Source organism: Pipra filicauda, unplaced genomic scaffold (assembly GCF_003945595.2).
Source record: "Pipra filicauda isolate LSUMZ 115617 unplaced genomic scaffold, ASM394559v2 scaffold650_size186552_pilon, whole genome shotgun sequence".
Classification (NCBI taxonomy): domain Eukaryota; kingdom Metazoa; phylum Chordata; class Aves; order Passeriformes; family Pipridae; genus Pipra; species Pipra filicauda.
This window is the reverse complement of record NW_024104810.1, coordinates 25,799-169,977: the sequence shown is the minus strand read 5'-3', so window position 1 is coordinate 169,977 and position 144,179 is coordinate 25,799. Positions and strand designations below refer to the sequence as shown.

The 144,179-nt window shown below is 39.3% G+C and overlaps 1 protein-coding gene across 1 annotated transcript; it reads left to right on the top strand.

The window, feature by feature from the left end:
• Positions 1-56,414: 56,414 nt before the first annotated feature.
• On the top strand, positions 56,415-138,074 carry CPA6 (carboxypeptidase A6). The gene is made up of 11 exons (XM_027748218.2): positions 56,415-56,578; positions 92,124-92,199; positions 105,964-106,088; positions 109,548-109,662; positions 110,595-110,696; positions 111,520-111,624; positions 125,060-125,170; positions 125,420-125,510; positions 130,050-130,252; positions 135,316-135,400; positions 136,659-138,074. The coding sequence occupies exons 1-11, from the start codon at positions 56,493-56,495 to the stop codon at positions 136,844-136,846; spliced, it is 1,287 nt and encodes a 428-aa protein (XP_027604019.1). The 5' UTR covers positions 56,415-56,492; the 3' UTR covers positions 136,847-138,074.
• Positions 138,075-144,179: the final 6,105 nt, after the last annotated feature.

The following is a 144,179-nucleotide window of genomic DNA, read 5'->3' as shown; positions in this document are numbered from 1 at the left end:
CCATTCACTTAAATTCCTTTTAGAAAATATAAATGCAATTATGCACTATGAAGTCACTAATCATTACTGTAATCAAGACATATATATAACATATTTAGCAACTAGATGATCCTTAAGGGTCCCTTCCAACTTAAGGTATTCTATGATATATACACATGCACACAAAACCAACATATGCATACATTGTTTTTGTATCAAACTACAGCTATTAATGATCATTTATCAATTCTTCTTTTTTGGGAAAAGCTCAACACCTAACTTCATTATCTAGCATAATCATTCAAGGAGTTTCCATTCAGGACACATTCCTCTGTTGCTGGGAATGTAGGGTTAGTAACAGTGAATTTGACTATAAAGTTTACCTGAAGTCTCAATTACTATAACCATTTGTTCAAACAATTAGTCTGCTCAATAATAAGAAAAAATATGTATTGAGCCATGAAACAGGGAGGGTTCAGTGTGGCAGGGGAATACAGATCCTGAGGAGTGACACAGCCACTGAGAAGGGTGGACAGTAAACCTTATAAACAAAACCTCTTTACGCCCATTGAAAAGCAAGGATTCAGCTTCCCTTAACGTGGCACACATGTAAGGAAAATATTTGCACTTTAGTGCAAGCAGAAGAGAAGGGAGAAGAAAGTACAGCAGAATCTAATGAAATTAAACTGAGATTTGAGAGTTAACTGGCAGAAATGTATATGTATATTCACTGATAGACTCTGGAAACCATACTACAGTCTACATAATAAACTAGCTTTGTTTTTTCTCCCAGCTGCTTCAGGATCTAACTAGTCACCCCAGCTGAGGCCATGGGGAAGGCTTATAGGAGCGCCAACATCTGCTTCTATTCCCATCAACGTCAAATTTGTCAGAATGCGAAACTGCACCAGGAAAACAATCCCTGTCACAGAAAAATAAACTCTACTTCCGTGGATATCCCCTGAAGTACCAAGTGTAGTAGATCTATTACATTTCCAATTTCTATTCCAAAATAAAGTTTCTTTCAAAAAATATATATGTACATTTAAATATATATATATATATATTTAGCCAGTGTTGTGTACATGTGTCTTAAAATTCTTCGTGGCCTGGTTTGCCTTCACTAGCCAGTCAGTCAGTGTAAATCACAACCATAAAAATTAAGCTTCAGACCAAGTAATAAGGTGACAAATTAAACTAGCCGCTTTTTGGCAACTCTTTACTATTAAATACTTTTTAATTTCTCAGCAACTTCTGCCTACAGTTTTACTGGTCTCTTTATTACTGCTATGTTGAGGCTTCATATGAATACCCTAATTTACAAAGTAAATTAAACCTCATATGAAAACATTACATAAATTTTAAAAAAAAAAAATCAAAAAGATAAACCTATTTTTTAAGACTTTCCTTAAAAATCACATAAATTTCCCAGCATAAAATCGTGGACCAATGAGACTCTTGGAAAAGTTTATGTAGTTTTGCTCTAGTTACCTAGTCATAGAATAGAATTATTAAGGTTGGAAAAGACCTCCAAGATCATCAAGCCCAGCACTGCTACGTTTACCAATAAACCATGTCCCCAGGTGTCACATCTACACGTTTTTTTAACACTTCAGTGATGGCAATTCCATCACATCCATGGACAGCCTGTTCCAATGGTTGATCACCCTTTCAGTGAATGAATTTTTCTTAATGTCCAATCTAAACCTCCCCTAGTGCAACTTGAGGCTATTTCCTTTTGTCTTGTCAACTGTTACCCAGGAAAAGAGATTAATTCCCAGGTGAGATTAATTCCCAGAGCGATGAAGTTTCCCCTCAATCTCCTTTTCTCCAGGCTAATTATGTTTATAGAACAAAATAAGAAATTTTCATCATGTTTACACAGATTACAGTAAATATACACAATTTGTCATTTTCTGCAAAGAATGAAATAGATAAGGTACATAAAGTCAGAATTTTTTTTAAAAGTATCTTTACCATGAGCACTCAAGGTAATATTAATTATTGAGTTACACAGTTGGATAACATAGAAACATTTTAGATAAATATTCACCTGTTACCATTTTCAGTCCCCTCCAGAAAGTGGATTTTGCAAAAAAAAAAAAGGATTCTCCTCTACCCTTGCAAGTACAGCTTCTCTTTCATTGGAAAACAGAGATTTTGCCACAGGAAGATGGTATGATCACCAGCAAGATCACCCAGAAGCAGAAAAAAGCCCAATTGGTAATTTAGCCAGTAAAGTATTAATTGTTCATAACAGAAACCTCATATCATAACTTATAAAAAAAAACCATCTATCTACACATACAGTTCTTAAAGATGTTTTAGTGTCTTATAAAAATTCTTCCATCACCAGATTTGTTTCTTTTAAGAAATGCTAAATGTTAACAAGAACAAAATCTCTGGTGTTGCAACAACACTCCAAATGTTATAATGAAATGTCTGAAGGAAAAGCAAAAGCCTTTTCTTCATAATTTCCTGTGCATGCCTCCTCCTTCCAACCTCGCTGGCAACTACTTGGCAACTTAAGTTTATCCACTTCACGTATGTTTACATACCTCACTCAAATGGGCCCAAAATTGTTATTGCTCAGTATCACTGATGTCTCAACAGACTATGCTACTAAAGTTTATTACTGGAAGATTCAGGAGATACGGAAGAATAATATTAATACAACCAGACCTTTCCACTCAGATTTGTTTTGTGATGACTGCAGATGTAAAACAATATATTGTATTTACACAGCATAAAGCCAAAAAGAAGAGGTGAATGAACTCACATGGAAATGACTACTTTGCTACTTCTATCTAATAAAATAATGAATACATCAAATCTTCTGCTTTGTACCTAGTGTTGTAGACTTTTGGCAGAACATACAAAACAAGCTGCTCCTCACCACACTGATGATAAGTGGAGGATGAAAAATCATAGAGAAGTATGGGAAAAAAATACTTGAAATAACCAACTAGGAATTTGTTCTCAGTGAGACTTTCTTTAATTCCAAAATAAACTGAAGAATCTAAATAAATCTAACATATAATAGATGTGTTTCCAGTCTATGGAAACCAGCAAAGCATTCCCATGTTGACACAGATGAGTAAAGTCACTTCCTCCTTATAACCTCTTCATTCTCCAGCCATCCACAGGTTTTTTTTTCATTTCTCTAAGTGAATACCCTATTTCCTATTAATTACAGTGAAAACTGCAGGTACTTCGTGCAAACTGTTAGGGAGACTGTAAATGGTTTCAGCTTCACAATCATAAAAGAAACATGGGTTCTACCACAATGAGCTCCACTGAGGAGACCTGGAAGTCTAACTCTTAACTTTGACTGGCATGTCAACCCCTCACACTGCTCTCTACTTTAACAAGACATCGTGGAAAATAAGATAATGTTTGGATAGAGAAGTACTCAGCGCTAGGACCTCACACTGGTGGTGAGAGTCACTTCAGACTAGCTCTAGTCCAACCCCAGGAACTGCACATTCATTAGCAGCCAGATATGCTCCTACAGAAAAGCTTCCAGTTCACTTCCAATAAGAAGGAACCCTGCATGTGTGTCCCAAGACCACCTCAGAATGTGAAACAGAGCAAGCTGGAATACTGTTTGTATCTCAAACTAGCTAGTCCTAGGACTGAAAGTGGCTTTAAGAAAAACAGAGAAAACCATAAGCCTAAGACACCTAAATGAGAGGATCTAGTCTTCAGATCAAGAAGTAATCACGAGAACAATGATGGTTTTGATGGCTTATGTGAAATCAATGTGATGGTCTCCACATTGGCCCTAGTCCAGTGGCTCTCATAAATCCACCACCACAGCTGCTCTCAACAGCAGTCCTAGCAGGTAGGCCAAAGAAAAGCTCACAAGTTGTTTCCTTAAACAAGGCTGAGATACAGTTAAAACACATGACATTTCCCTGTGAAGGATTTGCATCTCTGAACTGTCACTTGAACCCTGTCCACAACCATTAATAATTATAAAAAACATGACATAGAACCAGATATTTAACACCAGTCCTCCTCCCTTTCTCCATATGATTTATTTAGATCATCTTGATCCAAACTGGAAAAAGACTTATTACTGAATTCAATGTTTGGATACAATTTGAAATACGTCTGATCTTTGGAAGAATCTGAGCACTTACTGCTTGAATACTAATATCTTATGCCTAAAACCTTAGAATCCAAAATAAAAGATATTTCAAATTCTTCAAATTTACTGAAATGATCTAAGACTCCAAATACACCAAATTTGTGGCTTAAGGTAAAATACTGAAGAACATTATTTACAATAGATAAAATCCAATCATTAAATGAAAGCAAGGAAGACAATCACACCATCTCTTTCTCAAATATACATCCCAAACTTAAAAAAAGAAAAAGAAAAAAGAAAACATGTTGGACCACTTACCATTTTTCATGGTTCTGTTGCGGATAAACATATGGAGAAAATAAGCTACTCTGTAGATCTTATTTCACTCCAATCTCTGTGCTTTTACTCTCCCTGTCACAGCCAACTTAAGAATTTCCTCTTTCATGACAATACGCAGAAAGTTCACAGTTCTCAAGGCAGCAAAGCAGGAAGTTTGCAGTTGGAAGGATTTCCCCTCTTCAATGGGACAGGGGAGGACAGAAAAGTATGATGGGAGCTACTGTGAAATCTTTTGCCAGCTGAAGCACCTGATTTGGACATACTTATCACGACAGAGTCCTAAAGTGATGCTACCGAGACCAGGCACAAATTAAGCACTGCACGCATCTGTTTTGCAATAATTTGTCACTTCGGTTTTTTGAGAGAGTGAGAACTCCCGCCCTTCTGACTGGGGCACCAATAATCCTGTCAACAGTGATAGTCAAATGTAGAAGGAAGCTAAAACTGCCACACCGCAACTCACCAGAACGTGCTACCTTCGCAGCTGACCCTGTATCACAAGACAGGAGTGAATGCCACATGTGGCTTTAATGCCAAGCAGCTGCTGCACACCAGGCACTCCCTCTGTCCTCCTCCTTCCCCCCTGCACCGCTGGGTTTCTAGGACTACAGCAAGTAAAGGAATCGCGGCGCCCTAAAATGAACGCAAGCCTCCACACCCGTGGCAAAGCTAAACCCAAACACATCACGCCCCCTCCGCTTCCATGCCCGGAGATGCGAGATCATCGGTGCCAAAGTGTGGCCGGAGGAGTGGGGAGTGGGCAACGCACGACCTCTCCTCGGCCATTTCAAAACCTGTTACTCTCCTTCCCTTTTAAGCAAAAGCTCAGGGTAAGACCCTCTCCCGGCTGCGAGTGCCGCCGTCCCGCTGCCCGCCGCGCTGCGCACCGCCTTCCCGGCTTCCCGGGCAGCTGCGGGAGCGGGTGCGGGAGCGGGCGAGGCGAGGCCCCCCCATCCCCTCCGCTCACCGACACCAGGAACTCCAGGGTGCCCACGTAGTCCCGCTCGGTCTTGAGCAGCTCGTTGAGGACGCACACGCGTAAACGAAGCTGTTTCTCCAAGTCCTTCCCGCTTTCCCCCTTGCCTTCCCCTTTGCTTTCCTCTGTCATGGTGCAGCGAGGAGGATCGGTGTTCCCAGCCCGGCGCCGTTCCCGGAGCGCCCCGGCACTGCGCTGCGGACAAGGACAACAAAAGACCCGCCAAGTAACACAGCGGGGCCGGGCTCGGCCGGTCCCAGCCGCGCTGCAGCCGCAGCCCCAGCTCACCCCGCTCCCGCGGCCGCCCGAGGTCCGGAGGCGAGCAGCCACCCCAGTGCGCGCTCCTTTCCCGTCAGGAAGAGAACACAGCCTGAAGGAAACGAGCGGTCACTGGTTCCCAGCTCGCCCTGCTAGCTGAGAGGTTGGAAAGCCTCCGCGGCAGCAGACTTGGACATTAATCAAAAGCTTTGTATCCATGTGACTCCAACCCCTTCCCCCCCTTCACTAAATCTCAGGAAAAAGGAAAGGAAACAACTTCAGGGAGCATTGCGTGCCAGCAGCTGCCTGTTTCACACACAAGCTGCGAGCTCCAGTTTGAGGCTAATTGGAGTTCTCCAACAACAGTAAAAGAATTATAAAAATGTCCCAAGCAAGCTGGCTGGACAGGGAATCAGCAGTTGTTTTTGGGTTGTTTTGTTTTAATCATCAGCAAAGAGCCACTTCAACTTCCCCTTCCACACCTTCCCACGAGATTATATTACAATGTATATTGCAACTGATGCATATTATAAATACAAGCTTTTTTATTCTCCTGAAAAAATATGCAGAGCTAAGGATGTGCTGAGCAGGTACAGAAAAGTTATTTCAAGGTTGGGGGGAGGGAGCTATGGGGGGGTGGGGGTGTTAAGTTGTCTGGTTTGTGTGTTTATTAAAACAAAGTGCTGTAAAATCCCCAGGTTATACAGTTTTCCTGTCTGCTTTCAAAGTTCAGATTTGCATGATACATTAAAAGAATAAACAATAATTCAGTAGCTATTTCAAACAGTTAGCGAAAGGTATAGAGCTACTTTAGACAAGGGGAACTAATTTCCTGAAGACTGCGATATGTCAGGACACTACCATGTGAATTTTAAGCCCACTGACGAAAGCCGAAGTTTTCTTTGGCTACCTCTTCAGTCTACGACCGGAAAGAAAATCCAGGTCTTCAACTTCCAGATTCTGTATCAACTATCTTTCTAAACCTGCAACATCCTAGAAGGACAGAATAAAATTAAAACCTGAGTGTAAAACTTCTACAGCTGCATTACGAGATGAGTCCTTTAGTGGGAGAGGATAAGCAGTGACATTTGTGTTCTGATAACTAGACATCATCTAGCCGTCTGCCTCAGACATCTTTGGGGAAACAGAGGATACGCTTCCCGCAAGATGTTTCCCAAAGAGCAGAAAAAAAAATTAAAAAAAAAAAAAAGAAAAATAATTCTTTGAATGTGACCTACTTATCTGCATCCTCTCCTTCCCAAACACAGTCAACTCCCTTGCATAAAATTCTAGGCAAGAAGCAGCAGTTGCTGGAGCCAATTCTGCTATGTATCCTTCTCAGCAATTTATGCATGTGCAGATTGGCCTGCAAACTTGCCTACTGACCTCAGCATAGCTCCTTCGTCAATATGGTACTAGTACCTTTCAAAAACAGACACCGATTTTCATGAAAACCGATTTTCATCAGAACTTCATGTTTTTAAGGACCTCGTTGCCCTGCTAAATCTGGTTCAAATAAACTAATGGGTTGAAAAAGCCAACACAGCTCAATCACTGAAGCCTCTTTCTTTGGAAAACCTGTCTAAAATAGACAACGTCTGGTGATTAGCTCAAAACTTTTTTACCCTCTCGGTGGGCTTCATCAGTGAAGCTCTGTCCCAAAGTCCCAAGGCTCTGTGGCATCTGCTCTAATCCTATGGAGGAGATTAGGTGCTTCCCAATTGCTTGCTTTAGCACCTAGAAGGCTGATGCTATGTTGGAAAGAAAAAAAGAGTGACCCACTGAACCCACAATGAAGTTTTCTGAAGTGATAACCAGAAAAAGGATCCAAAACCACTGGAATAGAACACCACACTATTGCTTTCTGGCTCCTAAACACATGTGGGTGACCTTCTTCAGATAGTCACAGTCAGATCCCTCAAACTTGGTAAATTTCTGGTCGAGAAGAACCCTCTCTTTCTTTCAGGAAAGCAGAAATTTTTTCTACATTTTTTTTTGCTACATTTTTTGCTACATTTTTTCACTTCAGAGATTCCTCTGTGCTCTTGGCTTCTGATATGTGCAATTAGTTGTCACAACCCGCATGCACACTCATAGACTGAGGTGACAGCTAAAAGTGGCAGGAGCAGCAGCTTACTGTCTTTCTTTCCATCATCTATAGAAGTAAGTATCCCTTCCCTTGATACGTTTGTATCTCATTGCCAGGAGACCTTAAAGCCAAAGTGATCCTTGTCCCGCTTTACACTCCTGCTGCCCTCACACAACACTCCTTCCTTCAGGCAGGCAGCAAAATACAGGGTAGCAAAAGCATTAGTGACAACACAGAAGAGATTTTTATGACTCACCTAAGGCCTCTGAACCCAGCAAAGCCCACAGCAGATGTGCAATGATAGGAAAAGTCATTCTAAATACTAGACACCAATACGGAAAACATACATGCCTACAGGCTCAGCCAATTTTCCTGACAACCTGCTTGAAGTAATAAAGACATGGGCAAATTACTCTTTTCCCCTAGTTTCAGGAAAAAGCTGAATTGCTCCAATTGTAGTTTTCACTGCACCAAAATTGGGTAAAAAAGAATAAAGTGGAAGAAAGGTAGAATATGCAGATGGGATGAAAAAATTTAGCCTGAACAAAATATCTTAAGCAACTAAACAGCAGATTTTACACTGTGATTAAACACTGATCTTGAGTAGTAGATAGAACTACCTGTCTTAAATACAGAAACAACTTATATAAAACAGTATATTGATTATGCTAGCATGTGGGAAAGAGCAATTCTTCCTCCCTATGTGGAAAGACACATTTGGAGAAACTGGAGAAATCAGATTGTTCCCATGGGACGTTATAACTTTGGAACGCAACAAGAACTATTTTGGTCCAAGGGTACTTGAGGCCCAAGTTGAATTTCTATTTAGACTCCTGTTGAAAAAAATATGGCAGCACACAACTTTTGATCTATTCACAAAACCACATAGGACAGGTTGTCCAGCCAGGTTTTGAGTAACTCCACAGATGAAACTCTACAACCTCTCTAGGAAACCTGTGCCAGTGTCTGGCCAGTGTTCTGCAGTAAAAATAAATAAATCAATAAAGTCTTCTCTTGTGTTCAGTCAGAATTCCATGGTTTTTAATGTATGTCCATTGCCTCTAGCCCTGTCAGCTGGCACTACTGAGAAAAGTTGAGTTCTCTCTTAGTCGTTTCTTTCCATCAAGCCTTTAAAAACTTGGATAAGATTGCCCATGAACGCTCCCCCTTCCAGGCTGAACAGTTTTTAAGATGAGACTGGATGTGGCACTTAGTGCCATGGTCTGGCAGTGTTGGATCAAGGGTTGGACTTGATGGTCTCTGAGGTCTTTTCCAACCCAGTTGATTCTATGATTCTATGATCTCCCTCAGTACACATTTGTAAGATCATCCATTCCCTTAATCATCTTTGTGGTCCTATCTGATGACCTGGAACAAGTTTCTGGGTATTAAATACCTTATGCATGACAGATGATAGCAATTAAAGTTCAGTGATCTGTCATGACACTTATGTACTCTATGAGAAAACCACATGGATTTGTTTCTGCATTGCTACTGAATAATGACTATCAGTGCAAGACAGCTCCGGTATCACACAAGAATGAAATCAAGTGTTCCTCAGGGCACATTATCTTGTATCACAGCACTGTAAAGGATTGCTCAGTCCAGCTGGGAATTTAATATTGTCTTCTTTTCAGGCAGAGCTGAAATACATTTCTGATATTGAAAAAAAAAAGACAAAAACTCCATAAGAATTATTAAGAGACCCATCCAAGAAATGTGATTAACAAACACTAAAAAAGTTCATCAGAATAAAAACAGTTTCTTTACAGATGACTCTAATACCATATTGAGCAATGAGAAGGTTAATATGCATGGGACCAGCTGTAAATGAAGTAAGTGTTGGAGAACAGGTAAATTGCAAAGTTCACTTTTGACACATTACTATCTGTTCGTTCACCACAGAGTTTACACCAAACCAACGTTGCAGCTAGAGGTTTTAAATAGAAGTCAGTATTTGTACAGAATGAATAAAAGTAATCAGTTCTGTAATATTCCTTTTTGGCATTTTGGAAGAACAATAGAGGGACTTTAACCACAAAGACATTTAAATGGCCCCAAGCACAGTAAGTTATAATCACTACCGTAATATAATCATCAACATAATAAGTAAGTTCATATAATCAAAAGACTTCTACAGGTATTTTGAATACAAGCTGAACTCCCCCAACACCAGACTTTTTTTACCCAAAACTACTATAGCATTGTTCTCCAAGTATAAATGCACAGGGTTTCACCACAGAGTTCTTCCACAAGCCTCTTGTGATGGTGTATCTATTCACAAGGCTTTTAATAATGTTATTCCCACCAGCACAAGGGACACAGCAAACATCTATAGGAAAAAAAATCTTTACATTCAGTTTTACTTAGCATGAAAAGAAGTACTGCATGATTCAAATCTCATTTATCCAAAAATAAATCTAAAAGGATATAGAGAGATTAAAACTCATTAGAAAAGTGATTATTTACAATTCACTTAAAGAAATGTATTTGACTTTCCCTATTAGGGGTCCATTTTACCTTTAAGAAAATCCTGCAGCAAAAGACACTTGTCTTAGAATGACAAGTGCTCACTACAGATGGTTTTTCTTCAGAAGGCTATCTATCATGAGCCAGAATCTCAAGACAGGAGCGCAGTTAGTTCAAGTATCTATTGACTTTAAATTAGTATTAAAACAACGTGTACTAACATAAGTGCATAGCAAAATCTCCTCAGGAAACTCTAATTAGTTCGGGAAGAAACTGACCACACCATGAATCCAGCATTACAAAGTAAAAATGGTCTCCAGAAGGTTTCATATCAGCTTAGTGTACCCTGATGAAAACTATTTAAACTAAAATCTCATCTTATGTAGTATCTAAGCAGATGAACAGAAAGGACAGCTGCAGAAATTACTCCACCTCAATTTGAGGACATCTGATTACAGCTTCTTCACACTAGCTATTTAGCAACCTTTTTAAAAGCTGATAGGAAATTGAAATAAAATTAATTATAAACTCATTTAATTATAAATGCAAGCTGAAATAAAAGGAATGCAGTGTGCATAAGTAATCTCAAAAAACCTCCCACATCTTGGTAAAAATGCAAGGTCTTTTACATTGCTAGCCATATTTATATCACTATGGATTCTTCATGGGAAGGAAAGCATAACTGATCAATAAAAACACCTTTTTTGATCTGCTTATGGGAGCTCTGCAGAGCAAGCAGACAGAGACTGAGCAGTAGGCTTTATGTATATGTAAACAGTGACAGAAAAATAACTCACCACTTCTTTGGCTTTTGCGTAACAGAAGAAGAAACAAAACATGATACGAAAGGAAGTGTAATGAATTTCCATTCGGTTTACTGTAGGATAAAAATTAAAAAAAAAATTATAATAATAGGAATCTAATTAAGAGCTTTCAGGAAAAATGTTAGCTTATGTACAGTGAGTTCTCCAAAGACAATAGCACTTTTGCTTGTAGTTAATCAGAGGGCAGTAACTCATCAATAAGTTTTCAGCACTAGTGGTTGAACTATTATATAAACATGTGCAAATATGCTGCAGGACTTGGAAGGTGAAAAGAATGAGATTCGTCAGCTGGTACAAGCTATAAAACAGACAGATACATATCTGATTTTAACAGGTAGCCTTTATACCTTTGCAAGTACATTACATGTACACCACGTGAAGGCACTCCTTCACTCAGCTCAAAATACCCTTGATGCAAGAGGTATTTTTATCGTATCTAAGTAAGGATCTTTTGTCCCACAAAGTGGAAAGACTCACTACTTTTATTCAGAGGCTAATACATAAATATTTAATGTAACGAAAGTCTTGGTTTTACTGTCAAAAAAGCCTTTTTTTCTCAAGGATTTTAATATTCTTACTTTTGTGCAATGACTTAGAGCTTTTTTCATCTTTTTTTGAAGTGTAAAATTGATCAGCAATCTCTGTAGTCATTGCATGAGCAGTTTAAGGTACTGTCAATGTTTGCTAAAAATCTTAAATTAACCTTAAATTAGGCAAGGATACTAATTAGGTTAAAAAATTTTCTATCTTGCCTCAATTGCTGGATTAAGTGGTACGGGATCATCAAATATCAATTAACTGAAAACCCAAGACCAAAAAAAAAAGTCCACCTCAGTTCTTACTTCTTCAGGAATTATTTTTTGTGGTCCCAAATGTGTGTTTGAGAGAGAGGGACAGGAGCAGGCAACTACAGGTAGCATAAAGCAGATGTCCAGAAGCAAGCTAGACATGCATGTAAGCAGAACACAAGTCACACTGGCAACACCAGCACAAAACAAACAGCATTTGACTGGTCTCAAGATTTCCATTTTGTTTTCAGTAACTGATGCTTGTACTGTATCTCTTTGTCTCTGGCAAAGCAAAAGTAAATACAGACCAAGTTATGATGTGCTATAAGATACATGGAGCTAAGCTTCCCTTTTCTCCTAGTTTCTTTTGCCATGCAACAACTCACATAGATAATAAAAACCGGCTGAGATACTGAGTTCACTGGTTAATGTTGAAAGTACAGAACAAACTGCTATTACACTCCAGAGATTTAATGCTGATGATACCCAAGGCAGATATTTTGTATTTCCAACCCTTCAGAGAGTACAAGAGTGGAGAAAGCAATATTTTGAAACCATTCTATGTTAAGGGTTCTAGCAATACCTATCGATCAAGAAAAGATAAACTTTAAACTAAACTGAAAAATTAATTTGGATTTTATTATGGTTGACACATTTTCTTTATAATGAGCTGAAAGAATGATAACTACTACAGAGAAATCTAAATATGTTCTTCCCTAGATAGGATTGTTACTGTCGAAAGGTGAAGCTTCTGCCAAAATGAATTCTTTAAAAAGTCTTTTCTGTTAAAGGTTATTACCAGAAAAGCAGAATAAGAGTGGACATGCCCAGAAAGCAAGGCCAAGTAGAAGATTTTTATATGAAGAACAAAAAAAAATCTGTTTTTAAAGCAGGATTTAAAAAAAGAATCTGAATGGTAAGTTTACCACAGTGGCAACTTACTATTTTCATAGAATCATAGAATCAGATGGGTTGGAAAGGACCTCTGAGGTCATCAAGTCCAACCCTTGATCCACTACCACCACAGTTGCTAGACCATGGCACTAGTTGCCACGTCCAGCCTCATCTTAAAAACCTCCAGGGACGGAGAATCCACCACTTCCCTGGGCAGCCCATTCCAATGCCTGATTACCCTCTCCGTAAAGAATGTCTTTCTAATATCTAACCTAAACCTCCCCTGGCACAGATATTTGTAGCAAGATATTTCACAGACAAACTGTGATTTGTATGTTTGGATATTCTTTGTTCATTTGTCCAAACAGGGAACAAGACGAGGCTCTGCAGGCCAAGCCATGTGCTTTAACCACAAAACATGACATAAGGTTAGGTCATCAGCTGACATAAATCACCATAATTCCTCTGATTTCACTGACCATTAAAGACTCAGATGAAATATGGACTAGCAGGTTAACCCCACTTGAACTATCACCCATTTATTTTATATATATTTATATATGAGAAAAAGAACATTTTACGGCATGTTTGTAATGTACCTTTCTTCTCTAGGAAGGTAGACAAACGAAAGAAAACATTAAAAACAAAATAGAAAATCATTGCCAAAAAAATCTATCAACTAGACAACACAGAGATTTGTTCATAAATATACTTAGTGTGTCAACTGTAAAAGGATTAGACAGTAATATTAAATGTTTGTAGAATACTTTAAATAAAACATGGTCATTTGCTCTGAGTCACTTTCTTATTAGCCTTCCCTTTCACTTCTATCTATCATAACAACATATATGACTTTATTAATATATTCACATAATTTGTCCCCAGTGAACTATGAAATGTCAACTATAGAAGTATAAATTTTCTTCAGGAACAAGGATGTATAACTTTTTTTTTTTTTAAAAAGACCAACTTCTTCATTCAGCTCTTCTATCTTCCAGGATTTTGTTTCCATAAGGCAACAATTTTGATATATCACTTTAAAAACTGACAATTTAACTGAAGATTTAATCTGGAAATACAAAACCAGTGTTATGCAGCAGAAAGTGAAAAGATTCAGTATTGTGCTTACTTCTACCTTAGTTGAACCTAAAACACCTTGATCTTGCATGCAAATCGTACTGACTAAACTCCAGACTTCAGAATTTTTTTACCAGCTCGTTTATCTGTGACATTACAGAATTAGGTTACATTGCAGGTAGAAGGATCTTGGTCTATCAATAATCACAGCTTTCCTCCTTGGCTGATGTTTATCCAGAAGCCTCTGATTCACAAAAATAGTATCTTTTGACCCTAAGTTTTCCCCTTTTTTTACAGTTTTCTACACTGATTGCAAACTTCTGAGACTAATCTGTTTATTTTTTTGAAGTCTTTTTTATGTAGATTTTTACCTGATCTTTGTGATATGATCCGAGTGACTACCACTCAGACATTTAAACAGCATGACTGGGATCTGGATGTTTATTCTCTTACATTTCCTATAAGGGAAAAGGCCTATGATGTTAAGTGTTAAGGTTGGGATTAAAAAAATCACATACCAACACTCAAATATTGGTATTTATAGTGGAGGAAGGACAGTCAAAACAACAATTATTACACTTCAGACAAAAACTGGTTAAGACAACAGCAGTCCCCAATTTTTGGGCAAGTTAATTACAGCCCTTTGAGACTGTGAGAAAGTTTCTTTTTTCACATGTAGAACTACTAATACAAGTGTTTAAAAAAATCTTTGTCTAGGTAAATCTAGACTTGGAGTCTCTGTCTCTTTTTCTTCCACCATGAGACCAGATAATAACCAGTTCTGAATCCTGCCAAGTAAATGAGAAAAGATTTGTCTAATCCATGTGGTTTTTTCTGTAGCTCTAAAATCCTTTTTGCCTGATCTGTATACCAGGGGTCTGGAAGGAAATACAAGAACTGTTACAGTAACACATATCCAAAAGATTGTATAGTGGGAAGGGACCTCTGGAGCACTTCTAGATCAATCGTCCTGCTCAAAGCAAGTTATGCAGCTGAGTTTGTAGTATCTACTACTGTGGGTAACCACTCCCATGTTTTACCACTCCTATGGTTTTTTGCCCTTCTAGAGCCAATATTTTCCATATTCTTTGTGTGTGTTGCCCCTCACCCTTCTACAGCACAACTCTGAGAAGATTCTTACTTAATCTCTCTATACCTTGGTGTTTAGAGAGTTACACAGAGCATCACCACTCCTGTCTGCTCTTCTACGGGTTGTACAATCCCAGCTGTTTCCCCCTTAGCCTGCTCTTCTACAGGTTGAACAAACATGGCTGGTTGTCTGAGCCCCTTCTTGTACCCTATAAGCTTCCTGCTGGCTTCCTGCAGGACTCCTTCCAACATGTCAATGTCTGTCTGGTATTGGGGAGTCCAAAACTCGGTACAGCACTCCATCAGCATTCTCTGAAGTGCCAGACACAGGGGAAGAATTCCTTCCTCAATCTGCTGGCTACACCCTTGCTGTTATACTCAGCCTGTTATGATATCCATCACCGAGTAACTTCTCCTTGTGAATGGAACGCAGGACTTGCCGACTATGGTGCTTTTAAAACACTTTTGTTCTGCCAAGAAGCCATGCAACCTGAAACAGAGCCAAGTGGTGTCTCAATATTAATCTCTTCTTGGTTGTTAACATAAGTTTTAGCGTCATCCTATGCCTAACAGCATAGGTTAGCAGCAGTATAATGCTACTCTGAGACAAAAGCTTATTAGACGCAGGATATAAATGTGCCTGCCATTGACAGAACACTGATTTATAAGTGCTAAAAAATCAGTAATTTGAATGAAATTTAGGTTTGGAACAGCAACCATTTATGGCCATCTATAAAGGCTGTGTAGCAGTAAGTGCATTTAGGCAGCTATGGGAATGGATGATTAGGAATTTCCTGTGGAAGTAGCTTTTTTATTTTCCACAGTAAGAATTCCCACTCAGTCACTATGACATTGTTTGGAATCCAGAAAGTTTCCTTCACAGGTGCCCCATGACCACTGGAAGGAACCGCAGAAATGTTTGTGTGGCTAAAAAGCACACGAACACATTCTGTCAATAACATAAAATCACAATTAAAACAATGTTTCACTATACCGATGAAGACACATGGCTCACTGGCCATGAAACAGTAACCTAAGAACTGAATCTGGAGTTTACCACTAATTCGTTATGTAAGCACCATTAAGTCATTTCGGTACATGCACCTCTGGGTTCTTACCAGCTATTAGCTCCATTTACACACTTGACTACCACTAACCCACAAATCAATATAGGGTTTTGGAGGTTTTTTTGGCAGCTTTTGTGTTTTCATAGACCCTCATAACTTGCACTTCCTTTCTCACATAATGTCAAAAATACCTTGAAGTGTTTCCACAAAGTACCTCCCAGTAAAAAGAGACACAATATTTGCTGCTGTTGTAAACTGGAAGTATGAGTAAAGGGCAGCAATCATACACTGGCATGAATTTCACCACGGGGGACTAAATAGTAACACCTATGCAAATAAGTGTAAATTGTTATATCTGATAGGTTTTCCCTTCTCAGACAATAGAACTTATTTTGTTGCAGTAATAATATTGCCTCAACATTTGTCTTTTCCACTGTTTTTCAAATTACTGCAATAAATAAGATTTTATTTTTGCTTTACAAAGGAGGTCATATATAACACAGCTATAAGATCTGCCGTCCCAGCGAGTTATCAGAGATGTGCACACCACTTGTTAGTGTAGTTTGGCTTCCCTGTGTGACAGTGGTGTTATTGCCCTGGTACTTGATTCCATAAATGCTTAAGAATGCCAGATGCAGGATTTGGACTTCCAGCAAGGACTGGTGAACTGAGGTTTACCAAGCAAATGAAAGGAATTATTGCATTAAGATTCAGAGTATTAAGCCTAGGATGATCATGTTACTTGGATGAAGAGGTTGAGCCACTTCCAATGTACAACTCCAAACCCCAAGGCCTGCACTCCTTTTGGTAGAAAATATCCTTTTTATTGTGTCATTCTTTGATAAACCATGACATATTTCATAATACAGAAACTTGATCTGGTATCATTACCATATATATTTGGGTCTATTTAGCCTAGACTGGGACTGGGGAAGAGAAGACTCGGGTTAGGGAGAGGGTTGGGTCTCATCCATGTATTCATACACTAGAAGGGAGGCTATAAAGGTGTTGGAGTATGTCCAGAGAAGGGCAATAAGGCTCATGGAAGTACTAGAAAACATGTCCTAAGAGGAACATCTGAGGGAGCTGAGTTTGTTTAGTTTCAAGAAGAGGAGGCTTAGGGGGGACGTCATCACTCTCTACAGCTACCTGAGGAGCCAGTCTCTTCTACCGTGCCTGCAGTGAGAGGATCAGAGGAAATGGTCTTAAGTTGAGATGGGAGATTCAGATTAGATATTAGAAAAAACATTTTCACTGTTAGGGTGGTCAGGCATTGGAATAGGTTGTTCAGGGACATGGTGGAGAGATATCGTCCCTGGAGATATCTGGAGCTGGTGCTGGGTGATATTGTTTAGTGGTTTAGGGGTTACAGTGGTAGTGCTGGTTTGATGATTGGACTTGATGATCTCAAAGGTCTCTTCCAACCCTAATGATTCTATTCTAAAGCAAAGGGAACTGGGCTATTTTCAGTGGTACCTGGTACCAGAGGCAATGGGCACAAACTGAAACACAGGAGGCTCACTCTGAACATCAGGAAACACTTTTCCACTGTGAGTTTGACCTAGCACTGAGACACCTTGACCAGAGACACTGTGGAGTCTCCATCCTTGGAGATATTCGTGAGTCATCTGGACGCAGTCTTGGGCAACTGGCTCTGGGTGGCCCTGCTAGAGCAGGGGGCTTGGACCAGATGACCTCTAGAGGTCCCTTCTCACATCAGCTATTCTGCGATTCTTTGAACTGCCAGACTCAGAGGGTTTTGATCAGTACCACTAAGTCTGGATGGAGGTGAGTTACTAGGGTTATATCCAGGAGCTAATACTGGATCCAATACTGTTCAGCCACTTCATTAATAACCTGGATTATGGGACAGAGTGTATGCTCAGCAGGTATTCATATGATATAAAACCAGGGGGATTGGTGGATGCACAAGATCATTGTGCTGCCATTTAGAGGCACCTCAACAGGCCAGAGAAGCAAAGAAGAACCCATGAAGTTCAACAAGAGGGAATGTGAAGTCCTCCACCATGGAAGCATAACTCCATGCATCAGCAAGCACTGGCAGCCAATGAGCTAAAAAGCAGCTTTGTAGGGAAGGACCTGGGGGTTCTGAGGGACAACATTAATATGAGCCAACAAAGTGCTACAGCACCATTGATAAGACCAGCACAGAGCAGTGGAAAAATGTAAGAAGGAAGCCGCAAAATAAAAGAAAGAAGGAGTAGCAGAAGGAAACTGCTACACACTGTTCCAAAGTGTCTGTGACACCCATCACCTCACAAAAGGGACTGGAAGTAACCCTCAGCCATAACAAGGGGAGTGAAGACAAGGAAGATGGAAGAAAAGGTATCTGGAGTGAAATTGAGTCTCGGAAAAAGGAAAGAAGGTGTTTTCTCCAAGTCTTTCAATGTTTGTCTTCTTTCTAAATACCCAAATCAGTAACTAAATGTTTATGTCAATTGGCAATTAATTCTCCCACTGTGCAGGAGTCTGTCTTGTGCTTCAACCCCTGCACAGCCATCGCCTACCACCCTGCAAGCGTGCCCTTGACACTTCTCCCCACATGCGTACACACAGCACCTACCCCCGGAGACTTAGGAGTCTCATCACACTGTTTTTACAGACCCTCAAAACTTCCCTTGATTTGCACCCAAACTGCACCAGCATCCCAACAATAACAAATCCACCACAAGCCTAAGATACCAGCAGGACTCCTGATATCAAACACTATCCAAGTACACTGACCTCTCTATTAAAAAAATATTTTCTCCATGTTGAGTCATTATATGTAGAATTTAGTCTCAGGTTGTCATTCAAGTGTGTAAAAGTTACTTTGTTATCTTGGTCTTTTGTTTCATCCCAGTGCTACCATGGCAGCTTGTGTGGCCCATCCTGCATTTAGCTCTATAGAGCTGGAGCAAGGATATTGATACACATTATAGCTCCTTCACTGTCCTGATCCTCCCTATTTTCTAAATCACTTACAAAAGGAAGCAGAATCAATAAGATAACGCTTGCAAACAACCAAAGCCTAAATACACTTGCTCTGATTTTCACTTAGAATTTAAGCATGTTCACTGCACCACTTCTGCAACCCAAAGCCTACAGCTTCTGCTCAGGTTTTGTCACAGTATCTCAAAAACTAAATACAAGACAACTCTCTGCTGTGTGATTTAACAGTATGTCACCTCACTGGACAATTCTCCAATCAAAAGCAACCAGAGAAAAACAATTTTTCTGAAGCAACTTTACTATGAAAGCAATCGTCAGCCTTTAAGAATAAAGTCTGTCTTTTATTTTCCCCTAAAATTGCATGTGCATAATAGGAACAGCTGTGTTGAGGATTTAAAGAACAAAAATATGTGTAGGAAATAACCCATTCCATGCAAAAAATCCATTATGTATACTGCAGGAAATCAGTAATCTGATCTAAATCAATCAGAAACTACATAGGAGTGACTGAAATAAGGAAACGTCTGAAACGAAAAATGCTGTCTTCACTGCTTGAAGACAGGTCAGTTAGTTACTTCAGTGAGCTCAGGATACCTGAGGCAAGACAGAACTTTATCCAATTTACTTTCTTTTTGGAGGTAAAAAAAGACATCAAGAGTTTTCTGCCAGGGATCAGATGTCTGGACAGGGTCCTGAGCGGCTGGCTCTGGGTGTCCCTGTCCAGGCAGAGGGTCTGGACCTGAGGACCTCCAGAGGTCCCTTCCTACCTCAACCATTCTTTGATTCTGTGGGATCGCTTTTCTACAAACTCACAATGATGACCAACCCTACTTTGCCATTTAAATCTTCAAAAATTCATAGACAGCAACCTCCGGTTAAGAGTATTAAAACACGTATTTCCTGTCAAGTATGAATACAAAGACATATGTACTTTCTCAGGGTCCTGAGGGCATTTACTGGCCTTAACAGCCCTGCCCTGACTACCTGGGGCTCCCTCCACCCTGCCCACAGCCCCAGGCCCCATGTCAGCCCCCAGGGCCATCAGCCCCTGCCCCAGCGGTGCAACAGCAGGGCTGGACTCCAGCTCTCCATGTCTTGCCTGGCCATGGGCTCTGCAGAGCCAGGCCCAGCCATTCACTGACATCCAGTCTGGCCTCTGCCTGGCCCCATTGCCATGGCACTAACCAGCCATGTCTGACTCTTGGTCTCCTCCCCAGGCCTGATTCTGACTCCCAGCTGCAGACCAATATCCCAGTGTGGCCCTGTCACAATTTTCCTGCCTGTCGGACACTGGACCCAGCTTCAGACTCTCCCTCCATCATCTTTGTTCCTATATTATCAAAGCATTAGTGATGCTGCCACTGCAATGTGTTTTTCATGTGTAGGTCCACATTTTCCTGAAAATCAATTGCTTCTGCCTTTTTATGCTGCCCTAAGTAATCTGTGTGTGCTTAAGAGCAGTAGTCTAGATCACAGCAATCAACGGAGCTTAAATGAACAACAAGATGGAAAAGACTGTTTGAGCTGAAAGGTTCATTCTGTGACTGCTTGTCTTCCAAAGCTTTTTTGCTTTGAAGTGACAATTTCTTTATCACCTATCTTCCAGCACAAATTTATGTGAAGACTCTACTTTGCTGTTAACTGTATTTCATCTTCTCAAAAGTACTTTTTTTAATTTCATAATCGTTACTTCCCCTGCTACTCATATGTTTGCTAAAAATGGCAAGTTTCCCACTCTGAAGATGTAAATGGACCTTGTATTTATAAACAAAGGCAAGTGTGTTACTTGACAAATCAAGATTTTTCTATTATGCACCACACAGCCATCATGTGTACTACTGCTCTTCTCATGCACAGAAAATGGGAGAAAACAAGAATATCGCTTCATGCAGACACAGTTCATCCTCCAGATCCCAATTCTTAATTGAAATAGTTAATAAAAAAGATAAAAATTACTAAAATCATACTAAAGAAAGAACCATGCAACTCGTGAATAAATACTTGTGCAACCTTCCCCACCACAATTCTTTCAAGTCAGTAGGGACCCAGCCACACAACTCTTAGAATCATAGAATCATTTAGGTAGGAAAAGACCTTTAAGATCATCGAGTCCAACCACTGCCTTAGCACTGCCAAGTTCACCACTAAACTATGTCCCTAGGTGCCACATTTACACATCTTTTAAATGCCTCCAGGAATGGTGATTCCAGTGTCTGACAACCCTTTCAGTGAAGAATTTTTTCCTAATATCCAATCTAAACATCCCCTAGTGCAATTTGAGGCCATTTCCTCTTGTGCTGTTTCCTGTGAATTGGGAGAAGAGACCGACCCCTACCTTTCTACAGCCTCCTTTCAGGTAATTGTAGAGAACCATAAAGTCCACTCTGGTGAGCCTCTGAACACCCTCAGCTCCCTCAGCCACTCCTCTTAAGCCTCAGGCTCCAAACCCTTCACCAGCTCTGTTGCCCTTCTCTGGACATGTGTCAGCACCTCAATCTCTTTCCTGTAGTGAGGGGCCTAGAACTGAACACAGGATTTGAGGTACAGCCTCACCAGTGCTGAGTACAAGGGTCCTGCTGGCCACACTATTCTTGATAAAAGCCAGGATGCCATTGGCCCTTTGGCCCCCTGGGCACGCTGCTGGCTCATGTTCAGCCAGCTGTCGCCCAGAACACCCAGATCCTTTTCCATTAGGCATCTTTCCAGCCACTGTTCCCCAAGCCTGTAGCACTGCATGGGGTTGTTTTAACCCCAGGGTAGGACCTGGCAATTGGCCTTGTTGAATTGCATACCATTGGTTTTGGCCCATCAATACAGTCTGCCCAGATCCCTCTACAGAGTCTTCCTATCCTGCCAGTTTGGTGTCATCTGCAAACTGTCTAGGTAGTTGATAAAGATATTAAACAGTCTCCCCACCATTGAGCCCTGGGGAACACCAGTCATGACCAGCTGCCAGCTGGATGTAACTCCATTCCCCACCACTCTCTGGGCTCAACCATCCAGTCATTTTTTTACCCAGTAAACAGTGCACCCATCCAACCCCTGAGCAGCCAGTTTCTCCACGAGAAATGCTGTGGGAGATAGTGTCAAAGGCTTTACTGAAGTCCAGATAGATAACATCCACAGCCTTTCCCTCATCCACCTTTTCATAGAAGGAAATCAGGTTGGTCAAGTAGGACCTGCCTTTCCCAAACCCATGCTGGCTAAGCCTGCTTCCCTAGTTGTCCTGCACACACTGCATGATGACTGTGGAATGATGAATAAAGTTAAACATAGAGGGAATCCAGAATGTTAAGGTAAAAAGCAGCTGCAGCTCCCTGGATGGACTGAGGTCGACATGCTCCCCAGTACAACAATAAACATCTGTTCAGAGAAACAGAATGGAGTGTGGAACAAAGTGAAGACTATGTGACCCCCCTCCATTCTAATCTAAGCAGAATGGGAGAACATTGTGGTACTGAGACCGTACAGTACCTGTCCGATAACGGAGAATCAAGATGTTCTGCTGCTGAAGCCAATAACCATGTCGAACCTCCTCCTCAGGTGCCAAACCACAACCACCCCCCGTCATTAAATATGCCAATCAGAAATAAAAGGTATTTATGACTAGAGTCACTCAAACTCCACACAAACATAAAGAAAGTAGTATAAAAGTAAGTTGGGAATAGAGGGAAAGTGGGAGAAGACCTCCACCGAAACTGCCGTGATCAGTCAACAGACTGAGTCCATCTTCTTCCCCACAGAGGGATGTCTTGGGTGAGAAATATACTCTACGTGCATTAAATGATGCTTTTAGAGTTAGAGCTTTTGTTTGTGCTTACCCCATAGCATATTAGTAGATTGCTTTATATTAAAGCTTGCACTTGCTTAATATATGTATCAGTAGATTGCTTTAAAATATATTTTTGCAGTAGACACTATCACTGACAACCTTCAAACCTTATTAGTCTGTCACAAATTGTATTAATAAAAAGTGTTATTCTGTAAACTGTTAAAGTGAGTCTTTGCAGTCACTGGCAGTGGATAATGCCTTGGCAGGATCCGCTGAGGGGTCTTGGCTCTGTTGAGTTCCCCCTAACAAGGGAGGTTGAGGTACCCTCTGATCTTGTGAATCTGTTGACGAAAGGTCTCATTATGAGATACTGACAGACTGTCAGTCGAGACAGGGTCTCGACTCTCCCGGGGATACCAACAAGAAAAATCTAAACTCCCACCTTTCACAGTGACACAGTCATCAAGATTATCTGCTCCATGACCTTCCGCAGCATTGAGGTCAGTGCCCTGGATAATCCTTCCGGCTGTTCTCGTAGATAAGCATCACATTTGCTAACCTTAAGTCACAGAGGACCTACCCAGTTAGCCAGAATTTCTAATAAATGATGTAAAGTGGCTCTGTGAGCATCTCCTTTGGTACTCTTGTATGGATCCCATCCAGTCCCATAGACTTGTACATGCCTAAGTGGTGCAGCGGATCACTGACCATTTCCTCCTGGATTATGAGGGCTTCATTCTACTCCCCATCTCTGTCTTCCAGCTCAGGGAGTTGGATACCCCCAAAACAACTGGTATTACTACTAAGGACTGAGGCTAAGAAGGCGTAAAATACCTCAGTCTTTACCTCAATATTTTCCTCATCCTTTGTCAGTACGTTTCCCCCCATGTCCAATAAAGGATGGAGATTCTCCGTAGCCCTCCTTTTGTTGCTAATCTATATTAACAAGAATCATGAAGTAAACAAGAGTGCTTGTATGCATATCATTCATCCATCCATCACCATATGTGTAAGTACTTTCCTAAATACATGAAGTACCAAATTTATCCTTGAATTCATAGTTAGCATCACCAGAATTAAATTTTAAGCATTTCTCTAAGTGTTTAAAGTCACACAATATATACCTTGTGTGAGCATAACTGCAGAATATTTATTAAAATTAGTAATTGGGGGTTTTTTTAGGCATTAGCAAGATAAAATTTTGCAGCCATCTCAGGGGTCCAGAGATTCGCCACGAGTTTTACCTGTGTAACTCGCATTTACGTATCCTGAGGATATTTCTAGGAGAGAAGCAAAATTCAACTCCAGCATTAAACTGTGTTATGTAATTTAAAACTATATGAATTGGTCTATATGGTAATGTTATGAAGTGTGGTCTACATTATCACAGTTATGCTGAATATGCTCATTTTCAATTTGATGAATCTTTTTGTTTGGTTTGGATTTGGTTTGTGTGTGGAGGTGAATATATTTTCTTCCACAGAATCACAGAATGGTTGAGGTGGGAAGAGATCTATGGAGTTCATCTGGTCCAACATACCCACTCACACAGGGCCCCCTCAAACTGGTTGCCCAAGACCATGCTCAGGTGGCTTTTGAATATCTCCAAGAATGTTGATTCCACACAATCTCCTTGGACACCCTGTGCCAGTGCTTGGTCAGCCTCACAGTAAGAAAATCTTCATATGGTGAGTAACAGAAGAGTTACTATCTCTCTAACTTGGTACTGTTCTGCCACTATACAGTCTATTCTTTTATTTATTTGCCCTGGTCATTTATCAGCTAACTGGCAAACAGCACTTCTGATAATGCAATTATTTTTATGCTTGTTGAAAGATTTAAATATGACTCCCTTGTATGCAAAAAATCTCAGGAAAAAAGCAGAAGCTTAGAGTTTCTAAAGTGGCACTGGAGAGTGATAAAAGAGTGGCTCTGAAGCAGAAATCGTAAAGATCACAAGCATCATTCGCAAACCTAAAAATACATGAGAACTATGAAGAATGTTCATGAGGAACATTTGAGTAAATCACAGAACAAATTGAATCATCTTGTAGGACACAACTGAAGGAACAAGAGCTCATTGATATGCCACTGGAAAATATGTTTTAAATGTAGTCAATCCACTGCCAATGTTCTAATATTGTTGTAGCAACTGTAATTAGTTCAGAATATTATTTAAGAGCATCTTAAGTACTAAAAACAAGTGAAGTGGTGATGGTGCCCCTCTCTGGTCATTAGCTATGTATAAGATGCTGTTTGATCAAATGTTTCATAGCTTCTAGACTGATTTACATGTGTAGGAACTTAACGCACAACATTTTAGATATCAATCATCACAGCTCTTCAAGATGTGTTTTAACATCCTTTGATTTCCCAGTAGAGGAACAGACACATGCAGCCTATTTATAGATCTTCCTGTGCTGTCTAGTCTGGGAAATGAACCACTTATTTTAAAAATATATTTGTTTTGGTTATATTTGCAAATTGATGACTAAAACATTTTAAACACCTAAATAACAATAAGTATTTTTTTACATTTTTACAAAATTTTTTACATTTTTTACATTTTTTTTACATTTTTTACATTTTTACAAAAAACCAACCTCTCTGAATTGTGTGGATGGATGCAAATTGATAGCACCAACAGCTGAAGAGCAAGTAAGCACAGATATACAGATAAGAAATTAAAATTGCTCAAATGTCATTTGCATATTCACCAAACAGTATAGATTTTTATCTGTGATATTGAATTAAATTTTTAAGTCCGTATTTGTCTTTACAACAAAAATGCAAAATTAAAGCATGAGCTCATATCCTTTTCTCTAATTTATTTTCTTTTTTAAATAAGTGGGCCATAGAGCCCTTATTAAACATGGAAATGTATGGTAGCTGCAGTGTTGATGGCTCTGTCAGCTTTTACAGGGTGTACTGGATCTGGCTGGCATGGAGTTAATTTTCATCGTAGCAGCCCATACGGTGCTGTAGTTTATACTGGGGACCAAAACAGTGTTGATAACAAACCAGTGTTTTAGCTATTGCTTAGCAGTACTTGCACAGGGTCAAGGCCTTCTCTGTTCCTCTCTCTGCCCACGAGCAAGTGGGCTGGGCATGGGCAAGATGCATGGAGAGCACCCAGCATGGGGAGAGGGACATTCTGTACCATCTAATGTCATGTTCAGTAACAAAGCTGAAGGGCAGTCTCAAGGAAAAACAGTCAAGATAGTATTTTTCACCTGAAAAAAACTTGGGCATGGAGGGCTGGCAAGTATTCAATTCTCGATCAGTAATAAGAGAAAATGATATAAATTCTCCAGTAATTTTGATTATCCTATGTCTTATAAGCATTCGATTAGTTAGGTTTGGGTTTTCCTGATTAAAATTTCAAATAAGAGAAAATAGTAATGTAAGTCTTATAAATGTATGCTTTCTAAAAGTAATCTTTTTGGTAGAGTTGTGCATCAAGATAAAGAAAGAGAAAACTCCAAGAGAAACAAAACAGTGAAAACAGGGAAGGCCAAACAACCTATTAAAAAATTCAGTTTAATAAATATAGGAGTTCACTATATTTAATATGTTTTAAACATCCTTTCATTTGTTTTAAACACCCCTTTCAACATGTATCCTTTAACTGTTTCAGAGGCACCAAGGAAATAGAAAGAACACAGCAGAGTAGTGCCGTGCCAACTTTTAATTTAGTCTCCTCATTTTTAAGGTTGTTTACAAGAATAATATAATTAATATTTGTTGGTAAAGGATGACATTCTACTGGCTGTTTGATCCCAAGTTTTTATCATTTTTTTTCCTTTGAACTACTTTCCTTAGTATTCTGAAATTAACTCCTGGAAAATTAGGAAATAATACAGATTTATATCTGACCAAGTAGGTTATTTTTCCATGTGCTGGATTACTAGCCACTAACAGTAAAAGGAGAACACTGGAAACAAAATGTATTCACCAGGTTCTTTGCTAACCAAATTAAGAACTCTTTTACCTTCACATCTGTACCTAAAGGGAGCTTATAAGAAAGCTGGAGAAAGACTTTTCACAAGGGCATGTAGTGATAGGACAAGGGGGAATGGCTTTAGGCAGAACAAGGGCAAGTTTAGATTAGATATTAGAAAGAAATTCTTCACTGTGAAAGTGATGAGACACTGCAACAGGTTGCCCAGAGAAGCTGTGGGTACCTCTTCCTTGGAAGTGTTCAAGGCCAATGGGACTTTCATCAGCCTGGTCTGGTGGAAGGTGTCCCTGCCCATGGCAGGAGCGTTGGAACTAGGTGATCTTTAGGTCCCTTCCAATGCAAACCATGCAATGATTCAATGATTATGAGGCAAGGATTTGTTCATCCCATAGCTATCATTCACCCATTACATCAACAAAATAATCAGAGCTTATAAGTCATAAAACTCCAGACTGTGCACCTACCATCACAAACAGACTGAGCTTCTTTATAGGCATTACATGCATCTGTAAGCACATGATGCTGTGTCACCTGAGGTCCTCGTATAGATTAATGACTTCAGTATTTCTTTCAATGCAACATCTCTTAGCTCAAGGGAAAATGTTTCAAACGTACATCACAAACCACAAAAATAACAGGGAGATTTGATTTGTCATGTAGTTTTAAAACACTATTCACTTCCAAACATAGCAACAGAAAAACTCCCGATGCCCAGAAAGGCACACACAGGTATTTGAATAGCTAGAAAGACAGTTCCATTCAGGAAACAAAACCATCCTTTCACACATAACTGCTGTAGGATGATTTCTGTTATAAATCTGAGGGGAAGGGTCTTCCTTTTTGAGAGATGAAAACTAAACTTAATTTCTGTGTATTGTTTAGTACAAGGGTCCTTAAGTAAAATTCCTCACCTACATTATTCTGAACCTAGAAGTGAATGGACTTAATAGTTCATTGTTGTAATGAAGGTTTTATGATTTTAGGTACAAGTGCTGTTGCTTTCAGCACAGAACAAGAAAGCTGAAAAAATTTCAGTGTACCTAAATAAAGGAGATTTTTTACTTTTTTTTCAGTCATATCTGCTAGTCTAACCAAATATATTATCTTTCTCTTCAGTCATTGCTTCATGATAGCCTTGGTAATTATGAATGTAACAGTTGTTAAGGGAATGGTATCATGAGGCATTAGTGTCCCCTGTTTCCTGTCCTTTCTCCCAACTTAGGATCTGCCTTGGTTTCTCCTGGTTATTTTTCTTCTCTTTTGTCTTGCTCAATGTATCTATTCCACACAGAGAAACCATGAAAAAAAAAGTCACCTCAACACATTCACCCTCATATACTAATTTCTTTACTCTCTTCAAATAGGAATGACTTAGAAAAAAAAGTTTTTCTGGAACATATTCCATCTGTTCTACTTACACTGCCAATAGTGATTATGAGAATGATTTCTATCAACAGTCTGTGGCTTAAATGACGTCTCAAACAATATAACATCCTATCGCCTCCAATTTTATCTGATTTTCACAAGGACTTCTTATATTAACTTATTTCTCCTTAATGTCACTTATTTAATGTCACTTGCAGAGTTATTGAGAAAAAGGGAAAAGAAGTGAGTGTCATACATAATTTACAATTTCTTTTGATTAATCATCTTCTGTTGGCAGAACTGTTCATCTTTCACATAAAAAACTTGGGAACTTTGGATAGTTCTACTGGACTAACACCATATAAAAGCTACTGATCAATTATTCATACACAGATTAAAGTGAATTAAAACTATAGTCTTAGAACATCAGGAAAATATTAAATGACCAAGAATTACTAATATAGAAACTTGCAAAGTTATAAAAGTCAAATTCTCAGCTACAAGCCTGCTGTTATCTTTTTGATCCAAAAATCAAAGGAAAACTTTTTTTTATATAGTCATTCATTCTTTCACAATTTCAATTAATTCTGCCAAGGATTTCGGACAATCTTGTTCTTACCAAAGGAGATCATTTCAAGGGATCAATTACAGAAGTAGTTCACAGGATTGATACAGTTTTATGCTGACCTCAAGGCCTGTGCTATCCTCTCATGACTAAAAAGGTGATCTGCAGCTAAACACTTCCCAACTCATGATGTCTAGAAGCTGTAACATTTATGTCTTCAGTTCTATCACCAACAGGGATTAAAAAAAAGGAAATAATGAACCTAGGATTGTGGAGCAACATCGTCCTCCAATGAGAGTTCCAAAGAGTTGTCAAAGAGTCAAGTTATGTCTTCCTCAAGAAGTTTTGGCACTCATTTTGGTAAGGCCAAGGATATCGTATCATTTAGAAAATCAAGATAATGTACAGCCAGTCTCTCACCTGACACCCTGTTTTGCAAGAGTTGCTGGTCTGTTATGATCCCAGTAAGATAGCACTTGGACTCTCTAAGGTATCATTTAAAATTCTACTTATGAGGGATAACACTGTAATGAGAGAAAAACAAAGGTAATTTTATGTCCTGTTATCTGATGAGAACTCTGAATGGTGCAGCATTGAATGAGCCTCTGATGCACATGTAGCACATCATGCAGACAACACCCACAGCATTTTGGTAGTTTGAGCTATTATAGGGTTTTATACAAGAAAACAACTCTATTCATCATTTCTACTATCAAACAGAGAGTATATTCACATGAGAACTTCTTGGTGTGCTTTTAGATAAAGGCAAGGCCACACAGGTGGTATAATCACTGGTACTCAGTGGGAGTTGCCTGCAGACTCTCCTTGCACAGGGAGCAGGCCGAGGCTGTCTGGAGGCAGCAAGCACCAGCCTGAAGGCAAAGCTGCATGTGCACAGCTCAGCTCTGAGCCTACTCAGGTTGACTATTTTGTGGATCACTAAGTCCTCAATGTAATATGGTCTTCTGGACAGGATCACTACACACATCCTTCAGCCTATTTCCCCTAAAATATTTGTGGGGCTGATGCTGTATTTTTTACAGAGGGACACTGAAAGGCATTTACATTTCTCCACACAAGTTTAACAGAACCATCCTGAAAGCTCCCTGTCTCAAAGCTGCTGTCCTACTGCAGAGAGGGCACAGGTCTCCTTATGGAGCTCACATGCAACTACCAAAAATTCTGCTTCCACCATCCCTTCTTCTTTCCTGTAATTGTGTACCATTAAATACATCATGCAGAAAAGAGCATTAAGCTAATTTATTTGCACAAGCACAGAGCTAATTTTTTCCCTGAATACTTGTTCAGTTGCACTCAGTGCTTACACTTCCTGTGGCTTTTTACCTATTTTTAACCTTTCTCAAACAAATGTGCTCCTTATTTCTACCAGTCAGTTCTACTTGTATTTACCTTTGTTCATCCCAGCTATGCAGAAACAGGGTTTGCATGCATGCACACTTCACATGTTCACAGCCTCTCCTCTGAATACCCATCCTTCTTCCCTTCTCTATGCAAGACAAAATAGAGATAGGGAATATGAAATTGTGTTAATATGTGTATATATATGTGTCTGTCTGTGCTTTGGTGTGTATTTATCCACAAGCACACACACATACACACATGCACTTGACTGGGTCCTGGAGTAGAAGAGGATGCAAGCAAGCTCAGTGGGACACAAACCCACATCCCGGCAGGAAGTGAAAGAAACAGTTGTTTCTCCATCTGCAAGCTGCAACATGTAGGGTCTTTATTACTGCTGCTCTCAGGGTTGAACAGAGATCAAATCCAAGAATAAAATATACCTTCTAACAGCATAATTGAACTCTGAAAATAAGGAAGGCTAAAGTCCTGCACCCAGAACTCCCTGTACCTGACCCTCAGAGAGAATGAATTTGATATTCTGCCTGTACAAGTCACTGCTTTCTCTACTAATGTTCATATTGTGGTGCACCAGAAGTAGACATAGAGAATAAACACTGCTTACCTCTGTGCAGAGCACATATAAACAACTGGGGCCACACTGCAGCTTGTTCTACACTGGATAGGTAATACAGTCGTGCCTATTGTAGCATTTGCAGACAGGAGCCCAGCACACAGGTTAAACTGGCCACTGCACAAGGCAACCAGATCTTTGTCAGTGCACAGACAGGAGTTGTCAGAAAGGCTAAGGTTAGGAACCTCTGGTAAAAATCTGAAGAAATGTTTCCATACCTGTTCTCACTGAAGGCAGCCTAATGTGTGACAAATGAGGTGTAGCATCTCCTACCATGGGAAAGAAAAGTGACGGAGTCACACAAAAATACCTGCTATGTCTGTGAAATGCTTAAAGGACTTTGGCTTAAATCTTTAGTTCCATTAGTTCACTAGCTAAGTAATATTCATAACATCAACTTCTCTTAGGAAAGAAAAATTTCATTCCATTAATACTCAGAATTAAAATAATTCAATCACAAAGATATGCTGAATTTTTATCGTATATCAAGTACATCCTTTTCATCACCACCACATTGCACAGCCAATGTACTGTTGTCACAAGCACAGGTGATTTAATCACTAATTAGTAAATGCTGCAATCAGAAACAGCACAGCAAGTCTTTGGGTCTAAACGAGAAGTTTTAATCAGATTTACATAGTTCAGTTGTTCCAGTTATTGCAATGATCTTTGAATTCATGTTTTTTTTAATAAGATGAAACAATCTGACTGTGTCAGAAAAAGCTGTTGCCCAAGTACAAAACTGTACATATAGTAGATACTTATCAGTTGCCTAATTCTATCTCAAGCCTTCAAGTAGTTGTTGGGTTTGTTGTGATAATTTGCTACATTTCACAGTTTTTAATTCACTATATTTGTTTGGGGTTTATTTCATTATGGCCACAGCACCTTTAGTGTCAGGATTATTTTCTAAATCCAGTTTACTTCCACTTTTCAATGATTATACTGAACTTATAGTTGTGAAAACAGAAACCAAGTATAACAACAGATTCCAAAGTTGGAAGACAAAGTTCACCTAAAATATTGAAAGATAATAATTTTGCAGACTTGGCTCCAGATTTTTTTTAATACTGTAAGTGAACCATGCTGGGGACCAACCTCCGTATTCTGATTGTTTGGGCCTTGTTTGCAAAAAGCTGCAGCAAAATTTATCTGCATTACTCTTGCTGTGTACTGCCCTCTCGTGGATTCGTCGGAAAAGAAATTCCAAAAGGAATCAAACAGAATATACATACACCAGGAGAGTGTTTCCCCAAGCCATGTAAAGCCTCTCTATATGCTTGACTTTGGTCACAGAAGTGGGTCCACAGGAATTCACATACAGGTATATACATAAGCATTTACAGATCTGATCTGTAGTTAATCAGAGATAAATATATTAACAACACTTTACATTCAAATTACAGCTCTTCATGTCTTCAGGGAATACCTACTGATATTTTTTACATCTGAATATCTCATAGATCTGAACTTGATAATTTTAGCTACAAAATTTTCTCTTTGTATCCATTATAATTGAAAAACACTTTAATTAATGAAAGCCTTAAGCTACTTTAGAATCAAGCCAAGTATATCAAAATGGAACTATAGTCTACAGCATTTTTATTAGGCATTTATAAGCAATGTAAATAATTTAGAACTCATGTAAATTTATGATATATGTATTTTTAGGCCAAGACTGGTAAAACATCAAAATTTTGACTACCAGAAGGAACATTTTATGCAAGCTACAGACAAGAGAGACACTTCAATACAGCTGGCACATTGAGCAAGATAGGTCTCCAAGTATTCTCAAAAAAATCCTTTGAGCATCAACACTGTTGCTTGCTCCATGTGAAAATATGAGTTTCTCTGCAATTCATCTGCTCCTGAATTCACAAATTTCTGTTTTTTTTTTTTTTAAATTTTAAAGCTGGGTAAATAATTTATCTTTGAATATAGTATAGTTTGCTGCATTTTTAAAAGGCAAAATTGGACTTATTCAAAGGCCTGCTACAGGAAGGGTGCTTTGGTCCGTACAGTGTATGTCTAAAAATCTGCGTCAATAACCTCATTTGGACATCAGTCCAAAAAAACCACATTTCCTTCCACCTCCTTCCCTAGTTATTGATTTGAAAGTAATTTTAAGAGTCATAAGTAAAAATGATCAGAAATTCTCGATTAACGTGGTTCACTAAAGTGTGTTGAAACGGGCTCTGCCATCGAACAGGGGAACATAATGAATGGATTGTTTCCAACACATTTTAAATCGAGACTTCAGAACAGGGTAAATTATTCTTTATTTCTTTCCTATCAAAGAAGTGTGCATCTCACAATGCTTTCACAAAAAGCAGATGGACATTGGAAAGGATCCAGATAGTCTAGGATTTTAATCCATGTAGTCACTTCAGTTATCACTCAAATCAAGGGATCTCGGCCAATAACTCTGAAGGGAAATAAAAGTATTGGATACGAACAGTTATAGTGCATGACTGCCTCCAGACATAATGAGGAATAACACAGTTCTGAGCTCAGTGCTGTAGTGAAACTAAAGATTCAGCCCACAGTCTGAATTCATTGCCAACATCTAGGGGCAGACCAAGGATATAGATTTCCCCATGCCAGCAACATATCTTTCCTACAGTGCTGGAGAAGTCTCCACCAGAACCCTTCTGCTACTCAGCTGAGTCTGTGCTCATTTCTTCTGACTCCCAGGAACCAGAATATGCAGTGCTTTTCCATTGCTTCATTCAGGATTTAGCTTTTGTGGCATCGCCCATTTTTAAATACACATTGGGGAACAGATGGATAGGATGACAAATTTTGCATGTCTGTGCAATATAAATCTTTCCAGAGCAAGCTGTCAGATTTTAGTATTTCTAATTTACAAGAATGCTTTTATACGTTTTATCAGCATCAGATACTGGAGCTTACTTTCAGAAGTAGCTAGAAGTAAACAGCTATAGATTTTAAAATGGATAGAAGAGGACTGCACTTTAGGGAATTTCAAATTCAATAGAAGTCTATTTGAGCTTTCGGTTCTTTTATCTGGGCATCTTTTAGAGCCAACTAGGAAGGCTACAGAATGAGCACAGGCAAGTTTTCTCTCTCTGGTCATCCAATCAAATTGAGTAGGTCAGCTTTAGAAAGAAAAGTGTTCTTCTATTTCCCTTTGAGACTCTTACTCATGCATTGATGTGATGTTCTGGTTTGTGCCTGTTCTCTACTATTCTGTTAACACAAGAGGTCCCAGGCTTAAGAATACTGGTGGTTTTGTTTGATCTCTCTAGCAGTAGGGAAATCAGAGCAAAAGTAGGATTCAGCAGAAGAAAGGGTCCTTAAAGAGCCTTAGAGACTTGTGGATTCCAGTGATTTCCATGGCAGTAGCAGAAAACAAGATCGGTCTTATTCAATTTCCTTTTGTAGTGCATTGCTTAGTTCCTATGGTAGATGGCACTAACAGCACCTATTATCAAGTTTACCACGTTTCACCTAAAATGTTGAGTTTAATTGTTTATAGGTTTGCCAAGTACCAGTAGTTTGCCCTAGAATTTTTTTCCAGGCCAAGTATCATGTCAGCTTGAAATCTGAGGAGGGACAAGAGAAGGAAAGAGACAGATTTCAATGAAAATATTTCAGCTGTGTAGTCAGAATTGGCTGAGACATTCGCCTGTGTTAAAAAAAAAAAAAATAGATAAATAATCTAGCTTTGGTAAAAGTTCTAGCAATTTTTTCTTTGAAGTAGGGATTTGAATTTCAGGTGGGCAAGGATGGGAAAGGGGAAATGCCAGCCACTGTATTGAAAATGTGGCTTTTTCATCCTTTTGAAAAATCCACACAAATTTGTGTAGGCTCTAAGTTCATGAAGAAGTGCAGTATGATGATCCTTAGCAGAGGCTGAGATCCTAGCAGTATATTTTCCCATTCGGTCTTTACGTACACGAACGTATTTTAGCCACTTTTAGGCAAAAGCATTTTTGGAATGGCAGTGGCTGGCTGCTGAGTGCTGTGTTTGGTCTCAATTCAGGTGCATTCAGAGAGGCTGAGATGCCTATTGCCTGTGTGCTTTCAAGAGTACCCTTCCTGGAATCATTTTCTGCAGATGGGAAGACACACACAAACGCACAGCTGGAACAGCATCCATATATGCTCTCAGTGAAGGCTTGAAGGAGCTATCTGAGAATGGGAGGAAACCCAGAGGCAAAAGGAAGTGCAAAAAGAATGAGAGTCTATGGGGTGACATATCTATAGGCAAGAAAAGAAACTTGAGTTCTGAGATCCAGAGCGGTATGAAAGTGGGATTTAAACAAACACAGGTGCTAAGTAGAGTAGTACATACCCAAATCTCAGGGAATTCAGACAGCTGCCACTCAGCATTAGAGGGATAGAAAATACCGTTTAGTCATCAAATTGTTTGCTGTTTTAGTAGAACACTGAACAAATAATAGCCTTTTAACCCTGTCTTGATACATGGACAATGTAATCTTCATACTTTCTGCAGTAGTATCCTGTCACTAACTAGCTAACACCTTCTTCACAGTTAGGAAACTTCTCCTCAGAAGGAAAGCAAGGTGCACCCACCTCAAGCCTGTAGACAAACATCAGAAGACAGTACTATTAAAAAGTAAACCAGAATCTGCCATACTATTTGAGATGTGTGAGAGCTCAAAGGACAAGTTAGTAACTTCTGGTAAGTTTAACATGACATCAAGGTGAGGTGGTTGGAAGCAGTAACTCTTCATTTCAGTCCCACAGCTGAAAAACTTCAGACCCTCTTTCCAAGTACACACTACTTATCAGTGCTGCTCACACCAATATTAAGAAATTTCTCCTGTTTGGAAACTGCTTTTCAAAGACTATAGTCACTAGCACTAGTGAACTAATACTTAATTTTTGACAAGAAAATTAGAAACATCTTCAGGGGAGATTAAATTAGTCACAGTAATCATGTAAATCTAACACATTCTTTATTTCATTAAAAAATGTATATAATTTTAAGTCTTGCTGGCATATAAAAATTAACAGAGCTCCCCTTTTTAAAGAGCTCTTAATCCTTGGTTGTAAACATAAGCAAGCCCTATCTACTTGTCTGGCAACACTACTCAGAGCAATGAGATCTGCAGAGTTACAAGGAAACACTAAGTCCCACTGAGGTGAAAATATAGCAGAGTAAAAATAACTGCACAAGTGCTGGTAAATCAGCACCTATAAATCATAATCTGAAAAGTGAAGAGTATTTAAAGTGGATATTTCACAAAAGTGATGGAATAGTGATCAGAATAGAATATGACATTCCCAGGAGTTTTGAGAAAAGCAGCCTGTGACAAAAATTTTGAGAGTGCTTTGTACAGATGAGAGCTCCAAGCAATTTGGAAAGTGAAAACCAAAATGCGGAAAAGAGTGACTAAGCTATTTTCTACGAAGACAAACAAAAAAACGCCTAAGAGAAATGAGGTCTACAGATTTAGTGAGGTTCTCTGCATTGCTGATCCTCTGTTTCTTCTAACAGACAGTTTGTCTCTGCTCTGCAATGCTAACTGGAAAGTTATTTAGCAGCACTGTTAAATCAGCATATAATACTGATGGTTTTTGAAAGTCAGATAAATCATCTAAGTAAACTTCTGACAGGTTCACAGAATCACAGGATGGTCAAGGTTGGAAGGACCTCTGGAGGGGAGCACATCCAATGGCCCCTGCTCAAACAGAGTCACTTAGTGTCCAGGACCAGGCTGCTTTTGAATATGTCCAAGGATAGGGACCCACAACCTCCCTGGTGGGAGCCCTTGTGCCAGCCCTTGTACCCCTGAGAGTGAAAATGTGTTTCCTGGGATTCAGAGGGAACATTCTATGCTCCAATTTGTGCCCATTGCCTCTGGTCCTGGCACTGTGCCCAACTGAACTCTGGGTTCTGTCCTTATTACACCCTCCCTTCAAGTATTTTAATGCATTGATGAGTTTTCCCCTGAGCCTGCTCTTCTCCAGGTTGAACATTCTCAGCTCTCTCAGCCTCTCCTCAAAGGAGAGATGCTGCATTCCCTTCATCATCTTTGCGGTCTTTTGCTGTACTCTCTCCAGTACATCCATGTCTGCATTTCTCTGGTGCCCAGAACTGGAACCAGGCCCCACCAATCGCAGGCCAACTCCTCCATTATCTCTTGGCCCAAGAGAGCCCCATATCTCCCTGACTGCTGCTATAGTTTTGTTGGGCAGCAGCCTTCATCTGCATCTTTGCCCAGCTATGTTACGTGTTATTCATCCAAATCTAATTCAGTGATGCTGGTCTGCACCCCACAAGGGCTAATGCAAACGACAGCTACCACATATGAGTATCACAAAATCACAGAGACATGACTAAGAGACAGTTAATACTTTAGTTATCTTCCTAGTGTTGATAATTAATTTATAAATCTTGGCAAAATTAGGGGGGGAACAGCAAAGAAAAAGTGCAAAATTGTAAGTTTGTAGTTATGCTTCAGTTGAGAGAGAGAAAAAATGTAATAGCTACTTTTTATGTTCTTTTAGCATTTGGAGCAGGGTGCACAAGTAAAACCTAGTGAGATGGAGAAATTCAAATTAAAAAACAGCACAATGTACATTCTATACATATTCTATGGGGATTTAGATTCTATACAACTAGAGATATCAGTGATTCAGCACACAGAGTGAAGAAAAAGAGGACTTTGCCAAAAACAAATATTTCTTACAAGGGTTACTGCAGTTTAATACATACCCCAGCATTTATTCTATACTTCAGGCACTTAGTGATTTGGCTACACTGCCAGAAGCCTCCCTTGTGACAAGTCACCTTGTTCCCAGATGGTTATGAAATAACATCATTGACACTCTGTCAGAAATCTGTTAGATTTTTCTTCCTCTCTCTTCATCTTTAGTCAAGTTACAGCTACAGAAAAGTGTGTGAATGACAGGCCTAGTGACTGTATTCTTTTGTAAAATCACAAAAAGGTTAGCTTGAGCAGAAGTGGCACCAACCTCCCAGGAATGTCTGATCAAGTTCCATCAGCCCTGGCCCCCAGTGACCTCTTCCAGCAGTGAACTTTGTTTAAACCCATTTTAGGCAGAAGTTTCCATAGTGGCCAAGGCTTGCAATGCTGGCAGCTCTGTTGATGTGGCCAGCTGAACTAAGATCATGACCACATTTCACATAGTTCTCCAAACAGTAGATGGTAATTTTTGGTCACTATCTGACCAGCCTTGAATGTGTTCTTAACTGATTTTTATGCCCATAGCGACTGTTATTTGCATCTATATTAGTATCTTTTTACAGACAGCTCAGGGGACTATTCCTAGCAATATATCAGTAGGTAAATTATTCCATAAAGTAATTAAAACTCTGCAAACTGCAGGAGGAAGTCCAAAGGGATTGCCTAAAACCTAAAATTATCCTGCGAAGATTATTGTCTCCAAGCTTCCTCATTTTTCAGCAGTGAAAGAGAAGTTTTCTTGGGCACAGTTCAACCAACTTCAGTCATCCTGCATCTCCTTCTAGAGGAGTCCCAGTGGAAGCCTAGGGTTATTAGTTTTGTGAGGCTTAAGTTTACAGGGTGTAAAAGGCCCTTTTGTGAAACATGTTATATAGTAAGAAGAATAACAAGAGCTTTGTGGGATGTTTTTATTTGTTTTTTACGTTATTTTTGACTGCTCAAAAATAATTCTGCAGATCCATAAAATTTTAATTCTCAATGAATAACGTCAATTTTCTTATAGGAGAAATTTGTAAGGAAAGCTGATACTTTTTATTGGATGTACCTGAGGCTATGATGTCCTTGTGACTTCCTCTGTGATTTTTTTATTTCCCCAAGCCTACCTGACAACAGCTGCCTTATGAGCCTGACAGCCCAACACATCTGCAGAGAAACACAACAAGTTAGTGAAAAAGATAACACCTGATTACCATACTAAAAAGAAATTAAAGGTCAGATGTCTAGTTTTGAGCATATGAGGTATGTAACTAGATAAATCTAAGTCTTGGGTGGGGAAAAAAGGAAAAGAGGAAGGAAAAACATTGCCTGCACACACTCACTAATCTCACAGCCATACTGTGGGCACTGCTGGGATCCCTCTATTGCAAAGACCCACACCCAGCTACCTCTGCTTTGTAGGAAAGAAGCTTACTTGTTTATGCTATTCCACTCTGTCACTTAGTCACAATAAATCTCCTATTAAGTTGCACAGTTTATTACATTACAGTATTTTGACTCAAATAGTATAACAAAATGCTACCAATACAACTAACAGACTTACTCTTATTCATGATTATAGCATGGAAACTCCCATATATTTTGAGAAAGGAAATAATTTAGAAATTATCAGTTTGAGGTCATGCATGTAAAGAAACTTTATGGTCCATAAAAAACTTACTAATAAAAAGTTATACACTATTAAAATGAAATATTTTCATTAAACCTCCCAGTGGCCATTCCATAATTAGATGCATACATTATTCATAGAGTTGTGCTTGTGGTAAATACCTGAGATACATTCCTCAAACCTTACAATATTTTTTTAATATTATGAAACTTTATTCTTCTAGTGGAAGTCCTTATACGTAAAAAAATTAAGCAGCTTATAGAACACAAACAGGATATACTGATTTTGAAATACAAGCACTTCTGATGGATAAGTGACAAAGTTGGATGGAAATACTTATAATAATGTGGTTAATCACTGATTAAAAGATAGTAGACCAGATCCTGATCCCACATGTATTATCCACAGCAGTTAAATATACAAACCTGAATGACATGCTAGCACACCGTGATGCTCCAAACCACATACACACATCCTAAGGCACCTTAAATGCTTCCCTTGGAGAAACTTGATGTGATAGAGAATCAAAATAGCTCTTACTGCAAAGTAAGCAGTATAATACATGTATATATGCATCAGGTATTAGTCCTCCATGGAATGTAAGAATTTTTAGATGTGATCTAAGTGATTTTATGATAATGGCAGAGGTATTTTCAAGCATAGTTACATTCAGGGGATTGTCTCAAAATATTTCCAATTTTTCCCATATATATCAGAGTTAAGATATACTACAGTTGTTGAACAACTGGAATGACAGCCCGTTATACATTACAGAAAGAGAAACAAGTTTAGTTGGTTCCTTTAATTTAAGGTTTTATTTAAGAGGTGATCTTAGCCTTCATATAAAATTTGGGTTATAATTCATTGCAAGCAGCCTAAGAGATTTTTCTGTTATCTTAATCACCACAAGTTCATTCAAAGCCTTCTTTCAAGTCAAATTAATCATCCTATCTGGTAATATTCCATGCATTCCATCTAAACTTCCTAGACAACTGGCTAGCTACAGGGGAATGGAAATTTGTAATACCATTGCAGTGTTCTCTACAGCCATAAGAGAATGTAAAGCAAATGGCACACCTCTGACAACTTTTCCTCATTTGGGTTCCTGCTTCTCTTCTTCAGTGGATTCCTAAGGTCTCTTATACATTGATTGCTAATTTTTTTCTTTCTGAAAATCTTTCAGCATGTGATAAATTTGCCTGTTTGTTAGCTTGTTCTCTTTATCAGATCCTTTGAACTGATTAAGCAGCTTAGCAAACTGATTTTTTTATCATGTTCAAAGCTGAAACCTGCTCCATCACTTTCCATCAAAGAAAAGATTACGAAGGTGCCAACACATTAGTGACCCCAAAGAATCTCTACCATTTCCACTTTCTCTGCTATTACATTCTTATGCAAACCCCTTAACTTCAGTGGTAGTGGCATTTCTTCTGAAAAAAAAAAAAAAAAAACAAACAACAAAATGAAAAATCAATTACACAGACTAAAGTGGTGCTGAGAAACACTGTGGTGTTTAAAACAACTGGTAGGTCCTGTTCAAATATCACTTATTGCTTAAATTAGAATTTCAAGGTCCACAGTTCCTGTAGAAGTCCTACTCAAGTAACCCAAATAGCCTGTTTAGGTCACTGTGAGTTTTAGTTTAAGTAAACAAGTTGGGCAGAACATGCAAAAAGTATTGGCCTGCCTGCTGCTAGGCTGAGGGAATGTACCAAGGGAGAGCTTATCCTACTTCCATTTTCAATTGACTTTGTGATTTTGAAGTTGAGCATACGTTTTTATTCATTCGCAGCTCAGTTCAAAGAATAGCTATCTGACAAGCAGAGAATAAAGAACGGTTAAGAGAGTTACAGGTTAGAAATACCGCTCAGCAGTGATCTTGTTTTTCCTACAGTGCTGCTCCCAGTCAGCCTTCAAACAGTCTTCAGAAATGATATGAACATGAAATACGTTGTTCAACTGCAGTCTGGAAAAGACTCTGTTGCTTAGGTTAGACACAAACCTCTTCCAGTTTCTTCTTGCTAAAGGGAAATAAATAATTTGTGGGTAATCTTTGCCTATTTATACTTGCCTTCCACCACAAGTGTTGGGAAGATTTGTGGCTCTATTAATTCTTTAATTTCCTTCCCACAAAGCTCCCTTAACACAAAAGCACATTGACATCTGACTCATCAGAAGAGTCTTACTGACTGGCATAACTGTTAAAATGTAGTCTTAATATAGATATATGTCACTTCGTATGTATAAACCTGCAAAGTTCAAAGGAAGATAAATTTTTAAGGGAAGTAAATTGTATGGTATTTGCCAGATATCATGGGTTAGAGGAGCTCATCAGTGTGCTTATGGGAGTCTGTCAAAACTTTTTGGGAGTTTGTCTCACCACTAAGCCGTATCACCTTGTACCAAAATTAAAATACATTACTCAGGTCAGTGTTATATCATGTTTTGACCTTTTACTCTCTGACCTCAAATGAGAGTGAAACAGTGGCAGCAAACTTAAAAGGACTGTCAATCCAAAACCTAGCAAGTACACAAGAAAGGAGCATCCTAGACTGTTAATAGCCATGTAGCCAATAGATTGAGGGCAGTGATTATTCCCCTTGCTATATGATGGAACTTGCTATATAATATCTAGAGTACTGTGCCCAGTTTTAGGGCTCTGATGCAGAAAATATTATAGCTAAACCAGTGCACATCCAGTGAAGGGTCACCACGATGCTGAGGGGCTGGAACACTCCTGTGAGAAGAGGCTGAGAAATCTGGACTTTCAGCCTGGAGAGGGGCAGATTTGGAGGAGATTGTACCAGGTAACCTGCCAGTAGCTATGAGGAGATCATTGAAAAGTCTCAGAAAGCCATCTAACATGAGGAAAGTTCATCACAGAGACAGGCTAATACAGCAGTACATGGTGGGAACACAAGAAACAATGGACACATTGACACAAGAGAAGTTTAAACAACATATGAAGAAAAACTTTTTCACTATGGGGGCAGTGACAGTGAAAGAGGTTGTCCAGAGAGGAGGCACAGTCTCTGTTCTTAAAGGTTTTTAAGATGTGGCTGGATAAAGCCCTGGTCTGACCTCATATATATGCCTCTTTTGAGCAGAAGGTTGAGTTAGGAACCTCCTGAAATCCCTCTGAACCTAAACTTTCCAATGATCCTATGTAATACTCTTAAGAGAAGGGTAATTAATCTAGTTGATTATCCTCTGTGTACTCTTACTCAGGACATTAATTTTTTTGCTGCTAAACTCGATGTCATTTATCAGTTTCATTAGTGAGGGTTATGAACATGTTATCATGGGTACAACTGCAATGATCATACTATTGAGATTTTAGTCTTGCACAGACATAGTACCAGTAACTTAAATCAACTGCTTCAGGTAATAGTCAGATTCTGGTTCAAATCAGTTATTACCAGAGCTGGCAGTGGGAATAAAAAATTTTGAAAACATAAGGTTTGAAACAAGATGGTAACAAGACAGTAACTTTACACACAGTTATAGTGGGGACAGTTCAGATGTCTTCATGGATAACTTTTTTCCCAAAAGGTTTCTTAATCTAACCTGTAAGTCCTTATAAAATTTATCACTGTTCCATCTTACCTGCTTTACTGTACTTGCTGTATTATTTGCACAATACGTCCCAGACATGATCAATATCCATTACATTACCAACTATATCAACAAATGTTAAAATGAAGAGGTTTGGGTGAGGAAAAGAGTGGAAAACATTTTTATTCCTACATTGTTTTCTTCACATTGTTTCCTATTACAAAGTATTATGTTGAACACCCTTCCTTCTGGTTAATAACCTCCTTGCACAGACATTAATGGATTTGGATGGAGCCTTAAATAAAACAATAATCCCCTCCTCCTCCCCAAAAAGGAGTAAGGCAGTTAAATTGCCAATAATCACCGAGACATTGGACACTAAGATATGACATTTTGAAAGCACTAAGTGCTAACATTTATTTGCTAAGATCAAAGGGTAATTTGAGTAATCATACCAGTGTACATATCAATGTTCTTGGGTACACCAACAAATCTTTTTTCTTAATCTCAGATATTCTCACTGGTTTAATTTATAATGCTAAGTAAGGTATGTGTGCATACCTGAAAAAAAATCTGCATTTAACAATGTGTTTAAATTCTATTATATTAAATTGTATTAATATTAACTAATGGAAGTATATTACACTATTATATTAAATGCTATATAAAATGCAGCCAGCTAATTGTTTAAGAAAAGGTGACCTTCACCTCTGCTAATGACAAATCTTCCCTTAGCCTTCAGCAAGAATAAACAGAAAAACCCTCCTGCCCTACTTATTTTGTGTTTAAATTTTTCCTTAGGTTGACAGAGACTACTCTGAAAAAAATTCTTTGCTTATTTCTTGCACTAAATGAACCACCCTTCAGAGGAATTTTGGGCCATCATATAGAATGTGACAAAATGACATGAGGAAAATTCAGATTTTTTATCTATTTTTTTTTTCCAATGGATATTTGCTGAACAAAAAGATTTTTTGAGGCATAGGTAAGAACAGGAAGAGGATTGAGATGTAGTCTGTGGCCAAGAAGACTGATATCATCCTGGCTTGTATCAGCAATAGTGTGGCCAGCAGGACCAGGGCAGGGATCATCCCCCTGTACTTAACACTGATGAGGCCACACCTCAACTCTCAAGTTCAGTCCTGGGCCTCTTACTCCAAGGAAGACATTGAAGTGCTGGAGTGTTTCCAGAGAAGGGCGACAGAGCTGGTGAAGGGTCTGGAGCACGAGGGAGCTGAGGCTGTCTAGCCTGGAGGAAAGCTCAGGCAGGACTTTACCACTCTCTACAGCTACCTGAAATGAGGTTGTAGTGAGGTGGGGATCAGTCTCTTTTCCCAGCTAACAGGCAATAGAACACAAGGAAATGGCCTCAAGTTGCACCAGGGAATGGTTAGGATTGGATATTGGGAAAAACCTCTTCATAGTAAGGGTAGTCTGTGAACAAGCACTGGAACAGGCTGCTCAGGGAAGTGGTGGAGTGACCAACCCTGGACGTGTTTAAAAGATGTGTAGATGTGGCACTTAGGTACATGGTTTAGTGGTGGACTTGGCAGTATGAGGGCAACATTCGGACTCATTGATCTTAAGGGTCTTTTTCAACCTAAATGATTCTATGATTCTCTGAATATAAGGGAATTAAATGAGAGGGGAGAGGAAAGAAAAGGAGAAACTGCTATGTTGGATGAATGTAATCACCTGAGGGTGAGTTCAGGAGGCAATTGGGAATGCCAGCTAGGATAAAAGAGAGAGGAACTTAAAAGGAATCTGCAAAGGATCCACTTGCTGCAATGAGGAAATAAAAAAAGAGGAAGTAGTCATAGATTACTAAAAGACCTGAAAACTTATCAACAAGTAGAGCGAATTAATAGACTGAGGGATGTGAAATTCTGACAGTATTCACTTCACACTGAAAGGAGCATTGGCCGTACCAAAGTGCCTCAGGAAGTTCTTACCTGCCTCCCTTTCTTTTCAGCAGCCCAGCCTTTCAGTGAGGGAGCCTGTCTGCTAGGAGCTGACGTGTAAGCCTTCCAAAACCTTCACCCAGGCTGCTGAAACAACAGACTGTCTCAAGACTCCACAAAGTCAGTGAAGAAGTTAACAAAGTATGTTTTTCTGAGCACTGGTTAATATATTTCATATTACCCCCAAAAAATATACAAAAAATATGCATGCTTAATTGATTGATCCTATAGTTTTCTTAAACTATGCTTTGCTCAAACACAAACCTGCACCTTGTTTCAACACCAAACAAATCCCAAAGACTGAAAGCATGAGTTTAATGCATACATTGGAATCAATAAATGTAGAAAGGATCTTTTGTCATATATACAAATATATAAGTATACATGCATGTATTTTACCATTCTAATATGCTAAACATGACAAAAAATAACTCCAGGATATTTTATAGTTTTTGCAATCTACAGTTTAAACTTGCCAGAGCTCAGGTCAGCTGTAGGAAATGCAAATGTGTTATTTCTGACACTAGATGGCAGGAGATTGAAGTAAATGGTTTCAGTGGCTCAGAATATCCTTCTCAATAAATCAGTTTAAAAAACAAATGCCTGTCAATTTGTAAATCTGGTGATAAAATCAAATTGAGAGATATAGTGAGGATTCTGAAATAAAGCAGAACAGAAATTTATGTTTCTAAAGCCAAAATGTTTCTCAAAGAATTACTTCAAATACACGTGTAATCTCAGTAATTAGACAGAGTTCGCAATGGGTTAAAAAATTGGTAGAACTGATTCTACCAATTTCTAACTACAGTGAAGTTCTTCCAGATGTTATTAGAAGCTGGTTGTGTATTTAGAAATTAAATTACATGTAAGAAAATCATGAAGCCTCGAACCTCAGAGTCCATGTTTCTTAGAGATCAGACAAAACCTAATGAAAGAGACTGTTCCACACCAGGTAAAGGCTTCTTGTATCTTTTACTAAAGTGCTACTTGGCACAGCTAAAGGGAATAAACTGGACCAGAGGGACTGAGGTTCTGATTGTCACTTTAGATAGGTTCATACACACCCTTTGCTCCCCTCTAAAAGTTTATTTGTCGTCTTAAACTTCCATTATTTTTGGACAGGAATTTTTGGTATTATCAGTGCAAATAGGCTTCTTAATGCAATTTCTACAAGTATCTCTCGTGATTTATCCTATAGCATCATGTTGTCTGAGACAGAGGTGCTACATTAGCCTTCCTGCAGAGCCAATTGATTATCTGAGCTATGGGGAGCCACTCGTCTCTTACAGCAGCTCTTTTTTAGCACTGGACTTGCAAGGAACTTACAGGAACTGTACTGATAGGACAAGGAGTAATGTATAGAAATAGAAGGAGGGGAAATTTAGGTTGGATATTAGGAAGAAATTTTTTGCTGTGAGGGCGGTTAGACACTGGGACAGGTTGTCCAGGGAGGTTGTGGATGCCCCAACCCTGGTAGTGTTCAAAGCCGGGTTGGTTAAATCCTTGAGCAACCTGGTCTAGTGAGAGGTGTCCCTGCCCATGGCAGGGGGGTTGGGACTAGATGGTCTTTAAGGACCAGTCCAACACCTTAGCATTCTATGATTCGGAGTTCAACTAGCCCCTGGTAGTGGGAACTGGGCTAGTCCCAATCTCCTACCAAGCCACTTCAGCTGATCATCCCTTCCACATTTATTGTGGATCATAGCAAATAGAGGATACTTGTCTCAGATGTTATAAATTATCCATTTACAAATAGGAAAAGCAGATCATACTGAATTTAAACCACCCAAATGATTCTCTGTAACTCATTACTCCTGTGCTTTTTGCACTAGTTCAATTATGTTTGTGTAAATGCTTTCTAGTAGTGATTTTTACATTTACTTCCAAATCATAAATGAAAGTCCTAGATCAGACTTAATGGAGCCTTAATCTATGGAGCCTTGCTTGGATGCTTCCTGTTAATTATAATTTCCTAATAATGACCACTTCCTTTGTTTACCTATTAGCTATTTTTTTAAGCTGTGAATTTGTACTTTGTTGATATTGCACACAGATATTCTTGATACTATTCAGAACATTGGGCAATATGAAATCACCTATTCTACTTCTAAAAAGTTGGAATATATTGCACCTATATGGCAATCAACTCAGCTCCCAGAGGGGTAGCTTATACTTTGTGAACAAATGTCAAGTATACTTGATTTAAATCTGTTGATGTATCTTTTTTCACCATTCATACTGACTAGCATTACTTCTACTCCAATCCTCAGATTTTTTTTCTAATTGCACTCTGCATAAACCACTCTTCTGTCTTCCTTAGGACTTGTGTCAGACCATTAGCCTTACCTGCATCAGCCACTCTACCTTTGTATTACATTACATGACTTTTTTCCAGAAAGTTTTCAGAAATCCGTGATTTATCTAAAATCATGGAAGTTCACGATACTGCTTCTCTGGCCATGGTGATTATAATTTTCTTTATCCCTTGTTAGATATGGTTCCTCCTTGATTACTGTTGAAATGATTGTTGAAATGATTCCTGATTCTCCTGTGGTATAAGATTATAGTGTTGATTCTTGCTTCTTTCCAAATACAGAAAAGATTTTGCAATTGAATGCTTCTGATAATTCTGCATTATTGTTAACAATTTACCCATCAGGCAGTGGCTCTTTGTCACAGCTAGGATTTACACTGTATTTAAGCCCTTTTGTTCTTAGGCTTGTCAGTCATGAATTTCTTCCTGATGGTTTTAGATCCTCTTGTAACTAAGAATTTATGAAGTTTAGAATATGTGTATCTACTGATACATATTTCTCCTTTTTTTCTTGCTACATATTGCCTTTTTCCCTTTTAATTGCAGAACCTATTTCACTACTGCACCAGGATGAACTTTTAGGCAGTGCTGTCCTATTTCCTGGGAAATAGAAATTGCTGAACTGTGTCTTCAGGCCATAAAATAAATTCTTTTCAAAGGTCATTCAATTCAATACAGTTTTTATTTCCTTTTATTAGAGAGGTGTTTAGGAAATAACAAGTATTTTTCATTTAGCCTTTAGCAAATCCCAAACAGTGCCTTTCCTGGGCTTTTCTAATGTGTTGATCCACAAGTATTCAAGACCATGTGATTTTTTCTTAATCAGCTTTCAAACAGGTAATGATGTGTCTATTGTGATAGACCTTATTGTTACGTGGCTTTTACTCTCTCCATCCTGACTACGTGGGTTAAAAGTAGTTTCTCTACAGTATAGTAACTGGTCTTTTTGAGGTGTTACTGAGAAAGACTATTATGACATTGATCATCTGTATTTCTGGCAGATAACTTAGAATACAGCCAGAATGTGCAACTGCCTCTAAGCCACCTAACATCATTTTTGAACACCAAAAATGTGTGGAATGGAAGGAAACATCATAGAACTTCTCTTGCTCTGGAGAGTAAGAATATATTCCATCAGTGGGATGTTGCAACCTTCAGATAGCTGTGTGACAATTTCCTTGTAAGTATTGACCTTTCTAGCTGTTAGAGAAAGCTCTAGATTATCAGTCTGAATCCTTGGATTTAATCCAGGAGAACTGTCTCTGAGCTAAGAGATTTTTTGTCATGGAAACAGTTTCCATGGTGCATGGATACTCTAATTCTGACTATCAGATATATCAACCAATTTGACAAAATTTTACCAGAGCACATACAGACTTATTTTATATTTTTTTGGAAACAACAATATTCTCAGATTCTCAGACACTTGTTTATACCCAGTGATAGCTGTGTCACAAAAAGCAAAATGGTATTCCACCAAAAAACTTCCATATTAATGAAGAATTACTTAGATAAACTATCCTTGACAGTTCATATCTATCTTCACAACTAAGATTTATGCTAAGAGAGGGCAGCAAACTGTAATTTGTTTCCAGGAAAAAGGTCGCACAGCTCTTATTTAGTTTCTTAGAATAAGGAGAGTTTTTGCTCTGTGGAGCCTGGATTCAAAAACATTCATTGCTTTTCTGGTATGTCAGATGCATGTTGTGGACAGGAAGGCAGGACACTAGCTGGACTGGATAAACAAACAAACAAACAAACACTTGAAGTTTAGCAAGATCATTGAATTGATAATTGAGTAATTGGACTGATAATGACTATGAATTGAGTTTTTTTTACCTAGAGAACTTATCTACTGTATTTAAGCTTCTTATATACCTGGGTTAAATGTTATCAATGAAGTATTGTCTCACTTCTACAGTCACATCTGTATGATGAGATGTGAAACACTTTTAACACTGTTAAGAAAGCAGAGAAAGTCATTACCTACACAGTTAACAAGTTGTTATCCATTGGCTAACTACTCAGTGAAGTGAAAGACAGTTTAACAGACTCCTAAGGGGTAAAGGTATCTTCTACTCTGCTTGGCTGCTCCTGTTCTCTGTTTTCATGTGCTTACTTCTGTGGACAGTAACATAGCAGTTAAAAAAAAATGAAGTGAAAAAAAATTGCACTACTGTCATGGCTGAAATGACAATGTTTAAGAGAGCAATGGCTGATGAAGACTATTTTCTATGCTTTCTCTTAGTAAGGAGTTAAAAACAGTATTACAGGTTGTCTTTAAAATTTTTGAATTCAAAGACTAGGTTTAAAGGATCGCATTTGAAAGGAGGGGCCCTGCAAGAGAAGATTGCAATACATGACTTTTCAGTGCAAATATCTGGATCCCACAACTTCCAGCAGATGGTGAAATGATGACATTCTCATTATGAATTTCTTTTCTGAACCAAAATTTTGTAAAGTCAACTCTTGTTAAGTCAGTAGAATGTTAGTCAAAATAACTCAATGGCTGTAAATTCACGTAGAGTGTTAATCAGAAATATGGGGGGTTGAGTTCAGATTACTTTGTGGCATTGTATTTCCATATTTGTGGCTATGATGCAAATTCTGGTACCGGCAAGCTCCTGCTACCCTGCCTCTTCTGGTTTTGTATCCACTTGTTGGGCCTGACATGGGCCCTGGGCTGCAGGCAGGGCAGGGGCAGGCAGGGACAGCGGTGCCCTCAGGATCCTGGCAGTGCTCTATATCCCAACTGAAACAATTTCCTCTCATAGCCAAGCTCACATGTATCCATTTTTTTTGAGTTGCTGACAGACAGGTGGCATGATCTCACTGTAGTGCTGCCTGCTTGTAAGTCATAAGGAGATTTGCACTAAATATGCTCTTATAGTTCCTCTTGTTTTCCTCCTCTGACATATTTCATCAGATCTAGACTTTATTCCTTGGCTTTTTAATGTTACGGAATGACAGAATCTTGTAATACCAGTATTTTTCACCATTCATATTTTCCAGTCTTTTCAGCATTTTTCTGCATTCAAGTTGCATAAAGCTCTGAAGTACCTACTACCTAATTATATACAGTTTCAACCTATTGAGGCATCCAAATTTGAAGGAGGACAATCAAAATATCATTCCAGGCACAGATGGTAAAATGACCTGATAATTATCAGACAATGTTAAGGGTGAGAAAGAGAGGAGAAGGAAAGACACTTTTCATACCAGTGCAGCTGACAGATAAATTAACAACTCACTAGTTTCTGCTTCACCTGCCTCCAATACGATATTCTACATAATGTTCCCTTTCCTCCCAGAAGGTATAATGATAGTTCATTGCAGAATGTCTGCAGCCAGGAGTTGTCTGGGAGGTTGCATGGCACACTATTGTATTGAACTTAGTCCTTCAAGAGTACATTTTCCTTCTCAATACTTTCACATGTGCATATATGGTAAATGCCAGTTGTTATAAATAAAAACTGGGCACCTGCCATCTTTTGTGAGCAGTAGCTGTTACAGAGCAGTGCTGGTTTGGAAGATTTCTCACAGTGTTTCAAAATAAACATTGTTATGATTTTTCTTTCTTCTCACCATTGTAAAAAGTCATTACTGGGTATCCAATGATTGCAAATAATGTGTATATTAAAGCTAGATACTGAACGTACATTGGATTTGGCAGCGGTCATCGGTTAATGGCTGGACCCAATGATCTTAGAGGCCTTTTCCAACCTTAATGATTCTATGATTCTATGACTTAATTCTTTCATTGGGAGTATGTAACTCCTCTTGGAGCAAAAGAAGTGAAACTGTATCTAAGCCTGAGTACGCTCAAAAAAGTTTGAGACTCTGGAAACTAATATGTTTGCCTTTTAGATTAGAAATACAATCTAATACAAATTCACTAATGCCATATGTTTGAGTGGTCCGAATACTAGAATTACAGTTGCCAAAGACTTGCTCTTACTCTTGGGACAAATTATTCAGCCTCTGCATATCTTAGTATCCCCACCTTCAAAACAGCTCCAAAATACTGCTTAAATGAAGTTAGAGGAAGGTTGAGATCTTTAATAACTGTAAAGTACAGAAATTCAAAGAGGGGTGGAGGAATGTAAGAATGCACAATACAAGTTCAATGTATTATTACACAAATCATTTGTACAGAAAATAAATACACATGATTTGTGTAGGAGACAAAAGAAATTTTTAAATTGCCATTCTCATATTTCCCAGTCTGGAATTTTCAGGAGAACGGAAAAGCTGGAGGAATGTCTTGCCTAATGAAAGGCTGTATTTTCACTCAAAGAAAAGTCCTGTAAGTTCATACATAGGGAATCTTTTTTGATATTTTTTCTCTATTAGTGCTAGAATAGGTAGAGAGATCTGAGACAAAATCTACATACAGTCACACTGCAATTTGTTTATTATAAAGTTACAGAACATGCTGAGTTGGAAGGAACCCACAAGGATCATCAAGTCCAGCTCCTGCCTCTGCGCAGGACCATCCCCCAGAGTCACACCATGCGCCTGAGAGTATCATTCAAATGCCTCTTGAAATTTGTCGGGCTTGGTGCCGTGACCACTTCCCTGGGTAGTCTGTTCCAGCACCCAACCACCCTCTGGGTGAAGAACCTGTTTCTAATATCTACCTAAACCTTCCCTGACACATCTTCAGGCCATTCCCTCAGGTCCTGTCACTGGTCACCACAGAGAAGACATCAGTATTTGCCCCACTTCTTCCTCTCACCAGGAAGTTGTATACAGCTATATACACACCTCTCACTTGTCATGAGCAACGCTTTTTTTAAGAACGCTTGGTCAAAAGTTTAAAACCAAGTTGCCAGATTTATCTTAAGGCTGAATCTCAAGATAGAACAAGCTTTTCTTCACGATGTTACCTGATGCAGATCCTTCAAAGATATTTTTTCTCCCATGCACAGTTTTAAGAAGGAATTCCATACATATAAAGAAAGCTATGAACACATATAGTAGTCTTTCCAAGATTAAAACCATGCTAAGGAAGAATTCATCAGGTTTGTAATACTCTTGTCTGATGTGATTTATCAGTATGATTTCTAAAGGCTCCTATGGGGGCTTGATCTATTGATGATTTGTCAGTTACACATCTATTTTCCTTTAGCTGCTTCTAAAACATATCCATATTTAAATGTCTCTTGATTCTACGAAACATAAAAGAATATTTAAGCTGTATTCCTGTCCTGCAGAATAATAGAATAATAGCAGAAGATAGGAATTCTTTAGGTGCAACAGTTCCATTCTTTTCCTTAATTGAACCATTTTATAACAGTTCAGTGCCATTGACAAAATCCAAATAAAATGACTTGATAAGAGTAATGCAGGATCCCCAAGTAAGTTGAAGACAGAATGTCAAGATTCTTAATTGCAAAACTCATCCTTTCTAAAGACACTTATAATTCATTTTAGTAAGCTAACTACATCTGAATACCCTTCATGGTGATGTTCAGCACTGGTTCATTGTAACAAAACTAGATGACCATTTATTCTTTCCAGTTCTGCCACGTCTTAGGCCACAGTGAGGGCAGGGTGCTTGTGGCACCTTCCAAAGTACTGGTTGTTAGAAGACCAAGGAAGAAGGACCACAGACAGCAGGCAGAGCAGGAGGTTGAAGGAACTTATAGGAGATGGGAGCGGGGATGTGGAAGGACACATAGAAAAGATAGTAAACCTACACAGAGTATCACAGACACCCTAAGTGTCCTGCCTCTGCGGCAGCCTGGCACCTCAAGTTTAGACTAGCTCAGGTACCAACAGCAGCCTGTCACTGATAGTGTGAAGCACAGCAAAACCAACCCCTAGGAGTGGGAAGTCCTTAGTTTATCAGCTCTTTGTTGCTACAGTAACATTCCTGACTACATAGGGTGGTTAGTTACAGCTAACTGGCCATGGCACTCATGCGTGAATTATATCGCTTTCATGTTATTTTAGACCCCAAACCTAATCTAGCACAGAATCAGCAGGGCCATTTTCACTGTCCTTCATCTGTCAAGGTCTCTGTGTGAGTTAAAAGAAATGGAGACCAGATCTTGAAAAGGACATTGCACTCAATCAACTTCAATCTTTTTTAATGAGCTATAGCAGTGCAAATCCCAGCATGAACACACTTAGTCTAATTTATTATTAATGGGTATGATTTAAACTAGAACAGTGTTGTTTAAATTCCTGTTTCTGAACCATTATAAATCTAACAAATGTACAGCAAGGATTTTTATTTAAGCCAATGCAACCTTCTCATGAAGGTGAGATTTGGGACAGCTCAGAGTATAAAACATGTTTATAAGAAGCTATTGCCCTTTTTCTGCTTTTCTCAATAAATGGCATATTCTCAAGTCCAGGTACCAAATGTAGGCTGCCTACCCACTCACTTTACATGAAGCCTTTCTTGTTTCCGTGCCAGGTAGAATTGCCTTTGTCTCGGCAGCTACCTGTGTTCCTTGTAAAGTGGTAAATCCCCCATTTTGAAGAGGGAAACCATAGGCAGCATTTTGCTGTTTCATCCTGGAGCTTCCCTGGCTCAGCACATCCTGGACAGTTACTCTGCTCTTGCAGGAGCACTGCTGAAACCAGCACAAGCCAGCCAAAGGCAGCATCCCCACCCTGCACTTCCAAGATGAAAATTTAAGGCCAAATCTTGCTTATATTAACCATTTTGCTAGTGGTTGTGGCAGGGATTGGCAACAGCAAATTTACTGATGTTTAATTGCTTTGGTCCACAGCAGAGTTTTCCAGCTGACATCAGAACCAAATCACCACTTCCCAGAAGTGGGAACAGATTTGCTGCCCCACAGGCAGTGGTGGAGGTCCTACCAACACAGAAAGAAAAACTGAAGCCAAGAGCTGAGGAAGGGCGCAGGAGAGACAAGGTTGCCCTTCCTGCCAGAAGCAGAATTGCAGTGGAAGAGCAGAGAGTGAAAATCAAACTGCTACAGCTACAGAAGGGACAGGATCTGATCTCTGCTGTCTGGTGACCAGTGACCCGAGGGAACAACAAGAAGCTGTGTCAGGGGAGGTTTAGGTCGGATATTAGGAAAAGGTTCTTCTCTCAGAGGATGGTCAGGCACTGTAACAGGTCCTCCAGGGCAGTGGTCACAGCCCCAAGCCTGATAGAGCTCAAGGAGCGTTTGGACAAGGCTTTCAGGCACATGCTGGGATTGTTGAGGTATACTGTGCAGGGCCAGGAGTTGGACTTAATGATCCTTTTGGGTCCCTTCCAACTCAGGATATTCTATGATCCTATTCTATATCTCAATTTGCTCTCTCCTGTTCCATCATAGCCCCTCATCACCTCCAAGCTGCACATCAGAACTCTTGGTGCTGGCAACTCCTCCTTTCAGTTCCAAGAAATTAAGGAAAAGAAGCTCTGGTTTTCTTTGTCTCAAATCCTTTGCTTAGTTAGGTGCAAGTTTTATAGCCCCATATTGTCAGGAAAGTAGACTTACCACATCTGTAACTTGCAGGCTTGACTACAGTCTTTTAATCCTTTCCTAGCTGCCAGTATGACAGAGTTCCAGCCTTCCCTCCAGTCTGCCCTGTCACCTAGTACAGTTTAAACTGATGGATCAAAGAGAGACCGATGGATCTGTATAACCCTCATTATCCCCACCCCTGTTAAAGTCTTTTTTGGTACTTTTGAGCTTTTCCCTCTCCAGCTTCTCCACAGCTCTAAAAGTGTACTTTTAAATTATTATTAAAATGTATTTTAAACTGTCAGAAGTAATACATATTAAGAAAGGTATCAATACCTTTTTTTGTGTATTTATTCCCCATTGTGTTGCTTTCCTTGATTATTTGGTTTTGGTCTTGAATTCCCTTTCTTTCTTATATCTTCTTTCCTTTTACTTGCAGGGAATGTTGCAGAAAGGCAGGATTTAAGACTGAAAACTACAGCCACAGAAGCCCATAATTACATTCTCCCTAATTTAAATGGAGCCAAGTTTTCCTCTTGAAAGCAAAATTTTTCTAATAATGGCCAAACTATTTTGCAGACAGAAGCCAAAAATAAAACTCTTACTAACTCCAATAGAGCCAGGTTTTTATCTCAAAAGCAAATATCTTAAAATAATAAACTCACATTTTTCAAACATTTAAATAAATTGGTGTATTATCTGATACACTCCAGGTGTAGAAAGAATACATAGTAAGTAAAGTAAATGTGTGAAATAAAGCAGTGTGGTTTGCTTCAATATCATACTCATGCCCTTCACAAGTCAGTTACTTGACTTCCTGATAGCTAACTTTCCCTTTGAAGTGGCCTCTGAACATAGAGGAGAACTTCTATTAAATAGGTGTTTGTAAAGCTGAAGTTACATTTATTACAAGACTGAAGATTCATAGAGAAGGTTTTGGGGGTTGTCTGTAGTAAATGGAAAGTGTTTTCAACAAGAGATGTACAGCATATAAGCACACACAAATCCCCTCTGCATATCCTCACCAGAAATTAACTTGAGATTTTAAGCAGGCTATTTTATGGGGGACGGGAAGCTCAAGGGAGAGAATACCAGTAACCAAACAGAAGGGAATAATCCTGCCCTGGACAAAGTCTTTTCCACCTCCAGACTCTATGACACAACTAGTGTCAGATTTGGTGCCAGTATGAAAAAGAGACAAAGGAAAATGCTTGTTTGCCTTTCAGCCAGAGAATATGAAGTGTGTGTGGTTTAATACAGTCCTTTTTCAAAAGGCTCCCTGTGTCTCTGAAACATTAACAGGGATTTACAGTAGTTCTCACACATGTTCAAATGTCAGCTAGTTTTATTTGTCTACAGCCCACTCATTCATTTTTCTTTCAGAGAGGTTGAGAATCAGTTGAGCTTGAAACACTTTTTCATTCTTTTTAGTAAATTCAATATAAAAGTATCAAAGGGGTTATCAATTTTTGGCATAATATTTTTACCTACATTTTCTTTAACAAGTCCTCCACATATTTTCCATAAACTACAATTATTTGCAGCAAAATTCTTCCCATTCTTCTTGTTATTCCCAGTGCTCCATTGACTTATCTTTATGTGGATCTTTGACCCTCACCGGCGTGGAAAAGAAGCTGTAAACCCCCAGTTTTGAAAAGATGTTGTGGTTTTATTTTATCCTATTGTATCAGCCTCTCTTCCCTTCCCACTACTCATATCCAAGATTTTTGGCCACATTGGTAACATGAAATCCCACTTTCTCCTCGCTTCGTGACTCCTAATGGACTCTCCACCGCTTTTTGTTTTATGGAAGTGTATCTCTGCCTTCTCATCAGCCTCGGCTCTTCTGCCCAGCCAGGGAAATCTCGCCGATAATCCCCCGATGCCACTGACCGCGCGTTAAGCGACCCTTGGCCGGCTGCTTCGCCGCAGCACCTGCAGTCGAAGCCCTCCCCGCCGCGCCCCTCGTCCCTCCAGCCCCGAAGGAGCCGCCGTGCCCGCGGGGGGCTGCTCGCCGCCGCCCGGCCCCTGCCAGCCCCCGGGCTCCCCGCGGGGCAGGGCGGCGGCGGGGCCGCGCACCCCCCGCACCCCCAGCCCTCCCAGCCGGGCGCCTCCCCGCCCAGTCCCGTCCCCGTCCCGTCCCCGTGCCCAGGCGCGGCGGGGCTGCAGGCGACGCCCGTCCTCCCACGACTTTCCCCCCTCGCCGCCGGCGACCAGCAACACCTCTGAGCGCTCCGCTCCTCCCGGCCCCCGCCCGGGCTTTGTGTGCGCGGCAGCAGCCGCCACCTGGGGCGGGCGCGGCGGCGGTGGCCGTGCCGGCGGTGGCTGTGCCTGTGCCCGCGGTGGCGGTGCCGGCGCGGCCCCGCACGATGCCGCTCCGCGGGCTCCTGCCCCTTTGTCTGCTCTGCCTCCAGGCTGCGCTGCCGCTCCGCGGCCACCGCGGCCGCTACGCCGGGTAAGTCCGCCCGCCGCCCGCTCCTCCCGCGGGGCATCACCGCGACCGCGCGCCCTCCGCTCCGCCGGCGAGAAGCGGTCGGTGTGTCTGCGCGTTCGGGCGTCCCTTCCCGCTGCCGACCTGGTCGTGTGCTTTGCTGGCACTTGTAGCGTGTAGTTCTTGCTAGAGATCCTGAGAGTCTCTGCTGGCAGTACTAAGGATGCTACACCAGGGGGAAAAGAAAAAAGTTTTAGTGTCCTCGTGGAAAAAGAAATTGCGCTTATACGAGGGGAGGGGAAGTGGAAAAAGTTTTAGAGGCTTCACCGTGCTCTGAAGTGAATGAAGGTTTATATTTTCCTTTAGGGGACAATTTTACTGAAACTTAAAATTGTTTTTTGAAAAGTTGAACAATGTGCAGGCGTATTACTGAATGCATAAAAAGTTCAAGCAATAAGGGAACTCGATTAACTTTACTGTAAGCAAGTGAAGACTAAGACTTTAATTTAAACTAGGCTTTTTCCTTTTTTTGTTTTGATTTGAAGTTCAATTTTGTGTTAGAAAGAGAAAGTTTGAACTAAGTAGTAGTAAAAGGCGACTTGTGGTATCATTGGTAGGCTGCACCTCCAAAGTGTATGTTCTTTGCCCGGTTTAAAGACTCTGTTTTTAGAAAGTATTTAATGTAAAAAGTTTATGATGCAAATGAAAATGCAGTCAAATATAGGAGCATTAAAAGCCAGTGGCGTCTGTTCACATACAGCATAAAATTCTTTCCAACTGACCAGCAAATTCCTCAGAATAAGCATACTTCTTTTTGGTAGTAGGATGATGTATTATTCTTCTTAATTTATTAAAGTAGCCAAGCCAGGCATAGAAATTCCCCTACTAAAATGAAGTTTAAAAAAAAACCACCATGCCCTAAGCTTCAAGGATTTGGTAATGTGATATGAAGCCATTCACCCCTGGGTCACTATTAGTGATAGAAAGTAGTTAAACAATTGACAGCTGTTTCACCATCTCTGTTCAGTTCCTCAGGTTCTGGTATCTGCCTGCACTGCGAAATCTAACAGGCCACAGCAGTCAGGAGCCCTCCTGACAGTGCTGGAAAGGAGTAGGACAGAAAACTAAACTGTTCTTTAAAGTCAGGGTGCTGCTGTAAGTTTTTCTGTAGCAGCACTGCTCTGCCTGTGTGGAACCCATAGCACTCACTGGGCTGGTCTCGTACACATTTTTTTTAAATTCAAGGTTGCATTCAATTCATTTCCAGGTGGCATTAAGATCAATAACACATTCTCAGTGCTGGTACTTAACTTTTTCTGAATATTAATTACATGAGTTATCTACTAATTGATGTATGAGATGTCAAAATCCACATTTTAATATCTTTTAGGTTTAGGTGAGATGGCCAATGATAAGCAAGTTGGTTCAAATAGAAAAAGATGCATGAAGATTCAGATATTGTACCTGTACTCGTCTATGTGACTCACTAATTTTGTTTAAAGTTTTAAAAATTATTTTCTTGTTTAAACATTTCATGTTCCTGAGGTGACATGTGAAAGACCCACCCAAACTCTCCCTTGTTGATTCCTGTTTTAAAGCTTCCGCATAGACACTAGTTTAAAAAAAATGAGGTTTCTCATCAGCTTCCAGAATTTGGGCAAGCACAACAAAAATCACCACTCAAAAAAAAGGCTAGAGTTTATTATAAAATCTCTTGGTCAATAGGCAATTGTAGTAGGGGGCCAAAATACATTTACAAGCCTCGCTGAAAATGTGGGCAATATTTGAAACAGAAACCAGAATGTGTACTACATGTGTAACACAAACTGGAAAAACAGCCTAATATTTTCCTACTCTACTAATATTTTCCATTTCTACTATCCTGGCATTATTCATGTCAATAAAAGATGATGGAAAATTAGTTTGAAACGGGATGAAGGTTTCTTCAGAATTATGAATGTATCTTGTCCATCTGTCAGCAGCCCAGTGTCCTGAGCAGGGTCTTTTAATTTCTTCTGTGTGTGCCATTGATTAGAAACAGTTGAGCAAGTATTGCCATTACCACTGAACCTGGCCGTCACTTAAAGGAAAAAAATGTTAGTAGGGGTTTTTTTTTGAGAAAGCCAGTTGGGAGGTGAATAGTTTTGTGATGTTCACCATTAAAAAGGGCGTCCCAACAAACTGACTTCATTGTGTGCTAAGAAACAGCTGTGAATTCTAGTCATTTCTATCATGTCAGAAGCCGTACCATATAGGGGAAAGGCATAAATATAATTAAGGCAAAAGGATGAGAGAAAAAAAAAGAACAAAGAAAAGGCAATGGAAAACTTTTCTCATAAACTCAGGCCATCACTATGAGGCACAGTGCAATTGTAGCTCTTTAGCTGAGTACTCAGACCTTAATTAATTGATATTGCACATGTGTCTCCAGACGGTGTTCAGAGCAGGCCAGGTATGCCATATGGACATATCTTTAAGGAAATGTGTTCCAGATACCTTTGGGAAGTCAGCAAATAGTTGTGAAGCCTCAGCAAAGACGAAGCAGCTCTCATGCCCACCAAGGTCTTGCAAAGACTGGGGGCAGTTGTATTTGCCTTCTTCTGCCTCACACAGCATGCAGTTCAACCTACTTCTGTGCTCTTGTGCCTGAAGGAACTCGAGGAGCTGTCTAAAAGACACTGCTAATCAGCTACCCAACAGCAAACTGAAAACTATACTCACATACACACATTTTTCTTTCTCACATTTGCATGCTCTGTCCAAAGGTTCCAAGGGAGATAGGCAAGAGGGAGACACACACACATCAAGGTTTGGACAGAGTACATGTGGTATATTCAAGAGGATTTTTCAGGAGGCCATTACCAGAAGTTCAAGTAGAGGAAACAAGGATAACCAAATGTATGGGAACAGTTTAAGTGTCTGAAATAACCAAGTAAGCTAGGACTCTTTGGTCCCCAATAGAAACAATTTAGGGCCTAACAGATGCCTACAAACTTTGGGTAACATGGACCTATTGGATAGACATGAGTTGTTCACTGTTTCTTCGAGTTACAAGAAGCAGGAGACATAAAAGGAATCTAATAGGAACCAGACTGAGACCTGTGGAAATCCTTGCTGAAGGATGTGAAATGTTTACAAGGATTCAGTGGGGCTTGACAGATCCATGGAAGGACAAGTTGCTAGATAAGCTACTGAAATAACATTTATCCCAGATCACTGCATTGAAAGTAACTGTACGTTGGGAGGGTACTTTTGCCTCACCCTTTTGCCTTATTGTTACTCTTCCTTGGGTAGTTGACTATTGACAATTTGTTTACAGAGTAGGGTGCTGCTGGAGCAGATGGAGTTTGAGGATTTTTTTACCAAATGCAGCAATCTTCCTACTCTTAGGAGTCCTATGAAGAAGGAGATGGCATCCCATTAGCAGGTCAAGATTCTTTGAACGTCACTACTATGATGTTTTTACTTCAGCTCATCTACCTCTACCAGTAGATGGTGGCTTGGCATGTTCCTTCCAATTTCTCCCCCACTTTTTGTCCTTCCAAAACCTTTTCATCTCACCTTTTCTCTCTGTAAATAACCAAGAGCAGGCAAAGGTTGAAAAAATGTGTCCAGTCCTTCTCTAAGGGTTTTGATCCAGGATTTGGAGTCTTTTTAAATATTGGATCACAGTGATAACTCCCACTAAATGTTATTCTTTTGTGGGTTGCAGTACTGCAGATAAGTATCGTTTCTCTTGGTCAGATGAAGGCTATAGTACATGCTTACATTATTGAGTAACAACTACATAAAATAATCTGTGAGTGATGTGGAGGTGGATAGCAAGGAAACAGTAAAGAAACAGTAAAGATATAATGTGCTGTAGCTACTGGGACATTACATCCTGAAAATTGCATAAACCAACTGTTCATGTAGATAAGGACAGACATCAAATATGAGAGCATTCAGCAAATTTCAGGTATTTTAATGCCCATTAATACCCCTACATGCCATAACTGATCCCACAGTACCTTACACACAATGGCTGGCAATTGTTCTGTCTCATGGAAAAAACACATGGGAGTGTGACTAAAATGAGTTGTTGAGGGAACTGAGAAGTGGAAAGGAACTCCTTCTGTGCTATTCCCTCTGCAGATTTTTTCCAAATGTTTCAATCGGGGACTGAAAGCTCTGCTGTGTAAAAAACATTCTTTCTCCCTGCTGCTCAGCTCTCCTTCCCCACCCCCAAGTCAAAGTAAGATGTCATGCACAAACTAGCAAAAAAGCATTTGTAGAGCACACTACCTTAATGAGATGTAAGGTAATCATATTCATTCAGATGAAAACCACCCTTAGTGCTTCCCTGAATGGTGTCAAGGAGCTTCTCAAATGTGAAAAGCTGTGAGCTCTCTAGCACAAACAATATTAAGTATCCTTTTATTTAAATAACCAATAATTCTATAATCAAAGCACCCCTGCTTCCTAAAAAGAGCATAGATCAGTGAAATCCACAACAGCTCTGGGACCCCTATACCTATTCTTGAACCAACACCAAGCTCTACTTATGTGCTTTCTCATCACCTGATATTCCCCCTGCACAATAACATTTATGTTCTACAGCAAAAAAATACTGCCAGGTTTTGATTCTTTTTCTCCTCTATGTCCAAGCATGATAAGTTTACTTTTTAAAGCTTGTCTTCCTTCTCATTATAAATGAGAAATATGAAGTGTTTCAGTTGCTCTTTCTTTCCCTCTTTTATTGTTTGTTTTTTTAATAATTGGAACAACAGTGCACATCCACATTACCCAGGTGCATGCCAGGCAAAGAGGCTCCCAGTTTATTATTGCTCTGTCTAAACTGACCTGCAGGTTCATGTCACCATGTGAGCCTGATCCCTGTACTTGTTCAAATTGGGACCCCATTGGCTGGTGTTGCAGTTTCTGGCCTCTGGAGGTGGAAGAGATGGGCCAAAGTCACTGGGAGTAAAGGGCATGGGCAAAGCTTTCACCCATACTTAGGAGCTGTGAACTCCTAGGTTTCCTACATTATGTGCAACCTATGGTCTTCTAGTAAAAATTATTCTTTTGGAAGTGTAAAACTAATTCCAGTACACACTCACTCTTTCCTCATTTTTAAAACTATCTGTGTTACAAATGGGAATGTAGTGTTTTAGGAAAGAAAATTCATATTCTGGCTTGATTTTGATTCCAACAATTATGTTCTGCAAAAACAGGGTATGTCTAAGGTGTACTTAGAAAAAGATACTTCTAAAAAGAAAGAATTCACATATGAAATCTACCTAGACCCTCACTCTAAAGCATCTACTTTGAATACACCAGTTTCACTGTGTCATGAAAATAAGCAGGCAAAGAAATACAGTTTTTCCCAGAGCTTCTGGTACTAGTTGCAGGGAAGTCCAAAGCTCCCACTTCTACACTATACTCACTTCCAGATGCTGCTGCTGTAAATTCACTCTCCCAGAGTCACTCATAGGCTTCTTAAAGTGAAGTTCTCAACTCTGAATGTTTTGTACAGGATTTAACAAGCCCTTAACAGAGGACAGACACTATATAAATTATGTACGTACTGATTTTTTTTTTATTTAAACAAATGGAATCTGAAATATGTGAGCAATTCACGTAAAAGTGGAACCTACTTGGAGTCCAGAAGGAAAATCATGGTTCTGGAAGGAGCCAATTTGAAAAAGGGAGGCTAAAAATCTGATTTTCTTGAATACATTGCTAATAATTCGTAGGGAACCCTTAGTTTCATACACTGCATAGAACTGTATCATACAGTGCACAATAAACAGGATCCCAAGTCTCATCTCCTGAAACTCTAGTATCTACAAAATGTCATCCATATGTCTGAAACAGCCTTACATGGTCAAAATGCTACAAGAAGCATTTACTGCTCTATCCAGTTGAAGGTGAGTGGCCATCATTAATCATTTCTCACTGTCTCAGGAAGGTAAACTCTGTCATCTCTGTTTTGCAGAACTGCCCTTCACTTACATTTTCTCCTTAATTTTACTTCTGAATACATAACATAAAATGTACTTCCTCTTCTGCAGTAGAAAATAGTATTTAAGAGGGCACTGTGTACATAATATTAAGGCAAAAGTCAAGAAATAAACAGTTCTATTGATCATATATTGGGCATCTCTTCAGTTCTGTAAGCAAAACCTGCTCTGTGAGCATGCATATAGCAGTAAAAACTGAAAACACCAGTGTGGATCATCAGTCAGTATTTTTACTGCTCAGGCAATATGATTTGTTTTGCTCTCAGGCTGTAGATAAGGAGAATTTTTCTGTAGTTGGATCCTCTACACAAAAATAAAAGTAAAAAATCCCATTAAGATAAACAGCATCATTACTGTCCCCTGCCCATCTACCTTACCTGTTATCAGTATTATTTTTCGTGCAGAAAACAACTTTCAGTGAAACCTGTACTCTCTGTTATATTTGCAATAATAAGCAGGTTTAGTTGCAAAATGAGAACCAATAATTACATTTACACATTAGACCCTCTCTGAAAACTCTGCTGTGGGCAAAACTCCTTGCAGAACTTAACAGGACTTTTGCTGGTCTCAGATTTGTAGGAACAGATCCACAGTCAGCAAACTTCTGGAGACAATTAAACCCAATCCAAATTCTGATTTAAAGGCTTTGTTCACGGGACTGAATACAGAATACAAAGCTGTGGTTCTGATTTGATGTTGGTGTTACAGCAAAATATGCATGAATTTCAAGGGTGCTACTAGTTTGCACCTCAGTATATAAGATCAGAATCAGACCTTAAACAGACACTGATAGTAAGAAAAGCATCTGCGAAGAAAACTCTAAACCTGCATTTTGTGCAAGGCACCTGAGGGTAGGTGAGCCAAGGTACTCAGACCAACAAGTGAATGGGGACAACATATTCCATTTTTTCTAATATTCTGCACCTTGAACTTGCCAAAGGAGAAGGAAGGGATGGGGGCTGGAATCTAGCAGTGGACAGGCAGCACAAACCCTTTCTTTCTCCCTGTATCTGCTCTGTGCAGGCTGAATGCTCTGGAGAACAAGGTTCTGCTGACCCTCCTCTTCCTCTGGGGAACAATGGGACTTAAAGTTTATGTTTATGTAAAGAGAAACCACACCATAAATTTACCAGACAAAGCAATACACAGAACAGCATTTCCTAAGGAGATGTTCTAGATTGCCTAAATACAACCATGGAAAAAACAGATGTATCTTACGAAATCAAAACAGTTCTTTTCTTTATGTTCTGCAGCTCAGTTAAGGCTGCTCTCTGAGGAAGACTATCATAACTAGACTTTGAAAATCAGTTTGTAGGGGGTTTATTACAGTAAAGTTATTCTAAGAAAAACTTACTGGTTTTTACATCATACTGTATTTCAAATTTTCTGAAGAAAAATGATACTGCTAGCAGCACCTCATGGTTGACTTAGAAAGAAAAAAAGAAGCTTTTTTCAATTTAGATTAAAAATAAATTCTGGGTGTTCACAGACCAGAAAGCCAGTCATATCCTGGGCTGCATTAACAGAAGTATGGCCAGCAGGTCTAGGGAGGTGATTCTGCCTATCTACTCCACTCTTGTGAGACTTCACCTAGAGTGCTCCAGTGCATCCAGCTCAGGGTCCCCAGCACAGGAAAGACATGGATCTGCTGGAGCGAGTCCAGAGGAGGGCCACAAAAATGGCCAGAGGGCTGTGATGAAAGGCTGAGAAAGTTGGGATTGTTCAGCCTGGAGAAGACTCCAGTGAGACCTCATTGCTGCCTTTCAGTACTTTAAGGGGGGTTATAAGACAAATGAGGACAAACCTTTTAGCGGGGCCTGTAACAATAGGACAAGAGGTAATGGTTTTAAACTAAAAGAGGGGAGATTTAGACTAGATGTATGAAAGAAACATTTTACAATGAGGGTAGTGAAACACTGGTACAGCTCTTTTTGGCCAGGGCTCCATTCAACCTGACCTTGAAGGTTTTCAGGAATGGATCATCTACCACATCTCGGGGCAACCTGAAGTAGTGAAAGATGTCCCTGCAGAGGGGTTGGACTAGATGGCCTTTAAAAGTCCCTTCCGACACAAACTATTCTAAAATACTTTAGCAGGCTTGATGGAAAACTGGTGCACTCTTTGATTTACTTCACCTTACTCCTAACAAGATCACCTCCAGATGCTACTCTAAGGCTGCAGTGCAGTCACACAGCCAAACCCCACTAACCCCTCTAATGGTCACCTGCTGCCAGGGCAGTCGGTTGTGCTCCTGCTGTTCCAAACGTGCACCCTCTGCTCGGTGAGTGGCACTCCTATGCCTACAGCAAGCCAATTGCAGGAGCACAGAGAGCAAAAGAAACATTTCTTCCTCTTTTTTTTCCCCCCTGGACTAACTGACAGCTTGTCAGGCTGTGATCTGACTGCTGCAGAGCCTCTGGGGTGTTTGTGTTGGCACAGGGAAGGGGCAGGAATGGCTGGTTTTTTGGTACCTGCCTGTATACCTCAAGCCTGGCAGTCTCCCTGTGCACATATGCACTGGAGACAGTTGTCTGAAACCAGTTTCAGGTGTGTATTCCAAGGAGCACACCGTGCATTTATCTCGACAGATATTTGGCTTCTTGATCAGTCCCAGCTACCAGATTCCCCTCCAGACCTATGTCAAAGGAACAAGCACTAATGAGTGTTTCAGGCTCACAGAGGGAATAATAGCATGCAGACTACTTTCATTTTCAAATAATCACCTTCCTGAAAGTGCAAAACCAAAGCAAAATTTAAGTGTGGTACTAGCCATCATCACCTGTGGCTTTTTGAAGCAACGGAATTTCACCATTCTTAATGTCTGAAGAAGCTCTAAGTCCTTTATGTAACAAACAAGATCATCTAAAGAAAAATAATATATTTATTAAATTTATTAAATAGGTTGGTGTTAGGCAAATAATAGCTATACATGTCAAGGAAACAAGGAAAATATTTAATTAAGTATGTTTTATTAAGATCTCTGCCTTTTTCATCGTGGTGCAGTTTCAACTGGGAAATAAACCTTGGACTCACTTGAACTGTATAACACAGGCAGCCAAGAACATGCTCTGCCCAAAATTTATGCCAAATAACAAGAGTCACCATGTAAGCACAGTGCCAAGCCTGGGCTGGTAAGTCAAGTGTCTCCGCAGAATGAGCTCGTGTCCTTGCTCAGTGTAAACACACCAGGTGGCACAAAGACAGCACAGCATGTTCTTATTCTACTTCATTATCAACAGGCCAGATCCCTGATCCATCTGGCTCTGGTAGTGACAATGCTAAAAAATGTATATGGAGATCATTAATAGAACATAAAGTCTGAGTAATTTCCTTTCTTTGTGAAAAATTAAATAGTTTCACCTTCAGTTTGTTCACTTGAGGTTCTTTTGTTTTGCTTTTACCAAGAGCAGCTTACTTTTGAGTCAAACATAGTCATGTTTTGATGTAGCCAGAAAAAAGGCTTCAGAGGAAATCTAAGCATTTGAGTATAAAGGATAAAAGCTTTTATATTCACTATCCAGCAGCATTAAAATAATTACTCATTTATTTTTTGGGGCCTAGACTAGAATGTTAACTGCAGTGAAATATGTAATTATGCAGGTTTTGATCCCTACTGTAAGTATTCTGTTCAACACTGAGTTGTCCTGAGAGAGAGTGGTTCTCCCTCCAAAGTGGCTGCGAGGAGTGAGAAACTCAGGAACCAAAGGCTGCTCTGCTCAGACCACATTTTGCGAGGAACCCTGTCTGCTTGGCATAGGCTATGCAGTGTCTGAGCACATTTGGTGTATCATATCTCTCAGAGGCCCCAGGGAAAGGAACATTAACTCGTCATAGAATCACAGAACCATAGAATTGTTTAGGTTGGAAAAGACCCTTAAGATCATTGAGTCCAACTGTTAGCCTACACTGCAGAGTCCACCACTAAACCATGTTCCTAAGCACCACACCTACATGTCTTTTAAATACCTCCAGGGATGGTGACTCAACCAATTCCCTGAGAAGCCTATTCCAATGCTTGACAACCCGTTCAACGAAGAAATTTTCCCATCATCCTCTCTCAGACAGATACATGACAAAGACATTGATCTAGTCTTGCCAGACAGTTCTGGGCCAGCATGGAGACAGAAATGTGGATATTTTAAGCTCAAATGGGGTGAGTGAGCACTCAGGGGCTTCAGCCTTTCCTCCCGTCTACAGCATATGTTGTTTGTCGCATGAAGTAATTGTATCTTTCAAGGTCTTGCATCTAGCTTCACCTGCAAAAACATCTATATCAAATTAGGAAATAGATGTCCAATGAGTGACTGAGCAGGTCAGAAGCAAGTTAGCAGTTGTCACAGACCTGGAGATTACAGAACCATCAATGCACCCCCATTAGCGTGTATGCTTGGTCCTTAGCCAGTGGCTGGCATGCAACCCACCAGTGTGTTATTTTTCCTATGTCCATCCCTCTTTCCTTGGACCTATCATCTCTTCTCCATAAGACAAGTGGTGGATTTTTGACTATATGGTGAGTGATGGACAAAAAGGCACCCCAGAAGTCTGTTAGTCAGCACAGGCTGCTTCTGCTAACCAAGGTGAAGGACAATTTGTAACCATTAGCATGTAGCACCCACAAACAAATGGGAACACAGTTTAAAACGATAGAAAGGTTAATTAGTTTAAGCCTCTGGGAGACCATGGAAGAGTGAAGTCAAGTCGGTTTCCTACTTGATAAGCAGTCAGTATGAAATAGTGATCAAGATGAGTTAACCTTATATCTGTTTTGTGTGATGGGCAATCTTTTCGAATCCTGTAAAAGCCCCATGGAGGAATGGTGGGTGAAGGGCTCCATGGATCTTTTGCTTCTGCTGAATGAAATTGCAAGTGTGAGGGGAAAACCCACAGATTTTACCTTGTCAGATGAGATTAATCCTATTAATTTGCAGACGGCGAGACATTTCCATGAAACAGTTTAGGGTACAGAATTGTAGAGAACAAGGCATCCACACTGTGCTCTGTGATATCTAATCTTTCTGCATTGTTTGTCTTTAATCCAGTGACCATTATCTCTGTTGAAAAAGATACATGTAAGCTTTTATGTATAGCAGCTACACTGGGGGTGGTCTTTGAATTAGAAGGCATGTGGTTGCAGAGCCTGAAGCAAGTCACGCTACTGCAGGCTGTGCTGTTATACTGAGAAAAAAGAAGCAAACAAGACAAAAAACATTCTCCTGGATGGTTGAAGAGGACAGGTCTCTGAGAACTAGGAGGTCTGAGGAAAGAGGTTTCTGATATTCAGGTGTATTTACTGTGAGGTGACCTTGGCTGAGGGAAGAGACATACATTTTAAGTGTTTAAATGTGTAATTCTACAAGTACTGGATCTACGTGATTTCAGTTATCTTATTAGAGCTAATGAAATACAGTCTTAATGGAGTAGCTAATAGCTGGCCAACAAAAATGCATAATAATAATAATTCTGCTAAAACATAAAATAGAACAACAACAAAAAAAAGATTTTATACAGGGATCTAACTGGGAGGACCAGTTTCAGAGCAGGCAATGGAAAAGTAATTCTTAGGCTGTATTTAGCAACCAAAGTCCCTCTGCCCCTCTGGAAAACATTACTTTTTGCTGGAGGAAAAAATAAGACAAACTTCAAGCAAACAAATTAGGAATTTTTAAATTAGTTGTTGTATAAAGAACATTGCTTCTTACAAGAATGAATAAATAAATGGATGAATTTAAGGGGAGGGTTTTTTAAGTTATAAAATTGCATACAGAGTATTTATTTTTAAACTGCATGGCTATAAAACACCAGATGTTGTACAATGAAGTAATCTCAGAACAAAACTGGAATCTGTTGTCTATGAGGAACACGCAGATGCTCGCTTTTAGCAGTGACGTCTTGCTCATAAAACAAGGACAACCAAACACTCTTCACCACGTTCAAGACTTGTGTCCCCACTGTGTGTAGGGTCATGTTGTTTTAAGGTTAATTATTACTCATGTGAAACAAGGAAGGGAGGGTTTTAAATTACAGTTTATGAAGAAGGAAGTAAGAGCTGTCTTATCTTATGGTGGGGATTAACTGAAGGAAGTGTTGCCTCTTGGTATTGCAGCAAAAGCCAAAGAGGCCTTTGCTGTTTTGGCCACACATTGTGCTGATGTATGGCTTAGGTCACTCCTCTTTATTTTACAAAAGCAAAAATGGAAGTACAACAAAAAGATGTATTTTTCGTTTGAGATGGAAAAAATAAAATTCTGATATAAAAGCAAAGTATCACCTCATACACTGTGCTGCTTCTTGCATAATAAAAGTTTTTGGCAGCTTGTTCTTAGTCATGGAGCATGCCAACTCCATTTTCCATGAAACTTTATGTAATGATGGCTGATCACAAAAAGAGTATAACGAGAAAGAAGCTGCAGAAATATGGAGTCAACAATTTAATGGTTTTGTAAAGCTCTAAATTTGTGTGATATTAATTCATACAGCACATCAAGTGTAGCTCAGAGTGCACATATTTTGCCCATCACAGCTTTATAGACTGAAATAATTGCAAATGGAATTTAATTCATCTTATTAATTTATTCCAGTATACAATGTAATAAAGACAATTTAAATTGTAAGTGTGTAAAAGCAAATAATGTAATTTTATCTGAATTTTTAAAAATAATGTAACATCAAAAATAAACTCAACTTTGTATCTGGGTTCTGATTATAGCATTTAGTGGAATGTCCTGTTGCTGCTAATTTCCAGAAAAAAACTTCCTTTTATAATTCTGATAAATCTCATTCCTTCAGGCAAATCAAAGCAGCTGTCCTCTTCTAGAACAAAATGTAGTGCGAGGCTGAAGTTCAATATTGTTCACAGGTTTCAAAATTTGTGCACTCAAGATAGCATAAGATAATGCAAACATTATATATTTCTTCATCTGAAATTTCATCTCCCTCTTCTAGGTCATTTTGGTCAAATTGAGCTCCATCCTACTTATCTGCCAAAAACTCAGCAAAATTAAATAGACCAACCAAATCTTTACCTTCTCTAGCACAGCATTTTACCTTTAGATGGGGAGTAAGTACGTTAGAGACTCTGTCTCATAAAATCACTGGGTGCTACAGCAGCAGAAGCAGATTTCTAGCAAAAATGCTGCCTGGGGGACGTTTCTTGGCAAGCAACAGCTCCCTGGTGGAAATAGCATTTGGCATCAAAAGTTGTTTCACAGAAGGTCTGCATACACAGTTTCTCAGCTGTCTTTTTCAAAGGACCTTTCCTTTTGCTGGCTGTGCAGGTGCTGAGCTGAGATTACAGCCTGCTGTGTAAAATCCTGCCCCTTTTCCTCATACCTGCCTCTCAGTTCTCACATCCTTTCTACTTCATTGTCCTCATGTCTCATCATAAACAGCCTGCAGAACTGTTCTGGATAGGCACTGAGGCATTTTATTACCTGCTGGGTCAGCAGATAATTTCAGATTTTTGTTGTTGTGTGACTGCATTATAATCAGGCAAGAGCAGTTTCAGCTCTAAAACAGGTCTTTTGAACAGTGGGCCCAGCCAGTATGATAAATAACAGTCTTACACAGGTGAAAATAAGCTTAATTTTTTTTATTATTATTAATGTTTTCAATTTAGAGATTTGTTTTCAGTTGGGCAGAGGGCAAGAAATGCTGATGAGATGATTTGTTTAAGGAGCTAGCATCTCTCTTCAGCATTTCATTAATTTTTGCTAATTATTGTAGCAGGAAAAAAATCACACTTAGGAAATTTCCATGAAGTATCAACAGACAAAGCTCCATTTTGTAACATGTTGAGCTTATATGAGCAAGGCTGAGAAATAGCTTATACATGAGTACAAGGCTCTACTGACATACTCTGAACTTAGTATCTTGCTCTCCTGTTCTCCTGGATCCCTTTGGATTTTCTTGGTTTGTTTGGTTGGTTTTAGTAGTTCTCTGGGTGTGAGAGTTAGAAATAGGGACCAATAAAGAGGCGAGTAAGCAGGAGGTCATAAACAATAGCTCTAAGATATTATCTACCCTATTTGTTTCAGTTCAATGTAGCTCACATCCTGGATGAAGTTGGTAGCAATGTCCTTTTTCACTAAAAATTACAACTATGTTTTCATACATTCACACAAATATGTGCATCAGCACTTCTGAAATGAGAAAGTCGTCCATAACCCTCGAAACCCGGTAAGTCAAAACAACGCAGAAAGGTAACTGTCTTTCATACAGAAAGTATGAGCAGCATGATGTCATTCAGTTAGGTAGACTAAACATTCTGTCTTTTCTAGATAAAAACTATAAAACCTTTAGAAACATTTACTGTATCAGGTATCCAATGAAAATTACAGTAATAAATCTGAGATGTATAAGAAACCATATTCCCAGGACAATTACAGAACGCCCTAGGCATTTACTGTCTGTGTGCTCTTAGGCAGAACATGTTTATACCATGTTTCATAAATCCAACTTCTGCAGCATGGAGTGGTTTATTCTAAGAGCACAGCAGTGAATTTTCTAAACAAAATGAACAACATTAAACCTCAAACGGCGAGTTTGGTATTTCAGTGACAAAGGCACAATACTTTGAGGAGATCTCTGCATTTGTGGTTTGTCTTAGTTTAGCAAACTATATTCCAAATGAATGTTTAACAAATAATCAGTGTGGTAATGCTTTTTAACAATCAAGTAATAAACAAATGTAACATCATGTCTCAAGACATCAGTTGTAAGTTGTTTTAACAGTGCATATAACATCTGTTTATTACTGCAGATGCCACATGGCTCCAGCTGGCACTAATGGGATTTGCTGTGTGTTGTCAGTGCACTGAGTCTTTCCGAGTAGTCCCTTCACCATCTTCAGTGGCTTCTCCCAGTAGAAGAGCCAAAATCATTATGTCACATTCAGCATGACTAGTCCAAGCCATAACTCAGTTGTAACCACACCTTGAACTTTGAAAACACAGTTACTGCTTTTCCATTTAAGAGTTTTGGGAGGGCAGCCAAGGTACTGCAAGGAAGTTTTGATGGAATTGCAACAATAAAATCAGAATTCAGCCAAAAAATGAATGCCCCTTAATTTGAGGAAAAAGTGATTATGAGGCAAATAGGAGAGATTTCCCCAAGTTCCAGTTCAGAGCATTAAGCCTTTTTTTTTTTACGTGTGTGGAAGTAAAAAGTAATAACAGCTCTGGCTTTTTGGTTTAGCAGAGTTCCCAAAAAATAGATTACATCTCTTTTCTTGGTAACATAAGGGATTCCCAAACCCTAGAGCATTATTTCTGTGTTTGAAGAATATTTTCAAATCAGACTTTTACTTCAAGCTTATGGCTTTGGTGTTCCTTTAGATAAAATGAATAACACTGCCACCTGATTTTCTGTATTTTTATTTATCTGTTAAATTGCTGGGGGAAAACACAGACGTTGATTCAGGAACCTGAATAATAAAACAAACCGTTTTCTCCAAAAATTACTAAATTCTCCAAAGTGAATGAAACTGTAAAGCATTTTAATTCATGTTGTGATTTGAATTTCCCGCCCTCACCCCACATTAAATGCCTCACATCACAATACCTCACATTAAATTGGGAATGATTTATGGTGTCCTTTTGGCATATCAATCACAGGGCCCATAAGCAAAGAGTCAGTAAAGGAATCTTCCAGGCATGAGACATCTTGTTTTTTGGCAGCCTAAACAGGTTTTATATTGCCAGTTTTAAACTGGGCCTTTGAGTTTGCCACGTGCTTTAACTGACAGTGGGCTCTCTGGACTGCCATGTGTTCCTGGTTGTGATAGTTTTAACATTTAATATTTAGGTTTATTCCCCGCCCTTCTCTCTCTTCAGAGGATCTCCACACAGGCAAACCTTCACACTCAGCCCTAGTATTTAGGGCTTACAGCCTCTATGTATGCATTCTGAATTGGGACTGGGACAAATTTACAGTACTACAAGAATTATGATCCCTCATCACCCAAAGTTCTACACTTGTAGACATTCAAAAGAAACAATTAAAAGATTTCCCGTCTGTGCAAGACCATTAATGCACCCATCAGCTGGTCGGAAACTTCTCAATCGCTTTCTTTAGTAAACTGAGTCTGACACCTAGTTTGGTGTCTGGCTTTATTATCAGAAATCTTTTACTAGAGGAAGTCAGCTGTGAACTGTGTTTTTCTGCTATGAAAATGAGTCTAGAATTAACTGGTTATGTCATCTGAAACATCAACTGTAAATACTCCCATTTGTGTATATCTTCATTTAAGATGTTCTGCAAAGAAGCACCATACTGCTTTTAGAAGTAGATGGGAGCTGCTGTTAGGCAGAAAAAGAATCTTCATTATCTCCTGGATGTTAAACCCTAATAAAACATAAAATTGCTTAAAATCAGTAGTTTCCAAATTAAGTGAGATAGAAAATAGAGGAATTGAAATAGTTCATTCTTAGTCTATTCCATTTCTGTATAGATTACAACAATCTAGTACTCTTGTCCCTATATCTAACACTTGAGTCTATATATGACATACCTGCTCTGCTGGATGGTGTAGAGTTTTTGTATCATCAGGCCTTCTGGAGCTGTGAAACCAGTTATATTCATGCTGATGTTAATAATTCTTTTTTTTTCTTCTCAGATCATGTAATCAAAAATATCTGAAATATGGAAAATGAGTCTCCACTGTGAGCCTATACACTCAAAACCAGCAGATAAATAGCCTAATGCTTTTGTTCTCCTGTACTGAATATTTCTTAAACTTCTCTTAGAGTCTGCACAAACTATTTGAATACTCAAAGTCAACAATGAGCGGGAAAGCAGAGAAGCATCAGACCAGAGGGTCAGAGTTGTCACTCCACTCTGGTTCTGCATGCTATTTATCAGAGGTGCCACTGACTTCGCCTGCAACCCAGACAATTATTAAGCACCAGTATGTTATGCTGAATGACAGTCAAGTGTTTTCATGCAAATGTCTTCTAACCAACCTTTTCCCTCACTGCCTTCATCTTTTTCAGTGCCTTCCTTGTTCTTGTGATAATGGTGCTCCCAATTCTCTTTCAATTTAGTGCTCACGTAGAAATTGATACTGCCATCAAATGTCAGACCAGCAATGGGCCACAGAACAGATTATCAGGCTTTTGTAATCTGATATAAAAAAACATGGTAGCGTGGTATTACTAAGGACGCTAGTAAACTCATTTGAAAATCAATAAAATAGTGTCACTTAGGACACTGATATCAAAGGGAGCATAAATAAAAGGGCTTCTTCTTCTTCCTTTGTTTTCACTGGGAACAGTAATAGCACAAGGGAATTCAGCAGCTATGCTGCTCTTTAAAGGATTTCCAAAGGCAAGTTTTAGGTGTTGCTCATTAAACATGAGCGTTAAGGAGATTTACAGCATCAGGAATCTCTTCACTTTCACATCCCAAGTGACAGCAAATGGCAGGCTAGCAGCCACCCTGCTCTGCTCCCTAAACTAGTGTCTGGTGTATTTCTGTATTATACTGTATTTGTCTGGTCATGTGTGATAGCATGATCATTTATAAGAGCAAGAACACAGTACTGGGATGCCACTTACTGCTGCAGAAAACTATATCAAGCTCTAGCAAATTACCAGGCTTCCTGTAGGCAAATAACACCCAAAATACTCATCTACCCAGGGAATTAAGTACCTGTTCACTTTATCTACAGAACTGATAGCCTCTTTCTCTTGGCAATTGACCTTCAGAATAAATGTGAAATGCAAACCTTGGAGCGTATAAAGACCCCTTAAAATCTACCAAATCACTTAGTAAAATCCATCACTATTGGCTCAGACAAAATACTTCGTAATTTAAGGCTGAAATTTATATGTTACTCAAAAATAGTAATATGAATACTGAAAAAAAAAGAAGCTAGAAACATTAGAATTAGTATTTAATCTTTTACAGCACCTAATTTTATAATTTAGGCTAATGGCACGAGATTCTAAAATGTGTGAGAACACGGAATTTATGGGTTTGCAAAAGACCTTTAGAAAGCTATGTACATGCATAACCAGATCATTAAAGTATTTTATGCAGAAGTTTTGAAGAAGAGTGCTTTGGTTTCATTGGCACTTGCTTAAAACTGTAACATTTCACATAAGAATCTAATGTGGAGCTGAGAAAGCTAATTTTACACATTTAAGTATGCACTGACTTTGATAGCATTCAGGTATCGGTGGTCGTGTAACATAGTGCCCTTGTAGGCAGAAAACATCTGTCATGTAGAACTAGCAAAAACAAAAGTTACTGTGGATGTTTTTAGGTTAAATTGGCCCTTGACAGAATAGAAATTTCTGGGTTTTTTTCATGCTTTCACTGATGCTAAAAAAAAGAGGCAGCAGAAGTATTTAAAATACATTTATAAAAATTTTCTGGAAACTAAATAGATTAACTTCCTTATTATTTCTCTGGAAATAGATACATTTCCTGAGTAGTTATTGACAAATTAGGATTTACCTCAATTACTACAAAAGTCTCAGGCTGAAATCTCTCTCACCAGAAGGCAGGATGACTTGTAGCTTGTGTGTTAGTGACATGGATTTGAGTGGGGAAAAAAATGTTTTCTGCAAGCAGTGGTGTAGGATATACATCCACCCTCTCAAACACATGGTCTTCTGTGGGAAAAATTGCCCTCCTTTAGTTATCCTGCCTTTGGTAAATTTAAAGTATGAAGTTTGATTAAATTTAAATCTAAGCAAAGATCTACTTATAAGTCTTATCATATTGAGTCAAAATAACCATTCCTTCAGGTTATGTCTGTGTTAGCAGTTAGTGCTGTGTAGACAGATAGACAATCTGGTTGGGTTTTGCTTCAGACCGGTTGATCTCATCCCACAGACTGAAAGTTGATTTGAGGTTGGGACACATTACATGTACCCCAAGAGCATCTCTCAGTCTCTGTTCAATCCAGTTTATGCACCTTCAGACTGGTTCTGTGTCTGTCACGAAGCCAGAGGCTGTGTTGTAGTGCGAACCATGTTTGTAAGAAGGGACACTCAGGTTTGTGTCAGAAGTGCATTTCTGATCTGAATTAAAGTGTTTATGTAGCGTCTGTCCCTCTCCCAACACTAATACCTAAAGAATAAGGTCTCTGAAACATTGCAGCTGTTAAATGGTGTGCCTTCTGCAAAGATTTTTTTCCTAATCTCCATCATTTATCATTGATAAAGATACTGAGATCTCTCAGGTGTCTTGGAGGAGAATATGAAATTGTTGCATTTGTGATCACTTGGTTTTGTAATTTGTGGGTGTAATAGGGAGTAGCTTCCATCCAGAGTGGTCCACAATTCCTTTCTTTGTACATTTTTAAAAACTTTACTCAGCCATTGGCTTCTCTTTCAGAAGAATACTTTCACATTGTAATTCGATTTGTATTGCCTAAAAATGAAGTAATTACCTGCTCTATACCAGGAACGTATTTAAACTAGCAAAATTCTTCCTCTCCTTTGCTTTGTGGATCAGAAAACATAACTGTAGAAACAAATGTAGTTACAATAAAGCATTGCCATATACCGTCTATATGTTGGGACCTCTATGCTGAAGGCTGTCATGTCAGTAAATATACAGAGCACTTCAAATCACTGTCCTCAGAGATTAGAAATCAGTTGACTGACTAACTACTAAAGCAGTTCAGTATCATTGATACCATTTCTTTTGTTAGTGAGTCATATTTAGTGATCACTATTTGTCCTTCAGTAAATGTTACACTGGGGGAAGCAAAACGTTTACCTGTGTATACCTGAGACACCCATCTTAGTGGACTTAGGGGAATTGTCTCATCAGCCTTGGCTTCGGTGGCAGGTCCTGTGTGGCTGGGAAGCGCCATGTGGTCCACTTGAACCGACAGCTGTGACTGCACTGTGGTGCCCACCCTGGACCATCTTGCTGGGTGCTTTTACTTCTCAGCTCCTGCTGTGAGACAGCTGTGTATCACCAGGAACCAGCCCCACATATGTTAGCTATGCATACACCACACCCAACATAAAAATAGAAAAGCATAAACTCTCAGGATGCATTTCTTTCTTCAATTCACTTGTGAAGGTGTCTTTTCAATTTCCTTTGCAGAAACCAAGGCGATTCTCCAATAACAGAAGTGCTTTCACGTTTGAAGTTAGGAATCATATTACCATGAGTGGGCTCAAGAAGTGTAGGGCAAGTCCCAGCAGCCCTGGAGAGGTTTTTGAGGCTGAGCTAATGATTTAAAAGACACCAACTTGTGCCCTTGGCAGCTTCCATTGTAGTAAACTGAGCACAGCTGTCACAGCTTCTTGCTTGAGGGCATAGGGGAAAAACTCCCCTTACACACCACACTGTGTTAATCTCCACATTATTTCAGGTTTTTCATTTCCTGAAAAAGAGTGAACAGATTCTGCAAGGGCAATTCAATGTGCTTCAGCATCTCACTGCTGTTCCTTGTGCAGGTGACACTGTACAACCAAGAATATGGCTGGCTGTCACCTTCTGCAGGTACATCCAGCTGACTCTGGGCAAGAAGACTGGCCCAAAATAGAGATGCTTTGATAAAGATTAACCACCTTTTGACCCATACTGATCTTCAGATAATCTCAAAGCAAGTTTATGTTGCATATGCCTTCTGGAAGCACATCAAGAGGGTTTTAAGGAAATTTAAGTGCTTGAGGCACAAAGGAAAGGAAAACTGAAGCATCTTGCTCTAGGCATCATGGCAGAAACAGTTGCTGGAGACAGGAAACTGGCTCTTGTCAGTGGGATTACTGTGAATATCTGAGGTTCCTGCAGTATGGCCCTTCATCCGGCAACATTGGACTGTTCGCTGCATCTGTAATGTGGTAGTTTTTCAACTAATACTCATTTGTACTGTGGGATTCTTAATGTTCAAGACTGTACTCCTTGAACTAAAATGCTACCTCAGAGCTTTCTGTTTACAAAAACAAACAAAAAATTCACTGCTTTTCTCCTTTTTCTTTCACATTGTTCAGCAGCTCCTTGTTGCTGTGCTGAAACTGCCTTATGCAGCTTCTACTTGACATCACTTTGGTGTGAATATTTTAATCTGTTACTTCTTTGCATTGTTCATTTTTACTGTTCTATTTCCCAATTGAGTAGTATGAAAAAGTTTGGAAATCTACTACTAAAAATATTTAATTATTATTTATTTTATATTTATATTGGCTCTAATTATAATATTAATAGGACTTATTAACATCACCTTTGCTGCTCCTGTAAAAAAATAATTAAAAGCAGATGATCTAGTTCCAACCCTAACCATCATTGTCAAGCTGTGTTTCAGGTGTAGACTTTTATTCCAAAGTGCTTCAGCTCAGTAAGCCTACTGGTCTAATGGAGAGAACCTTGGTGTTGGTAGTTTCGTTGGGTATTACATCTAACTCACACTACAATCAGTATATTTTTAAACAGAAAAAAAAGAAGAAAAAGGAAAGCCACCAGGATTGAAAATGTTGCAAAGAGGGTTGTACTGCAGGAAGATTTATCTGCCCATGCCATGTAGGTATATTTTAAACAAATACCAATAATGGATTATTACCTTATGGATTTCAGGGCAATAGACATCCTGCAACAAACATTTTGCCCCAACATCTGCAGATCACAGATGTCAGTAGATAGGAAAATTCACAAGCAGGTTCCCAGTTTATGCAAGCAGGCATAAGTCCATTCACTTGAATAAAACAAGGTGTATTAACACCAACAAAAAAGAAAATAACACCAATTGCTTTTGAACGATATTTTAAGAAAGTATTTTTACTTAAATACGTAATATAAATCTTTATCCTTGCAGTCATAAACACAGATTGCCATGAAGTTAAATATCAGCCTCACAGCACAGTTATAATATATGGACTACATTTATTCCTTAGAGAAGTATTTTACCTCACTTTAGTTACATAAATAACCTCACTAAGACCTGTTAATTTATTCATTGCCTGTTAATCCTTATTTGTCACCCTTATTTTAAAAATATACATTTATCTTCTGCTAATGAGGAACAGGCATAAAAGTCAGTCTCAGCTGGCTCGAGGAAGCATGTCAGAATGTGCATTAGGTTAGTGTACAAAGCTCAAAATAAAGTGCTCAAAGCAGTCATATCCCTGGAATCAGAGATTAGCAATTTCGTGAAGAAAAAAGGGAGGAAAAAAGCAATAAAACAGATAGGCATAAGGTAAAGCTGCCAGACAAATATAATATCAAATAGCTTAACTATATTGTGCTCTATACTGTACTGGACTTCTGGAAGGTGATTCATGTCTTTATCAGCCTGAATAGTCTTGAGATGCCCATCTCTCACTGTGGGCTGTACTGAGTCATGTGGAATGGACCTGGACCTGTAACACAGGTGCTACAACCACCTGAAAGAAGACAGCTATCAAGAGGTGTTTTACCAAGATACCTGCCTAAGGTCATTCTTTTTACAAAATACTCTCTCTCAGCAGTTCAGAATTGTGGCTGGTCTATTAACAGAGTCAGGGTGGTAGAAAGGGCAACGTTTTCTTACATGCCTACAAACATTATCTCCCATCTGTCTTCATGATACAACAAAATCATTCTGTCTATTCATGGCACCGTGATAGAAGGTGTGGCACAGTTACAGCAGGGAAGCTCAGGGAAGACTTGTGGAATGGGCCCATTTTCAATTGTATTGAAATTGTGACAAGCTCAATAGGTACAGTTAAACTGACCATTATTATCTTAACCACAAACAGACTTTACACTTTACTGCTTTGGGAAATCTTACTGTGGCATCCTCTATGGTCAGGCTATGAGCAAACCAAGAGGGACAAAAGTTTCTGAAGAACTCCAAATTGTCCCACACAAACAAGTATTAATACAATCAAGACGTAAATATCTCCAGTATTCCCTTAAGTCAGAAGTGATTTTGTAGAGAACTGACACAGCTTTAATCTAGTAGAGAAAAATTATTTCTCAAGCAGCTTATAAAAATGGCAGAATATAATTGCCTTAATGGATGGTGCAGCTGCCTTACAAGAGCTGTCTTCAGAGAATAAATAATTTCATTTCCACTAAAATATTTATATCCCTCCCCTAGCCTTCAGTTTGATTTTGTGTTTCTATAGCAGTCTGCATTTGGTGTGCTTTTGTTTTCTTCAGCACTATAGGTACATTTTTCAGTGACAGGATAGCAGGTCAGTTGTCTATGATACTCAGGACTGGTTTGAGGAACAAGAGAAAAAGAATTTGTTCAGGAAAATCCAGATCAAAGGAGAGTCAGGATGTGCATATCAAGAGCAAGTTCAAAGATACAGATCCATCAAATCATGCATAGCTATCTTGTTTATGTGTGGCTGTGTTATACACTTCCTTCCCATCCACTACTTGCTGTTAAGTGAGACTGCAAACTTGCCATCTAGTATAAACGTGTTTAAATGGAGCATCCTGACATCTCTTTTTATCAAGACACGTAGTTGAGTATGTGTAAGAACTGCGATGTATGTATTAGAACATCATTAGGGATTAAGACAGGGTTATGTGCCTACACAATGCCTCTCACAAGAAAAGACTAAATACCACTTAAGAAATGCACTGCCCTGAGAAGCAGCTGCAGTCACATCATGATCAGAGAGCTCTCTTGGATCACCTTTCATTTTCTAGGCAGCCTGGCCAGGAAGGCCCTCCTCTCTAATTCTTTCCCACCATATCAGTTTTGTTTGCTGGTTTGGGGTTTTTTTTAATCTTTTACTTTTGACACTGGAAAATAAAACAGCCTGGATCCAGCCAAATGCACAGTAAAATGTATGGCAGCCCATCTTAACAAATGATTGGCCGGCACAAATGTCAGCCCTACTGATAGCAGTGTTGCATGGGTAATCTGCCCCTGAGAAACCCTGTACCAGGTTGGAACCTAAATTTATTACTATAAAAATGCAGAAGGATAAAATGGAGTATCCTGATGGGATAGACAAATGCAAAGCCATTTGAAGTCTTTCACAGCCTTTATAAAGTGAGCCCCATGTTCAGCAAAGTGAGTCTGGCTGGCTTTCACATCCCTACTCTTAAATACAGTTGACCTCAGGCTTTCCATGGGTGCATCTGGAAGTCCCTCGCTGATACATAAAGCCACGTTATTTTTTAAATAATAAATAAATAAAAAACCACCAACAAAACCTCCATTTTCCCCCTTCTCTAAAAAGTAAACAAACAATATCCGGTATGTTCAAGATGGAGATTATAAAAAACAAAGGCACTTCTATGTGCCTATTGTGCTGATTTTCACAGCCTATAAAATAAGTAATGAAGATATATATGATGATCACATTAAACACACTTTTTAGCTGTTGTTTTTTTTAATCTTCTGATATATTCAAATGCCTCCTGATGTTCAGATCCTACAAGCAATTAGATGTACTGTTAATTTTACTGACATGTATGGTGACATGTATATTTACATGCAGGTCCTAGAGTTGGTTCCACATGTATTTTCTGTCTTTATTCTTATCTGTCTTATTTACGCTTTTGACAAAATATTGATAGAAGTGCTGCAAGCAGTCATCTGAAGAGCTGCTGCCCTGTGAGCAGAGAATGTGAAAGGGAGGGCCACGCAACCAAGCTGGCAGCATGGGCTCTCCAGAGGGGCTGGTTCCTTGCTTTGGGCAGATTATCAAGTAACTCATATGGTATCAGAAACAAATGGATGTAAACCCTGTGTTTCTAAAAAAATGCTGGGAAAAAACGTTACAGAGCTTGAAAACAGCTTAAATGCATGTATAAGCAGAAAGACTACATGCATCCATAAAGCTGCATGGAGCAGCTGGATAAGTGTTTTCCTCTTTATATGCTAAAAATGTCCCACCATGGAAGGTTTTTAAAACTTTTCTATAAATTAATCACCATGGAAAAGTAGTCCTTAAGAGAGAACATTCTATGAATCATAAGGTTGCTCTTTGTAGTACTACAACTAGTTCCAAAGTGTTGTTTTGAATTCCCATATTAAAAAATAAATAAATCTGGCCTCTTTATGCATATTATGAAAATGTAAACATTAAAAATCTGCAGCAGTTAGTAAAATAACACTTCCTATTGCAGGCACATGCATACTTAATTTGCTTATACTTAATGGGAAATTGGATTGATTTTCATAAGGAAAGATGGGTCAGTAAATACCCTGCAATTTGAAGGACACATGCTGCAGAATTGCAGCTACAGTGCACGATTCTTTAAAGCAAAATGAAAAATTTTTCATGAAAATTACTTCTTTCTTCTGCTTCACATTTGGTTTCCATGTTAATTGAAAATTTAATTAAACATTTTTATTTTCAGATTTAATTTTTATTAAAGTCAATTTAAAGAAAACCTGTTGCATAATTAAGCATCCAAAAACACCTCTGAGTTTTTAAAAACATCTTATTACACAAAAGCTGACAGTGTTAAACGAAAAGTGCATTTGTGTGTATTGATTACCCAACAATGTAGGTTGCTTCCAGGGCATACACAGACTCATCAATGACATGCACCTTGCATCTTTTCACGGGGAAATGGTGGTTGAATGCAGTGCATTGCAGGTACCTGGAATTCAGCTTGAAGTCGATATACATCCAGGTTGTGCGTTAAACTGGGAAATACTCCCAGTATAACTGTAGGTTTTGCAGGCAGCTCGACTTACTGCTAGATTTGTCTCACTGGTCCTTTTATTCAAGGCAGCTGGTAGAAAGCAAAAATGGCACAATGTACCAGCGATCATGGAGACCAACTGTCTGGCATTTTTAATTCAAAGGCTCTACCTTACATCTCTGCTTTATATATATTTAATTTACTCCTTTCTTGCGGTATGATTTTCAGTTCATGGGAAGATATTCTGCAGTACAGACTGAAGAGAAGTTTGCAAATGCATGACATCAGTCATGACATCAATCTAGGTGTGCAAGGTGTCCCTTTGCTGAGGGACTCTCCTCATCTCCATTGTCAGAAACAGTCTACCTGAACACAGAGTGTTGCATCTCAGGTCAACACTGTCACCTTGTTCATGTCCCTGTGGGGAAAATAAGAGGGCTCCCTGTGAGACTCTCAGTCATCTGCTGTGGTAGGATTTAGCAGTTAATGTCACACGTAATTGTTCCTGGGCTTAGCGCTTGCAGACTTCCAATTTCTTTTTCAAAATAGCATCCTAAACTGATGAACAGCTCAGCACCCAGGTCTCTATTACCTTTATCTGAAACACAGGAATAGCTGATTGTGCTGTAACGAAAAAGGAAAAAAAAAGCCTGCTGCTTTTTTCTTGCTTAACCTAGCAAGACTCTTGGAAATCAGTGGAAGTACACCAGCCTACTGTAGTAACAACAACAAAAAGAGAAGTAGACCCAGGATTCAGACATTGGAATGGGCTGCCCAAGGAGGTGGTGGATTCACCATCCCTGGAGGTTTTTAAGATGAGACTGGATGTGGCACTTAGTGCCGTGGTCCAGGAACCACAGCGGTGTTGGATCAAGGGTTGGATTTGATGATCTCAGAGGTCTTTTCCAATCCAGTTGATTCTATGGTTCTATGATTTTCCTGTGTTCAATAAATTTGGTGTATTCCCCAGCTTTGAAATCCATGGATCCTGTCCTGCAAGACTCTGGAGAGACATGTCCTGTTTGTCCTTTATTTAGCCATTGATATTAAAGGTGTACTTTCTTTGAATTAAAATATAAAATCACTGTGTGGAAGCAAACTAGGTAATAAGTCATGATGGAATAGTTTGGGGAGGCTTAACATGCTACAGACATCTTCTGGCAGCAGTATTTCACACCATAACATTTTTTTACTCCATAAATATTTTCATCTTTCTTGCTGTAACTTGCATAAATGAATAAATGCATAGAAAACACTAATGATAAGTCTTAAATTAAATACAAGCTCATCATCTTGACATTTACTACTTAAAATATGTATGAGACAATTCCTCTGATCTCTTTTTTTATACACTTACAGATGCACGCTTACAAGTTACTTGTGTTTCAGGGCTAAGTACAATAATGAATACAGGCTTCCTCCTCCTAATGCTTAAAGCCTTTGTACATTCATGGAGCTTGAGGATCAGGGCCTTAAGTTGAGCTAAAGAGATCACCTGCCAGGAATAACCTAATACTTCCAGACTTGGTCCCATTCAGCAACAGGAATTGCTCCACGCTTTCAACCCTCATTCTGTGTCTTGAATTATCATTACCTAAAGAAAAAAAAAAAAAAAAAAAAAAAAAAAGAGTTTTTATTTCCAGTTATTTTCTGAAGTTATTTATTCAAGAAGGGTTCTAGAAATGTGTTAGAAAAACTTGACGGACTTAATGACTGAATTAAAAGAACCAGGGTGAAATGCAATAGTTCAAATTTGAGATCCTACATTTGAGATCATTCATTCAATATTTTCTCCCTGTTACTGCAAATCCTTGGGTTGGATCAAGGAGAAAAAAAATAGCAATGTACTATTCAGCCAAAGGATGACTGTGAGCTCCAGTGTGTTAGGACCATAATATTGAGTTTATAGGAGACTTTTCAAAGGAGTAACAAAGTTTACACAGTGCTTTTGGTCCATATTTGAAAGCAAAAAAACATGAACAGATGAAGAGAAGAGCTACAAAGACATCTGATGAAATCATCTCCAGATATCCCATCAAACAAAATTATTCTCTTATTCTATGAAATTTTTTCTACAAAGATGGAAATAATTTTGGATTGAATGCATTGCAAACAATGAGAGGAACAGAGTACTATTAGAAAAGACCTACTGATAATAAGATCTTCCTCTTTGCTGTTAAAGGAAATTATATAACAAATTAGGCAAGTTTTTTTCTGGGCTGCCTATAGAGATTCTCTTTAAATTTTGGGGGGGGGAAGGAGGGGGAGAAAAGAAAAATAAATAGAAATTTGAGTGAAGAGCATGTCTTAAGAAAATGAAAGTTAAAATTTCTTCTTTTCTGTTTTTTAAAGATTGAAGGATTGTCTGGTCCTCGAGAAGAAGTCATTAAGGCAGATAAATTGCATATCCTATTCAGTGGTTGTCACAGAGTTGAAAATGTGCAGGTATTTGCCTGCTGTGGCAAGTACAGATTAAGTAAAGGTCATGGTCCAGTAAAACTGTAGCTCATAAAAAGTGAAGTCCACATAGTTTGTGTGTTCTATAATTAAAAGGTTTTCTACAAACTTCAAATATTCTAAAGGTTTTAGACCTTACACTAGTGTGTGGTAAGCTCTTTATTAGTATCAGAAAATAGTTATTTTATTTACTTCTGGGTTATATGGTAAATCAATTTTAAATATTAAGGTTTAGTATTCAGTGGTGATAATTTAGGCAATTTTATCAGTTTAAAATTGTCATTAAAGATTGTAGAAGACTGCTTTCATTGAAAATATAGTACTTTATATTTCCAGGTTTGTAGCTTGACTGAACAACAGCAAGATGAGGTTTAGTTCCAACCTTTGAGCATATTTTACAATTTCATAGCTGTCTCCAAAGCAAGAGAGCATGGACATCTCTTGTTTGGACTCTTTGCTGTTCATTATTTTACAAATGTGAATTCATTGTGTGTGGAAAAGCATGAAAGTACTATACTTACTAATTTTTCAGTGAACCTTGAAAAATAAGGGTTCTCTGCACACCATCTTTGCATACAGACAAGACTTTGCCAAATTATCCATGTTATCATGTATAGAAAAATTTGAAGATGTGGAAAATACTAACTTTTTGGGGAAAAAAGCTTTTTTCTTTCAACACTGTTGAAGTCTATGGAGTAAATGCACAATGCTTCAAGACTTTTAAGAGTTGCAGAATTTTGTTCTTCTGTGAAAGCTGTATTTAGTGCTTTCCATCTATGGTCCCTGCCTTGCTCCCATTACCAAAGACATCAGCAAGCTTAAAAGTCATGAGTTTATTTATTCTCTCAATATCCCCACAAGTTTAAAGGATGATGTCATCCCTGGTTACAGGGGCAGGGAGGTGAACCATGTGTACACCATCAGCTAAACATAGCTGTAAGGCCCAGCTGGTCCATCATGCTTTACAGGCAGGTGTGCACTCAGTTTCAGAGTCAGGCTGAATGCCAGGCTTTGGCAACTACCCGTGCTTTAAGCACACCTACCAGGACAGAGCCCAGACTCTTTCTCAGGCCATTGAAACAGATGGGGAAGAGAGGGACCAGACAAACCAATCCACCAGCAAATATCTCTAACCAAATACACAGTGTGTGGGTTTCACACATCAATGGCAGCCAACAGTGTGGATATAAAGCATACAGAGCTCAGTATAGGAAACCTTCTGCCAAGCCTGCTCTTAATCTCGTTGGTAGATGGTCTGTGATAGTTTGTTCATGGTCTTAAAGGAAGCTGGAGTACAAGAAGTCTAACGTAGGCCTCTAACACTGAACCATTCCCCCCCTCAGCTTTCTGCTCTTGATATCTAAATTCTGTAACAAACTTCTTTCAAACATTGAATTCCTTTGTTGATTTCACTGAGGTCAAGAACAGATCTGCTGCACGGAGTCCTGAGATACTTAATTTAGAAACAGTTGCTGCAGTTGTCTGAAAACATACGTGCAGCTTAGAATGAACTGACGTAGCTTTAAAGTTCATAAAGGCGTATGAGATTCTGTATGGACTTTCAGCATGATGGGAGCTGTAAGCACGTGCAGCTCGTGGCCTAGACTAGACGTGGCCTAGCAGGCATGTAGACTAGACTCTGGCCTGAGGTTAAGATAAGTGATTTGGGCGTGGATAAACTATGGGATATGACAAGAGAAATTACTGGAGATGACAATGTGAGAAGCTGAAAAAATTAAGAGAGCACTGTGAAGGACAACTGGATCTTGCAGGAGGTAAAGGAGGGGGTATTTGAGAAATGGTTGAATTCCACAGGCAGTTGAAAAAGGAATACTGGGGGCATTTTGTGGGCAACAATATCTAGGCAATCCTGTCAGTAATACCATATGAACCTGAGATTACCTAGAAATACCCATTTTGGGTACGGGTGTAACAAAGCTGGGACCAATTGAGGAAAAGTAATTAAGGCTGAGCTGTTTATTTGAGAGATGGGGAGAGAAAGCAAGGTACAAGCGTGGGGAACAAGAAAAGGAGTATAATATTTGGAGCAGATGTAATCAGCTCTGTTCAGAGGCACTGGCTGAGAAGTGATTATTTGCTACTGCCTAATCAGGACATTAAACCAAGCTTGTCTGGCCACACCACACAAGTTCAACATGCCTCTGCAGTCAAGATGAAGAGGGAGGATGGAGGGAAGCTTTATTGTTTGCGTGGAGGAGCACCCAGACAGACAGATGAGCATCCTGGTACTGTCAGGCCCATTCCAGGCCTAACAGCATCACCGTCTACTCATTTCTTCCCTACTAAGCACAGACCAACTCACTGGAGAAATATGTGAGCCATGGGAATAAAGAAGTAGATGGGGCTTATGGCAGAAGTTCGTTTAAATAATTTGTTAGCAGAATGATGATGATCCTTTCTGTAAAAGTGGCAGTGCTTCATATAGTATGCCATTGGAAGGATTATGTCCAAGCTAAATGATCATCAGCTGCTTCATGCAAACATGTCATTACAATACATTTCTTTGGAAGGGAATTTGCACAAGTATACATGATGTTTCATTTAGCAGATTACTGCAGCCTCCCCTGGATATTGAGTTAGCTCAATATCTCCTTGTTATCCACTTTCTTAATTTGGTCTGTTTGTTTGTCTTAGGTGTGTATTGGTCTTGCTATTTCTTTTCTTTTTTTGCCCCGAATCATTGCCTCCTTACTCTCTTTTATTTGCACACAACTGGATGACACTTGGTGAAACCATGACAGTATTCATTACTATATGCAGTTGGGATTTTTTTTCTGAGAGAGAGGCGTGCACTGAAGCAACATATTCCCACTTGCTGTGTTTAAGCGAGGTGGCCCTGTATCCAGCGCTTCCAACTTTGCTTGGAAAAGCATCGTTCCTTAGTTGGAATGAAAACTGGAATATTTGCAGACATTCACCTTTCCATACCATCTGTTTCTGGGATGAAGCTGTTTAAAGGAAGAGTGCTAGTAATACAGCATTGCTTTAGTCCATAAGGTTTCCTGCTTGGGTAAAGAAACTCTTTTTGCACCTGAAAAAAATCCATGAAAATCAGATATCCCATGCCTGGGAATTAGCAGGCAACTTGCATAAAAGTTCAGATTTCCAAGAAGTCATCTGTGCTATACTGATAAATATAATGCAATAACATATTTTGCCTCCTCAGCATTTCTGCCTGCAATACCCAAGCATGTCTTTTTCATTAAAAATTATAGATTATCTAGCTCTTCCTTATACTAGGAATGGCATCAGTTTTCCAGCCTTAATAACTAAAAGGCAGAAAATATAAGCATTGCTATCTAGACAATACAAATGGTGTTCTCTTCTGTTTGGATCAGCATCTGCTGTAATACAGAAAACCATAATGAAGGGCTCAGGAAGTTTTGTAAAATTCTCTTTCCAGATGTCCCCATCAGGTCTTGGGAAGAAGCCCAGCCATATTTAAGTAACTTGATTTTGTAACAGGACTGAGTCCCTGCTAAAATTCTTCATCCCAGTAATGAAGAGAGGAAAAAACATTAATATTTTAATATTTTTTTAACCTTTTGACTATCAGAATTTAGTGGAGAAAAAGTAATGAAGCTATTGATCTTTCATCGCGAGTGATATGGCAAATTGGGAGTTGACAAGAGGCTCTCATGTTGTAGCTCTTTTCAGATGTGTTGTTCAGCCTTACTGAACCACTTAAGTGCAACAACTAAGGCATCTTGTTCTCAAGAACTATAGTCCCTCCTCTACCTTTAGGAATGAATGCCTATAGGTGGGGATTTATTTTCTTTGCTATTTTTTCTATAGGTATTTGATTTATAGCATATCATTCCTTAAACTGTGTTTAAAATACTTGTAAAGCCTTTGTAAACATACTTTTATTGAATTCCATGGGAGAGCAGAGATCTGATTAAGGTTCACATTAGTCAGGAAAATAAAACAATAAGAAGGATTTTCCTGGAGGAAATGAGGAATTTACATAAATGCAGTTCATGCCATTTGATTTAGCAGGGAAGTTTCATGAGAGAGAGCTACTAATTCCATCAGTAAAGAAGTTATAGATGTGCTGCAGAATGATTTCATTGAATCCGTCTGGTCTGTTCATAGATGAGTAAAACTATGAAGTAAATGGAAAAGAAGTAAATGAAAAAGCCAAAGATATAAACCAATAGGTTTTAGTTCCCACTGGCGTCAGGGAGTATCACCCTTCCTAAAGCCATGTAGTATATTCTGTGTTTCAAAAGCAGCTGTGTAATTTTTCATGCTGTTCTTGAAAATATAAGAGGGTAATGAAGGAAAAAAAAAAAAGACATTGCATGTCAGTGCTGGTCAACAGCTGGTCACCCATTTTGCTCAGACATAAGGCTGTCCCCGGGGACATCAGCCGTCTGGCTTCTACTCTTTGCTCACTACTCTCAGTCAGTCAGTCCATTTACTAAAGCCTGTGTTTTGCTCTTGGCAAAGGCTTTCAACTGTGTTTACACAAAATTCTAAAGATCTCATTTAATCCTAGATTTAAATTCTATTAGCCTAGTTGCTAGGGATAAATTGAAAGTTTGTCATGGTGGACGTAAATTTCTATATTAATTTCTACAAAATATATCCCATCCTGCTGTTTGTTTAGAAATTTTAAAAAATAGCCTTCAAAAAAGAGATTTAGAGACATTATGGTTAGAAAAATAACCTCAGCTGCATAAATCAGCAGATTGCTGACATATGTCTGCAGGCAACACAACTTTCCCTAGATGTATATATGCTCACTTGCTTCTTTTTCTTTAACATCTCAACATGAAGGATGGCAGGGGACCTCACCAAGGGGCAGTCCTTAGTGTTTGGGGTACAGCTGCCATATATCAACCACATTAGTCCATGATCTGGTAGATTTTGTTGTTGGCTTTTAAATAGTGGGTAGGTTCTTGCATTTCTACCGTGAGTTCAATGGGTATTGCACAGAGTTTAAGGTAATCATTTGATTTCTTTGATGTAAAATGTAACTAGGAAAGCTGTAAAACTAAAAAATTAACTTAGGACTGTTCTTTGATTGGTAGATATCAGCAGTAAAGTCAGATTTGGTATCCGCTTTTTTTCAAGAATGTATAATGCTTATCCACTGGCTAGCCAGGTTGCAGAAGTGGGTGTTAGCAGAGAGTTCTCAGGAATTCAGTTTATTCCTGCAACTTGCATGCACAAAAATTGGAAGTGCCTTGTAATGGCTTAACCATCTTTTAATAAAATACTAACATTAGCAGGTATGCTAAACTGCTTGCTTGAGCTCTCTAGCAGCAGACCCAGACACATCTTGAGGCATTTCCCAACAATGTGTCAAGTGATCGGTGTGTCAGAGCACCAGTATTTTCCTCTTTTTTCTGGCAGGTTTTTCATCACATTGGAAATGATAGAGTTACTGAGCTAATGCAAGACAGTTTAGAGTGATGTGTATTAATTCGAGACTGTACCTAAGTGATATCCATTCCTTTGAAATTCCATTACAGCTGCGTAACACATGCTTAGCTACTTATTTCATTAAAATCTGGTTTTTATATGTTGATTGTACCAATCCTTCCACAAATGTCCAATGAATCTTTATTAGTTACTTTGACTTCACATGTCCTGGGCAATCATTACTTCTTTTTGCTCATTTTGTTCTTAACAGCAATTTAATACTCTGAAAGAAGTGAGTAATGGGAAAGAATATTACTATTGTATGTATGATAAATTAAAAGCATCTATTTTCCTTGAAAAGATGTAGCAGTTGTAGTGCTCTAAGAGGCTTATTCCTTTCTGTGTAAGTTCCTATACAGGAGGTTAAACTTGTCTTGGAAGCATAGTAATTTCCCCTAAATTTTTATAGCTGCCAAATTACAACAAGAGTGCTTTCAGAAATCTTTCTTAGGCATAAACCATTTGTCAAGTAAGGTCAACAGCAGCCAAGACTGAGGTCCACATCCCTGGCTACATGCATGTTGTTGCAACTGGACCAAAAACTTTAAGGCCATGAAGGAGTTGGGAGGCTTGGGACCTGACTGCAGGGAAAACTCAGCAGAGGTGAGAACCAAAACTGGAGAGCTGAGACAGAAAGAAGGATCAGAGGCTAACAAAGGGGAGCAGATGCTGACTGTAGAGAAAAGACTAAAGAAGAATGGGGGTAAGGGGAAATGATTCCCAGATAGTGCAGAAACTGCAGTACACCAAAGGCAAGACCTGGCACCTGCTTGCTGAGAACAGAAGCAGCTTGGGACCCTCCCTAAAACAGTGAGGCTAGCAGCAGAACACTCACCAGTGGTCTTTCTAGTTAGCCAAATATCTTCTCATCAGACTCAGAAGCTTCAGTGAAATAGGAGAGCTCACAGTATATTTATGGGACCAACATCTCGATGTCAAGGGAAACTCTACAGTGTAAAATTCCCAGATAATGCAGAAACTGTACATAATTTATTTAAAAGGTATTCTGGCTAGTGGATAGAACTGTAGAAATAAAGATATGCATGACCTCCAAGGTCTCTTGAAAGAGGATTATCAAAAGTACAAATTAAAAACCCCAAAATGTAGGAAAGTTCCAGAATCAACGTTGGCCATGTGAGCCTTCTTGTGTATGGCTGACATCTTAGTTACAGGATCAGCTGCTATATTTTCTGTGGTCTCCAGCCTCCCGTAGTTCATTACATAGATGGTAGTCATTGAATGGTCATTCGGTTTCCTGTTTCCTCTTTGCCAGAGGTCATAGAATCACAGAATAGTTTGGATGGGAAGGGACCTTAAAGGTCATATATTTCCAACCCCCCTGCCATGGGCAGGAACACCTTCCACTTGAACAGGTTGCTCAGAACCTCATCCAACCTGGCCTCAAACACTTCCAGGGTTGGGGCAGCCACAACTTCTTTGGGCAACTAGTTCTAGTGCTCCTCACAGTAAAGAATTTCTTCCTAATATCTTATCTAAAGCTACCTTATTTCAGTTTCTGCTAAAGAAAGTGAACAAAACCAGCTGCTATTACCTAGAATCTTCTGACCATCTATGAGCAGCTATTTATTTCATGAAATTTGTGCAAGCTTTAATGGATAAACCAAAAGGCATGCCCCAATGAAGATGACCTCTTTTCTAAAATTGTCCCCTTTTTAATGCATGAGAACACTGGACTTTTCAAAGCCCATTAAAGATTTAAACAAGAAAAAGCAATGTATCTTACCTAATCTCTTCCTCAGAAACAGATTAATTGCTTTGAAAAAAAAACAGTAGTTTTGATCTGAGGCAGATACTCAGTATGGAAGATGTCAGCTTGAATGGTTTAACCTAGAAGGAATGAACAAGGCATTTACATGGAAATGGAGGGTCAAGATGGCACTGATCTATAAAGAGCAAACAATTTCTATGGAAGTGCATAATCCAAGGTGCCAAGTTTAGAAGCAGAGTTCCAGTTCACCTGACATTTTGCAGATGCTGAAAAAGAGCACAATTATTGTAGCTGTCTGAACCTATTTACCATCACATTGTGCTGCTGCAAAGAGCCTTAAAGTATCAATTTAATGTTCTATTATTGGCAGTGATAAAGTCATACGAGTTGTTCCTGAGAGCGAGAGGGAAACACAGATCCTGAGGGCTGCATTCAACAGACTTGAGGTGAGTTTGATTATTTTCATCTTTTTCTGATCTTCTTGAAGACTGTAGTCTTCAACTGACTTACCTTTCACTTGGCACTTCAAGTTATTTTATAATCTCAAAGCAGCCTTTGCCCATTAAATTCCTAATTTCCCAATAAAATAGCATAAGAATCAGATTCATCATGGCTGACAATTTTAACAAGAAAGACTTATTGACTTAAAGTAATATAGGAACCACACTCAGAAATTTGCTTTCTTCTCTCTTCCATTTCTTTCTAGCATACATAGTTGCATGCTTCATTATCTGACTGATGGTGTTATTTAAAACACTGAGTTAATTCAAGTTGTGAATACACACAGAAATATGGAAGAGGAAGTGGCTTCAGTTTGGGAATCTCTCTGGCAGAATAATTTTCCAGAGGCAGTTGAGAGAGTGTCAGCAAACCAAAATCTTTCTTCCCTGGCCTTTTCCTGCAGATATAAATGTAAAGCAATGGTCCCACTGTAGCAGTGCAGCATAGGAGCACTCTGCAGCATGCTGTTTGCTGGCACAGCTAGCGAAGGCAGAGGCAGTCTTTCCACAGCAGCATGGCCCACTGTCTTAGAGAATGGGGGAGTACCTGTAAGCCAGGTCTATGGCCCCTACGGCAATGTGGAAAGGACTGTGCCACGCACATGCGCTGCCCCCAGGCACTGGGGAAAAGGGATGAGCCTTGTTAAGAGTTGCCAAAATACAACCTAACCAGAGCAGAACAAGGGAAGTAACAACTGGATCACTATGTTGTTTGTTTCAGGATTTGAATGTGTGTCCCAGGCTCTGTCTCTTCCCCTGTGTTAGCTCATGTTTGCTTGACCCCAGCAGGCAACAGTTGGCTTCTCCTTGTACCTGTGAAGGTAAAGGAGTTTGAAGGGCAACCTTATAGGCACCACAGGCACAAGCTAAAGTAATTTGGCACAGAAACTCAAGCCTTCCTTGTGTCTGGCTGGCATAGACAAAGGAACTTGTTGGTAACTTTATCATTCCTATGACATACAGTTTTGGGTCACAGCAGAACACCAGCTGTACCAAAGTGTTTGGAGCACGTGCAAAACCTTTGGGCTGCTCACTGCCTTCAATCTCACCGAACTGTTAGGCAGTCTGTGGTGTATCTCTGTCTCTGTTGCTGAAATGTCACATAAATGATTGTGTTCTCAAGGAGGAAAAAAAGAAGGTGCATATAACTTCCTAGTCCAGTAGTTAACATCTGGGATACACATACATCAAATCTCTGTCCACATACCAAATAAACCAAAATGAAGACGTTATAATAGCTCTTACACCCTTCTGAAAAACATTCCACCTTTCAGTTATGACAAAGCTTTCTTCCTACCATTTTTTTAAGAAAGAGGATAGAGCTACCTTACGTATCTCAGGTCAGGAGAAAGCTTGCTGCTGTGATTACAGCTGTGTGACTGAAGTCAAGACATTGACACCTTACTAGTTTTAAGTAGAAAAACTGAGGCCGTCTTCTTCACATCTGCATTTCTTGACACTGTGTTCAGTTCATTCCCCACTCAAGATGCTGTCTTTTGTAAATCCCATTCTCAAGACCCCCAAACTGTGCACATGTTGCATGAAAACTTTCAATGTTCAGCAGAGGTAGTGTCATGATACCTTGCATTACTGCACTTGGCACTGTAATGTCCAACTCTTCTAAAGAATATTGTCTTATATTTGCTTCTACACTGCTTATTAGGGGCCTGACCTCACGTGAGAATATTACTGTAACACCCTAAAATGGATAATTTTTTTACTCCCAATTAGGAAAAAAAAAATCTAACCATAAACCCGAGAAATACATGTGGAAGCTGGATTTTGCTTTAATTTCTTCCCCCTGGATGCTGGAACATAAAGAGGGAGCACATGTGTTTGTTCCTTTCTCCTCATGTTGCAAACCCTGCGAAGCAAAAGGGTTACTCACCTTCCTGCAACTGTTTCTCATTACAGAGCTCCCTTAGGCTCCCAGAAAGAGATTCCTTCACCCAATTCCATCAAAGTGGGAGCAGTAGAAACTTGAATAAATAATTGTATGCTATAACTCTTAGAGCAGGATAATAAAATTTTGGCAAACTGCGTTGGAATCTGACTAGTTAATTAGAAAGTGATTGATTCTGTTGAGGCACTAAGATGAGGAGGTTGAAGGGAAGACTCAATAGAAGAGAGAACACAGTGACACCTGTTTTCATGAACATAGGCTGGGTTTGGCTGCATGTCAGGTCTTAGGGCTCTTCCATCTGCAGCTGCTTCACTGCCCATCTGCATGCGGTCGGACAGAAAGAGACACCTGAGTGGCTAACAAGTAATGGATATGTTTAATATTACTTATCATCTTCTCCCCCCCACAAAATCTCAGGTTATTCCCTCATGAAGAAGTGGATAAACAATGACAATCCTCAGAGGTGCCAAGTCCCTACAATACTGGCAAAAGTCAGTAGTGGCTGCAAGTCATCAGCTCCTCAGAAGAACCATGTATTTAGAGTTTTGCAATTTTTAAGTCTCCATGTCAAGTCTCCTCTGTCCTTCTCCTGCCCCTAGACTTCCAGAGTTGAAAATTCAAAAGCTGAAAATTCAAAATTCAAAAGACTATGAGTCTTTAAGCACCATGCTGAATATGTGCTCAGGAGAAAATAGAAGACAGTGCACTGCACCAAAAAAAACCCCAATAGTGCAAAATAAGCTACAAACAAAACTCTACAGATAGAGTGCTGATGCTATCTTAGCACTGTATGCCTGACAGACAATAGAGATATGAACAGAAATGTCAGCAGAGATATACAAATTGGTATAATTACAAGGACTGCACTTTGGATTTTTTCATTTTTGAGTCAGAAAATCAGAATTGGTTTAAGGCACATCTCCTTTGAATCTATTCTGGTTTGAGCAGTAATTTAATATCAAACTGTTATATTACTCACATGTTCTGCTCCTCAAGGGAAAAATAAAGATGGAACCAGGATCCTTTCAAGACATGGGGTCCTTCTGTTGTGTTACTCAGTGTTGAGCAAAATTCAGTTTTCAACCTGAGTTGTGATATGGCCTGATAGTATTCTCCATTGTCAGTATTATAAGAACAAGAAAAGTCAGTGAAAATAAAAGTTACATCACTTTTGTTCATGAAATGAGAAGGATACCTGCACTTGGGTTTCAATTCAGGCCTGTTTCTCTACTCAGGCAAGTTTATCTATTAGAGATGAGGTGTATTTCAAAGGTACCAAAAGTTACAGTCTCTAGTGAAGTCAGGATTAGTCCTCATTAGCTAACCCAAAAAGCATAGGAATTACTGTGCAAAATTGGGGAGCCCAGTTTACCCCCAGAGTGATCCATGCACAATGTAAATATTTTTAATAAATTCCCAGGATGGTGCAAAAACTGAGTAGATTCTGCACAAATGGATTGTATTCTTGTTGCAGGATTTCCTTGCATACAACAGGCCATCTGTTCTGATAAGGGAAAGGGCTTCCCAGGTTTCCTCCTCACTGTGTCTGATGGAGGGAACTTTCCTATAGACTTATGGTGTTCTGTGTTCATTTCAGTCATTTCCTTCTGCCTTTAAATTTACACTGCAGAGTGACTTAGCCTTTCCCTCTGGCCTACCTTTCATATCTCAAAAAATTAAAAGTAAAACTCCTCTCCCCTCAGTTCAAGTGAGTATATCCTTCTGAAGGGCTTTATCACAAAGAAGTTTGAGAAAATTATCCTGATGATCCTATTACAAAGCAATGAATTTTGGTGTCAGGCAGAAAGTAAAGCAAATGCAAAGATACCCTTTCTTATTGCCCACTGATTTGGACAAAGGGAAAACAATCATGAAGAAAATAAGCGGGCACTGGGAAGAACAGCACTGTATCTTTTCACTCATTCTATCTGCCAGTTCCTTAATGACTGCCCTTACTGATGATTTTTCCTTAGTAGATTTTGTCATTTACAGTCTGCTCTAGCTGTTTTCTTTCCGAAAGAAACACCAGGGCAGTGGGGAAAGAAGTGGTGAGAGTTCTGCCTTTTACTATGCTAAAGCCAATGCTGTAGAGGTCAGCAAGCTGCAAGGTCTGTCCCTTTTGGGAAGAGTATCCCACACAAAGGGAATGCTTTCCTGAATGTGCATTTGCAGAAACCTGCACTGAGACATCCTTGAAAGATCACCTTGGCTGTATGTCTTGATGTATTAGAAGTATCTTAGAATATGCCCACAGTGATTAACTTGAGCAGCACTGCCAGTCTAAATACAGCATAAGCAAGAAAATTCGTCTAAGAGGTTGAATGGCTAATCAGTGGTTTTATTCCTGAGGAAACCTCTTGATCTCAAACAGGACTGCTCTTCTACCAATATTTAAGCTGCAGAGTTAACTCACACACTTTTACATGAGACATAGTCCATCAGGACTTATTAAATTTGGCATCTGGAGCTCCTTAGGATATTTGCCCCCTTTTTTTTAAGGAAAAAAAAAGGAGTCCGTATAATTCCTAGTGTAGTAAACCCCTGAAATCTGCCTGAAGTGTATAGGCTCTGCTACAGTATGAATGCCACTGCCTATACTGAGGGAATAATGGATAATGAATGTTTCATTCCACACATTTAACTTTTTTCATGAATTGCCGAAAGGCAAATCACATTAGTTATAATCACTTGCTGAGTAATTTCCACAAATTAGTTTTAGTCTGTAGCTCCATTGCCCACAGTGCTTTGTTATTAATCATTATTATAAATTGATTCCTTCATTGGCTGGTTCTGTTAACTTTTAGGTGACAGAATATTGCTTTTTTTCCCTGATGGGGTAAACATAGCATGTAGACCTGCACTGCCAGTAAAAATAGCCAGCTCTACAGACTAAAATTTGTCTGCTGTTAGTTCTGTAAAATTGCTTGAACTTGCATGTGTTCAACCAATAAACTCATCCACAGTAAAGAAGCAATAAAGAAACCTAAATACACGAAGTCCGACCAGCTGTATCCCAGCCTCAAAGCAGCAGGAGGTGCTCTGGCCCTGATTCCTCATGACTCAGCCAGGCAGAGCAGGGTCCCCTGCGCCCCCACCACCACCCTGCCACTCTAGGGCCACAGTGCCACCATCTCTCCAGAGCAAGTTCTCAGGAAACTCTTGTGCATCATGCACTGCTTGTATGCAACCCTTTCTTAGGGCAACATGTGTCTGAGGTTGTAAAAAATGGGGCAGGTGGGGAACTGAGAGTGATGCTCTTTCGAGGCAGGAGATGGCAGTTTCTGGTTTTCAATGACAGAGGTAGTAGCAGCTCAGAGATGCCATCAGTATGTATACATGCATACGTACTCTTGTCTCCAGTGTGTTCCTACATCACTTCTTTCTCTTTCTCTGCGGAAGAAAATAAGACCCTGGTAACTCTGCTTCCCACCAGCAGCACCACCCCACACCCTTGAACACCTTTAGTACAGTCCCTGTGCCAAAGACCACTGAGGTAAACATGATGGTGAGTATGACAGGGATAAATGACTGTGGAGCTCCACTGACATTTATGTAAGATGATGAGTATATTGCATAGCAGTCTTGAGGAACATTTTCATATGGTTGTGATGAATTAAATGCAGCAAATTCTTTGGCAATTCACGTGCAAACTCATGGATTTATTTCTTTATTTTTTTAGCTATAGAGCACTGTCCCAATTTTTGGATTGGCTGCTACTGTAATGCCATCACAGGCATCAATCTTAAAACTTTATTTTTTTTAAGAGATGCCACAAATCTTTGATCCCAACTCAGTGTCTAAGACCAGAAATATCTTTTTGCAGGTTCACAGTTCCACACTAGTCATTTGCAAATTATTACAGTAATCAACAAATAAAAGAGGAATATTTGGGATGGTAGTACTACAGTGACCTGAGTATTACTACCTGCTCTCTGTCTCCCAGGACTCCTTTTGTCCATCTGCTGTCATCCTGCCTTGTACACCTGTCCAATGACTGGCTATTTTCCCTTGCTCTTTCTTGTTTAGAAGACAATTTGAGGAGCCTGTTGCTGATTTATGAGCCCTTTCATGGTTTTAATTCTGTTGAACCTGACTGACAGAAACAAATGTCACATTCCCAAGTGCTTTGCAAGAAACTGGAATTTAATTGGGTCCTCAGATCCAACAGATTCTGATTATCTGCTCTGGAATTTTCCATTGTAAGCATTATTTTTGAAGCAGCACTTCATTTGAGCCTTGACTGATAACTTCTACTCCATCAGTGATCTACAAGCACTTTTTATCACATAACGCCTGACTGGGATCCAGATTGTTTGTATAGGTAGTAAAGAACCTACTGCTCTGTGAACATTCCTGGCATAATAGTGTTAGACCACTCATTCTTCAGTAGTTTTAACAAAAGAAATTCCTGGGCACAGCCAGGCACTTCTCAGCTCTGGGAGCAGCCAGCCTAGCAGGCCTTGAAGCCTTGCTTGTTTTCTAGTCCTTACAGCAGCTACTTATCCATTGTAATCCCTGAATTGATCCTGTCATAGCAGTTCAGGGAATCAGAAAAAATGTCTCATAGGGGAAAAGGATCACTTGGCTATAAATCTGATAGGTTACGCCTCCATAGGAAAATGCTTAAAAAGGCTTCAGAGGACAAAAGCCCATCTGAAAATGCAGTAAGAAAGCCTGTCCGTCCAAGTGGAACTAATCTTACTTTGCAGAAGGAAAAAACTAGCTCAGAGGCTAGGGCTGCGCATTTTATTTTGCACATATACCAAATATATCTATATAGCAAGGTGCTTTAGTTTTCAGTCCAGATTTTACCCTAATTCATAGTTAGGGTTCCAGTCAGATATGGATAGACTATTTCAGACACACAAAGAACATCAGGTGACAACAGAGGCTATTCATCAACATATCAGAATATATGTTTGGAAATCACTTGCCAGGCTCTGAAGAAAAATGTTGTTCCAGAAAAACTTCAGTAGGAATGTGCAAGATAGAACAGGAGAGCCCAGGTACTGAGTGTATTGTTTTCACAAGCTATAGAAAACATGGACTTTCTGAGGAAGCCTGAGCCCAAGCTCAGCAAAGTCATCAGCATAGCCCCGGTGGGAGCAGGATCAAATGCAGGGCTTACTATTCCACATACTTCTTGAGTGCTGTGACCACTTCCCTGGGGAGCCTGTTCCAGTGCCCAACTACCCTCTGGGTGAGGAAACCTTTTCTAATACCCAACCTAAACCTCCCCTGACACATCTTCAGGCCATTCCCTTGGGTCCTGTCGCTGGTCACCACAGAGAAGAGATCGGTGTCTGCCCCTCTCCTTCCCCTCATGAGAAAGTTGTAGACTGCGATGAGGTCTCCTCTCAGTCTCCTCTTCTTCTCCAGGCTGAATAGACCAAGTGACCTCAACCCCTCCTCATATGGCTTCCCCTGAGAGTCCTTCACCATCTTCATTGCCCTCCTTTGAACGTTCTCTAATAGTTTAATATCTTTCTTATATTGCAGCACCCAAAACTGCACACAATATTCAAGATGAGGCCTCAGCAGTGAAGAGCAGAGCAGGACAATCCCCTCCCTCAACTGGCTGGCGATACTTTGCCTGATGCCCCCCAGGACTTGGTTGGCCCTCCTGCCAACCAGCTGCCCCCAGCTGTCAGGGCACTGCTGACTCACATTCAACTTGCCCTTGACCAGGACCCCCAGATCCCTTTCCATGGCACTGCTTTCCAGCATCTCATTCCCCAGGCTGTACGAACATCCAGGGTTGCCCCATCCCAGCTGTAGAATCTGGCACTTCCCCTTGTTAAACTTCATATGGTTGGTGATTTCCCAGTCCTCTAATCTGTTGAGGTCTCTCTCCAGGGCCTCCCTGCCTTCAAGGGAGTCAACAGCTCCTCCCAGTTCTGCGTGATCTGCAAACTTGCTGAGTATCCCTTCCAGTCCAAGTCATTTATGAAGATGTTGAAGAGCACAGGGCCTAAGATGGAGCCCTGTGGAACCCCACTAGTGACAGGTCACCAGTCTAATGTTACCCCATTCACTATTACCCTTCTGTTTCTCATGCAGTGCAGAAACAACTGCAAAATGAACCAAGCCATAAATAGTTTAATAAGAAACAAGATAGGTGTTTGGCTGTCTGTTTTTTAATAAGTCTGTTAAACACACTTTTCCATCTTTCAGATATACTTAACCCAGTGGCATCTGTACTTGTAAGAAGGGACATTCAGTTGCCTTATAACTGAATATGATTTTTATCTCAGTGACTCTCTTGAAGAATAGTCTACAGGTTCTTTTCAGTGTACAGCCTTGTGTAAAATTATACCAGTGTAAGTAGAGGGCAAGACCATTACTTTGTTATAGTTCCACAAAGATCTGCAAAACTCAAAACTTCAAGCTGTGCATTGTTCGCATTCTGCCAGCGTTATGTTTGCTGCAATCCCGCAAATCAATCCTGATTTATTAGCACAATTACTCTTACCAGCCTCACTGAAGAGCAAATAAATACAGAAAAGTTAGAGCCAGTTAAATGTCTACTGTGCTCAGTCAGAAACCTAAATTACTTTGTACTGGGACTACCTTTTAAGTCCTTTTAGAAAGCACAGGGAATCCCACACTGAATTGCCTCTGGACCACTTTGCATCACATAAAGGGCAGCTGAAGGAGATTTGCAATCAGGACTATCAATTAAGTTCCTTAATTGGCAGGAGCAAGTGAGGATGAAATCAATCCCAATCCTGAAAATATTTGTAAGGGTGAAGGCATTAGAGAGGAGCAGTTCTGCTCTTTCCATGTGAACTACAGCACAGCTATAATTATCCACCAGTGTCAAAGTGAACAGGAGTCATTCTTCCTTGCTTCTTTCTTTTCAAATGTACCAACAGAAGCCTAAAATTCTGTTGCATACTATGCATGTGCATGTGAGAGGTGTTTATGTACATACACGTGTGTGACTGTGCTTCTTGTGTGTTATGTGATGAATACTCAGACCTCTGATGACATCAGTAAAACCGGAGCAATTTCTACTTCTACTCTCTACCTTCTACTATGGATTTATAACTGAAAACATATCTAATGAATTTTAGGACTGCTTAGGGTGTTCATGTGTCTATACATGAGCATATGGATGTAAATGGGAAACCCACACTTCCTGAGAGAGTCCATGAGCAAAGACTGTCACTGCTTGCATTATTGACTGCACATTCCCTTTTACAAGAGGCTCAGAAATACCAAGCCATTTCAGCTGATGGCATCATAACGATAATTATATTCTGAACTTTAATGCTGACAGCATTTCTCAAAGAAATTCATTCATAGTGACGTTAAGGACAAGGCCAGCTTTGGTACATGTATTGCTGTATACAACTCAGTAAAAATAAAAACTGGAATTTCTAGGTAATAAAGCATAACAAAATTACTGTTTTCATGGGGTATAACACAGATAAATTATACAAACAATTTTCTCTAGATACTAAATATAAGTTATGGCAAAGTTATTCTAGTTATTTTCATGACAAGCATCAATCATCTCTTTTGATTGATACACAATTGCAGACCTGATGAGAGCACTAAGCATCTTCCTTTCAGGATAAATGGATGAAGAAATTAAACATCTGCTTATGAAAGGGTAGTGAGAGACAACTGGAGGCTATTGCCCAAGAAAATGCCTTTAATTACAAAGGCTGGACTAAGCCCGATGGTCTAAAGAAGCTGGGGATTTTTTTCAGTGATTTGAGTGAAAAAAAAAAAAAAAAAGAAAACAAAACTGTGGAATTTATACAGCCATGAGAGGGTTTATGGGGAAAAGCAGGGAGACTCTTTTCTTCTCAGGCTCTCTTTCCACAGGTATGGAATAAGCAGGAGGAAAACCTGAACAAGTGAAGAATAAAACTCCCTGTTCTGGTTTCTGTCTTGGCAGGACAACAGAGTTTTCTATACGCCATTTTTAACATGTAGCATTATACCAACGAAGTGCTTGTATTGTTGGAAAATTATTTGTATAATTTTAACCTTTGGAATAAATTCTGAATTCTATTAGTTCAGCACCCAAATCTGTTTAAAATATTTGTCCCTTTGCCTTGTGCTCGCTTTTCGACACTGTACTGGCCAAAACTTAGAGACATGACTAATGAGTTCAAGGTTGCTGTACCTTGAAAGATGTCCAGGTAAAATGTGATGCATTTATGTTCATGAGCTGTCTTTAACACCTCGGTTTAAAGAGAATCTGCCTAAAGAAACTTGGCTTTCCTAAGCACACGTTGAACCACAGGGTCTTCTATGGGACGAGTGAGGTTGGAAAAAAGAATGAGAAGATAAACAGCAATACTTACTTAGGCAGTCACAATTAATAATCTCTTATACCTTCTTGGTTTAATAAAGCAATAACGTGCTTAAATCCCTTGAGAAAAGAGAGCAAACTGTATGCTTTTACATACCATTTCTTCTCATGGAAAGCTACTCAGGATGCTTGTGCCTCCAGTGAGATTCCGGGAAAGAGCATTCACCAGGCATCTGTGCACTGCTATTCCTGACAACAGGTACCCATAGTCACACTTGCACTTGTCTGCAGTGGCGGTGCTGAGTAATTGGTCTCCTAGTCCCAACTCTGAACATGCTGAAAAATCTTGACTGGGCTCTGCTTATTATTTAAGGCATAAAAAATCCCAAGACCTTTTAAAGGCAACCTGCTGCCTGAAAGACAGGATAAGATGTGTAAAGGAGATGAGAGTATTTAGGTTTGCAGACATGCCTTAAGCATATAGCTTTTCCTCTAGCCTCAAGATACTAGATGAATTTTGAGGTTCAGATTTTTGGCTGTATGTTCAGAGAGTTTTGTAGGATTTCTGCATCTCTTTGTTTTGTAGCTGGAGAATCTTCCTCCTACCCAGCAAATCCTACTACCCACACAGCAAATAGATATCTTTTGCTGTACAAAAGATGGTACACCATTCATAATACTGTATAACAGCTAATGTATAGTTTGTGGGGATAACAACACCATATCACAGATAGTAAAGAGGATAGGATAGCAATTAGTATCACTACCACTCACTAACCAGCAGAGCCCAGAGTGGAAATCCAAGGCATACTTGTGAGCAGAATGATGCTGAAAGAAGAGGGATGACTCCGATGAGACCCTCAGTATCCATGGGAGATGCAATGATGAAGTCTCCTGAAGATGACAGTGAATAAAGGATAGAACATGCCTGCTCTGTAATCCATCTTCTGTTTGTTAGTTTTCACGCACTGTCTCTATGTCACACCAAGGACAAGCTGAAGGCTGCAATATAAATAAGACGTCTGTTGGAGAAATGTGTTTCCTGTTATATGCTTTATAAGGCAAAATCAAGTTAGCAATTGAAGTACTCTGGACAGGACAGGTAACATCTCCCAGAGGAGCACTGAATGCTTCATTTACATTGCAAAGGGTGAAGAGTGAGAGTCAAATGAAGCCAAATAGGGAACTGAGTTGGAGTGGAATGATTTGCATTCTAAATATGGGATTTTTTGTCTCACTTCCAGGACAATGCCAGGAGTGAAATACCGGATTTTCACTAAAAGAGAATACTGATGTGCAATATGCCACTGATTTCATGAAGATTACTTCTGGTTCTGATATTCACTTGTAGACAGTAATGTGAGGAACAATTAGAATGCCTCAGAAATTAAACAGCTTGGTGATGTTATAACTAATAGTGTGAATATTTGTTGTTTTATCCCCTCCATGATGATTGAGAATTTCACCAAAATAAATCCTGAGTAACTGTCAAGAACAAAGACAATTTTCAGGTGTATCTCAGGTGTGATTTTTTTTTCATTTTTCTATTCCAATTTTGTGCGCTTGGAAATTCCGTTTTGGTTGCTGTTAGCTTTTGTGTAACACTTTGTTGTTATTTTTATAAACATGGCTCAAGCTGATTGATACACTGTTGCTCCAAGAGAAACAAATTTACCCTTTCTGATGTGTATTTTTAGGGATAAATCTTAAAAGTCTAATGCACATTTCTAATTATTGTGTGGGAAATTAACCATGTTGAATTTCACTGAGTGTCTCTAATGTATCAAAATATGAAAGACAGATAAACTAACAAACATAAGGTGTTAGCACAGTGAGAAGATATTTATTTATAAGCAGCATTTAACACCATTTAATTCACGATTTTGCTTTCTACTGACCATCTGTCATAGCTGCTCTCAGCCTCACAAACCCCATGAACTTTGCCAGTGCTGGTGTTAGACTTGAAAAGATGCTGCGCCCACCCACCGCTATCACTCAGACCCATAGACCATATTGTGGCAGCATGAAACAAAGAGTGGTTTTGGCAGGAACTAGAAGAGGCTGCTCCTCTTTGGCTGCTTCCAAAGTAGCAGGCATTTAATTGGATTAACTGGACTGAGGTCACTATTCCTGTAAGAGGTAGCATCAGGTTCAGTGTCAGATGACCTCTTGGTAATCAGAATATTCTTAATCAGGGTCATTTGAGAAATGGTGAGAATTAAACCCATCTTTCAAGGTTGTACTCCCCTCACAAATGAGGTTATAGCAAGACCAGGTGAAATGCATTTGGTATTTCAAAAATAGCTTGTATGGCATAGAAGTAGTCAGGAGCTTTTAAAATGCAGATTACAAAAACCTTCTTAGAAACCTGAAAAGCAGTGGACACTCACAAGCTGTATTAATGACTTCCATCAGTGCAGCCTGGCACAGCTGATTGCAATAAACTTCAAAAGACTTTTATCAAATATTAATTATTTTTAAATTCTCTTTAAGACATGTATGGACATGGTAGTCCATTCCTTGTATTCAGCTCACAAACATATGTTTTTAAAGCCTGTGGATCCTGACATGTATATTTGTCACATTGATACAGAGACAGTTGCTGAAACTCCCATTTATAGTCTCCTGGGACTATCCAACAGCTCTGGGAGGTGTTTGTTAACTTGTGTTCTTGCCACTGTCCTCACACTGGCTGAGGAGGAACTGTTCTCACCTCTGATGTAGAGTATGTGCACCTACACTATTTTACTACTATTTTACAGAGTGTAGAACACTGATTTTCAAACCTCTGTTTGCAAACTTTCTTGCTTTTTTGAAAATTTGTGCCTGCCTTAGGCTAGAATTTCCAAATGTATTTCAGATTTGGCAACTAAAGGAAGTAAAAATGGACAAGAACCATCCCTCAGATATGCGCAGATAGAGGTAGTACAATAATAATAGTGGTATCATTCAGTAGCTATCATTTTTTACAAGATTGTAATGATTTGATTATCTTAATCCTGTTATTTTGACATTTCATAAAAAATTTTGGGTATTCATGGTATTGGCACCCTGTTACTGACCTCTGATCTGCTTATTATCAAGAATAAAGCTTGGGTACGCTTTGTAAACAACAGTGGTATCTGCTATGCCTTCTGTATCTCTTTAGCATTCTTTTATTGCCCTAGTGAACATAGAAAATGCCTTGTGAAATAAAAGAGACTCATGGACTCCGTAGGACATAGGGAATGTATAGTAGTCTGAGGAAGTGCATGAAGCTGGAAGTGCCTTTTATTTCAAACTATTTGAGGACGCACATTCTGGAAACTGTTCTCTCTTCCCATTGGCAAATCTCTCATGAGAGTTGTGGTAAATTGGATGCAATCATTCCTCAAAATCTGCTCCATTAGCATAGATGTCAAGCTGGACCAGCCAGTGCAGGTCTATTGTCTGTATCATGCCTAAAATGTTTGCCTGCATACCTTCAAGCGTGCCATCTCCTGGATTTCCCCACCTACACTGAATGCATATGAATTACAGGTTGGTTCCTGCACTACAGGTGGACCTGTGGCAGCCCAGCAGCCCCTTCCACATCGTCGAAGGCACAGTCACTGATGTGCGAGTACCGCAGAACACGACCCGAAGCCTGCTGCCCTACCTCCAGCAAGCAAACATCCAGTACACGTAAGTCCATGCTTCACTTTCCTTGCCTTGCTCCAGAGATCTGGCCTTCCGGGAAGGTCTGCCTCTACCATGCCAAGTGGGCTTGGGAATACATTCCACGTCACAGCAATTAGACTGGCAGACAAATAGGCACTGCCAAGAAAACAACCGTTTTAATGGGAGAACAGAAAATCTCCCACAGGCAGGCAGTTTTAATTAAATGTCCTCCTTTGGAGTCAAGCTGAAGTGTTTTCAATGCATGCGAAATCACATCTATTAAGAGAAGGATGGTAATTACTAATTCTACAGCCTGCTTTGCCTCTCTCTGTATTTAGCAGGAGCAAGGTTTATTTAAAAGTGTGCTGCAAATGCAGAGGAAGGCCTTCTTCATCAACTATACAGAAACATATTAGTCCTATTATTCTCCAATCCTAGTGACCCAACACAAGTCATGCGACATAAATACACACACGCTAAGGATCACATATCATTTATAGTGTTCCTTAAAAAAATTCAAGACAATTTGAAGTATACTTATCCTTTCATATTTAGCAGTATGATATACTGGACAAGAGTAATGATCTTGTCATTAAAGCTTTTTCAGTGAGATGCCTAAGCATCTGAATAATCAAGTGATGAGTTATTTGAATTCTCAAATATTTGCTAAATAAAGACCTACATGAGGGTATTTATGTTTATTTTTCAGTGAGAAAAGGATGGTGCAAATCATACTGTATAAGTATGTATGTATGTAGTACTGATCAGAATTCCATTTTTATTATAACAATTGTCTCTTATAAATTTGTTGTTCTAAAAATACAGAAACAAATATAAGGAGATTAATTACACAAGCTCAATGGCTGAAGTTCAGAGTGACTTTCATGTGTCTTCAACACCACTTCAGTTTTGTTTATGTTTAAAACTGAGATGGGGATTTCTGTAATTGTGCTTATAAAAAAAAGTCCCCTAATTACTGTGCCCTAGCAGTTGTATTCACGTCTGTTGCTGTTCCTGCTCACAGTAATCACCTTTAATGAAATGTCAGAAGGCTGTTTTATATGTGTTATAAACACTCACTGTACTTGAAGACCTCTATTTGGGTTGCAGAGCAGAGTGTGCAAGGGCAAGAACTGAAAGGGCAAAGGATCTCTGCAGCTTACCTGAAACAACATGGTACAAATACTATAACAACATTGCATTAATCTTCCACAGGGAAAAATCCCCTCTCTGACTTTTGGCACACAAGCTGTGTGCACTTAGAAGGAAGCTGGGCAGCATTTTGTCAGGTCCAGACTTTTCCTTCGCTCTCCCTCTTCCTCCCCCTGCTGCCCATCTCAGATGGTCCAAGCCATCAGAAGCAAAACTCTTCAAAGCCTCTACAAGCAAGCCTCTACATTCCTGACAAGCCTCCTGAGATCTGTAACTCCACAAGAGCCAGGAGGATTTGCTGTGAAAGCAACAGCCACAGTCAGGGAGAGCGGGGTAACCAGGCACAGCCACTGAGCTGAAGTGCATCTCCACAAGCAAGATTTTATACAGCTCCTTTTCACATGACTGGTTTTCACAATGGTTTTTTTTTTATTATTATTAATTTTTGCACACTCTGCAAATGAGTTAAAATTGCTACATCCCTTTTGGAACTGGAAAATCTGAGGCAAACGCCAGCTAAAATTTCAGCCTGATGATTGCTTAAATTATGAAAAATCTCTAAAATTAGGAAGCATTAAGCTTAAATAGCTTAAATTATGACAAATTTCTAAAGTTAGGAAGCATTCCTAGTAATGAACCACGTGACCAGTACTTGTCTGTCAAACAGGCTTATCTGTCTTCGGGCTTGACTTCATGACAAAATGGTCATGAAAACAAGCCAGGCATCAGATAAACTCTTTCTGCACCAAGTTGCTTCAGTTGTAAGTTTTCTGGTAAAGAAGCCACTTAGGTTGCATTAAAACCTGAGAGACTTAAGAGCCTTCCTGTTATAAGCACACAAAGTACACAGTCACTTAAGAGTAAAGAACGATTATCAAATCTCATGCAGAATACAGATGCGTAAACAATCAGGAGTTATGAAATGTATTATTTTAAAAGTGAACAAACAGCGCTTGATTCTGGTAGGTGCTTACACTAATTAGAATTCTGCAAAGAAGTCAAGTATTTTTTTTAAATATTAAACGTTGTAATAACTTGAATAAAACCACTCCTTTAATCTAATTACAGGCATTACAGTACTGGTCTTACAGTATATATAGTACTTTGAAAGTCAAGACTATAATTCTTTAGTTTGCTTAATGAATGTTGCTGATGTAGAACAATATAATTCCTAATTATACAACTACTTCACTAATGCATTTGAAGATGGGAATAACCTTTACTTTGATATTACATGTAGGTGGACCTATTATGTTTGAGGTACCTGCTGCACACCTGAGTTAGGAGCACAGTAAATGCCATTTCTTTCCGTCTTTTTCCTATCATTGCAGCTGATGCCTATGAAAATTTAAAAGGTTGAATGTGACTATCATTTTACAGGAATGATGAATTAGTGGTGTGGTGATTACACATTCCCATGCTTTAAGAGAAGTTGGCATACAAGTATTGACTCAGTTCTACAGTCATGCTGTTACTGATGTCAGTGACAATATTCCCAGATCCTGCTACTGCCTCGTGGAATGGATAGATGCTCCAATTTCTTCTTTATAATTATTTTTAGATGTTTGCTATATTATATTTGTATTTGTATCATTATTTATTTTTGCCATAAACCAGGAAAGATTTCCACTTACACAACTCTTTCTACATTTTACTCATAATACAAAGAACCTTCTGCTTTTTATGCAAGTATATTTCATTTCCATTTGGTATTGTTTCATTGTTTTCCTGAGTTATTTTAATACAACTAGCAAACAACTATTACAGCATAGATAATGTGAACAACAAAGCACACTTAAGATTTTTTCTTTGTTTGTTGTTTAGGCAGAATGACAGTGCTGCCATGTTCTTCTTTTTTTGTTTTTCCTCTACAACTTGTAACTATATGTAATGTTCCATGCCAGAAAAATAGTATGTGCATGTTTTTCTAAGCCTAAAAAGATTTTTAAATGGATTGAAATCGGTTTTTGAAGATCCATGATCACATAATATAACTGGATTACAAAAGAAGACAGTAAATGCTGCTTCATAAACAAATGAAAGTGGTTGCTTCTTCACATTGGCTAGATTATTTACATCAACCTGGTTTAGTCATTTAACAAGCTCATTGTGTTTTTGAAGGCACTGTTACATTTCAGAGCAGCTGGACTATTTATTTGGTAGCTTATATTCAAATGAGCCTGAAGCACTCTTTTGTCAAAATATAACAGATGAAGTAAAGTCAGGATGGTTTAACTCCTGCTATATTTCTTCTAAATGTGATTGTTGTTCTGACTTAGCTTGTGTGTTCTAGTACATTTTCAGTAATACTGCTATCTTTTTTTTACTTAGGATTCTTATATCAGACCTACAGAAAGCAGTAGAAAACCAAACTGGACTGAGGTCGTATAGGAATCGAAGGTCCCTCTCTGGGTATAACTACGAAGTGTATCACTCCCTAGAAGAAGTACGTGAAAATTCATATTGTTCCTCTTATCTACTACATTCTCTCTACAAGTTCTGGTTACCTGTTCATCTTCAGAAGTGTTCTAAGCATTTCTTCTTCGAAAATAGGCACCTTCTTGAAAAATATATGTTTTTTTTAGTATTTGTATTCAAGACTTATCTTTATACATCACTATCTTTGACAGCTTAGGACTTTTTTTTTTTAAATAGGTCTTTTACTCCAGTGGAATAAGAGATTTCAGTGAGTGATTAGTCACACTGAGTCTTTTAAGCGATGTGACCAAATGCTTAAGTATTTACACAAGAGGCACAAATACTTAAAAATACATAGATGAAAATTCATGTTTAACTATGCCAGATGATGGCTGGGTAAATAATTTCTGTTGATTTCTGTCTGCTCACATACACAGTTTCAGTCTGCACCAAAGCAAAGTCACTAGACCAGGCATGGAGAGTGCTGCACGTCAAGAAGGTCTGGTGCCTGTGAAACAAATATTGCAGGTACCATTGAATCCTGCAAGTCAATCTGTTTGCCATTCTGTGTTCTGACAGGCAGAATCAGGGACCTTCTTTCTTTGTTCCATTAGTATTTAGTGAGAATGGTGGAATAGCCCCATCCCCAGATTTTCGATGGACAGCTAATGCATTCCAGTAATATCCAACAATGAAATGGGAAAAAAATACCATGTAATTGAAGGCAGCATCCAGACTCTGGCAATAGAGCTATGAGAGCCAAATAATAGTTAAAATGTCAAAACAAAAACAAACAAGCAAGGAAGCAAGCAAAGCCAACAAACAAAAATGACAAAAATAAAAACTATAGGAAAATCCCAAAACATACAGAGGACTGAGAGCTGAGATTAATAAATGTATTACATTAGCTTCCCACAAAATGCAAAGATTGAAGCAATGATTTAATTTCTGTATTTGCAGATCCAGGACTGGATGCATCATCTGAATAGAACTTATTCAGATCTTGTTCACATGTTCTCTGTTGGAAAATCCTATGAAGGGAGACCACTGTATGTACTCAAGGTAAAGATTAAGTCTGGAATCAGAGGCAGACACTTTGTTACTTATGTTATAGCATGTACACCAGAGATGCAGCTTAACAGCATTTCCCAGGGATAAGTTGCTAAGATCTAAGTATCTCTCTGAATGTCATCTTCAATGAAGAAAGAAAAAAAAAGATGGAAAACTAAAAGGCAAATCCTATTTACTTGGATTGGATATACATGAAGATAGATTATAGGACAAGTTCAATTAGCAGGGTTTGGATTTAAGGGGATTGGAAAGCTTTGTGTTTTTAGACAACTAGGAGAGCAGTTATGCTGGAGAGGGACCCCAGAGGACTCTGGAGCCCTTCTCAGCCTGTGCCACATACACTTCCTTTTTAGCTGCTGACAAAATTTAAGGGCTGTGTGCTTCCAATTCACATGATTAGGACCACAAATTAGAGTGTGTCAGCAAGACACAAAAAAATTTTAGTTTCAATGTATTTTTTTTTCATCTCCTGTTGAAGAGTTCTGAAAATTTGATTCTTCATCAGGCGATTCCTTTAGTGTCATTCTTCCTCACCCTACTCCATGTGATATTTAAGGATATCATTCCTCATAAAAGAGGAATTGAGAGATGTCACTTCTCCTTTCAGTTTTTTTTTCCATAGATCAGCCTCATTGTCTTGGCATACCTGCCAAACCTTATCTTGACCATACCTTTGAAAAGAATAAATTTATGTTCCTTTATATGAGTAAATTCAAAATGGTTTAGTGTTTCTCATATTCTATTATTTTCTCATTATTGTGTTTCACTAATGTCATGAGATCTATTGATATTTTGTGAATATTCACACTTCAAGTTAGGTAAAAGATCACGGCCCTACAAGAAAGCTGTCTGGATAGACTGTGGGATTCATGCAAGAGAATGGATTGGCCCTGCCTTTTGCCAGTGGTTCGTGAAAGAAGTAAGTGTTTAAAGATTTGCAGTCATAAAGTTCCTTCAGTTCAATAAACTTTGCACTTTTCCTATGAAAGATCTAACACATTACTAACAAGAAAAAAAACTAGCTCTATTATACTTCTTTTTTTTATTATTTGTAGAATACTTAAGTGCTTGATAAACAAAGCCGATAGCGACAGCCAGACACAGCTAGGCACAGGGCAAAAATATGCCAGACACATATTGGCAGAGATATGAAGCAGGATTTCATTCCAAGACCTAAAAATGTAAAGATTGTAATTCTGATTATAGTCCAGGTAAATCAGTGCCCATGTGCATTGCTTCAGATCAGATCAGCAGTATCTTTGCTTTAAGGACTTAGTTTAAGAAAGACATTTCTCTTTTGTGTAATTCCATAGGAATAGGAAGATAAAATCACAGAATCATTAAATAGAATCACAGAATTGTTTAGGTTTGAAAAGACCTACAAGATCATCAAGTCCAACTCTTAACCTAACACTGCAGAGTCCACCACTAAACCATCTTCCCAAGTGCCACATCTACACGTCTTTTAAATACCTCCAGGGGTGGCAAATGAACCACTTCCCTTGCCAGCCTGTTCCAATGTTTGACAACCCTTTCAGTGAAGAAACTTTTCCCAGTATCCAATCAAAACCTTCCCTGGCTGAACCTGAGGCCATTTCCTCTTGTCCTATCACTTGTTACTAGGGAGAAGAGGCCAACCCCCACCTCACTACAACCTCCTTTCAGGTGGTTGTAGAGAGCAATAAGGCCTCCCCAAGCCTTCTTTTCTCTAGACTGAACAACCCCAGCTCACTCAGGCACCAGCTCTGTCACCCTCTTCTGGAGGCACTCCAGCCTCTCAACGTCCTTCTTGTAGTGAGGGCCCCAGAACTGAACACAGGATTTGAGGTGCAGCCTCACTGGTGCCGAGTATAGGGGAACAATCACTGCCCTGATCCTGCTGGCTACACTATTGCTGATACAGGCCAGGATGCCATTGGCCTTCTTGGCCACCTGGGCACACTGCTGGCTCATGTTCAGTTGGGTGTTGACCATCTCCAGGTTCTCTTCTCAGCAGGCATCGTTCCAGCCACTCTTCCCCAAGCCTGCATGGGGTTGTTATGACCCAAGTGCTGGATCTGGCACTTGGCCTTGTTGAACAGCTGGCCTCAACCTATCAAGAATTCATCCACCATGTTTCCATTATGGCAACTGTCATAGTTTTCCTGCTGTGCAATGGCTTCCAGATCGTCCTGTTTGTTGCCCATCCTGTGTGCATCATTGGTGTAGATGTACTTCAGCTGGGCTATTGATCCTGCCACTTTTTGCAGGGAAGAGGGAAGAAGCCCTAATTCCTACATAACCATTCTCAGGCACTTCTGTGCTTTTTAACACATCATTAAGTCTTGCGTGTTTGCTGCCGCATGGATCTCCATCCACTACCACCACTGAGATGGCAGACCAAAGAAACTCGCTAGAACACGGTCCCTCAAACATGGGTGTGGTGCCCCTAGGCTTATCTCTATTGAGCCTGGTTTTATCCCCTCTTCCCTTCAAATCTAGTTTAAAGGTCTTTCATAGAGGTCTTTCATGAGACCCAATAACTTCTGAGCAAAGATCCTTTTCTCCCTTTGATACAGGTGTACCCTGTATCACCAGAAGCCTGCGTGTTGTTTAAACCAACACATGACCAAAAACCTCAGAATTCTGCCAGTGACACCAGTCTCAGAACCAGATATTTATCTGCTGGTTCTTCTTCATAGATGGATTTCATCCAAAAATATGGATTTCATCTTACCTGAGTATCACGCTATTCCAATGTTTCTTTGATCCTATCCTATTGAATTTATTCTCTTTGATGTCTAGGATTTAGCCTTCATATACATCCATTTGCCATCTTCCAAATGAGTGGTGAAATCAAATGGAATTTGAACTTTGCTTTCCCAATTGTCGGGGGGGTGGGTTGTTGGGCTTTTTTTTTTTTTAATATCAGCACTTAATCTATTCTAATTTGAGATTCATTAGAGATGAATGATATATTTACAGGATTTTGCCTTTTCCCTTTAGCCAACAAACTTTTGTTCAATATGGCATATTAGCTGCACAATGGAGACTATCTTGCAATGTAATTCACAGAAGTCAAAGGTAGCTTAATAAAACCCCACAGGTGTGGTTTGAGTATTTTTGCATACCTTTTTTTTTTCTGCACAAAATAAGGGATGCAGCATATTTTTTACAGGGTTCTTCCTATAAACACGATTTTCTCACTTTTTTTGCCACCCATATCACTGTGGAATTCTGCAACATATTAATACCTCCTCTGATTTTGTGAGAGTAAACTTGCGCATCATCAACATGCTAATGTGTTAGCTGAGATGATCATTTAACCATATATGGCCTTCCCTCAGAAGTCAGATCAGCCTACAGAGCAAGCACAGAAATAATGAGGCCACAGCAGTTTGGATGAGCCCGTCACCATGGCCGGTGATGCATGGATAGGCTAAACCAGATCCAGGAGCCGATCTCCATAGTTTGGCATGCAATGATGATGTGTCTTCTTATTAGGTCTTCTGTCAGTGTAAAGATAAACTAACTTACAACTATTTCTGAGCATCTTTTCTACCCAGGAGAACAGGCTGCAGTAAGTAAGAAAGATATTTGGGACAGACAGGCACTGATGGGAAAGGCTGTTGCCCAAGTACCTCTTCCTTATCAAGATTTTCCCATAAAGCACTACAATGTTGCAGCAAGGTAAAAGTCACAAGGTTTCTCCATGGAGTTTATGGCAGAATACAGGCTCTGACTGTGTATATAAAAACCTTCTGGTTAGTATCTGAGATCTTCAGAGAGTACCTTACTAGTAAGGTTGCTTCACTAACTATGTAAAAGCACTTTCCTATAAAAAAGTCTCTGCGCAGTCCCTCAAGACTACAAGAATGTACCACCTTTGTCTCCCCATCCCTTCTTAGAGCAATATTTCATCCAGCATTAAAGCAAAAAGCGTCAGGAAAAGAATATATTATGCTCATAGTCTCCATCATTATATTAAAAATTACTGGGAGAGATAAGATGTTTAGATCGCTTGGTTTAGGATATTGCTTTTCTCATTATATGAATTAGACATTTTTAATAAGAACTCTGGCAAAACTGAAGGTCTCTCTGTACTTCAAACTCTGCAATTCTCTTTTACTGGCGAACTCCTCCCTTAAACACCTCTGCGGCCCAGCAGCTCACTTTTCCATCCTCCCTGGCACTTACGGGCAGTTCTGAGAAAGGGCAGTCAGCTTGGAGACAGATTTTTCCTGGCATGTTTGTTGACTCTAAGGAATAGCACCACAAGCCTCTTGATTTAAGGCAAGGAAAAGGAAATGTTGGATATACATGATGTTGGCTTCTTTTCTAGCAGGAACAGCATATGTGCATTCCTTTGCTACACAGGCAGTCTGAAATGTTTTATTGAGCTTTCACTTCACCCTGTGATCTCTGTCATTTGGTTTTATTGAAGTATATCCATGTTCCTGTATACAACTAGGCTTTTCAAGTGATTTAGCTTAGAAAAAAAAAATCAAACCTATGCATGAATGTCATTTAACATTCAAGCTCAAGACTGGGTGCTACAAACTTGACCAGATACTCCTACTCAGCTTGGGAACCCTCGGTTATCATGCCTACACCTCTGGCAGCTTCTGAGTGTCAGTGGATTTGCTGAAATGGGAGATACCACCTCCATAGGGTGGAAGTGCCATTGAGCAGTTGCTAGTGTGGCTTGCCAGGGTATGGGCAGTGGCTCCCCACTTTCTACAAAGCATCTGGAGTTGTTTAGCTGAGAAGGACCTGGATCCCACCCATTTAGAAACGCAAAACAGACTAAAGCAGATCAGATTTGGGAAGCGAGGATGTAAGGCTGGAGCATGGGAAGGCAAGAGGCTGCCTGCCACACAGGCTTGTTCTGTATGTGGGCAAATACAGTAGTCAGAGAAAAAGAACAGATGAACTAGAGAGAAGTGGAGAAAGATACAGAAGTTAAAGATTTAAAAGAGAAAGAAAATGCACAGGAAAGAGTTTTGCATTATGTGATAATACAATTCAAAGTAAAAAACCACCTTACTCACATTTTGAAACAAACAAAAAGAAAGCAAAGACCATGATTTGGGGAGTTGTGTTTTTTTGTTTTCTGTGTGTTGGGTTGGTTTTTTTTCTTATAATCTACTCCAGAATGAGCTTTAGCCTTGACTCTGTGATACACAGATCTGGTGTTAATAACAACATCACTGTTTGTTTCTGTAGAAGGCGCCCCTGAATGTCTGTAGTCTCTCAGCTAAAGATAGTCAGATGTTCTATCAGGATTAGCAGTACTAGTGGCCTCTGACAAACCCTACCTCGTGGTCATTGAATTTCAAATCAGTAAAGGGGAGAGCCTGCACACACAGGATCAGAGCTTTGGGTACCAGCCAATGAGCCACAGAGAACTGTCTGCACCTGTATTGTAGTGAAATAGCACTCATGTTACAGTGCAATTCCACCCAATTTCAAGCCTTACCCATCTGGAAAGGGATGGAAAAAGGGCTCTGATAGTGGAAATATTAAGAGACCAGTGGTGGAGTAGGGAAGCATGATGAACTGTAAAAGGAAACAGAACTGATTACATGTGGGCTATTGTGAAGGGAGCCTGAAAAGATAAATGAAGACAGAACTTGTGTCCACAGCAAGATTTACCAAAAAAAAAAAAAAAAGAAAAAAGGTTTGTTAGTCTAGAATTTTAAAAAAGCTAAATGGGATCTAATACATTAAAACATGTTAGTAAATATTACAAAAGATACTCCATTATGTGTAATTACTTTGTAGAAAGCAGTAGACTTCAGAAACAAAATTCAGACATAGCATGTGTCTAAAATAACCCTCATAGAAACAAAGACACAAAACTTACAGTCTTTTTGCAAAAATACAATTAGATTTGTACATATGCTAAGTAAGAACATTTAACTGCTATTCATTGGGTGTGCACTTAGGAGAGGAGAAGTAGAATCCAGATATCAAATTATCCAGACCTCAAATTTAGAATTTTACAATTTTTTAAAAAAATCTGAAATAAAGTTCACAGACTGCTATTCAAATTAACATCAAAACTAGATTCTGTTTCAGCTTTAGTGAAAGCAGATGAGGATTCCCATTACATCTGGTTTGACTTTCTTCCCTCTAATAAATGCTGCCATTTGATCCATTTCAATGATGTATAACCTTGAAATGTCTGTCATTCATACAACTTTTTCAGAAAATAACATGAAGAGGTGGGACTTTGACTTGCATTATTCTTTGTTTCTGATGCAGGAATTTTTGTTTCAAGATTAGTAAGTCCAATAAATAATTAAAAACCTTCAAGAAGCAAGCACTGCTTGTTCTCCTTGACAAAATATTCTAAGAATCCCATAACAACTGTAAGGGAAATGTCCATTAAGGTGCACAAAGTGCATCTCCCTAAGAAGTATCCTCATCAGGGCCTCAAATGAATGTGAAAATAGCCTCACTCTTTGGAAATGCAGTAACCTCCACCATCACCTTCTTTTCCCATCCTCAATAGGGATCCCAATTATTTGAGTTCCCAAATTATTTAAGACGATGTGTTTGGACTTCATCATGCAGCCATGGAGCAAACGTGTAACTGCAGACAAAGAAGTTAAAGGCTGAGGGCAAATCTCAATTTTTAATTTTTTTTTCATGCTGACATTGGTATTGGTTTCTTCCAAAACCAGACCAGAATCCTGTCTTTTCACTCCATAATAATGAGGCAAGAGAGACACACAGTAAATCCAAGAAGCCAAATTGCAGCATCTGCTCCCACTATTCTCAGATTGAGACTGATTTATGACTCACCTTGTGGGATGCATACTGCCAATTAACCAGCCATTAGGCTTGTGGACCAGGCCCCAGAGACCAGTCTTTACCAGGAATTTTGCAGCATTCAAGACCTCAGATTCTTCCTCAAGAATGTTTATGAAGTGCTTGCCTGTAGACAGAATAGCTAAAGTAACAGCACATACACAGAGCCAAAAAAGGACAGCAGTGTGATCAGACACAGGTCCAAGCAGGAGACTCAGACAGTGTTAAAAAGGGTTGGCTCTTTTTCTGCGCTTTGCAGGCCATATGATCAGAAGGCAATAAAGCTATAAGTATTCCTACTTTAAGATCTGCTGAAAGCCCATGTAGCACTTATACTCATTCCACAAAATTCCACAGTCCATATTCTGATGGACAAAACATCTGCCATATGGTGCCTCAACAGTCAAGGCAACACTCGGTCATTCATTCCAGCGCTGAAGTCCAGGCTGTCAGGAAAACAGCTTCACATTCTGGATCATTTCTGGGTCTTGCTGAGCTCCATCAAAACTAGCAGTCCTTTAGGAGTCAGAAAATTTCTTTCCCCTTGCTATCCATAGCTACTAGCTTGAAATACTGGCTAATTATTAAATTCAGATACCAGTTTTTTCACCCACTTACGAAATAGACTGATCTTGGGGGTGTGTAAGATAGTTATGCGAAGCAACACAATGGCGTTTGTTAAAGATAACACACTTGACCTATCATTTGTCAACAGACTTAAGTCTTTTGAACAGGTACAGCTGAATTCTATGTTCCCACAATCCGGGATTTCAGACTAAGATTGGTTCAAAGGATGCTCATTACCCCTATATTTAGTTATTCTTTGAGACAATGTATTTCAACCCCTGTGATAGGCTTTCCATCTGTTTTTTGGGTTTTTTGAGTTCTCCAAGCAGAAGTTTAGAGGAAGGAAAGCAAGGACCCAACTGTCTCTCCATATAAGCCATATATTTATGCCAGTCCTCTTCCTGGGAACAGGTATGCCACCGTTCCTAACATATCTTTGATTGCTGGCCCTCAGAAATCTGAAGAGCTTTTGAAATAATTTGAAATATTCCAAAGTGAATAAGAGGTGTGCAAGATCAAAACAAAGACTGTACTTGTGGCTTTTTCTTTTCACTCTTTAGCTTGATGTGTTCCTTCTTTCCAAGGTCTGTTCCCTTCAGCTAGAGCTCTTCAGATGATGTTGGCTTGACATGAAATTTTTGTTTCTCTTTAAATCGTTGCATCTTCTTACTCTATGAAATCTTCCTATATGGGTTTTCCTCCTGATCATCAGTTTTTAGTTTACCGTTGGTTTAGGAAGGTCAGAAGCTTCCAAGGGCTGCGTCTTGACCCCCTGCAGCATCCTTCACAGGTGCCAATGCTGATGGCACCACAAAAACTGGGCTTTTTTTCACCTTGAAGGACCAGTCAGCTGGTGACAATCTCTCCCCAAATGCTGTGCAGGTCTTTCAGTAAATGCAATACAATCAGTGATGCTTAATTTTCATTGTTTGCCAGATTCTAATCTCCCCAGCTGTCTTTTTTGCTGCCTAACCTCAGAAAAAAATTGACTTCTCTGAGTGCTCCCTATATATCCATTATGTGGAGGAAAAATCCATCTGTTTCATTCTGCAGTATCTATATTTGAAACACTCAGCCTTACTTGTCTTTAGCTAGCTCATTCTTCTGTCAGGAGCTTCTGCCTGAAACACTATTTGTGTTTTCTCCATCAGAGAGATCACCACTTCCAGCCTCTTCAGTCAGCACTTCATTCATCAGCCTTTCAGCAGCAAGAGGCACTGGTACCAATGCAAAATTTGTTTTATCCTCATGATATTTTTTCATCCTCCAAATGCTGTTCCCAACATTTTAAGTTTACGTGCAGTAATCATACCTATGTGTAGTAGTTTCTGCTTCTACTTAACACATCCCCTCCATTCCACAGCTGTTTCAGTTCTGAATGTGTTCAGTTATTTTGGCAGCCATCCTATATACCACTTCACATATCTACAACTCTCTAGCACATCCTTGCTTCTGAAAACAGAGGTTACTAATGTGCACCACTTCTGAGGGGAAGGAAAATAAAGTAGCAGTGAACATTATCAACAACAGTTTCCCAGACTGGGCCCTCAGTTGTGATGCTTTGGTTTTGGGGTTTTTTTGATGGATAAAATCTAAGCCAATGCCAGAAAGATAGAGTGCAGTACCATGCTATCACCACAACGAGGCATGTGATGCATTGTTTTAAAGGCAGCTGTGGCAAACTGTTTTTATACTGTGCGGGGTTTTTTTCCATGGTGGAACTTCCCAGGTTTTAGTCAACAAGAAGACAATTTAGGAAAGGTGCTTTCCTTTGCTGTGACATCTTCGCGATGGCAAAAAAAACAGTTAAAATTGTTTCTAGTTTCCCTTTTCCAGAAGGAAATAAGTACTGCATTATTTTTCTTGTGCACTTCCAACTACTCAGCTGCATCTTCCTGCCTACCCATAGTTTTAAGAAGGTAAAAAGTACATTCATTTTTCTTGCAGCTATTAATTTTTTCACAATGTGAGTACATCTTGATAAAATAAAAGTAACGCTGCAGCTGTGTTGTGCCTGTAGTAAGAATTCTTCAATGACGCTTGCGCAAATTCCTGTGTAAGTATTCATCACTAGGACATTCAGATTCTACCTTAAAAAGGCTTTTAAGATGTTGAGTATGTTCTTCTTCAAGTCATGAAAAGAATTTGCGTTGTTGTTCCAACACATTACTTGCCCTAGGGAGGAAATTCTGCTTTATATTTTAGCAGTCCATTCCTGTATCATGGTGCTGAGTAGGGCCTCAGTAAAACTACTGATATGCAGAAACAATACAGAGCATGAGAAAGGACTGTGAAAGAAAATTCCATGCGTTGGACAATTTAGTGGTTCCAGAAATGGAATTACAAGCAATAATTTGTATCTTAATTATTTGGACAATACTCTCAGGCACATGATGTTAATCTTGGGGACGGTCCTGTGCAGGGCTAAGGGCTGTACTCGATGGTCACTGTGGGTCCTTCCTTCTATTTAGTTGTGTCTCAACAATTTAGTTAAACCTTGTATTCAAGTGAATCCTCTTGGGTTGCCCTCAATATGTACTACCCTGGACCAACATAACTAGGATGTAAAATTTACTAATTACATTTTTCAGAGGCATATGTCTCGGCAGGTCTCCACCAAGTTGGTGGGCATCAGTTTCATACAATTGCTAGTAGATCAGAGCACTCACAGTGCTTCAGAATAACACTGGCCTTTCCTTTCTGTGCTAGGCAGTCCTTGACTTGTTTGGGACCTAAGAGATTTTTTAAGTTCTACTTCACAGAGTGGAACCAAGAAGTTATGTCTCCCATTTCTACTAAGATCTGTGTAGTTATTGAGCTTCTTCACCACAAGATCATGCCTTTGCTTGAGTGGTCCCAGCCTTTCACAAGCTTCCAGGAATGGCTGTTTCCTTCTCTAACATCACATCATAGTCCCTCCGCCTCTTCTCTACTTCAGCATTTTCTCCATTTACATCCATTTATGTTGGGATTCTTCAGGTCCTTCTTGTCAGGCTCTTTTTATGGGCTCTCTCCTGATTATTGAAGAGCAGTTGCAGCACAGTCATCTCTCACTTTTTTCTTGGTTTCTCCTGCTCCCAAAGAGGAAGGAAGGAAGATACATCAGACACAGTTCAAGCTTCAGCCTTGAAGATTTGACCCTTTGTTTTAAACCATTTGTTTTCAGATACTCAGTTGTATCTTAGCCCTAATAACAGGCTTACAACTCTGCTTGTGATTTGAATGCTAAAGCAGGATACTAGCAGTAAAAGGGAAAAAGGAGATAAAAAGGTATACTGCTTCCAAGTACAAAGACAGAGCTAATTACTAGCTTGTCAAACTGATAAAGTGTCAATGAAGGCCTGAGTTGCAGATCATAGTGTCACCCTCCTAAAGTGTAAGATGTACAGATAATAGTAAAATATTGTATGTTACTGTCAAAAAGGATGGTTTAAGTGATATCTTAATAATGGCATGAAAGAGTTAATCATGTTTTGTAAGAAGCAGTTTTATGTGATTTCTGGTACAACAGCAAAGAGAGTCAATTCCGTGTGCTAAAATAGTAACTGTTTAATTCAATGATTGTTTAATTCAAAACCAGGAACAGCAAGAGCTGATTGCTACCTTAAATTTAATAATAATTAATTTTGGGATAGCAAATTGTTATTAAGCTCAATTGCAATTTTAGAGTTTCTCTCAACCCTGTCTCCTTGCTTTGTCTTTCTCGGTCAATCCTCTTATTTTATAAAAAGCCTAGCTGCATCCTAAATCCATTTTACACCCTTGCCTTTTATTGCCTTGGCAGTTTATAATATAGCTCTTTTGTTTACTTCGTCCCCTAAATTAAATTTCCTATGGACCAGATCCTCAGCCAGCCTAAGCCGGTGTAGCTCTGTCAACAACCACCACTCAGCTGATCCAGATGAACGAGCCCCCTCCTATTAATCACCGGTCCTTTCCCCCATCCCCCAGGCAGATTGCCTGCACGGTATTGGCAGGGTTCCTGTATCATCTGTTCACTCACTAATAACACTATTCAGCATTTATTGGGCTGGTTTGGCTCTCTGCATGTTCAGCAGCAAAGCTGCTATTGATTGCATGATGGAGGAGCAGTATCAAGCCATATTCTGAGAGCTCTGTGCAAACTACAACGCAGTTAATTCACTAATGGTTTATATTTGCCTCGCTTGTGTCACACATGGAGAAAACGTTTCAACACCGCCAGAGGGGGGTGGGGGAGGTAGTTCACATGATCGTTGTTGGGAGGATTTGGGAATCATGTCACAAAAGGTAAGCTGCGGGCTTTGCTCCAGCAAGGATACACCTTGGTAACTCCAAGGCACATTGCCAGAGATTATATAGTCCACGTTGCCTGATTACATACATAAATAAAATTGCCAGATAAAAGCAGTATGAAAGACAAAATGTTTTCAGCAGAAAGAGTGAATATGATCACATTTTACACCATCTACACTCTTGCTTTCCATGAAGAAGAAAGCTGCACTAGTTCCACTACATTTTTAATGAAATGCTACTCTAAAAGGGTAATCAAGTTATTAAGAAAACCCATATATGCTTTAAAGAACAGCACTGAGTGATTGACATGTTTGGCTTTAAATCAACTTTAAGGCTTCAAATTTCAGTATTATTACAGCAGACTATAATGCTTCCTAAAGTCTCTCCTGATATTTTGCCAATGACAGCAACCATTAAAATAACACAGAGTAACTTTAAAAAAATGAAAGAGTGCTTGGTATTTTGCTGTCTATGTTTTGTTTAGGTTTCTAAATGGTAGTACTTTTATCTAGGAAGAAAAATATATTCTTCACAGGATTTAAAACCTATATTAAAAAGTCTTAATTCAAGTATTTTCATTATGTCATTTTTTGCAGATTTGGAAGGGTTCTGAAAAACTTACAAAGCTCATCCATGCAATTTTAAGCAGTGTATTACCTTAAATTAATTAATTATCTGTAGTTATTTTAAGGAGATAATTTTAAAGTGTTTTAAAGTGTTTAGCCTTACACCATTGCAGTTTAAAACAGTACATAACACTACAGCGTAGCAAAATGCATAATTACAGATGCAGCTGACAGTGAAAGAATGGCATACATAAGTACAGATACAAGCACATATGCCAATCTCATTATCAGGTAAATATCCAACATGGGGACAAAACCTGAGCTTAATTTGCTAATACTGTCTAAAAAGAGAAAAGCATAAAAAAGTCAAGGAAATGGTATATGTAGACTCATTTTCTCCCCAGCTAAATTACTTCTTCCTGAAATAAGCACAATAAAAATGTTCATTTTCCTTGACTTATATTCTGGAGCATGGCTTGGTTCTGTCTCCACTCTAAGAACAGTTTTAGTGATTTCACATACATACTCACCTTACAGGCTTTTAATCCCATGTAGATTTGCATGCAGGGCTAGACTATTTACCTAGTTAGATGTGTTCTCTGCCTGTGGTAACCCCTCTTTTGTCATCTCATGCCACCCTGCAATGCTCTACACCATGATGTTCTGCTAGCTGCTGCCTAAATCTCATTTCATTCTGTGCTGTGCCCCTTTGCCTGCTATTGCTCACCTTCCCCTCCTCTTGCCTGTCTGAAACAGTGTGGAGTAGCACTGAGTGACTTGGCTTTGCACAGGGATGATGCACTGTTTTGGATCTGCAAGTGAGGCTGAAGGACTTGCATGTGCAGAGCACTGCTGGGAGGGCAGAATGAGACTGGGTGAGGAGAAAGCATCACACAACAGAGAGGTAGTTAATGAACCCCTTAGAAAAAGTATTTAGAAGTCTCACTAATCCCCTCAGTAAAGAAAAAAAATGTCAGACCTCTCCATGAGTAAATTCCAGACCCAGACACATCCAGTTGTATGGCTGTTTCTTAACAGTGTTCCACTAAAAGCATCCCTCAGCTCCCATGGCAGCTTCAGTAATTCAAACAGCTGCATGGTTGGGAGCCCACTAAAGTATTGAATTCCTGTACTTCACACTGTTCCCTGGCATTTGTCAATTGAAAAGCATTTAGCTTAGTTTATTTCAGAGCAAACATTTCCCTTTGCCCCCCAAACACATGCTACTCTTCGGATCCGAAGGGCCAGAAGTACTGCAGAGCAGAAGGCTGTAATCACAGCACCAGGAGGAGAGGAGCCAGGCTCAGGCATCCCTCTGAACCCAGCATCAGCGTGAAACGCTTTCTGCCTGCCACATGAAGCACTCGATTCCTCACCTTACAGAATCAACACTTACACTTTGAAGGATGCAAATTTGGTGCCCAGCTATGACAAGATACAGTATTTACTCCAGCATGTGGAGTCCAAGCTTCCTGGAACTGGTAAAGGAGAATCTCTGGCACTAGCAAACAGAACTGCTGAGGAGCCTCTGATTTTTGCTGTGTTTTTCTAAGATGCAGAGTGGAAAATAAAAATACTTTCCCTCCCTAGCCTTCCTCTACCAACCTTTATACTTAAGATCCTTCAAAATAGAGGGGTTTCTAAGTTAGAAAGGAGTAAGCTCCCTGTATTAATAATTGTGCATGTATTATGAATACAACAAAAGCTTGTGTAATGGGAGCCTTAAATGCTTTAAGACCTTATCAAATTGTCACCTGATGGAAACAACAGGACTCCATTGTCTTATGGGAGCTAAACTCATTTCCTCAAGTAAAAATCTATTCCACTGGCTTTCAGCTCCTATATCAAGAAATAGTTTGTATGCATTTGCTTCTCTGTAATATGAGTTGTATCTTCTTGACTACTGAAAGTAGCTGAGAAGCAGAGAGAATAGGGTCTTTTAAACACGTTTTTCATGTGTTCACATGCTGTCTGAATCACATTTGCAGAAAGACGTCAGCCTTTCAAGCAGAGCTCAAAGGATGTCTGTGGTGCCATGAGATCAGATATCTGTACTGCTGAAGGCCTCATGACTGTCTTAGCCTGTCACAATACTTAATTGGAAAATTATTTTTATTATGGAAACTGTTTTCTTTGGGTTTTCTGCTTTAGGCTCTTCAGACATACCAGACTGATCCTGCTATGAGAAAGATGCTAACTCAGCTGTATTTCTATATCATGCCTGTATTTAATGTGGATGGATATCATTTTAGCTGGACAAATGTAAGTAATTTCAGTAGTATTACTCAAAAAATTATTTGGATGGGAAAGACTGAATGGTTGTACATCATTCAAAGGTGACTTTCTGTATAATCTGGTCCATCACTTTTTGCCTTGCAAAATGGAAGTAAATTACTTCAGTTAAAGTAGAATACTGTATGTGTTTACTAGGATTGATTTGTTATGTGTACAAATAGATATTTGCCAAAATATAGTACTATTGCTATTTAAATACTTTGTAACTCCTGTCAGGATCGATTTTGGAGAAAAACAAGATCAAAGAACACAAGGTTTCACTGTCATGGTGTTGATGCTAATCGCAACTGGAAAGTGAAATGGTGTGGTAAGTACAGAGGTGCTTTGGTCCCCCAGTTCAGATTACTCCGTATTTAATTATCCAACAGAGGCAATTATCCAAGTAGGTTAGATCACATCTGTTGTGTTCTCTTTTCCACAGTTAAAGTTGAAGGTACTTTCTCATAAAGCCACAAACCAAGGCTCAAATATTCCTTTTATGTTCTAAAAAAATAAAAGTCCTGAACTTTGGAGAAACAGACCTTACAATAAGTAAAAAGTTTTCATGGAAATTGTTGCAAAAGTAAAAAAATCACACATACAGCTATTCTGTATTTTGGCAATCATAAATAATTTGAAGCCCAGTATTGAGACTGGTCCATCACTTTTCAGGATTCACCTGACTACAGCTTTAGGAAACATTTCAAACTTCATTTTATTCAATTCTTCATTTCTCTGAAATTAGCTTTGGAAATGTCGAACTTGCTTTGTCAGCCTCAATGTTAAGGACTTCATTGTTAGTGATTTAATAAAGAAAGAAGGTGTTTCTAAATGCATGGAGATACAATTTGAATCTCCCAGCACTTTTGTAAATACTTACATAAAAATTGGCCTCAATTTTGCATAGAGAATGCAGCAGTAATGAAATAACTAGCAGAAGAGCTGAAATGGGTCCATTGAAGAAATAGTATTTGATTAAATCTTACAGAAGACAGTGCAACTCACACAGGTGTAAGCAGCCCTACAAGTTCTGGTGTAAGAAAGTAAGAACACTTTGTTATGAAATACGGCAATTTATACCTACTGACCTACTCTCCCATCTTGAGCAACTTCCTTCACTTCTCTGTGCAGCTCTTTTCTCCTCCAGCATTAATCCACCTTCCTTATTTACACTACAGGCTTGTAAAGACAAGAAATTTTGTTTGCATAATGCTAGTGCAAGGGCCCTCCCTTCAGCCCATCCCTCTTCCTCTGGAAGTCTCTAGATGTTTCCACAATACTCTGATTACTTGCAGTAGGAGTGAGCACCGTGCGGTCTGGCTTGCAGTGATTGGATTCTTCAAGTAGAGCTTTGAGAATTGTAGGGATAAAAATGAGTGTGAATAATCTGCCTGGGAAGTTTACAAATGCAGTGAGTGTGAACAGAAGCATACTTTCAGTACAGTATGGACCTGTGAAATATGCTTCCAAATTTTTTCAACTCTACTTGCTGTAAGGAGAGGACTGACACAGAAGTAGTTACAGAAAGCCTACGTTAGCTGAGTCCCAGGGCCTCTATCACAATCTTTAATGCAATTTTATGCTGCAAAAATAATGTAAAAATGAACCAATCCTGCATCACTGCTATCATCATTTATTCAAGTGCATAAGTCACAACTGCAGGTATTTTGGGAACATACATTTACTGTTCAGAAGATAGCCACTGGCGTAGTTGGAATGATCAGTTCTTTTATGAAGTCTTTGGACACATATTTTAGGTACCTATCAGTGCAACATTAATTCTCAGTGCATTTTCTTTCTAGTCCTAATTAATCTTTCTTGGGTTCACATCTCTCTGCTCCTCCCTTTTCCTGCTCCCTAGCCACTGTATTAGAGCACATTTTTACTCAGTCCTAAAAATAATTGCTTAGTTTTCATTTTAAAAACTATTTTTTCTAGCCTGAGTGAAAATGTCATAATACCCACATGCCTTGTGTGTTGTAATCCCCTACTTGTTGCATTTCTCCCCTGCACTGAACATGAAAGACAGGTCCTCACCCCGAGTTTAAAAAATAAAAATTCTTTCAAGGTTGCTCATCATGCACATGCTCTGCTTCCCTCTCTGGAACCCAAACTCTGTCTGATTCTCTATTTTGTTGGAGAATAAAGAGCTCTTTCATGAACTGGGCTGACTGGTGCTCAGAAGGTCCTGGACACTAAATGAGTCAGAGAAGAATCTGGATCATATCACACTTTGAAGCTTGCATAATCATGGTGTGTTTAACATTTAAAACTGCATGTGCTTGTAAAAACCTTTTCATTCAGTTCAATTGCACTTCAGTTTGCACACAGGCTTGAACTTCACTGTGGGGCTTCCAGGCAGGTGTGTTGTGGCAGAATCCAGCCCCAGCAAAGCTGCTGCAAGCTAGCAGCAGGGAGCTAGTCACTACAGATATCACAGCATCCTGTCTGCTTTCCTCTTCCCTGCTAGTGTAGGACTTTGATGTAAACTTTGTGATATCACTTCTGTATTCTCTAGGGACCAAGAAAAAAGTCATATAACTGACTGTGCTAGATTTCACGTTGCAGCACCCTTGTACCCAAAATAGTGCACAGAAAATTGCACACAGATCCATGTGAATACTGACAGCAAAAACTCAGGGAATGCTCCTTGCAATACGTATATATGTGCAACAACCAGCACAATGGTTTAATGATAATGAAATAAATATCAACTTTAAAACAAATAATGAGGTACTTAGAATTAAATTGTGTCATAGGGCAAATCCAGTTAAAGGGGTTGCATCCAAACCCCTGTGAGAGCAGCAATGGGAGTTAAAATTTCCAGAGTATCCCAATTTCCCGTGCACCACAGTGCTCACTGAAAACAGTACCCCGTACTGGCAGAAGTGGCTGCAAGGAAGTTTGAGAATCATGCTCCATCTCATCCATCGTCTCAGTCTTCTTTCTGTATCAAAGCATTGGTTTTATCAGTCTCAGCACACATTTCCTTTGTTCCCTTGATCTCATGATGGATGTTGAAGGATACCTACTCCCCTGGTATGCTATCAGGTACAAAAATAAGGCAGCATGGTAACATTTTACACAAGTCCATTTGCTTCTCATGATTGTAACTCAGAAATTTCACAGGAGTTGCTACATACTGTATCAATTTTTTTCCTTCTTGGGTTACTTTGAAAGAACTTTCAGTATGAAAACTGAGTATATCCTTACATTATCCAAGGCCACCATTGAAACCCTCTTTCTTTACTACAGCCAGCTTCTCTTAAGGTAAAGCATTAACTACAGCTGGGGTTTCAAATGGTTTACAATAATGGGCTGGAAAGTTTAGAAAGTTTTTTCTTCACTGAAAGTCACTAAACTGAGTAATATTTTTCCATTGGGTCATTTTACCCTTAGCTTGTAGGATTCCACTGTTTATTAACAGTAATATTCATTTCCATGATTTGGTATACACTGTTACAGGAGATGAAGTATCCATAAAAAAAAGCAAAGGCTCTGGAGGGTCTGTTAAATAGCTCTCCTTTAGCTATATTATCTGACAAGAAATTGAGGCAGAGTGCTCTTGAGATTTGGATGACTTGGTGGCCATCTGTTCTACATGGAAGATACCATCTGCCCTCTATATAACCCTTCCATATCCACTGCAATCCAAGCACTAATACCTTTTGAAATCCCCACCTGTGGCCACTGAATGGTAGCCTCAATTTTCATCTTAAAATGAAACTGCAGCATGAAATTCTTCCACTTTTTAATTTTGGCATTATGTTGATTGCATAACTCTGGTTTAGTTGATATCTTTATGTCTTCTCACACACTGCTCTTTTCTTCTTAATTGAAGATGGCAGTACTTACTGTACATATAAAACATTGCTTTTGTAAGTCTCTAATGGCACCAGGAAGTTCTCAAACAAATTATTATTATTCTGCAGGTCAGTGTAAAACATGGTATTTTGAAATCACAGCAGACAGGAGAGGAGTGGATTTGCATAAATATTGTTCTTTCAGGCCCAAGCCCTAAGCTGTAAATGAGATGATGGCTTAGATACAGAATTGCTAAATGATAAAGGAGCCACCACCACATCCTCTTTTCTAAGTTTCATCTTTCAATATCTCATGGGATATTACAAGTAGGCTACTCTTGTGCAGCTTGCTGCCACCTGAGCAGGCTGATGTAGTGAAAGATATCTTCAAAACTGAACTCCTGCCCCAGACTTGAAGGAAATTCAGGCCCTGTACAAACTGAGATGATTTCTATTTTAACTAACTGAGTGATCATCTCATGTGGCTTGTCATATTTTTCCCCACAAGGTTTGCAAGGGTGAAAATAGTCTAGTCAGGAACTATTCTCATGTTTTAAACCAGTCTCTAAGGTAACGCCTGTTGAGGTTATGTACCTGCCATTGTAACCACCACTGTAGAAACCAGTACATTAAAACGGTCTTAAAGGCTAAATTTGTCTTGGCAGTGATTAATAAAGAGGTATAGCTCTCTGATTTCAAACAGACCAACTGAGACCTATCAATAGTTTTAATAAGGGAATGCTGTCATAAAAAGTGCTACTGATACAGAAAGCCAGGGAAGAAAGGACAATGAAGTCAGGCTCTCCTTTTTCTGTTGGGTTTGAAATATATCCTCTTGGGAGAACTGCCTGTAGTTGGCCAATTGGAAACTCGTTGTGTCTACTAGATGAACAAGCAGATTGCTGTACTGAGGTCCCACTGACTCAAGCTCATCAGCCACAAGAAAGCAATGTGTTTATTGCTTTTCATGCTTTTTCATGGGGGCCAAAAAAGGTTGAGCCAGAAGCTGACCCTTGGAAATTCTCTGTGATCGCTCACCATCAACTTTCTCTTTCAATCTCTAGATGAAGGTGCTTCATTTCACCCATGTGATGACACATACTGTGGTCCCTTTCCTGAGTCTGAGCCTGAAGTAAAGGCTGTTGCTCATTTCCTCCGCAAACATCGGAAACAAATAAAAGCCTACTTGTCCTTCCATGCATATGCACAGATGCTGCTGTACCCTTACTCTTACAAGTATGAAACTATTCCAAACTTCAGCTGTGTGGTAAGTACATTAAAACTTGGGAGAATATGCTCCCTTATATAATATTTGCTGTATGTTTTGTTTTGAGAGGAGACTTGTTTCTTCAGTACTTTCCATATATTTAACATTGAGAAGTATTTATTCTGGATTTGTCTGCAATCGCATTTCTGGTTATATAACCTTCACTCACCACGAGTCTGTGGTAATTTGATTAAAATGGTATAGTGCTTTCCATCCATCAGTCCCTTTAAATTACTTTATAGGATAAATCCCTAGGTTTTAATTATAATTATTATCATTTTATTTAATTAACTGTAATGGGAATTATGTAGTCAAGTCCTTGGGCATGTAGCTGAAATTCTGTCTCTTCATGCTCAGAACTTAAACACTAGGATCATACAGTAGATCATCTTCAATGTTATGAACAAAAAAAAATTGAAATTGTTTACATTTATCAGTTCAAGGAGAAATCTTTTGATTTCACCAAAAGTAAAGCTTCAATTGCATTATGTATCATTCAGCTTAGACACAGTGCTTTTAACTGTTTAAGACAAGCAGTTAATTAACATCAGAGGCTTCTGTATATTAGAAGAATAAAGTAATAAGAATACATTTTCTGATGTAAGCGTATTGATTTAGATACATACATTTCATGTATTTCATGTTCATCCAAATGCAGAACTATTCCCTCTGCTTGCAGTCTGAGGTCTGTTTTAACCATCCTCCTGTTCATAAAACCCTCCTTATGGCTTATTCTCTTAGGGAAATCTGGCTAAGCTTTGCTTTCTGTTTGCTCCTGCTCACAGACCCACACTGCATCAACCAGTTGCAATCCTCTTTCTGTCACCCTCAGTCCCCAGTAAAATTACATTTTCCATATATCTTCCATTTTTACCTTGAAAGCTGCAAGTTGCAGTGACTTTTAACTTGCTAGTTTAAGCTAGTTTTCTCCAAAGGAGCTTAACTGCACCTTAGATTTATCCTATGCAGAATAAATGATGCTGTCAGTCCCTGGAGCTTCACTGAAGTTTCAGTTGGCTGTTCTCTCAGGAGGCTGAGCAGCCAGCACTCCACAAGCTAAACTCTCCTTGTAGGTTTATTTCTGTCAAGACACTTAATTTCAGCAGCTACTAAACATTCTTCTGTCTGACATCATTCCTGTGGAACAGAGCAAGTTAGAAGTTAACTAAGCAGCCAAAGGAGCTAAAAATATGAGACTTGTGGGGATGGACCACCCAGCCCTGTATCGACTGTGAATAAAGTCATGAATCTTCTTTTTATTCTACCTTCTCCACCCTCTTTTGGGGAGTAACATTGAGAAAGGAGTTCCCCAAGTGAATTGATGACTATTACTTACCAAAAAAAACGTAGACTGACAATTTAAAACAGAATCTAATTCCTTTGAAGACAGCAGATGCAAGAATATTTTTTTCGGAACAGACAAGAGAGAAGGTAGTAAAGACATGGTGTTAGGAAGAACCAGCATCTCCTCTGCAAGTATATAATTATTGGGTATCTTATGAAGATATCCAGAGCAATGTAAGGCAATAGCAGACACTATAGACAGGAAATTCATTGTAAGGAGAACATTGTAAGAGAACACACACCAGTGTATCTGCAATACAGTTTTTGTTGCTCAAGGGATGTTTCCATTCTGAGACAGGAAGTAACTGCCCCGTAGCACACACACACTCTATCTTTCCATCCATAGCTTTTAGACTAAAGGATCCCAGTTTTTGATGTTTAATAGGTGTTCCTAAGATTTGTGAGGCCTTGGATCAAGCTCCTCACTGGAGAGTGTGAAGCACAGACCTAAAGGAACGAAGAGAGACACTTGTTTTAAACAACAGCCCTGGACAAATGGAAGCCAAATCCCAATTCTAAATATTTTGCCAGTATTTGGACCTTGTACTTCTTTTTATTGTGGTGGGTCAAAAAGAACAAGGAGTTTGGAAAAAGAAGCTGAAGTAATTTCCTGTAATTTATAAAGCTCATTATGGGGATCACAGTGAAAATTAATGGAATATAGTTGCTTATTTATTTGTGTGTTTTAATATTTGCCTACAACCAAACTCTCCATCACCTGGTAGCTCCTAAATGAATAGTTTTTAATACTTGAAGTCTCTAAAACGGTGACTTAGGGTGAGGTTTCAGATTCTCCGTTTCTCTTGGAAATTACAGTGAGTTAGAAAGCAATGGATCTCTGTTTCCTGAAGGTGATAGAACAAAGGTTGTTTGCCTACATGGACTGTGTACAGTGGAGAACTGTAGGAGAACTGTAGGACCCCACATGCACAGCAGATAAATAACATTTGGTGCTAGCAAGGGGACACAATTAATTCTGAGCAGTAGAAAGGATGTTTCTGTCTGGGCCAGATCATTTTAGTGAGCTGTCAGTTACCGTTTCGATTAAAGTGCTCAATTATTCAGAGCTGCTTTGAAACTGGAGAGCTGTGTACTGATCACAACATGCATATTCTGCTCTAATTTAGGCACAATTCTCTTATTAACATTCTCCTGAAATCTGTTCTTTTAAAATACTTAAAATAAAAGTAATCTTTCAGATTGAAAAAAAAACCAGCAGAAACATATATCTATCTCAAGACTTTTAAATTTCACCTGCTTTTCATCCCTTTTCTTCCTGTATAGTCATTTGCCTTAGTGTTTGCAGTGAACTTATATGGCATGACTGAGTTTGTGTATGTCTTTGTAAAAATCTGGTAATTTTATGTGGCATTTTCTCCTTGAGAGTGTTCAAATACTGGTTGCCTGGATTTATTCAGGATCCAACCTGCACAGTATGATGTGGTAGAGAATTGTCCCTTTGGGCACATAGCTCCAACAGTGGAAGCAAGCTGCACCCCTCAAGGCTAAGAGCTTCAACTCGACAGTGCCCAGGGACACCCGCCTAAGTGGTGGACTTGGACTTGGACTTGGGATGCTCCCGGCCTGACCTCCAGACAGTTGCTGCCTCTGCACAGAACCCAGTACCATTGTGCTGATTTTAAACAGGCATTGCCAAACTATTTCTTTGAAAGATTTCAACAGGACTTGCTTCTGTTATCTCATTGCTGTACAGTGTGTAAATTATGCCCAGGATGCCTTCTTGTCTGTGGCTATATTCTCCTTACCACGGCATATTTACCAGGGCTTTGCTCTCCACCCCTCTCAGCTGTCTCAGCTGAGCCCTGTCTCCTGCTTCCTTGGCATCAGGCCTGTTTTCAGGCCTGGGTCAGCCTGACCACACCACAACCCTGGCATGATAAGCACAGCTGCTTGCAAATTTTGGTTGAGCAACTGAGCCTGGTACTTGGGACTTCAGTGCAGGTATGAGACAACAGCCCCAGGCTGCATCTGGAGCTCCCCACTCCCTGGGGCCCTGCGCAGCCCCACGGCCACTGCCCCAACAGGTCTCAACAGGTCCCAACAAGTCCCAACACCTCCAACCCCATCATGGGTCTTGCATATCACAACTCAGAAGTCAAGGCATCTGGAGGAAGAGTGCCAAGTGATAGCACTTACGCCTTCCACCACAGGACAGAGCCCCTTCCCACCTCCTCATCTTTGGTGTTACGGTGAGTCAGAGGTTACCCCTCACACCAGCTGGTGGCCACATCCCAGTCCAGCTGAGTTCCCAGAAGCATTGAGTTCAATGGTCCTTACCTCCATGTACTGTCTCATGGAGGTGGCAAGAGGCCAAGCTGAAAATGTCAGTCTCCAGCACCATCATCCCTCTGCTGAGAAACAAACAAACAAAAAATCTGGTTGTGCTTAACAAATTTTTATAATGGAGTAAAAAAGTGCTCTTCCATTTGCTAAGAGTGTAAAATAAACTCTCCAAAGCCCCATCTGCAGATCAGTAAGTGATTTATTTTTGTTTCTGGAATGACATTTTTAAAGCAGTTTTTCCTGGCTTCTCTACTCAGACAAAGACCCACAGCAGAAATACCTGCATGGGTCAGACCAAGGATTAAGTCAGAATCCCAACTCCTGAGAAAGGCAAACAGGTGGAAGGTTAAGGAAAACATAAACAGAAAGGCAAGTATAGAGTAACACTTCCCCAGTGCATTCATCTAGAGCCTGATGAATAACAAGGTAAGGACTGAGTTCCTGAAGATTTGCATAAACACAGACTTGCAGCTCTTTAGTTCACAGAAGTAAAACAACTAAAATAACCATTATAGCTTTACCCAGTGATTCAAAGTCCAGCTGTTTCTAGCTCCTAAGATGATAACTTCCTGTTCTCTATAGGGAGATGGTTCTGTGTTTGCCCAGCCTCCACTGTACATTCTCTAGCATCCTTTTCTTTGGGATGATAATATTCATTTTTCTGTTGTGCATCCCTTCTCTATGTTTGGGTGCAGTATCCTTGTGTGACCCTTAGAATTTGCTATAGGCCAGGCCTTCTGCACCCAGTTGCACAGGATGCTGTGAACCTCCTAAACAGACTGCATCCACACATCTGTTGAAATGCAGGTGCTGATTTTCCCCATACAGTACTGAAATCACATTTGTGCATTAGTGCACAAATGCAAGACTGCATCATGCAGCCCAGCATGAGAAAGACCAGCGGAGAACAATCACCTGGAATTTGCCTCTTTCCTTCTTCCCACTCTGCTCACTGAACCACTGTGGAATGCCAACAAGACATCATTTCCCCTTCACAAGCCCAGCAGTGACAAGGTTTAGTGGACTGGGAAGTGCAGCCACAGAAGATGCATGCATGGCTTTTAAACTGCATAAAAAAGAGATTATTTCATCTCATGGTTTCACATGTTGCCTAAATTCATCGTATCACTAAATTGATATATACAACTTAAAATTACAAGTATTTAATGTCTGGTCATTCACAGTGCAGTGAGCTTCTTTATGCCATGAAAATATCAAACCAGGATTTTCAGGGAACTGCTGTCAGTAAAAAAAAAAAAAAATTATCCTTTACAGTAATTTTAAGTTAGCTGCCACAGTCTCATTTAACACAGCATTGCACCGGAAGACAGTGATCCATTGACTCAGATTCCAATCCCATTACGCTATTTAATTTAAAGTCTAATTTATGTATTTGTTTTTCTCCTCCTTCCCAGGAATCAGCAGCCTATAATGCTGTTAACGCTCTTCAGTCAGCCTATGGTATAAGATACAGATACGGTCCTGCTTCTAGCACTTTGTGTAAGTTTTCCTCTGGCAGATTTTGTGACTTTGACCTTCCTATGGTAAGAAGGAGAATACCCTTATTATAACAAAGAAAGCAAACACTGTTTAAAGTGAACTTTGACCCAGTTTTGGGTTGTGAGGAAGGCGGAAGACGAAGTTTTGCAGCTGATTCAGTCAGTTGATTGCAGTAAGATTAACTCAACTGGTGCAATAAAAGAGATTAAACTGCAATGTATATGAGAGGCAAAAGCCAGTAAATATTCATAACATATAAAACCATATTCTTGAAAAAAGAAAGATAAATTAAGGTCTTAGAAAGCATATCATTATCTGCAAATGCGCTACTAAATTGTAACAGCATTTGTCAGTCAAGCTCTCTGTTGACAGGTAAGAGAAAAAGAAGTTCAACAGGTTTCAACAAGACACTTTTTTTTTTCTTTACTGAAACTATGAGGCCTGCATGCTGTGGATAATGATAACAGATACTGAAAAAGTAAAAAGCTTAAGATTTTTCACAAGCAACTTCCTGCATCTCCTCTGCTGTTGCTGTGTTTTGGCTACAGTTCCACTTATTGTGGGCCTCCATCTCACAGCATGATCATCTTGTTGTGCTCATTACAGTGCAGTCAGTCCTATGTTAAAGGAAAAGCAGTGTGAATTAATGCCAGAATTGCATAGACTACAGCAGGCCACGTGAGAGATGGATCTTTATATAAATGTGTGTCTTGGGTAATCAACTTAGGGAGACAATGAAAGCATAAGCAGCACACTTCCTCGGGAAGGTTTGTTAATATTAGACACCACCTATGCAAATGCTCTCATGCTGTGAGGAAATGGTGAGAATATAAGACAAATGAAAATAATTTTAAAAGCACTTTAAAAAGGAGAAGTTAGATTACTTTATCAACTGTTCCTCTTCTCCCTGAAAAGGAATTGCACACAGAACTCCAGTTCAGCTGGGAGATCATTGTGGAAGGAAAGCTTTAGACTGCACTCAGATGAGGACAGGAACAGTCTTACACAAAACAGTCAGTTATAATATTTTTCTTATGAAAATCAAGGGTCTAATCCATATCATGCTGAGCACCTTTCACCAGGTGCTGGGTGCCCATGCCCTTCTCGAAAGGGTGTTCAGGATCAGAGCAAGCAACAGTTTGAGTTGCAAGTATATTCACTGAGTCCCGGAGACAAAATGCCACCTGAACCTTCTGGTGCTTTCAGCATGACCTGAATTTAACATTTTTTAAAATTTTCTCTGCATTTCCTCTTTCAGATGTGAGTTCTGGCAGCTCTATGGACTGGGCCTACAAAAATGGCATCCCCTACGCGTTTGCATTTGAGCTGCGTGACACTGGCCATTTTGGATTTTTACTTCCTGAGACGTTGATCAAACCAACCTGCACAGAGACCATGCTTGCAGTTAAAAATATAACTCTTCACTTGCTGAAGAAATGTCACTGAGAGGAAGCTTGAAGTGAACATTTTATTCGCAGTGCTGATGCCTTTCAGTGCATTCAGTTGCCATTCTAAGCTTGGCCACTTCAAAATTCATGAAGCTGGTGGGAAACATGGTATTGTTTCTACCAGACTTACTTGGTGGGAAATGGAAAAAAATCTTTTAATATCTGCTCTACAGAAGTCCATAAAGTTGACATACTAACTTAGCTACCAGCGTGTTGTAAATAGTTTCTTCTTTTTGCAATAAAGCTTTAATTTTGCAACTTCAGTGGGGCAAGTCCTGTTCCACATAGAGATGCCTGAAATAAAGTTCCACTTCCAGGCAGGCCCTAGCCTTACTCCTTTCCCTAATAGGAAGACATCTCATAGTGGAATCTCTCGAATCAAGGGGTAAAGTTTACATTCGTGTGAATGTACTCTGTGACCCAACACAGGCCTGTGTCCACAGCAGTAAATGCCATATAGTGGTAGCTGCAAGTGGCAATATGGCTCTCTTCTGCATGTATACGTACATACATACATGTATGCACTTTTGTGATTTTTTTTTCATATTATGCAATAATTTGACCCAGGGTTTCCTTTAACTGTTCAGAGAAACCTATTTTCAAATGTATATATTGGGACTCAAAATCAATATATCGTCTTTGAAAATGTAACTTTCCTAGCAATGTGTAAGAATTATAATGGAATATTATTGAGATATACAATACTCTGCTTTATGGAGAGACAAAGCAACTTGCCATGACTTGGAACTTGGAAGCTGGCAGTCAGCTGGTGCATACAGGCTTTACTGTAGTCAATGATTGCAGCAATTTCCACCAGCCAAGGATTTAGCCTTAAACTGTAATTAACTGATGATAACTGATGTTTTATTTATCAGTATTCTTGCAGTAAGTTCTGCAGCTCCATGGCTATGTGGCTTTTCCTCTTGGAAGTTTTATTTTTTTTTGCATGTTTTAAAGGAATTAATAAATTCTTAATAGATTTTTAAGTAAGCCAGAGATGAAGGCAGAAGCCTTACAGCTCAAAAACAGTGAATAAGTACCATGTTTGAAAGAACAATAATGAAAACACAGAGAAAATAACAACATGTTGAGGGGGTTTTGGTACTTTTAAAATACTATTTTTTAAATCTTATTATATCTGGAAAAGCATATATTTTACTTTATTAATTTTGAGTTTAATCTTATAACATTACATGTTAAATAAAACATGTTTGTTAACAAAATCATCAAAGACTTTTGAAGTATTCTTCATATTTCATTTAAGTGTTAAAGCTATAGTTCAAGGATGTAACAATTTTACCTATCTGTGAAACATTCCTGACACTAAAGATATGGTATTTTAAAAAACCTACATCCTCTCTAAATAAATACTTGAACTTAGCAAATGGGCAATCTTTATAAGTCTAGGGAGCACTGTATTTAATTAAGCACACCATTGTTTTTGCATACTCTTTTGCCTATTGCAAAAGGCAATCAGTCAGAAACAATGACAGAATTTCATTCTATTTGTCTAACACTTTGTTAATAAATGTATTTATTTTAAACAGGATTTCTGAAAGCTCATTCAGGTTTTTTTAGTTCTTTCTGGTTTGAGTAATTCAAGTTTCTATTCTGGTTTATTAAAAACCTAGGGGACAGTAGCTCTCAAAATATCTATCCATTAGTAATTTCCAATTGCTTATGACCATAATCATTCAATATTTTAAAGACAGCAATAACTGTCTTTTGCTATGTACAGATTCTTGACCAATGGCCTTGATAGGGGTGTAAATTAATTATTAGCACCAATTGTTATGAGTTATTCTGGATTTAGGTGACAAGACTGAACTGCTACAACAACATAAGAGACTGAAATGAAGGACAGAATGCATGATGAATGTCTAATCAGCATGAGGAAAATTTACCTTTGAATTACTACAGTACAACCATGGAGAAACCAGATTCTGATGTGGTGGTTTGATTCCTGCTTGTAGTTCAATAGTTCATCATATGAAACATTTCAGTTTCATCTTTTATACCATTACAACTCCAGTGGTAATGAAAAGTAATTGAAATCTTGGAGCAAGAAAGGGAAACAAAAAACCAACCAACCAAACACGTCTTTTAGTTACCAAAAGAACCAAACACTGTAGATCTAGTTTACCTTCTTGGAGAGGAACTTGGAGAGAACTGTAAGTATTCTTAGATTTATGTATAAAGCTTTGACATTTAGAAGTACTTAATATCAAAATCAGTCCATGAACAAAGCTACATGCTAGTATCTGGATGGACTCCACCTGAATACTATGTATGATGTGCAACTGAAAAATCTGACCTGATTTTTGAAAACCTGTGCAGGGTTATTTAATGCCCCACAGCTGAATACATGTGTAAACAGTCTCTTAGCCCTTTAATTTCAGGGTCATTAAAGCTGATGGAAAGGCAGTCACTAAGAAGAACAAACCCTATTTCCTGAATTAAAAATCTGTAAGACAATTTATCAGCAAGAGTGATTCTAAATGGAGTAGTTTACCCTAAGGAAAAAACTAATGGAAATCAGCTATTTGGATATGAAATCGCAGCCTTTGTGACTTCTCTGAACAGCTCTTTTTTATCTCCATAATTGCTTAGTTCTCTTCCCTTTGTACTTCTCTTCAGCAGTCTTTATTGACTATAGGACAACAGAACTGATAGCTGGTTTTGAGAAAAGTGATTTTATGATCATGCATACAATTTATCATTCAACACAGGAAAAAGTACATGAATAGTGAAACGCTGTTTATTAACCCAGCAGTCAAAATCACATATATAGTGATTATGTGAAATCCAGAAGTTACACTTCCATTGATTATTGATAAAATAGTTACAACTGCTTCTGTAAGTTGGAAAAAGTGCTCAGACAAGCTTTTGTGAAGATCCGTTCTTTTTTTTTTTTTGGGTAGCTTTTATTTTTTATAAACAAACTTCTGAGATTAATTAATGGGAAGGAAACAGGTCCATCCTCTTTGAGTCACTCTTTCCAAAACTAATTATCACAAATTACATTAAATCATCATTCATAAATTAAAAAAAAAAAATTGGCCTTTATAGGTCAAAAAAGGTATTGAGTTTTGTTGCAAACCTTGAAGAAAGAGCACAGCTGATGGCTGAAGCTCCTTGTGTATTTTTCAGAAGTTGCTTCAAAAAGGTCAACATATTTGGTCACTCATAATATATGAAGCGTATGGGAAATGACAATTCCTTTTTGAATTTTCTGAAATTTGAATTGAAAGAGTCTAAATGACCTTGAATGCCAACATCCATTTACATCCAGAGTCAGTCCACTACTTTCTAACAAACATCAGTGTGCAGACTGCACTGCCTACTCCAGGACTGCACAAAATAACCCTTGATTGACAAGACTGCATCTAATTCTTAAGGCTGGGAAGAAAGCATTGTATTTCCTACCAAAAATAAGTTACTATTCAACTGTTCCAGTTTATTCATGTTAAACAATCCTTTCCCTTTTTATGTTTACATTCAATTTAATGGTACCACTCAAACAATATGATACTTGTAGCACAAGTAGGGTAATAAGTACTTTGTAAGCACTTCGACCTTTCCTTTGGTTGTGCAAAACTACTATATAATTTCCATAGTTCAGTGTAGCTGTCACATTCAGTCTCTCACATAATGACTTCATATTTTTGACCTCTGTGTCTAAAAGTCAGATATTACTATTTTGATGCAGTTCTTAAGTGATGGTAAAACACCTGAACAATATCTCAGATGCACAGAGATACAACTACCTCTCTGCTGTAGAAAACAGGACAAGAGAACAGAAATTTAAATAAACTACAGAAAGACTTTTTAAATATTAAACCCTGTGACATTAGGTATACTTCTTAAAAAAACATTTGTAAATGCTTACCACACAAGATACCTTTTCTGTCTTTTTAAGTCTTCTGTTCATGGAAAATGTAGATCATTTGGAATATGCCTGACTCTCAAAATCATTCAGAATAAAAAATTTAGGTCCAAACAGCTGTGATTGCTTCCTCCTTCACTGTGTAGGAGGGAAGCTGGGTGCGGAGAGAGCTGCCTTCTGGCTGACTGAATCGATAGACTTTCCAGCCCAATCAGCACCGCCAAGTCAGGAGTACTGATGCTGTTGGTGGGTCTGACTTGGAGGAAGGGGAACGATTCCAGAACAGTTTTCACAGTTTTCAGCTGAACGTGCCTGTCACCCCAAGCATGATTTGCTGGTTGAGCAGCTTGTCAGAAATTCACAGTCTTAGGCTGCATGTAGTGTCAAAAGGGTCTGCCTTAACAACAAGGTCTTCTGTTAACATTTGCAAATTTGGTAACTAGCACAGAGCTAACATATGTGTGTCCTCAGCAAATGATGTTTGGGTCAAGGACATTGAGAATTGGGAAATCTTTATCCCCTGAATGTTTGTCCTTGCCTGACAAGCTGGACCAGTCAAGCAGAAAGTCTCAGCTCTCTCCAGTTGCAGGTCCTTTTGAGCGCTCTCGCAAGAAACCAAGTCAAGCACAGCAGGGCTTGCCCTTGGATTCAGACATCAGGGAATCCACTCATAAATAATTGATTAAAATTTTAATTAAAAAAATCTGCCTCTGTCCCCGGCCATGCAGAAAGCACACTTTGTCTGTGACAAGGAAAATCCATCCATTGCCATAAGATGTGGGGTAACCTATTCCATCTGTCCTGCCTGCTCTGGGAGTCCAGCTACCTTAGCACTGCCTGGTCTTATTGAAAAAGACAAGAGGCAGAATAGCCATAAAAATGAAATATTTTAAAATACCTCCAGGTCTGTAGGACCATATGCTTTATATCAAGTAATAGATAACAGCTTCTGAAATAAATATTGCGGTATGACTGCGAGCAAGTGTTGTAGTCTTTTGTGCTAACTACAGTGTGCCAGGCTATTCCTCTGCATACGAGGATGGATCAATGCTAGGAGGACTGTCTCTTTTTTTAACCAAATAATGAAACGTTTTTCCAAATTGGAGTAGAATATCAAGTTAGGTCTAAAGATATATACTCACAAAAAAAGTCTGAGAAAGTTTGATTTTACAATAAATTTTCAATTTTCTTAAAAATAACGTATCTTTTAAAATCACAGCCATGGTTTTCAGTTGGCTTATTGTTTTTAGCATGTCATAACTGAAAAAAACCCAGTTATAGCAGCCTGAAAAGCTGAGCAGAGATGACTGATCTACTCACTGTTTAACTTCCCTTGTTTCATTTTGCTTTGTTTCTAGATTGAGAAAATCTGTGCTGATTGGGCTGAATCAATGGAGTGCAGTCAAAAAGCTGAGTGTAAAGGGGTTTTCTGTGCTTAATGAGCTAGAAATAGCTACCAAAAAAAAAAAGAAACAGAAAAGGAACTCGGTCTATTATAAGTTCTTTATGCAGACTAATTGCTTTACGCTGTTTGAATCAAATTATCACATTTGCAGAGACGGCTTGGAAAGATGTATTTTTATTTTGCTGTGAACCAGTCAGTTTTCTAAGGGTTAAATGCATGAAATGCCTACTACTGTTGTAGGAGAATCAGAGCTGCTCTTTGGCCTTGATAACACAGAATCTGTCAAAAAGACAAGATGTACTTGAGCCTTCTCTGACAGGATAAATTTCCTCTATCATGCTGCATGCACCTCCATTTCTCTTCCTCCATTTCAAAAAAGAAGGGAATACTGTCTCTTGGTACTAAATTTAAATCATGAACCTTAACAGGTTGAACTTCCCCACATACCTACGCAGAGCCATTCACACACAAACAAGACGTCTGGCTGCACAATGTGTACTGTGTGATGGTTTATGTAATGGTGTAGTTTCACTTCTTGGCAACCACAGGGCTGCTGATAGCAGGCAGCATGTTTTCAGCATCTCTCCTCTGCCTGCTGTAAGCACATGCAAGTTCAGCTTGCTTGGCCAGTTCCCTAAAAGCCTAAAAGACGCTATTTCACTGGTGCAACACAACAAGTTCTCCTCCTGGGGTTGCTGCAGTGTACTTCTGTGGGTTACGTGCCACTACCATTGACACACCACCTATGAGCTCCTCTCGTGGGACAAGCTCTTTGTGTGCTGCACCCTTCAGAGCTCAGAGGTTGGGTTTTGCTGTTATGAACACTTAGGGTAGAGGCTCTGAGGGGGTGTTAAATCCCCAACTCGCAGTGTCGATTGCATCACAGAATTACCTCACTGGTTATGAAGAAGGTCCTACACCAGCCTACAGATCTATACCAGCTGCCACTACGATTTTTAAAACCACTTCAGCCCATAAACAATTCTTCTATATATTAACCATTTGCACAAATACATTTTTAAAACAGTAATTTTAGACCAAAAAAACCCCATTCTCTTACACATGTTAAAGATTTTCTGTTGAAGCTGTTGTGTTTATTTTAATGAGGTTTCTTTTCTGAGAAATGACATCTCTTTTCCAAGAAGCTGAGAAATAACCTGAAGTTGCTATCATGCTGAAGGTTGTTTAGTGAGCCAGCAGATGCAGTTCACTACATGTCAAACACAGACCTACCAACACTGCAGATAATAAACCCAACCTTCAGGAGATGTCTCAGCAGAGACCTTCCTGCTGAGACATCTGTGTGAAGCCCGGGATACTCCTCAGAGAGCAGTTTTGATGCAGATTGGTTAATGAATGTTGGGAACTCTTCTACAACTCTCTCTTCTTCAGCTGAGAGTACGAACATCACATTTCCATAGCTGTCAGGACTGCACTTTTCAAAAAAACATTAGTCTGTGTCAGACTTTTAACAGAGAAGGGAAGGTACCCATTCATTTCACGCTCTTCTGCACGACACCAGGGAAGGGCTCTTCTGCTGATGTGCCTGGCTGCAGATCTGCTGCCACACAGCCCTTTAGAAACAGCATTGTTTAAAATTGATGGAATCACGATCTTGGGGGTTTTTGCCTCTACTGGAATTGTAAACAATCCACCACTGCTGAAGCCTGAATATGCACAAGAGTAACGCTCTGTTGAAGAGAACTGTCTGTTGAAGGTCACACCAAAAGCCAATTTCTTAAAAATTCCTTTTTGGATTCAGTGATTTCCATTCTGTTGAAAAGTAACCGTTTGTATGTACATGGGGGAAAAAATAATCCCACAAGACAAATTATTAATGGAAGGTTTTGTCCAAAACCATACCAAGTACAGTATGTATCATCTTCATACACTAATTCTGAATGCACAGACCAAAGGTGGAACATTTGGAGCACGTTTTCCATTTTCATTTGGTACAAGGACTTAAAAATAAAAGCAAAGACAGAAGTCTATAAGATGGAGTAGAGGAAAAGTCCAAATTAAATAGCAAGACTCTATGTT

Coding starts and splice junctions, on each gene's coding strand:
- CPA6 (XM_027748218.2), top strand. CDS start 56,493: ATGCCGCTCCGCGGGCTCCTGCCCCTTTGTCTGCTCTGCCTCCAGGCT. Junction 109,663..110,594: donor TGTATCACTCCCTAGAAGAA/GTACGTGAAAAT, acceptor CTGTATTTGCAG/ATCCAGGACTGGATGCATCA. Junction 125,511..130,049: donor CTGGAAAGTGAAATGGTGTG/GTAAGTACAGAG, acceptor TTCAATCTCTAG/ATGAAGGTGCTTCATTTCAC.